Source organism: Canis lupus, chromosome 24, assembly GCF_048164855.1.
Source record: "Canis lupus baileyi chromosome 24, mCanLup2.hap1, whole genome shotgun sequence".
NCBI lineage: Eukaryota > Metazoa > Chordata > Mammalia > Carnivora > Canidae > Canis > Canis lupus.
Genome location: NC_132861.1, coordinates 7468053 through 7612231, shown reverse-complemented (window position 1 = coordinate 7612231; position 144179 = coordinate 7468053). Strand labels below are relative to the sequence as shown.

The following is a 144179-nucleotide window of genomic DNA, read 5'->3' as shown; positions in this document are numbered from 1 at the left end:
CCCAATTTAATCGTGTGTTTTTTTTAAAGATTTTATTTATTTATGAGACACACACAGAGAGAAGCAGAGACATAGGCAGAGGAAGAAGCAGGATCCTCAAGGAAAGCCCAATGCAGGTCTCGATCCCAGGACCCCAGGATCACTCCTGAGCTGAAGGCAGATGCTCAACCACTGAGCCACCCAAGAATCCCACCAATTTAACCATGTATTACAGAGAGAATTCTGTTCATTGCATATACATCTCACATGCTACAGGAAGACACCAGCTGAAAAGACAAAGTGAGAGTTTATCAAAACATCCAGCTTTATTCTAATACACTTATAAATAATAATACCATATTTGAAAATAATAAATTCATAATGAATACCAGACAGAATAAAGGACATCATATTCCAACCTGCAGTTACAGAAGGTCTAGTTCCTCTATGTTTAAGGTTTATATAATAATTTAATACTAAAGATGCCAAAAAGGCTTCAATATTTAACATATAATTAAACAATAAAGCTATTTATATCATCAACTTTTCTGGTTGGAAGAGGAGAGGAGTCCCAACTGCCCCCTGGGTACATTTTATTTCATTGCAGGAAAAGTTTGTAAAAAGAAGTAGCAGTTACTTCAAACTACAAACTCAAAAATGGCAAATCTCAGAGTGCCAAGAACTAATTTAAAAATAATCTTTTGAAATAAAGGAACCCTTATTTTAGGATAGCAGGTTGAGAACAGAAGTATTAACCATCTAGTAGTTTTAAGTTATCCAAAATTAGACATGTTTCAGATTGGCTATAGGTTTTGTTAAAAATGGGTTGGGAGATTTTCTGCATAACTCAGAGTTCACATGGGGAGATCTGCAGTATAAAGTTCCTTTCTGCCAATTCCTCTCCAAAATGTTACAATTGCAGTTATCTGGCAGTTTTTATGATCCAAAACATCACAATTCTTCACTTTTCTAATTCAATCAAGTTTTCTAATTCAATATTGTGGACATGCAGGATAGAACATGTGCCATTATTACCACAATAAATTTTTTTACTAACTGCAGGTAAAAGAGAACAAAAGTGAATTTACTACAATGAATAGCTGACCAATTTTTAAACCCAGACCATTTTGAGGTCATCAGATTTGTTTCTATATGTCTGTTGTTACACGAGTTTCAGGGAACAGAGCATATCCATAAATGCCTGAGGTGCTTTGAGACTCAAAGGTAGCCTTTTGCTGGACAAGTCTGGAGAGAAGATAATTAAGCCATGTAAAGCTGAGACCATAGTAGTTTCTCCTGGATCTTTAAATGTTTTATTTCTTTTTGAGCAATCCTTAATTTCTTGGTTTCATTATTAAAAGGGTCTTCTTTAGATTAAGGTGATCTAGCTCCCCAAAACTAAGTAGCATCATCTAAAGAAGATGAACTTGAGTCAAGAAATAATGGGTTTCTCCTGTTGAAGTTAAGGATTACTCAGAAGATCCTATTTTCTTACTCAGAAGCCATTCTTCACAAAATTATCACATGTTTTTGCTATGTATTTTAAATACCACAAATTTTGCAAAGTGCTACTATAGTAGCAGTGACCCACAGCTTCATTTTGTGAGCTCACAGTCAAAACCATGGAGAGAAGCCGTGGGGTTGAATGCATGACCTCATACTCCCAAGTTCTAAACTTGACCCCAACCAGATATATGCAAAATGATGTCAAAAATGAAGTTTGTACCTGAGGCCTAAATACACTCTTTTCTTTCCTTTTCTTTTCTTTTCTCTTCTCTTCTCTTCTCTTCTCTTCTCTTCTCTTCTCTTCTCTTCTCTTCTCTTCTTTCTCTTCTCTTCTCTTCTCTTCTCTTCTCTTCTCTTCTCTTCTCTTCTTTCTCTTCTTCTTCTTTCTCTTCTCTTCTTTCCCCACTCAGCCATTTAAATGCTTTTTCCGGAAAAGTCTGTGAAGTCTTCTACAGTGAGGGCTTGCTTATGCCCAGAGAGCAATATATCAAACTCTTGCTGACACCTTATGGAAGTGACATATTTGTAAGAAACTCTTTTACTCTTTATTCATGCTGAATCACATCTCAGAGACTATGGGTGGGATAGTTTCTTTCTCATTCAATGGAAAAGATGCTGACTTTGGGTTGGTTACTAGTCTCCTTTAATGGCCTAGAAGAGGAAAAACAGGTACTCACTGGCGGCTCCTTTCTTCTGTGTAATGAATCTCTCTATGGCTGAGGTGGGCCATCAGAAGGAGCTCACACAAAGTTTTAGGCCTTTTGCAGAGCAACCAAATCTGTGCAAAGAACCAGAGAAGCAATAGCCCTCAATATGTGACCAGGAAAATATGCTGAGAAATAGAGTTTTCTGACTAAGCCATACCAAGTTCTCTAATATGATTCACTTGAGTGGTAGAACAAAACTTTATCTTTTCTAAGTACCTAGACAAATGATAGGCAGTTGTATGTGGCTCTTAATATTTCTTTCCCTTTGTCCAGACATAAACATATTGGAGAAGTTTCCTTGGAAAAATGGAAGGGGCATTTAGGAGTATGTGTAGCCCCTACCCTGCTGAGCCAAAGAATGAAAAATTAGACTCCTCAGAAATAGGAAGCACACTGCCTACCTTACATTGGCTTTCTTTTGTTCTACCAACATGGAAGCTGCCTTCTAAAGCAAAATAATTGGCAAACAGAGTGCACAACTTCTCCCCAATATAATCTTTGATACCCAACTCATGGGTGGATACTTTATCCTATTTGATTTTTTGAAAACTGTATTGTCAAACATGATAGAACATCAAAAGCACCCTATAAATACCCCATAGGCCTAGATTAGAATCATGTGGAACTCCAAATACCATTAAACTTTAAAGAGCAACCTTCCCAGTTATTTGTTCTGGAAGCCTGACATTAGTGCTTCACCAGTTCAGCCTGAACAGAAAGTTGTGCCTTGCCAAAGCCATGGATATCAAGCTTGAATAAGATGGCCCTGGAGCATGGGGAAAGAAGACCATCCATAACTTTGAGAGAGACTGATGCGCTTAAAACAATGGAGTAGGAGGCAGAAAGGAATTGAAATTTTATATTACAGTCTTGAGTATCTAATTATTTATTATTATTATTACTATTATTATTATTAATTATTTGAAGCATCTAATTACTGAGTTGACTTGCTTGCAGAGGGATTGTCATTCTTCAAGGCACTGTGCTCTGGAGGCTTTTGAAGGAAAAGAAGGAAACCAGCTTCTAGTGAGTATAGCCATTTGACAAGCCTTCAACATCAACTTTTCCTGTAATCCCCATGATAATTTTATGAAGTTCATTAGAAGCACTCGTAACATATCTTCACTTACCAGACACTGAAATGACTGATGTTCTTCCTTCTCTCCATATGCCAACGAATGTCTGTAGCCAGCTGGGAGGCTGTTCTGTATGCTCACTGGCTTCTGCTCTCACCGTGTGAGTTGTTTGCTTGCCAAACACCAGTTGCATCAGTTTACAAACCAGTTACAACTATAATTAGGTAATCTAATGAAATAGTTAACATATCAATGAAAAAGAGTGAAAATGAAAGAAAGCTGCTGTTTCTATGAAAACTAAGTTGAGTAATCTAAAACGACTCAGTTTAAAGGCAAGCCAACTAAAACAAAACAAAACAAAAATTGTAATTAGATTTGTCACAGGCCAGACAACTGTAAAAAACTAAAAAATAAATAGAGTGGAGATAATGTGAGTGGGAATAAGGATCTGGAATGATTGTGCACTTAAACTAAACTGTAAGATTTCAGTCCATTTAAAAACAAAGATACAAGATAGTTGACAATTCATCATATATGTTGCTTTTGCAAGAAAGGAAGGACTCTAACTTTAATCAGAAAAATGCCTTAATCCTGCACCAAAATATTGGGTAATAAATGCACTTTTCTGTGTTTTAAAAAATATTGCAGGTAAATACCTATTCCTCCTTAAAACTCCACTCTTGAGCTGAGGTTTTTTGTTTGTTTTTTGTTTTTTTGTTTTTTTGTTTTGTTTGTTTTTAATTAACCAACCACGTACTGGCCCTAATTGTGTCAGACATGAGGGCTTCCACTAAATTCTGAGCCCCATTTTATAAATGAGGAAACTAAGGATCAGAAAAAATAAGTCAATTTCTCAAAAAGCCATAGCTGGTTAATGGCAGAGCCAGACTTGGCTTTTTGCTGTGTCTAAAATGGAATTAGTTAATTCTGTGGTTACAACTTTCAAATCCCATTTATTCTGTCCTTGTCATTGCAGTCCTTGTCTGAAGCAGCTCAGAGGCTTGCAGGCTTCTTACAGCCCAGGACTGAGGTCACAGGGACTTCACTCAAGTGCCTGAGGGAGTTCAGCACAGATCTCCCTCAGGGGTTCTCCTGATCCCAGAGTCCTGGAATCTGCCTTTCTCCCCAGCCTAACCAGGCTACCTTCTTTGGGCAGAATTGCTGAGCTCTTGTTGGATCTCTGCTTCCTCATGCCCTGTAGCTGGTAGATTAATCTCACCTCCCCTCGAAATGTGACCTGGAATCCTTGCCTGGATCTGGTGCTTCCAACTTCCACTTGTCTTAGAGGGCAGTTTAGGTACCCATCATTTCATCTCATCCGGATGGTTCCTTGTGACCAATTTGCTCTAGTTTCAAGGAGATCATGTTTTCCTATATCCTTTTTTTTTTTTTTCATGGTTTCCTATATCCTGATAAGAAACCAAAGTAGAAATTTTAAAGTTTCTTTTAATTTCAAAGTTATGCTTTTAATCTGAATCTTTCGAATATTAGTCCCATCTCTAAATATTTTTATAGCCTTCATCTTAATCTTGTCTGTTACTGGGCTCTTCAGAGAGCTTTCCATACCCTGTGAAGATGCAAAGTGATCAGCCACTAACTCTTTTTTACTCTCCTGTTGACTCTATTCTCACTGTTTTGGAATTAGGACAATTTTGTCAAAATCTAAAAGGAAGCCTTAAGCAGACCTAACTGACCTGTATTTCAGACTATTTGATTAATCTGAATTCATAGGAAAGATGAGTGAGTGTTCTCTAGAAGTCTACATGTACCACACTGAACTCTTTTCCACCAATTCACCATTCTTAGGGGAAAAATAATTGTAACTGAGCAGAACTGAGCAGCATTTTTACTTTCTTTAAAGAATAATTTTGAGTATGTTATCAAACAATGGAATGTCAAAGGTTTATTCATTTATTTTAGGGATGGCATCAATAAGCAGCTGAAACAGGAATTCATAATGGATGGCCCAGCTTAACCCTAATATTTCACTGCACCCACATTGTCATGACACAGCTGTACAGAACAGTGTGAAATCATCAGAACTAATGAGTTGTCTGTGAAAATGTTGCAGGCTAAAATCCTAATGAACTATTTAAGCTGAAAAACTTAAATATTTTCATTCCTATAGTGAGAGCTTATACAAATGAATTTATGGATATAAATATAATGAAAAAACTGGAAAATGGTAAAAGGAATCTTAAATAAAGCTTCCTCTTTCATGTTAGCTTTTGTATTTGAGTTCTTTCCAGTTTTTGAATGGATGCTTGTATTGCGATGTATTTCCCCCTTAGGACTGCTTTTGCTGCATCCCAAAGATTTTGAACGGTTGTATCTTCATTCTCAGTAGTTTCCATGAATCTTTTTAATTCTTCCGTAATTTCCTGGTTGACCCTTTCATCTTTTAGCAGGATGGTCCTTAACCTCCACGTGTTTGAGGTCCTTCCAAACTTCTTGTTGTGATTTAGTTCTAATTTCAAGGCATTATGGTCTGAGAATACGCAGGGGACGATCCCAATCTTTTGGTATCGGTTCAGACCCGATTTGTGACCCAGTATGTGGTCTATTCTGGAGAAAGTTCCATGTGCACTTGAGAAGAATGTGTATTCAGTTGAGTTTGGATGTAAAGTTCTGTAGATATCTGTGAAATCCATCTGGTCCAGTGTATCATTTAAAGCTCTCGTTTCTTTGGAGATGTTGTGCTTAGAAGACCTATCGAGGGTAGGAAGAGCTAGATTGAAGTCACCAACTATAAGTGTATTATTATCTAAGTATTTCTTCACTTTGGTTATTAATTGGTTTAAATATTTGGCAGCTCCCACATTCGGGGCATACATATTGAAGATTGTTAAGTCCTCTTGTTGAATAGATCCTTTAAGTATGATATAGTGTCCCTCTTCATCTCTCACTACAGTCTTTGGGGTAAATTTTAGTTTATCTGATATAAGGATGGCTACCCCTGCTTTCTTTTGAGGACCATTCGAATGGTAAATGGTTCTCCAACCTTTTATTTTCAGGCTGTAGGTGTCCTTCTGTCTAAAATGAGTCTCTTGTAGACAGCAAATAGATGGGTCCTGCTTTTTTATCCAGTCTGAAACCCTGCGCCTTTTGATGGGGTCATTAAGCCCGTTCACATTCAGAGTTACTATTGAGAGATAGGAGTTTAGTGTCATCATGATATCTATTCAGTCCTTGTTTTTGTGGATGTTCCACTGAACTTCTTCTTAAAGGGGAATTTTAAGAGTCCCCCTTAAAATTTCTTGCAGAGCTGGTTTGGAGGTCACATATTCTTTCAGTTCCTGCCTGTCTTGGAAGCTCTTTATCTCTCCTTCCATTTTGAATGAGAGCCTTGCTGGATAAAGTATTCTTGGTTGCATGTTCTTCTCCTTTAGGACCCTGAATATATCCTGCCAGCCCTTTCTGGCCTGCCAGGTCTCTGTGGAGAGGTCTGCTGTTACCCTAATACCCCTCCCCATAAAAGTCAGGGATTTCTTGTCTCTTGCTGCTTTAAGGATCTTCTCTTTATCTTTGGAATTTGCAAGCTTCACTATTAAATGTCGAGGTGTTGAACGGCTTTTATTGATTGTGGGGGGGGGGGTGTCTCTCTATTTCCTGGATCTGAATGCCTGTTTCCCTTCCCAGATTAGGAAAGTTTTCAGCTAGAATTTGTTCAAATACATATTCTGGCCCTCTGTCCCCTTCGGCGCCCTCGGGAACACCAATTAAACGTAGGTTTTTCTTCCTCAGGCTGTCGTTTATTTCCCTTAATCTATCTTCATGGTCTTTTAATTGTTTGTCTCTTTTTCCTCAGTTTCCCTCTTTGCCATCAACTTGTCTTCTATGTCACTCAGTCGTTCTTCAACCTTGTTAACCCTCGTCGTTAGGACTTCCAGTTTGGATTGCATCTCATTCAATTGATTTTTAATTTCTGCCTGATTAGCTCTAAATTCTGCAGTCATGAAGTCTCTTGAGTCCTTTATGCTTTTTTCTAGAGCCACCAGTAGCTGTATAATAGTGCTTCTGAATTGGCTTTCTGACATTGAATTGTAATCCAGATTTTGTAACTCTGTGGGAGAGAGGACTGTTTCTGATTCTTTCTTTTGAGGTGAGGTTTTCCTTCTAGTCATTTTGCTCAGTGCAGAGTGGCCAAAAGCAAGTTGTATTGGGAAAAGGAGAAAAAGAGAGGAGAGAAAGAAGGAAAGAAAAGAGAAAGAGAAAAAAAAAGTTAGAAAAAAAGAAAAAGAGAAAGAAAAAGAACGGGAAAAAAGGGGTGGGGGAAGCAAACAAATCGAAAAGCAAAGCAAAACAAAACAAAAAAACAAAAAACCCACAGGGGAGTATCCTCTGATTCTGTGTACTTTAAGTCCCTTGGCTTCCCCTGGAACTTGTCCGTCTAGCTGGTCTTCTGGGGGAGGGGCCTGCTGTGCTGATTCTCAGGTGTGAGCACTTGGGGGAGCTGCTGTGCCCCTGCCTGGTGCAGGGCTCAGTGGGGGTTGTTTACCCCGTGAGGCCCCAGGAGCAACAGCCCCAGTGGCGGGGCCAGCTCTGCAGCCCTGGAGTCAGCCCCCGCAGTAGCTCCAGAGCTCTCCGTCTGCAGGGCCTGGAGGCTCCGGGGCGGGGCCGCTGATCTGCTCAGCTCGGGGCAGGAGCGTCCTCGCTGTCCTGGGCCCTCCCGGCCTCTGCCTGTCCCGGGGGGAGGCCGGATCCTGGGCTGTGTCCCGGCGCCCTGTGCTCGGGGCCTGCGCTGGTGGATTCGCGCTCCCGCCCCGCAGCCCCCTCCGCGGAGCCGCCCCCGAGCCCCCCGAGCCGCTCCGGGTCCCGCCGTGCGCGCTGCAGCCCTTAGGGAGCTCGGCGCACTCTCCCGGGGCGCAGGTGCCTGTTAGTGTCCCCGGGAGCCCGAGGGCATCCCCGCCCTCCTGGGTCCTGCTCCAACTCCCCGCGAGCCCCTTTCCGCCCGGGAAGGTCGGTGCAGCTCCTGCTCCTCCGGGACGGGGCTCTCCTGTCCTGGGGACACTCGCCCCGGCCTCAGCCCGGCTCCTCCTGGGCCCCTCCCCCTTGGAGGCCTTTGTTTCTTTATTTCTTTTTCCCCGTCTTCCTACCTGATAGAAGCGCGAACTCTTCTCACTGTAGCATTCCAGGTGTTCTCTCTTTAATTCTCAGGCCGAATTCATAGATTTTCAGGATAATTTGAAGGTTTTCTAAGTAATTTGGTGGAGACAGGTGATTTGGGGACCCTCCTCTTCCGCCATCCTGCCCCTCCTCCTCCTCTTTCATGTATAGGCTGATTTGAGCTGTTATGCCTAAACTCAAACCTTTGTCTGATATCCCTCAACAAAGAAATAACTTAAGCCCATTGCCAAGAGCATTTGCTTCTACTAATTTCATATCCATGATAAATGATCTCTAGGTTCCCATGAAAATATTCTAGAACACAGAACATATTTTCATTTAGGATGAATCTGGGCTTGTAAGAGAGAAATAGAGCGAAAAAAAACTTCTCTTATATTGAGCTGTTGCACTTTGAGTCTGTTTTTCCGTTAGCCTACCCTACCTAACATGGGATGATAATAGTATAGGTTGGGACAGAAAGGCATGGGATGGTAAGCTGGATGAGGTGCGGCAGCCTAGGCAACGCTTCTGCCATTGAATGCTGTCTCCTGTTCCTCCTGGAAGTTTCATACTTCATTCCCTCCCAGCTCCAGCCAAGCTTGGGGAATCAAATTGGAAAGGCCAAAGGAGCAACAAGTTACTCTAGCTCTGGGTGACCTACCAGAAGGTTTGGATACTAAAACCATTTGGTGACCCTTTCCAAATGTTTGACTCTAGCCAAATAATAACCTGAATTAGTTTGGATCAAATTGGTATTTTCCAGCACCTTAAATGTATCATAAAAGTCAGCATTTTCATAACTCATCTACTTACCTATGGAGTTTCTAGGGACTCCTGTAGCAACAGCTACCAGGTGCTTAGAGAGGGATATGTAAATAAAGGGGCTTCACCAGAGGCTTCCAGTGTTAACCTGTGCAACAAGCACTTTGTTTTATAAGAAAATGTTTTTCTTTCCTTGCTGGTGACTGTAGAAAGAACATATGTGGGACACTTGAGTGTGGTGACAAACACCTATGGTACAGATGAGGATATTTGTATCCTAAATGCATCCTAAATACAAACCCAGAGTTAGAAAGGGGAAGGCAAAAGAAATGGACAACGATCTAAAGATTTTAGATACGTACTGTATGTCATATAGAGCACTAAAACTATAATGGTAAATCAAGATCATTAAGCACACTTAACATTTATCATAAACATATTTAGGAATCATGACCTGAAAACAACACTCTAATCAGCCTTTTCAAAAGCTTTTAAGTGCATCTATTAAGTCATGTCAGAGTTCAGATTTTCTGGTATAGCATAATAGTCTCTTAAATTACTGTCTGAGGGCAGCCTGGGTGGCTCAGTGGTTTAGCACTGCCTTCAGTCCAGAGCATGATCCTGGAGACCCAGGATCGAGTCCCATGTCAGGCTCCCTGTATGGAGCCTGCTTCTCCCTCTGCCTGTGTCTCTGTGCCTCTCTCTCTCTTTCATGAATAAATAAATCTTTTAAAAAATAAAAATAAATAAATTACAGTCTGAGACACCTTGGGAGATAATTAGAGAATTTAGTAATATTAAGTTTTTGCAAATCTTTGGGATTCTCAAATGTCATAATGAGTACAGAAGTGTAGACAATGTTTTCCTTTTTCTAAGTTAAGAACATAAAAGATGGATGCTTACTTAACCATAAACAGAAATGTCAGTCAAAATTTAATACCAACTTCCTAGGCTCATCAGATTATGCCTACAAAGGCTAGAGAGGATCAGAGATCTAAATCTAAGAACTAAGACTATAAAACTCTTTGGAAAAGAAAATAGAAGAAAGGCTTCATGACATTAGATTTGGTAATAATCTCTTCTACATGACACCAAAAGCACAGGCAACAAAAGAAAAATAAACTGGACTATCTCAAAATTTAAAATGGAGACTATCAACAGAGTGAAAAGACAACACACAGAATGGGAGAAAATGTTTTCAAGTCATACATCTAATAAAGGGTTAATATCCAGACTATATAAAGAACACTTACAACTCAACAACAACAACAACAACAAAACAGACAAATTAAAATGGACAAAGGGCTTGAATAGATATTTCTCCAAAGATATACAAATGGCAAAATATCACGAAAAGAAGCTCAACATCATTAATCATTAAAGAAATGTGTATCAAAACCACAATGAGATACCCCCTTTCATCTTCTAGGATGGTTATTATTAAAACAAAAACAAAAACCAGAAAATAAGCATTGGTAAGGATATAGAGAAATCAGAATCTTTGTGCTCATCTGGTGGGAGTATAAAATGGCACAGCTTCAATGGGAGACATGATGGCAATTCCTCAAGAAGTTAAAAATAGAATTACTATGATTCAGTAATTTCACTTCTGAGCATATACCCCAAGGAACTGAAAGCAGGGACTCAAACAGATATTTGTATACCAGTGTTCTTAGTAGTATTATTCACAATAGCCAAAAGGTGGACCAACCCAAGTGTCTGCCCATCAGTGAATGAATGGATGAAGAAAATGTGGAATACAGATACAGTGGAAGATTATTAAGCCATAAAAAGGAAGAAAATTCTGAGACATGCTACCAAATGGATGAATCTTTGGTAAGGGCATTATGCTAAATAAAAGAAGCCAGTCACAAGAAGACAAATATTCTGTGATTCCACTCATTTGAGTTTCCTAGAGCAATCAGAATCAGAGACAGAACATAGAATAGTGATTGCTGCAGGCGAAGGGGAAAGGGAAATGTGAGATTAATAAGTTTAATGGGTATCAAGTTTCAGTTTTGGAAGATGAAAAAAGTTCTTGAGATGGATGGTGGCAAGGGTCGTACAACATTGAGAGTGTACCTAACACCACTGAACTATATGGCTAAGAATGGTGAAAGTAGTAAATTGTATGTTATATATATTTTATCAAAATTCAATGAATAAAAACAAATTTTTAAAAAGGATAATGGCACATATTGTGAATCATTTAAAAAGCACATTAGCCTTAGTTACATAATAATTTAGGATTAAGGGCTTCAAGAATCTGAATTATTCAGAAAATCTGTATGTACAGAACTTTAGTCCTTTGGGAGATGAATAATCTGCTAGGAAAGTTTTTATTTCCATTAAGAAAGAATGGTTAAGAAAGTTGGTGGTAGTGATATTTTGGAGTATTTTACTCAGGTTCAAACCCTTTAACTGTCTTCCTTTTCCATAATGGTCCCTCCTCTGTCTTGCAATACCTACTACCTCCACCATGTGTACCACATATACCATGGGTCTACACTCTTTCTACAGCTAGCTGAGACAACTACAGGCATCGGACCCAAGTTAGGTCAGTGAAAGGCCTTTGCCAATGGATTTGGAATTAGGAGACAAAGACAGAGAGGATGTGATAGGCATCCTCTATAAAGGCCCTCTGCGTTCCCTGTATACTAGAATTTATGCCCTCTTTTCTTGAGTGTGGACTAAACCTAGTATCTCACTTCTACCAAATATAATAGGAAAAAGTGATGGAATGTCACCTCTGAAGTTAGGTTATAAAAAGACAGCAACTACTATCTTTGCTCTCCTCTTCTCGCTCCTTCTGATAGAAACCAGCTGACATACTGTGAGTCACTCTAAGGCAAGGCCCGTGTTGCAAGGAATTATAAGAAGTCAATAGCCAGTGTGGCCAACAATCTCTAAGGAACTGAATTTAGGAGCAAATCTCCTTCAGTGCAACCTTTCCATAAGACTGCTGCCCTAATCAACATTTCAATTGCAGCCTTGTGTGGGATTTTGAGGAGAAGGCACTCAGCTGAGCCACACCTTGTTTCCTCCCCCACAAAAACTATAGGATAATAAATGCAATAAATAAATAAATGAAGTAAGCAAGGTAATAAAAGTCACTAACTTTAAGGTAATTGGTTATACAGCAATAGATAACTGAGATAGAGGAACAGATGTCATCACTTTTGGGGAAGCAAAAATTAAAACATATAAACATGGCAGTTGAGAATGGCCACATTATGCCATGTAAATAAAGGAGCAGAAAAATAGGTTTTAAGAGAAAGACAACGATTAGGGATAGACATGAAGAGAAGCAGAGATCAGAATCTGAATGAGACCATGTGTAGGTTCCCAGTGGCCTGCCAGTTGCCCCATTCCTTCTGAGGTGTGGCTGCATGCTTGTCTTTCTTTCTGTTCTGTGAAGTCTCTGGTTATGTATAATAAGTTGCCCATATCTATTTTCTGTGGGCTGATTTTTATAAGTTGCAATCAGAATCCTAAAATCCTAGGATGTATCAAATTGTACGGTTGTATAGGATGTAGCAAGTCTCACACAAGACTGACTTTTTTTAAAGATCTTCAAGTACCTGACAATGAGTTTGGCTGTTTAAGGAGGCTCTTGGCCTGAGAGGCACCTGGATATTCTAAGCCACTTGACTTTGGGTCAGAAGAAATTGAGTCAACTTCAAGAGTAACTAGCTCTCAACCTACTGCTCTAATCAATGACCAACCATGGCAACATTTATGGTATTAGGTGGTTTGGATAATATTTGTGCAGAATTTAGAGATCCCAGCTGAAAGCTGTTTGAAATAGACAATGTTGCTGTTGATACAGAACAAATTGTTGCCCTTTCTTGCAAAGAACACAGTGATATTTTTGGAGCTCTCTTATTATGTTACATGATGCAAATACATATCCAGAGGAGGCATATTTTAATTCTTAGTAACAGAGTAACTACATAAAATGTACTATCCTTTTCTCCTAATCCAGTTAAATCTTTTTGTTTTCTGTTTTATTTATTTTTTTTTTAAACATTTTTTTTTTTTTTTTTTTTTTTTATTTATGATAGTCATACAGAGAGAGAGAGAGAGAGAGGCAGAGACACAACAGGCAGAGGGAGAAGCAGGCTCCATGCACCGGGAGCCTGATGTGGGATTCGATCCCGGGTCTCCAGGATCGCGCCCTGGGCCAAAGGCAGGCGCCAAACCGCTGCGCCACCCAGGGATTCCCTGTTTTCTGTTTTAAAGTCACGTCACTGTCTAATCACTATCCTAACAAAATTCAAAGCAGTTTATGTATTACAAACTTGACAATAAAATAGAGACTTAAAAGCAATAAACATCTTTGAAACAATTCATCAAGTCCCAAAAAGGTGCCAGAATGAGTTTTGGAATGATAAGTTTGAATTTAAAAATCAAAATTTGTTCTCAGCCTGGGACTTAAAATGTCAAAAATACACTTTTATAGCCCAGTTGTAAACCTTGAAAAATAGCCCAGACCTCCAAGAAAATACAGATGTAGTGCAGTGGTTCTTCTACACTGCTCATACCCCATTTTGGTTCTGTGCATGTGTGTGAATTATCTGGATTTCTGCCTTATGACTTATTTTCACATGTTGAGCATTCTTTCTTTCTTGGAAAGATGTAGGTTTGGCATGATTTGAAACGTCATGCTGGTATACCCTGCATCTGCAGCCTCACTACAGCTGACTGCAAAAACAGTACACACATGACCTGAAGGCATCTTGACTCAATTTTAAAAAAAACATTCAACAGTTTATCAACTGTTATTAACCTTAGGCCAAACAAAGCATCCTCAAAACAGGTCCTCAGGCTCAGAGCTGTCAACCACAGGTAGAACTTTTCTTTCTTCCTGATTCAACTTTGCACTCTGCTGGTCTGGTGACCTGTCCCTTCAGGACCCATCTGCCATGTACACTTAGCTGGGTGTCACATTTGTCCGTGAGCAAGTTCTTCCTACCTTCCCAGATGATTCTATATGCATCATTAGTGTTACTGAGTTCTGGATGCCAGGATCATGACTGCAATTGTCAATTGGTTTTCCCATTTTTGGGTAACTCTTTTGAATGATAGGATATTCTGACATTTACGATGTCAGTAAAATTGAGAATATCTGATGAGAATACTGAATAAACTATATGCAGTTTACCATGTTGTTTACTTGGAAAAATATGTATTCATCAGGTAGATGTATATTCCTCAACAACACCTGCTGGCCTCTCCTGGCTTTTGCATTCTGTCCTCTCTCTTCAGGGATGGCTCTTCCTCCAGATACCCAGCTCACTCCTTTCTCTTCTTCAGGTCTCTGCTCAGATGTTGCCTCTCACAGAGGTTTTCCTTGACTGTCCTGTACCAAATAGCACTCCTGCCACTCTGCCACACACACCCCCTCTCCCTTGTCCTGCTTTATCATTCTCCATGGCATTCACCACCCTCTGACATGCTACCATCTGTCTTCCTCCACTGGAGTCTGAATGTCAACACGGCAGAAACTGCAGTATAGAATAGAACCTGACCTGCAGTTGCTTCTCAGTAAATATCTGTTGCATGAATAAATTATATATAAATAACAAAAAATCAACACAATGTTTCAATTAATTGGGGCTATAAGGCCTGATGAAGCTTGATTCATCTTATCTTACTCTTTGGGATTTTTGTTTCTACATCACTGGTTCATCTTTCCTGCATACTTCTTCCTGTCACACTGCTTTGTATCAAGTTCTTCCCTCCTATCATGTCTGAAACACTGCTTTGCAGAAAAAGCTTACTCTCTCTGTGGCAGCTACTCAAAGTGGTCATTAGAGGTCAAGTTTTGATCAACTCTATACCTCTAATTATTTCCATTACTGTTGGTTTCTATACAACTCTCTGCAGTGTAAGAACCAGAAATGTCCTCCCTTCTCAAAACTGCACTTAGCAAAAGTGGCAGCAGAGATTATCTAAAGTGGCTTTCTTCTATGCTCTGTTTTATTATGTATGGTTTGGGCTTCACCCCAGACCCATACACTTCCTTGGTGTTTCTTGGAGTCATGGAGCTTGGTTGCTGCTGCTCTTTCTTCTATGGATCCAGGACCCTGAGACACATCCTTAGTGCTGTGTGGGTGACTCATCGTACACCCAGGCCACGTAAGCACCCGAGTACTCCTCTGTTGCTACAAAGTGCATATGGGTGTGGATCCAAAAACTAAAGGGTATTATAGTATTAATATACTACAGAGGCAAGTTTCAACCAACTGGACTTAGAAACCCCTGGAGAAATTGGTGAGACAGGGAGCAGTGTCATGTATTCTTTCCAGAGCTTGCTATGGCACTAAACAATCAATTCATCATGAGGCCAAGCATCTCAGAAACACGGTCCCTTCTTCTTGCTCACACTCCTTCCTTCCTCACTCCACTTCTTCCTAACTCTTGTTTTCCTAGGATTAACTCTTCAATAAAGTGTGATCACATAAGTTTTGGTTTAGGCTTTATTTTCCAGAAAATTCAGGCAACTGGTATACACACATATATATATACATATATGCATATATATGCAAACACATATAATATATATATACACATACACATATATATATGCCTGCCTCTAGCTTTTAAAGGACAGAAAGTAACTTTTAGGTTGAAAGCTACAAAAAAAAAAAAAAAAAAAGAGTAAAGCAAAAAAAAGCAAAGACAAAACAATAACCAAAACTGTTTTGTTGCCTGGAAGTTATTATCACTGTTATTTCCTATGTCATAAAATAAGAAATTTTCCCTACAAAGAGTGGCTTGATTTTGCTATTTAATTATTTGCTCTCCAAAGATGTGTGGGCTTTAAAAACACTTGAAAACATACAAGGTTCATGCATATACATCATTTGATTTCCTCCTGAGTTGGGAGGACAGGCACTGTTGGTTATGTTACATAGGGTAAATTTACCTCCTCCCATACCACCTAAGAATCCTTTGGCAATAAAGCACCCCTAAACTAATAATGAAAGGGTAACAATGATTTTTGTGGTGTGGGTAGAGAAGGTCAATGAGATCTGTGGGTCAGTGAAGCATGGTGGGCGCCTCAGATCAGACGACTTTTGACAATTAAGATTTTAGCTTAAGTGTATTTCTGCTTCTAGTGAAAGCCACATTGTTTGTTGGTTCTCTACTATTACGTCATTCAGATTTGTTTTGCAAAATATGGATACTTTATGATATTAGTACAGTAAAGAGCTTTTCTTAAAAATTAACTTAGAAATGTCAATATGGGAGTGCCTGAGTGGCTTAGTCAGTTAAGTACCAGCCTTCCACTCAGGTCATGATCTCAAGGTCCTGGGATCAAGTACTGCATTGGGCTCCCTGCTCAGCGGGGCGTCTGCTTCTCCCTCTGTGACTACTCTCTCTCTCAAATAAATAAATATTTTTTTCAAAAAATAAAGAAATGTCAATAAAAACAATTTATACAGAGCTTAGCACCACAAAATGAAAAGGGATCAAATATTTACTTAATGAAATCAAGAATCTAGAAGTGATCGCAACCATGACCTTTTGCAAACTGCATGTTTATATTTAGTTATGTGTTCTGCTGAAAATTAGTGCAGGGGCAAGTAACCTACTACTCTGAAGAGTGGCATCTCTGTTGGTCATTTGGAAGTTGGAACATATTTCCCATGGGAAGGACATCCTACATGGTGATTAAATTTCCAAACCTATTCCTAAATGCCTATTTAACCCATAATGAAGTTGAATACTACTTCTGAAAAGAACTTGCCTTTACACCAGAAGAGAAACAATGGGTCCCCAGTGAGTTTGGGTTAACCGTGAAATAAATAATTGGCAATTGATCTGTGGGCAGATCAATCCCCATAAAAATCATTAAATAGAAATTCTGGAGCCAGCTGACATTTGCCTTCAACCCTGCTCCTCGGGAGCATCACTGTTCAAGGTGCTATGTCAAAAGTGCTGCTCTGCTGTTTATGCTGCATTTCCTCTTTCAGTGGTTTTACTGCAGGTACATGGACTTAAGGACCCACCTAGAGACATGAGGGAAGCTGCCCTTCTGATCTGGTCATTTCCATGGCCTCACTGAGCAGTGCAGATTGATGTAGGCAAAGCTGTCAGGATCAATTGCAATGATTGGCCCTTCCATTGCCTGGCTTATTCACTCACTCTGTCTAGACTCCAATTCCTGGAGTCTTTAGTGACTCATTTTTCAACAAAATGCAAGTAATTTCACTTTGTTTTGCCTTAAGCACTATATAACCTAATATTTAATGTGCACTGAGTAATACTATGTGTACCCCAGCAAAAAGCAGTCTGCAGATACCCCAGAATAGCATATCACTTGGACTTTGATCATAATTACACATTAACCCTTTTATTGAAATCTTGGTCTTGTGAAAATATGCATCCTAGCACCCTACTCAAAGCTACAGCATTGACCTGAATACCTTCAATAATGCCTTTTTTATCTCATACTTGGTCTACAATGTCTTAAAATGCCATAACCTCTCTTTAGATGAGTTTGAAGTAGAGCTGTTTGTTCCTCTCAAAACACGTCTTAAAAGACTAGAAGAGTCAAACCAGAATGGGTGATTGTTCAGGGTGCCTTGAAATGGTCAGCATGCAGAGCCAGCTGCAAAATGCTGGGGGTTGTTCTAAAAGCAGCCAACTATGAGCCTACAGACACAGCATCATGGAACTTGACTATGTCATGCTTTCAAAACAAACATATGTAGGTATAGGGCCAAAACCCTTGTTTGAGATTCCATATCTCTAGGGCTCTTGGAAGAAAAGTCTAACCTTTTTCTGCCTCTAGATTATCAGAGAGCTGGAGTCAGAGGCAGAATGCAATCTGGTGGAGTCAGTTTGCTGAGCCTAGTGCAGTGGTGGGATTACATATCCCTACAACGTTAACCATTCTCCAGCAAGAATGGTCCCTTACCTTCATTGCAGAACATTGTTCCACAGTCTAAAAAGATGTAATGTCAAAATCATTTCCTGAGATAATGCTTTCCTCCAAGACAGTTATTTCTGCTAATCCTATATGATCATTTGAGACATGTGTGCCCTGCCCTGGAGTTGACCTTTTCACATACATGTTCCCTGTTACCTAACCAGAATTTTCTTAATGTTTTTCTCATAAACCAATCTTTTCAATATATTTTTTTCTTTCAAGTTCCTCATTTCTATTCATTTATGACTCTTCTTAAACTCATTATTTCAGTGCATGTTTGTTGAGAGTCCATTATAAGATAGATATATCCTTTTATTCATCATATATATGTGTGTATATATCTATATTTACATATATTTGTATATTACATCTTTTGGGCCAAAGCATGGCAATAAAGAGGGCAAAGTCCATGTTCTCATGCAGCTTACAGACAAAGGAAATGATATTAGCTACAATCGCCAACTGCTAAAACTTTTATACCCATCACCTCCTTGAGTTCTCATGTCAGTTTTATAAGGCAGGCAGTATCCTTATTTTACAGATGAGAAGAGTGAAGCTCTGAAAGACATGCCCAACGCCCCCCAGCAAACAGAACTGAATCCTGAACTGCTTCTGCATCCAGCACACTGCTTCCAGTTACCAACATCTAAGGGGACAGCCCTGCATTACCTTCCCTCTATTATCCACACTCCTACACGCATGTGGGCCTTCTCTTCTTCTGCTAACAATCAACACATCTCAACTGCTTTTCTTTATTGTCTCTGGGTCTTCTCAGCAGGTCCCATTCATACCAAACAGCTACTGTATCTATATTCATGTTACTCTCACCGCATGATTACCAAATGGGAAAACATCTGTAACATTATGGGTTTCCTTCCTCTTTTAATTATGGGTTTAGCAATCAGTGGAACTTTAATATTTAATAGCTAAGCCAAACACTTAATGGTTACAAAGTGCTGTTACACATTTGATGTAAAATCAGAGTGAAAGTGAACTCTAAACCAATCAACTCTGTGCACCTGACACATGGGCAGGCCAGGGGCGGGAAGAAAGAATGCATTTAAACCCATTACCGATGACCTGCATAACCAACCCATACCTCTGCTCTGGTCCCTGCTTTACTTTTTGTTCGTGAATTATACAGGCAATTTAAATCATGAAGAAAAGCAAGGCCTTCCATTGTCAATACCCTTCCACACACCCATGATGCAGATAAGTTGATAAAGAGGCTGCTAATTATATTAACATTTTGTAATGTATGATTCAGTGTTGTTCACCATGAAAATCCACCTCCTTTTCTTAGAATATTTACCTTCTTTTCTGATTGTGCTTTGCCTCAGGGAAGTTTTGGAGGACGGCCAATACTGCTGTCCTGTGATAGGTGACAGATTTCAGGAATTATCAGAGTATATCACTAAGTGATCTTTTTTTACATTAAAATGAAATACCAGGACTGCCTAATAGATGACAACTTGAAACTGAGGGGGAACAATTTCTATTCATAATAAATTATCAGAAAGATCCCTGCCTATGAATATTTACAGAGGGTCACTGAGAGTAGCTTGACGTTGCCAAAGCTCTTTTAAAATGAGCCACCAAAGGCTGATTGGGTTCAGATTTTGCTGGTGCCATAACCATGGATGAGGGAGATTTCAAGATTTCTGGTTAGGCCTTGGAAGGTTACTCAAGGGTAAAGAAGATGGTAGAACCAAAATAACCCACACTTTCTCAAAAGACAATGTCAAATACAAATGATGACAAACCCTAGGTTTCATGTGAGGGAAGAAAAGAGATCAGAAGCTACAAGGTTGGAGACCCAAGGCAGCTTCAGATGAAGAGTTGAAATCAAAGATAAAAATAGTGCTTTGGGGCACTTTTTAAAAAAGATTTTATTTATTTATTTGAGAGCGAGAGAACGAGTGTAGAGAGGGACACAGGGAGAGGAAGAAGCAGACTCCTCACTGAGCGGGGATCCTGATGCAGGGCTTGATCTCAAGACCCTGGGATCATGACCTGAAGCAAAGGCAGATGCTTAATAGACTGAACCACTCACTCAGGTGACCTGGGGGGCATATTTTTACACACTGCTGGGATAATTGTGCAAAGCCCTATAGCTCCACTTTGGCAAAACAATGGAATTTATTTACTTCTCACTAGGTGCCAGAGGACTTGGTTTAGAATATTGGTTCTCTAACTAACTAGATGGTCCTTGGCTAATAAACTAACCTTTCTACCACTTACATGTTAGAGCTATTCAAGGATAAGGTATGATGTGACTTAGCGTCTTGTCCACAGAGGTTCCCACATGTAGCTTTTATTATTCACTTATAATTTATTATTACTGATGTTATTATTATTGTCACCAATATTTTTTTTCTGATATGAGGTAATTTATATGGGTTTTCTTAATTATTCTCTTCCCTCCCTTCAGGTTTGTATTTCTTTATCCTTTTGACATTGGGCTTGGCCATGTGGCTTCTTTTAGTCCATGAGATGTAAGGGAAAGTGATTTGTGTCCCTTTAGGGTGGAAGGTTTTAAAGTCATCATGTAACATTTCCATGACACCTTTCTACTGCCACAAGTCCAGAATTTCCCAGATGGGTTGAGTCTTTCAAAGACCTCACTAGGAGGACACATAGAACAGAGTTATGGTTGACCTGCATCTGTCATATAGAGTGAGTTAAAACTAAACGTGTGTTGTGAGTCACTAAGAGTTATTTGTTACTATGGCACAACCAAGCAGACTGACCAACACATGGGATTTTCATGGGGTAATGGGAAAGTGGCCAAATTTCCAGCTATGATCTCATCTACCTCTAAAGATTCTATTTCAGGCTTCCCATGACACCAGTAGTGGTTCCAAATGTTGAGGATGCCCCTGTGGTAAAACAACAGAATTTCTTCACAAGCAGTTTTTATTTCTTGGTCACTTCCCATTACCCCATGCTGAAATCCCCATCTATCCTTCTTATGGAACACTAACTGGAACACCCTTGCGGGTAGTGGTGAATTCGTACTAAGAATTATTAAGACAAGTTGTTGAGAAAGCACGAAGAATCCTAAGAAATATCTGTGGTAAATGTATAGGAGCAGAAAATGTGGCATTTTTCTCCAGTGAACAACCTCTGCAAACCCTTGTCAGGCTCCCATTGTTCTAGGAGTTGTAGAAAATCCAAACCTAATTGAGACATATACTTTGTCCTCCATGAGGCTATAGGTGAAGGAAGATGAGATACTGCAGGAGCAACCACAATTGAAAATGGTTGTGCTAAATCCCACAGAGAGCTGCTAACGTCTACAGTATGCTGTGGAATCACAGAGGAGCAAGAGACAGTGACTGGCTAAGGTCAGAAAAAACTCATCAAAGTAGTTGGTCTTTGACTTGCACTTCTGTAGGCTAGATCATGTCTAGAGGGGCAGATATTGAGGTGAAGAAGCATTCCAAGGGGTGGGAGGACAATGCAGAACGAAAGTAGGAAATTAAAGTTATTTTCAGGAAATTGTAAGCAATTCAGTTTGATTGGAGCAAAGGGTAATGAGGAATTAATGGGAAGCAATAGTTCATCTGTTTGGTACTGAGTCAGGGAGGGCTAAAAAGCAAGGAAGGGGTGAAGACCTTCTTGGGAAGACACTCCATGTCTTTGAACAGATAGACTGATCAGAATGGTATTCATTCCAATCTCTACATATGAAAAAAAAAACAAAAACAAAAACAAAAAACAAAACAGTTGAGAGCTTTGACTGAAGAGTAAGGATTGGAATGGAAAGATCAAGACTTTCCAGATGGTGGCCCAAGCACATGTATTTCACTCCCTTCCCTCCCAAAGAAACACAAAAGCAATAGATCCATAATAACACTGAGAATGAGTGGATCTATCAGGCAATCAGAGATTTTGATAAATTTTCATAAGATGGAAATTTAACAAGATGAAATTTGTGGATAAAAAAAGAATTCAGAAAGTCCCCACTCAGCATAAGAAGTAATAAATACTCTTTGTAGTAAACTTAGTAGGAGCTTGAAGCTCCAGACTGAGGACAATGAGAATGGAAAGTAAAGCAAAATTCGGGTGGTGATTCAAGGTCTGTCTATGAATCAACCTTGCCAGTAGGTATCCTCACTGCCTCTTCTCAAGCACCTGTCCAGTGGTACTTTCTACCAACTAAAACTGAGAAACTTCTGTCTAAATAGGTTGGAACTCACCAAGGGAATGCTAAAGGTATTGTCCTATGGGCTGTTAAGGCCCTCCTCATTTGAGTGGAATGGAATATAAGTGAATGAAGATGCATTTTCTCTCCTAACGAGTGTCTGGAGATACTGTCTAAAGTTGATGAATGTCAAAAGGTGTGAGCACCTTATTTAGAGATGTAGAGGTAACCAAAACAAGATCCAAATTTTATAACATAACAAAAAAGGAGAAGTGGAAGAGGTGGAGAGATGCTTAAGTGTGCTGAATTCCTCATCTGTCACAAGGGGATGGTACTGGATGCATTAAATATATATTTTTTAAGCACCCAGAGAAGTTTTGCTGTAACCACATGATTTTGATGTACAGGGGTAGCCACTGGAAGAATCAAAACAGACAAAGTTAAAAATTGGGTCTTCAGAGGACTGAAACATGGGTCAGGTAGAAGATTATAACAAGGGATCCCTGGGTGGCGCAGCGGTTTGGCGCCTGCCTTTGGCCCAGAGCGCGATCCTGGAGACCCGGAATCGAATCCCACGTCGGGCTCCCGGTGCATGGAGCCTGCTTCTCCTTCTGCCTGTGTCTCTGTCTCTCTCTGTGTGACTATCATGAATAAATAAATAAAATCTTTAAAAAAAAAAAAAGAAGATTATAACGATTGGGAGAGACGTTTTTATTTTATTTTATAGCTTTTTATTCTTTTTGAATGGTTTAACCTTGCAAAAACTAGTTTCTTTTGCAAGTTTTTTTTTTTTAAGATTTTATTTATTTATTCATGAGACACAGAGAGGGAGGCAAAGACATAGGCAGAGGGAGAAGCAGGCCCCATGCAGGGAGCCTGCCATGGGACTCGATCCCAGGTCTCCAGGATCACACCCTGGGCCAAAGGCAGCACTAAACCGCTGAGCCACCCGGGCTGCCCTCTTTTGCAAGTTTATTTTATTTTTTTTTTTAATTTTTATTTATTTATGATAGTCACAGAGAGAGAGAGAGAGAGAGAGAGAGACAGAGACACAGGCAGAGGGAGAAGCAGGCTCCATGCACCAGGAGCCTGACATGGGATTCGATCCTGGGTCTCCAGGATCGCGCCCTGGGCCAAAGTCAGGCGCCAAACCGCTGCGCCACCCAGGGATCCCCTCTTTTGCAAGTTTAAAATAGAAAGGGAGATCATTTGAATTTTATTTGATGCCCAGATGACAAGCATTACCAGTAAGTCCTTTTTTGACCCTAAGAATTCTTGGGAAAATTACAAGTATCACAAGTGCACTATGAATTTCTCTTTTCTCTTGTTAATGAGCTGGCATTAGCAGATTTTTGCCATTTTGTTGTTCCCCTGCCTTACATGGTTTTCCTTCTCTGAAATTCTCTAAAATAAAAAAGAGGGGATCCCTGGGTGGCGCAGCGGTTTAGCGCCTGCCTTCCGCCCGGGGCATGATCCTGGAGACCCGGGACCGAGTCCCACATCGGGCTCCCTGCATGGAGCCTGCTTCTCCCTCTGCCTGTGTCTCTGCCTCTCTCTCTCTGTCTCTCGTGAATGAATAAGTAAAATTTTTAAAAGAAATAAAAAAGAATTCTCTTTTTGCTGTGTGATCCCTACACTTGGACTTACATATGTCAATTTATTAGCAGTGTCTAGTTTTACAGTTCCCAGGAACAGTAAGCCCCAACACAGCATCACATGAACTCTGGGTATTGTTGGGCCAATTTTAAGGAATCTAAAGAAAAAAATGACAGATATTCAGTGTTAAACATGGAATTGTATGGAAAAATTACTATAGAATATACCAAAAAATAAAAAAAAAGTTTAATTTGGGCATACTTAATTGCTTCAATTTTCCTTAGCCTGCCTGACTCTACACTGAAATTTGCATGAGAGGGGCTATGAGGAAAGATTTAAATGAAGTTATTTTCCTAATAAGATTTCAAACAGGCAGATGTTTGCCCCAAGGAGCTGTTCAGACAACAGAACTTACAGAAGAACATCATGAGAGACAGAAAAAAAGTGCATTTCAGCTCTCCAATTTTTGCATCAATTTTAAGACAGATCACGGTCCATTTGAATTTCCAATGTACAATTTTTGAACTGGCAAATTTAACCTTTGTCCAGTGATATGTTTTCCACCAAAAAGACCTGGAAAACTCTAAATGTTTACCCTGAAACTTCTCCCGAGAATATCATAGCTTTAAAAAATGTTAATTTATACAGATATGAACTACTCAATTAGGCTCATGCTCAGAACAGACTTCACTGACAAGAGCCGCCTACCATCTGTTAAGTCAACTATTCCCATTTCCAGTGATCCCAAGTTCATCATTTTAGCTGCTGGGATTGAAATTCTCAGTCAGTCATAAATATCATCTGTTCTATCCCTCCATCCTCCTCCTGTGTTCACTTAGGTCATTATTTTTTTCCTTCTTTTTTAATCAACAAATTTGAAGGCAACACCACAGAAAGGATGTATAAACAATTTCATTTTCTTGGCCCATGGCTTTGAAACAACCACTAGCTCAGTCTGATGGTCCAAAGGCTGCTTGTTTTCTATTCTCTAGAAAGAAACAGGTGGCAGGTGGAATAGAAAATCCATAGTCCAGGGAGGATTGCAGGAGGACCTCATTTTCTATATCCTTCTACAGATGAAGAGTCACTTCAGACCAGCATATAGTTATCTCCTCAATTCTAGAAGCTCTGACAAAGTTCAGAGATCCTATAACAATCTAGCAATTATTTACTGCAGCAGGTGCCATGCTTTAGTCTAGAATTTTTAAATCTGGGAAGCCTCCAATTAACCCCTGAAGAGTTCGTCACCCTAGCCAAATCTCTCATGTCCCTTTATTTTTTTCTAAATATTTATTTATTTACTTATGATAGACATAGAGGGAGGGAGAGAGAGGAGAGACACAGGAGGAGGGAGAAGCAGGCTCCATGCCAGGAGCCCGAAGTGGGACTCTCATGTCCCTTTAAAGTCCTTCTGTTTTCTTCTCTTTGGCAGGGAAGCCTAGTAGTTAAGGTGAAGCCCTCCTTTTCATAGCCTCCATTCACTGTGCTCCATGTCACAGAACTCTGTGTAAGGAAAGGTTATTTGGTCCAGTCCCCTGACTTCAAACAGATGAGAAAATGATTCACTTTGAAAAAGACCTTTCCTTTTGGAAATTGGCTCAGATGCCTTTCTTTTCTTTCTCTCACCGCCAAGGCTCTAGAACCTGCCTTTGTCATAGCACTTACACTATAACCACAGTATCTGTTTCCTTGTCTGATTCTCCAGCTGAACTTTACATACTTTGTAGTCGGAAGTTCCAGAGTCTTCTTCTCCATGTTTATGCCAAACACATGTGGCTCTAACAAATATGTCTATCCTATAATAACAGAATCCATAGGGCTGCCATCTTTACAGGTGTATATGGACCCACACTGCAGGTGCTCTGGGCATGACTCTTGTTAGACAGATAAAAAGGCTCCTTCTCTTCTCTTGCTGATCTTTGGCTTCTGTAAGTTTCCCTTTGCCCAATAAAACCAATTTCTTAATCTATGTTCTGTGCTGCTGTTGGAATTCATCAGACCCTTGGTGCAGGTCAAATGATGAATAAAATGTGACTCACCTTTTACACAAACTTACACATTCAATACCTCTAACACTGACGTTCTTACTAGAAATTCTAGTGCCTTTTTAGGCCAACTCAGCCTCTTGTTAACTGTTTAATACTTTCTTCCTGATAGATACAAGATCCTTTAAAAAATGTGCGTATCTGTTATACTCCTAGGAGGCCAGTTGTTATACTACTTAAGCCCAAGGGCTTGGATCAGATAGGCTTGGGCTTGAGTCTTTGCTCTACCACTTTCTAGTCATGTGATGGTGTCAGAACCAATCATCCCTTCTGTAAAATGGGTGTAATCAGACTGCCCACTTCAGAGGCTGTGTGAAAACTAAGTCAGCTAGGCTACACCAATCAACACAGCACCTGGTATATGATTCACCTTCATTAATATTGTTACTGTATCAGGGTGCCTGGGTGGCTGAGTTGATTGGGCATCCAACTCTTGATTTCAGCTCAGGTTATGATCTTGGGGTTGTAAGACCTAGTCTCAAGTCACACTCTGTGCTGGGCATGGAGCCTGCTTGGGATTTTCATTCTCCCTCTCTTTCTGCACCCTCTGCTCCTTCTCACAAGCTCTCTCTTTCTCTCTATAAAAAAATTAAAATACAAAAATATTGATACCATATCATAATTAATGTATCTGGTCAGTGTCTATCTTGACCCCTGGGTGACACTAACCCAGAAGCTCTCTTTCAAACTGTTTGTTTGCTATTGATGATTATGCCAATTCTCTGCTGTAATGTTATCTTGTACTTCATCATCCATTTTTTTTTTAGCATAGCTTGCATTGTATTGTTTCCTCAATGAACACTCCAAACACTTTGTTTCTTGATGTTTCTCTTGTCTCTGTTTGTTTGCTTTCTGAGAGAAGGGCTGAACTTTACCCAGAGCTATGCCAATGAGGAACAAATCAAACATATTTTATCAGTGTCACCATCCCTGCCATAAAATCACCAATACACAATAAAAGGACTGTCTTTTCTTTTTTCTTTTAAAATTTTTATTCTTTTTTTTTTAAATTATAAAAGCATGAATGCATTAGACAGGAGATGAGTGCTAACAAAGATGTGGAGAGAAAAGAATCCTTGTGTGCTATTGGTGGAAATGTAAATTGGTGCAACTACTATGGAAAACAGTTTGGAGGTTTCTCAAAAAGATTAAAAATAGAACTACCATATTATCCAGCAGTTTCAGTTTGGGGCAAATATCCAAAGGAAATGAAAACAGAATCTCAAAGAGCTATCTGTATCTCCATGTTCATTGCCTCACTATTCATAATGGTCAACAATGGAAACAACTCAAGTGTCTGTCAATGGATGAATGGATAAAGTTGTGATATGTATAGGTACACTCACACATACACACACTGGAATATTATTCAGCTACAAGGAAGAAGGAAATCCTGCCGTCTGCAACAACATCTCTGCACCTTGAGGGCATTATGCTAAATGAAAAAGAGAGAAAAAAAAATTAAAAAAAAATAAGTCAGACAGAGAAAGACAAATACCATATGGTCTCACTTAAATGTGGAATCTAAAAAATACTGTACTCAAAGAAACAGAGAACAAGATATTGGTCACCAGAGGCTGAAGGATGGAGGAAATGAGGAGACAGATATTTGTAAAAGGGTACAAACTTCCAGGTATAAGATCAACAAGCTCTGAGGATCTAATGTAAGCATGGTAAACATAGCTGATAACATGATATTAATACATGAAAGTTGCTATGAGAATTGATATTAAATGTTCTTAACACACACACAATGATGGTTATGTGATGGGATGAAGGTATTAGCTAATGCTATGGTGGTACTCATCTTGCACATTATAGAAGTGGCTTAACTTAAATGTTTTATACCTTAAACTTACACAATGTTATATGTCAATTATATCTCAGTAATGTTATGGAAGAAAGTACGAATGTATTCTTTGAAACTAGGTAAATTATTCAAGAATGTATAAAAAAATTACTATCCATTCCCTTATCCATTACCACCCCCACTCCTGACCTAAAGTACTCGGTGTTAACAAACATATCTCACTATACCTTTGTATTGCTCATACACACACACAGACTTCTATGTAAATATATACACAGATGGACAGTTGTGATGTTACTCTTGTTTTTTCTCTTCTCTCTTGATTTTATCAAAATTGAATTATACTACACATATCATTTTACAACTTGCTTCCCTTGTGTAAATATAGCATAGATATTGTTTTTAGTAACCTACCAGAAAGACATAGATGGAATGGATATATTTGTTTGAATTTCTCATTATTGATATTAAAATTGTCACCAATTTCTATTCCACTACAAATAATGCTGCAGTAAATAGCCTTATGCATACATCTTTTATACACTGGAGGTTTTAATACTTGTTCTTCTTATTCTTTATTTGTTCCCAGAAGTGGGGCTGTATTCAGAGGGTATGTACAATGGAGGAGGATTTTGTTTGCTAAGAAGCTAACATAGCTTTGGCTTCAAAGCCCTGGTTGCACAGGTCCCTTAAATGGTCCTAGACTTAGTCTTGTACCAGTAATTTGCTATTATTTTTCTTAAAGAATAATGCATGAAAAGTTATAATGAATGAAGATAATGAGATGTGAGCTTTGGGCCCCATGAATCCCAGACCTTCTCTAAATATGAACACATTTCATTTCAACAAATCCCGGCAGATTCTTTTCCTAAAATGCAGCAATTCACACATTCACCGGCAAGCTAGGAGAGAGCCCAATGGGTCACATATCTGACAGCTCTGGATGTCATTGCATTTCAACCTTCTTGCCAGTTTGATGGGTAAGCATATGGTATCCAATCCCTTTACTGTATATTTTCTTTATTTCTGCAAGTATAAGCACTTGCCATACATGTATTGACCATTTAGATTTCTTCTGAGGTTTACGGCCATTCTCCCATTGTATTTTCATCTTTTTCTCATCAGTGTGTAAAGGCTACTCTCTTCAGGGCACTTCTGTAGACTAGGGATAGAGCAGTGAACAAAATCCCTGACTTCACTGAAATGTACTGCCTAATGGAGAGAGAGAGCCTAAAGTCAAATCAACAAGAGTAGGAGGAATATGTCAAAGTACCAAAGAGAAACCAAAACAGTGACAAGGGAGAGCTCAGTTGAGGGGGCTGCTTTTTTCTTGCTAGTTGTTCAGGGAACTGATAACTGCACACTTAAGCAAAGATCTTCAGGTGGGGCCAAGAGAATACTTTTGGGAAGAGCCTCCCAAGGTGGAAGGCTCTGAAACGGTGGCAGATGTGGTGTATCTAGGGAACAGCAAGAAGCCATCGAGGCTGGGGCCAAGTGGACAAGAGCAGGGCTCCAGGGGCAGGTGATGAAGGCAGGAAGTAGCTGCCCATCCGATTGCGCTGGACCTCCTCGGCCGTAGTAATGATGCTGGCTGTTAGCAAACTGGGGAGTGGCGAGAGTTTTCATTAAAAGACTGCCATGATTTAATTTATAAAGATCTCTCTGCTGCTGGATAGCAAATATATTGGTTATTCTGTTACCTATCACATCTATATCCAAGGCAAATATTTCCCTTAGCCTGTTATTTGCCCTTTGAATTTATGCTGGTTTCTACTGAGTATTAAAAAATAAAAATGTAGTATAGTTAAATGTTTTTTAATTTCCTCTTGGATTTCTTATAAAAGACTCTCCAAAATGAAAGTTGTAGACAATTTTGATTTTTCTTTAATATTTTTAATATTTTCCATCATTTAAGTTACAAATGCAAGTGTTAGAGATTCAGAATCTAATCTAACACCACAAAATATTGTCAGAAGGTTTGGAATCACACTTCAGTACATATTTACCTCTTCAATTTGCTTAATTGTTTGGAACTCCCGGGATGCAAAACTATTTTATTTTTCAGGAAAAGGAGATGGAAAGTAAAAATCTCTGACTCAGCATGGTTTACCCTGTTTCTCACAAACATCAAGAGACAAGAGTTAATCACAATGAAATCTTGCTATATAGAATAAAGATTCTTTTCTCACTTTAGGACTGTGCATGAATATACAAAAGTAAATATATCAAAACTCACGTTCTTTAAGAGATTAAACTATCTATACTATAAATGAGTTCAAGATAACACTAATATTTAGAGAAAGGAGAAGGAAAAAGCTAATTTATCAACATGTACAACAATAGTAAAGAGTTTTTTAACATTGAAGTCTGTAGTTATTTACTCCTTTTGTTATGTATATAAGTTTGACTTTGTATTGAAGTATTAAAATTAATGCTTCATTATGAACCTGAAGTTTTCATACAAATATACTGAATATATAAAACCATAACCATAGCAAACACAATTATAGGATCTATCATTCTGATTTATTTATTCAAATAATTTATGAATAGCAGAAAATTAGACTGCTGCTATTATCTTGGATTTCACTGACCTACTTTCTGACCTTTAACATACACAAAATTTGCTCAAATTTTGGTTGTAGGACTTAGTAAATTTCAGTCTGACCCAATTCTTTTATATTTGTGTAGGCAGTCTAAATCATAATAGATACAGCATCAGATGTAACTACGGTCAATGTCCTTACTAATAGAGGGGAACAATGGCCTGGATAATGCAATAAACCATATAATGCCCTGCTCTCTCAGTTGTCTCAGGCTGAATGGAGATGACAGCTGTCAGAGTGAAATAGGTGAGTGGGTAGGATGTGTGCCAGCCCTGTGGTCTCTGCCCTGGGCTGAATATCCTGTTCTGAATAGCCCTGGACACATCCAGATTTAAAATTCTATATCATTGCTCTCTTCTGTCTCATTTTCTTTTCAACTCCATCTTCCACACATCCTGCAGAGGACAGAGCTGCCCCTGCTCTTTCCCCATAATCTTTGATTCCCTGCTTAAGGGACATCAGAATTGCATCACCACCCAAGGGTGTCCTATCAGGGCAATGATGGCATGAACCACGGCATTTGCTACCATAAAGAGTGTGAATGGAAAATTATGGGGAAGGGAGATCACATTTCCTTCCAATCACAGCTCATGGGGCAAGCTACAAAAGGCACCGAATTCCAGAAGTTTCATGAACACCCACGAAGGAGTTCTTGCCCCCTTACAAAGCTGAGGGCTGCTCTTGAGCCAACTGCCATTAGTGTTTACTTGGGAACCATTCAAGTATGTCCTTCCAAAGGTAAGCCCTGAGGACACCTGGATTTGCTTTCTTTCGCCTAGTCATGGCTATAGGACTCAGTCTGCTTTTCTCTTCACTCTGTAACCAACTGGACACCCCTACACACATGTACGTACACACACACACACACACACACAGCACGACAAGCAATACAATAGCCTAAAGTTCCCACAGCTTCCTCCCTCCTTATGGCCCTAAAGTCAAGCACACAGGCTTTTTCCATTTTCAGACTTTTAGTCTACTCTTTTTAGAAAAACAATCATTGACAAATTACTGACACCACAGAACCTTACAGAATGCTTATCTTATTGGTCTCCAGGCTGTTGATCTTGCTTCCATTCTACCATAAAATCAGGTAGGCCAGGCCAGGCCATCTTTCTGCTTCCACATTTGAGCTTTCTCAGTGCCCCTCTCTGTGCTTTCAGGTGAAGTTATTTCTCCTCCCAAGATCTTCTTCCAGGATCTTCCTTTATTTCCTTTAGGCTAAAATAAACACCTCTGACCCACAAATGAAACATACTTTTGGACATCTCCTCAGACTTTCTCTGAGCTCTAACTGGGCAAGGAGAAAAGACTACCAGCATAAATCATAGTGTAAATTTTTTTAAGTGTTTTTTGACATACTTCTCTTTGATACACATTTTAGATAGCTGCATATTTTGGAGAAATAAGAAAAATAAACTTGACAAATTCCACAGGGACCTGGCAGTAAACACAGTCCTGAGCACATTCTTTGTTCAGAATCAAACTCAAGAAACTACCCTGATAGAGTAGAGGAGAGTCAAATGGGAACTCCAGCTGCTTGGCAGGACCTGAGGTATTGAGCCATGAGAGTGAGGCTGGATGGAGAATTGGGCTGTCAGATGCACTAGCAATCCTCAAGTGAGAAGGGCAATTTATCTCCAGAGTCATCCTCTTAAGGAAGGTCCCCATCCTACTCAAGGGAGGCACCACCTCTGATGGAAGTTGGGTATTATCATGGCTGATAGGCTGTGGGGTGGTTTAAGCCACAATCATATCAGGAAAGACCTCCATACCACCACTCTTCTGCTCAGACCAAGCAGGCATGCTTCTTTTAACCAATTGTGAAGACAAACTACAGAGGAGCCTGGAATCCAGAGGGGTTGGTGTTTATCTCTGTCATTTCCTTGCCAATTTCTACCCAAACTTTCCCTTTGACATCCTTATTCTAATGGAAATGTGAGAATCTTACTTTAAAAGTTTCATAGGGCATTCAATAGTAAAAATGAATAATAATACCTAACATTTATGGAGTACTTATTATGGGTCAGGTGTCATTCTAAATATTATCGATGTTACATCATTCTTCAAAAATCCTAAGAAGTGAGTGCTATTATTATTCTTATTTATAGATGGAACATTTAGCTCAAACTATAAAGTTTCCTTTTCCTTCCAAATCAGCTGTATCCCTTTGTTAAGATAGCAAACATATATTCAGCATCTACAGGGTATAAGGCCATGTTCTAAGTAAGCAGTGGAGCAACAGAGATAAAAGACAATCCCCACCCTCAAGTTCCTAGCTGCCTAAAGAGGATCTCCTGATAAGAACAAATTTTAGAATTTTGAATTCAATATGTTAGATGAAAGTGCACACAGGGTGGTATGATAGAAAAGAGGAGGCAAGATAAGGGTAAGACCCAGTTTTGGGGGATGTGTGAGGTGGGTCAGGGAAGACTTCCCAGAGAAGGTGAAAAAGGCTAAGCTGAGTCTTCCAGGACAGAGAAGTGCCTAGCATTAGAGGTCTGGGCCACGTGAAATGACAAGCCAGAGAAATGAGCTGGAGACCAGATCCTGAAAGACAGATATATCATGCTAACAAACTGGGTTTTTATCCTAAAATTAATGGGAAGCCACAAAGTAATTTTTTTAAAAAATACACACAACATAACATTTACCATTTTAATCATTTTTAGGTTTCAGTGGCAGAGTTCAGTTCAGTGACATTAAATACATTTACATTGCTGTATAATCATAACCACCATTTGTCTCCAAAATCTTTTTTTTCTTGTTAAAGGTTTTATTTATTTATTCATGAGACAGAGAGAGAGAGATAGAGAGAGAGAGTCAGAGACACAGGCAGAGGGAGAAGCAGGCTTCATGCAGGGAGCCCAAAGTGGGACCTGATCCCGAACTCCAGGATCATGCCCTGAGCCAAAGGCAGAGGCACCCAGGCATCTCTCCAGAATCTTTTTCATCTTCCAGAACCAAAACTCTCTGGTCATTAAACAGTCATCTTGACTCCCCACTTCCATCCCCTGGCAACCATCACTTGACTTTCTGTTTTTATGAGTTTAATGATCTAGGTACCTCATAGAAGTAAAATTACACAATATTAGTCCTTTCTGGACTGGCACATTTCACTTAGCATAATGTCTTCAAGGTTCAACACATGGAAAGGCATGTGCCAGAATTTCCTTCCTTCTTAAGTTTGAATAGTATTCCATTGTATTTGTATATAATATTTTGTTTACCCATTCATCCATCAAAGGACACTTAGGTTGTTTCCACCTTTTGACTATTGTGAATAAATGTGATGAACATGGGACTCTAAACATCCTTGAATCCCTGCTTGCAATTCTCTGGGGAATACACCCAGAAGTGGAATTGCTGGATCAAGTGTCAATTATATGTTTAATTTTTTGCGGAACCTCCTTACTGTTTTTCCACAATGGCTGAAGCATTTTACATTCCCATCACCAATACACAAGGGTTCTAATTTCTCCACATCCTCACCAACACTTCATATTTTCTGGGTGTTTTTTTTTTTTTTTATAATAGTCATCTTAATGGGTGTGAAGTGCCATCTCGTTATGATTTTGATTTGCAGTTCCCTAATGATTGCAATGGTAAGTAAGCATCTTTTGATGTGATTACTGCACATTTCTTTGGAGAAATTTCTATTCAAGTCTTTTGCCCATTCAAAATGATTCAAATCAGGGGTGACATGATCTGACTTGCATTTCAGACAGGGCTCTGGTGTAGAAAGAACTATGGCTCAGAGGGCAAGAGGCTGGATTCATCCAAGAATGACATAATGAGGTGAGAACTGCACCAGTAGTTAGGACAGTGATAAGAGGATGCACCTGGGATGTACTAAGAGTGTAAGATTAATGGGATTTAGCAATGTGGTGAATGGGGAGAGAGAAGAGTCAAGATTCTGTCCTGCTGGAGCTAGGCTTAAGGCAGCAGGCCTAGGACCTCTCTCTGCATGGGCTTTACCCCATTCTATGTAACACCGAGCCAGAGCTTCTGCAGTCTTCCCCTTCTGAATTCTCGAAGGTTTTCATCCTCCTTCTTCCTAACAGATCCTCCATCCATTTCCCTCTCTCTTTCTTCTTACCTGGTCATGAATCCTGCTTCTAGGCTCATCTACTTGTATTACCAACATATATCCCTTCAAATCTATTATTGCTTCTTTTCTGGCTTTGCAGGGGAAACCAACCCCTGATATGCTTCCAGCTGGAGAAATGGAGGAGACAGAAGGAAACCAACAGCTCTGAGGCCATGACAGGAGAAAACAAGGAAATAAGCATTTTTGTCTTTCTTTTGACTTCATAAATCCCAATTCCCTCTTCCTTAATGGATCAAGATTTCATAATTATTGGCTTGCTTATCTATCTTCTCAGGAAATTTTAAACTGAAACATATTTATAAATAATATTCATATTATATGACTAAATTATAAAGAATGATATCAAATCAAATCTAAGCTGATCAGGGCCAAAATAAATGCTAAGGCCATGAGGAAGAAAAGTCTTTGTACTTCTTCCTGACAATTTTCCAAAATGGAACTTTTAGCAGACATTATAATAAATATAACCAAGATATCAAAGATAAATGGTGGAGAAAATGTAATGGGAAATGCCCAGGTTTTGTGGTAATTCACATTGAGGAGCAAAGTTATAATCCCATTAATGCATCTAAATATGAGGAACAGCACTAAATATTATGCTAAAATGACCGTGTCACTTTTTAAACACCTTTAGATTATTAATTATTAGGTGTGGGTCAAGAAAGTAATAAAAGAGATATATTTTATTAGAAAATTATACATCACCTATGATGTACTTACCATAATGAAATTAACAAGCCTTTGTCAGCAATTAGAATTTCATCAGAAGACAAAAAGTAGAGCTGAGACTTTTTTAGCTTTTCATAAAGGTTTTAACTGAGTAAGCTTTTTCATTCCTTTCATCCTACCCCCGCCCTCTCTCTGGCTTTTCCTTCTTCTTTAGATTGAGGTTTCTGTACCATACAGTAATAAAATCCACTGCCAAGTTTACTCAGTCAATAAAAGCAGGTTTTGAAAGTAGAGATTTTGTAGACTTGTATTTAGAAGTTTTTTTCTCTATCTCTCATCCCTGGGAAATGATCTAACATCAAAATATGAGGAAACAACCTTTTGAGTAAGAACTGACAAGGTGTTATGTTGCTATTCTGGAAAAAAAATCAACACTACCCTCAGAAAACAGAATGTGTTCTTTCTAGTAAATAAAGTTGCAAGTGGTTGGTGACAGTTTATGGGAAGAAAGAGTCGTTTCAAACTCTCCATCAGAATTTTACATGGAATAAATGCCTTATATAAAAATCACATCTGTGAGCTACAATGCCATAGAATGAACAGGACACAAGTCTTCGTGCAGGTAAATCAATAACAATGGGCAATGCTGAAGTTGCATATTTTAGTTTTTGGTGCCAAACTCACTGTCTGACCCCAGTTTTACAGAAAGAGTGATCTGAGGTTTTGGTTTCAAAAGCCAAATCAGTTTCTACTTTCAGATAAGAAAAATCTATTGCATTGTTAGTTTGGAATCAAGGGAGTTGACAGTCCCAGGATTTTATTTGTGATGCACCAGTAAGTACCAAAATAACTAATGGTGCAACACTACTTATTGCAATCACTGATTTTGAAAAACAAAAGGCTGAAATCAATAAGAAAAAAACCTAAAATGCCAATTAAAATCTTGGGAAGGGACAGGAATATCAATTTACTAGACAAATGTAAATGATTAACAGCATATGAAAAAATAATATTCAATGTCCCAGAAGTGAAATTTAAAAATTTCTGATATAGCGATACTAGAGCCTATTAAATCAGTGAATATGATAAGAAGTAATGAAGTAACGATGCCCTAGTTTGGCAGGGTTCTTGGGAATATAAATTAGTATAAACTTTCTGAAAACCAATTTGATGTGTATATCAGAAGTCCTTTAAAAATGCATCCACTTAAGATCCATAATGCTCTTGCTAGGAAACCAATCCAAAGGAATAGCAAAGTGGACAGATATTTATTTACCAATAACATAAACAACCAGATTTCAAAAAATGGAAATAGCCTAAATGTCCAAGAATAATGAAAGTTAAATTAAATAGTTTATATATACTATGGAATACTTTCCACTATTAAACATTGTATTAATGAAATGGGGAAATGTTCATGACACAATGTTGGGTGACAGCAAGGATATAAAAGTATTAATATAATTTAACCCTAATATTGAAATATTATATACACATATTTATCCATATCTATATACACATAGATATATACATATACATACATATATACATACATATGTTAAAAATATATATCCATATATGTAAAAATAATCTTGGATTAATAAAAAACAAAATTTGTATGTCTTCGCAGGAATAAAAAGAAAACAAATGGAAAAACACGTCAATTTAACCAAAGTTATCTATTCATGTAGCAACAAGAAAAAGAATAGAAAATAAATACATCAAAATTGAGTCATAGGTGATTATAATTTTTTTGCACCTTTCTGTGTTTTCCAATTTTCCTGTGGTGAGCAATATATGTATTAGGATTTATCTGCAACAGCTCAGCCCAACTAACTTAAGAAATAAAGAAAATTTATTGGTTTTCATAATACAGTGGTCCTGGGATAAGCACTGCCTCAAGGGTGGCTAAATACAGGAACTCAAAGTAGTTGTGGCTAAATACAGGAACTCAAAGTAGTTTATCGGGATTCTAGTTCTCTTCTCCTAAATTATACTTCCTGGGTTGACTCCTTCCCAGAAAGGCTATCCTTTGGGGTCCCAGTTCTAGGGGTTAAATATTTTCGGTTCAAGTCCACCTGCACAGCAAAACCCCTATGATCCATTCTGATGGTTCTGCCTTAAGTCATGTGCTCAAAATAAACCAATTGCATGTCAGGAGAATGCTAGGCATTGATGGACTCCAGTCTTATGCTCTCTCCTAGTCTTTGTGGGAGCCCTACCAGTACCAAGTGGAATGAAAATTGGGAAGATACAGATTCCCAAATAAAAATCCAAACTGCTATCAAGAAGGGGAGGTAAACCACAAATGCCGAATGCAAACATGTATTCCTTTTATAAGAGGAAAGAAATGTAACTCCAATTTTTTTTTCAAACCCCAGTGCTCCTCCTCTTTTCCATTAATTCTAAATCCGTTCTCCTTTCTCACCAGTAACAATTGTTAGTCTGTTAACATCTTCACAGGATAGAAATGTTCATTTTGCCAACGGCAAATGTATTGCTCATACACTTTTTAATTGCAAGTGCGATTTCTCATGAATATTTAGAAAGAATGACAAGGTAAAAATCATTTTTCCTGTTAGGATTAAAAGTAAAATTTTTAGTAATGAATTAAGAACTGTTACTGTCAATACCTTATTCTATGTCTTTTTCTCTGTTACATCAGGCCACTTTATGTAAAATTACTCTGTTATGTTGCAGTGTTGTTTCACTGCAACATTAGAAAGAGAGAAAGAGAGAAGAGGGAAAGAGAAAGACACCAGGGCATTAGCTTCCTCTCTTCTTATTTGATGACTTTGGTAGTGTTTGCCAATTGGGTAACACAACTTTCACTAGGTTGAATTTTGAAAAGTATTTCAAATACATTCTTCTAGCTTAATCATGGTCTGTTCATTTTTTGGTAGCAGGATTTCTTGAAATGTAATGCAGACTTTTCTTTTAAGCCTCTCTTCATTTGCCTAAGGGAATTTGGTGAGCACCATCTTCCTGTGCCTCATGCAGACAATTTATTCTGGAAAAATCACTTGTTAAGTGAATTCTCATAAGAAAAAAAAAACATATTACCATGAACTTTTATGAACAGCTATTTACACTAAGACGACACCAAAGCCCATAAAAATTAGTTCAATTACTTCAATAGTCACATTAGTTAAACAACCTAGCAAGACCTTTTGATTCATTAATTACACCAAATTATGGCTGTTCACCTATACTCATTAACTTCCTGCAGAGCAATCATGTAACATATACTTAAGATTATGCTTACAAATAAAACCTATTGGGTACTCAATGTTTATATAATTCAATCTTTATTACAAAATAATAATCATAATCATAACCAAAAAAATCATTGAAAACAGGGTAAGTTATTTCACATTCACCAAATAATTTGACATCCTTAAGGCATAAGATTACCATGGCTGTGAACTACAAAAACACTGAGTCTCTGAGAGAGCTAAATGTATCACATTCCATCAATAACTATGAATGTGGCTACCTGGTGCTTCTGGTCTGGCAAGGTTCAGTGCCGGGGTGAGATTCAAAATCCAAATCTGTCCTCATAAATGCAATGAAATGACTTGTTCACCAAAGTGGGGGTACCTCATGAAACTTTGAAAATAAAAATCAAATTAATGTCACTGTACTCTAGGTCACCTGCCCACTCTGTGCCTCTGACAATCTGAGTTTCAGACAGCACACATAATAATCACACCAAGCAATGAGTATTATCAATATCCTTTTTAAATAGATGAATTATTGAACAGTAGTACATCTGAAACTGATGATGTACCATATGTTGGCTAATTGAAATTAAATTTAAAAAATAAAATAAAATAGGGGTTTAAAGATTTTATTTATTGGAGAGAGAGATCATGAGAGGGAGGGGGAGAGTCAGAGAGAGGGAGAAACAGACTCCCCATTGAGCAGGGCCCCATCAGTCATCGTGGGCTCCTGAGCCAAAGCAGATGCTCAATGGACTGAGCCGCCCACGTGCCCCTAAATAGTGGGTGTTTTTTTTTTTTTTAATATTTCATTTACTTGAACTAGTTGAAGATCTTTGTTTTCAATTACTCAACTAAATATCTCAATTTCCCACCCCATATTTGATCAGTAAAAACACTTAACAACATATCGTCACAATCATTATTCTCTCTGGGGAATTTGCTGAACTTGATTGTCTATGAAGGTGATTGTTTAACAGCTTTCATAATCATTCTTCCCCATGCACATATCTCACTACAAAGGTGACCAAAACACCATGATCTGGAGAATTTTCACCTCATCTGTACCTGCAGTCCTTTTCTTCACAACGGCAAATTAGTTGTCAGTCCTTTGCCCAGCTTTGTTATTAATGATACTACCTTGAAAAAACGCAGCTCAAGGACAAAGAACAACTCAAAAAATGCACTATGACCAACAACACTTGAATCTTTTCTCTTTTAAAAGAAGCATGTAATATAGGAAATGAGCTTTAATTTAGCCTTTATGTTTGCCTGTCTTGGGAGAAGTTCAACAAAGAGCTGAAAATGAAGTATGCTCAGATTTTAAAGGTAATGATGAAATGAGAGGGAGGATGTCCTTCAACACTATAGAAGCAGCTTCAGCCATGATAAAATATTTCAAAGAAATGCACAGGGAATGCACTGTAATAGCGGTGAGCACTCCATGTTTTGTTCAGCCCATCTACAGTGCATCAACGGGCTTTTTCCAAAAGTGTGTGGACACAATACTTTGAGCTGAGATCTGTAGCCTTCTAAAGATGATATCTACAGGTTGTCATGGTAACTCACAGGGCACCATCTTTAAAAACATTAAATTCTGAGTAAAAATACACACAGAGAAATTTCAGCCTTAAAAGCCATTGCCTCAGACAAATTGTCCATTAGCCTACATATCTCTGTCCTTTTTAAAGCTTTGCTTTGATTTTTATTTTCATTCCACGTTCAATGAATACAGAACCCTGAAACAATTGAAAAAAAGCTTGAATTCTTTTATTATAGATTTTCCGTGATAAACTACATTAGCTTTAAACTGAATGAGCACTACCTCTACTACTCATATTTTTTTCCTTTCAATTGGCTTTTTTTTTAAATATGAGCTTTCCTGCTTTTATCAATAGACACAACTTTTGTTCTTTTTCTCTTCATATTGCCCTGTAGCCAGTATTAAAGTGAGGGACTTCTTCCTTACTTTGAAACTGCAAGGTCTGGATGTCAATCCTTTTGTCAATAGTTTGGGGACATAGTGACTTTCCCTCCTCACCCATTGCACTTATTGTTGTGTGTCAATCGCATAGGATTTAGCAAGTTTGCCCTTGAATCTTTCTCTATCTTCTCATTAGCACCTGCTAATCCTCCAGCTGGATTATGATATATTGGCAGACTAGGGAGGGTGCCTTATAGCTCATTATATCTTTAAGTTAGGAGCACTACACACAGGGGCACAGTAAATATTTTATGACTTAGAACCCAACTTTAAGGTAAAGGCACTGATAGGATCTTCTAGATTATCAAATAGACCCCCTAATTTTCATGAAGTAGGAGGGTGAAACAAGGAGAGTAAAGTATTGTAGCCCAAAGTTATGTCTAGCTAAAAATATTATTTTTGAGGTTAGCAAAGGGAATTCCAATCTCCATTCTGCCAGTACAGGAAAAGCAAAAGGAGGCAAAACTAAGATTCTTTATTCACAAAACAAAATTGCTAATAGCCATTCTTGGATCACATACCTAATTAGATTGTTGTTTTGAGGTTCCCATTCAATGACACTCTTTCCCAGAGGGAATGTATTAAGCATTGTCCAAATATGAGGCATGATTACAAGAAGGGGTACAAATAAATAGGGCATATGAGGAAAGACAAATGTAAAAAATAAAAGAAATTAAATGATTGTTGGTAGTATTGAGCATCATCTTATTCTTAATTCACAGGCAATGTCATACCAGAAAAGTGACCATATTTGGAAGATTAATAGTAGGGAAAATTCTAAGATTTTAGATTTAAGGCCTCCAGAAATTGGGGTAAAAAATAAACAACATAAGGCAATGGGCTAACCAGAAATCTAGACTAGAGAGAAAGAGTATTATAGAGCAGGTTCACCTTTTTCTCCAAATTTCTTTATAGTTAAGCTTTGTTGGGAAGCTCTTCTGGGGAGAATCCCATATGTGTATGTGGCAGGAACATCCTCGTGTTCTATTGGCTCATTTGTATCTGGACTAGAAGCAATGAAAGGAAATAATTAAAGGGAGGGAAACACAGATAATAAAGGAAGGACCTAATTAAAAAAAAAAAACATAGAGATTACTGTGATATGAGTTGTGTGTGTGATTTAAATTCCTAATGCATTAATTAAAAGGAAAGTTGACTGATAATAACTTAGTTACATAAGGCCCTTGCAGTTTACAAACTTCACATTTAGCAAAGTAGAGCTTCTATAAATCTCAGAGGGTTGGAAGAACAGATGTTCTCATTCTTGTTTATTGATGAGGCTTAGAGTGGTTAAGTGATTTATATACGGTCATATGCTGAGGAGTTCTGGCACCAAATCCAAGACCTAAATATTTAGAGAAAGACTATTTTGCCCCTCCATTTCTTTTATGGGTCCTGTCCAAGACTGTCACTACCCAAAGACTGCTTCATGAAGAGTGAGCAGAAAGGAAATAAAATAGCTGTTGCATAATCAGTTAATAGGTCTGGAAGAGAAGTTTGGGGGCTTAAAATGAAGTTTTAAATCAACGAAACACTACCCTATGTATCTTTTGCTACAAAAGATCACACGTGATTAGTTAGAGCTTCTACCAAGAAGACTACATTAAAAAAGAAATGACTGGAACATCTATACCAAAGTGTTTCAGGAGCCATTTGACTCCTAATTTTTCAAGTACAATGGTAGCAGTGATCGTTGATCATAACTCAGAGCAAAGTTAAGAATAACAATTACCTTTATAAGCACATTACTAATTATCAGTAATGATTAGGGAATCATAATTTAACAGTTGTACTTAAGCTAATAGTCAATCGTGGAAGTTTGGGGAAAGAATTAATGAATGTTTTTTCAGAGACCACCTAGAAACATGATTTAGCATTTGGATTCTTGACATTGAAATCTGACTAGAAAAGAATGAATGCCAAACTTGGGACCTACTTGAATAAGGCTCAAGAGATTCCCAGAGCTCAGTCACATCCCAGCACTGGCCAACTATTTGTTAACAGTTTGAAGCAAGACTAAATAGTTCTGACACTGTTCAAAGTCGGATGGGAAAATTATAATCTGTAGAATGATAAATAAGTGAAATAGAGAGGCCTCTGGGTGGCTCAGTGATTGAGCATCTGCCTTTGGCTCAGGATGTGATCCTGGAGTCCTGGGATCGAGTCCCACATTGGGCTTCCTTCATGGAGCCTGCTTCTCCCTCTGCCTATGTCTCTGCTTCTCTCTGTGTCTCTCATAAATAAATAAATAAAATCTTTTTAAAAAAGTGAAATAGAAAGAGCTAAGAAAGCTTCTTGGATTTCATAAAAGAGATATCAAAAGGATCTAGGGCTTAGAGATCTTACAGTCAAGTTCCTACTGTATTCTCTGCAGTAGGGTGCACAGGATGCATACATGTGCAGGTGTAAGTTTAGATGCATGTGAGCCTGTGGATAAAACTATGAGATTAATAAATCTGCTGCAAACTGATATTTAGGCTTTCATGGGATTTCTTCTTTCTTCTCTTCCATAAAACTTTACAGTTTGAGAGAATATTGACCTTTCGTTTTACATTATCCTCCAAATTCTACAATGATGGCAATTCTCAGATTGAATGAAAATGGTGAGAAATCAGAGTGCATGTTAAGAATAAAGTCATAGTTTTCATTTACTGAACACATACCATGTTCCAGTACTGTACTAACGCACTTTACCCTGAAGATGTTTAGAACATGTCAACCTCAAATTTGCCATGTTGTCATGCAGATTTTTTTGAGAGAAACCAAGACCCAGTAGACTAAGGAAAAGCTCTTATCTCCCCTTAACTCCTAAAAGAAAGTACAAATGTCCCCAATTGTGGGGGAGATCTATATTTACAAAGAAAACTTCTTTTAGAAACACTACCTGTCCCAGGAAGAGCAACTATCAGAGATAACATCTTTTTTTCGCCTGAGTGACTTTATCTGCATAACAAGACAATCTTTGTTTACCATACATTTCCTCCTCTTATCCTATCCACACATTGCTTCCTCCCTCATCTAAAAGCCCCAAACTCCCAACTCTTTCCTTAGCTCAGGATGATATATAAGTCTCTATCATCTGACTGCCTTTTGAAGTCTCATATCTTTGTGAAACTCCCATGTGTATGTACTTAATTTATGTTTTTTCTTCTGTTTCTCTGTGTCAATTTAATTCTTGGACTAGCCACAGAACCTAGAAGGTTAGAAAGGTTAGAAATATTTCCTCCCCTACAGTCCATATTGTCTCCTATAATCCTCATAACAAACTTAACAGGTGGTAGGATCACTTTCGTATAATTAATGAAGAAATCGAGGCTTCACATAGACAAATTAATTGTAGACTTGGCATTTAAACCAGGTCTTGTCTACTTATAAAGCATGTGTTTTGTTTTAATGTCCAGCCTATATTGCCCCCTAATAGAAAGGAGAGAGACAAACCCAGGTCTTGATGGGTCAAAAGGCTGGAAAATGTTCAAAGAGCACATTGTTAGACTTTCCTCATTCTTTAATCTGGAAATGGCCTGCAGATGAAGGCCAGAAAGAGGGTTTGCCCCAGGGTTTGTCTCTGCCTGTTTTAGTAGAGAGAGGGCTTTTAAATAAGGTCTCTATAAACAACAGGATATTTCAAGTAATGGGCAGAAAGTCTAGGATTCAGCTGGGTTTCCTGGGTGAGGGTGACAGGTTCAAAGTTTGAATCTGAAAAAAGGAGCTCTAAGCAGGTCAAATCAGTTTAATCAGAGGACTGATGTTCTTCAGGTATCCATGATTTCTCCTGGGCTGACCTTGAAGTTTGTAGTCTGTAGAACACTGGGGGCCTGTTTTTGTTTGGTTGGTTTTTGTGGGGTTTGTTTACTTCTTTTACAGTTTCATTCTCCTCTACTCAGGTGAAGAGGTGTTAGGTGCTTCAGGCTTCCATGTTCTTTCTTCTAACTCTATGTTCCCCCTCCTAGAAATCTAACCCAACCCTACCAGCAGTTACTTATATAAATTAATATCTCCCAAAGGGGTATTGCTAGCTTGTATCCCTCCTCAGTAGATCAGACTCATATAACCAACTGCCTACTTCAATTCTCCTCCAACATGTCTCAGAGGAATTTCAATCACATTATGTCCAACACCAATTCTGTGATCTTCATCGTAAGTCCTGATCCTCTACCAGTTGTCCCCTATTTCAATGAAAGGTACCGCCACAAGCACTAGACAGAGGCCAGAAGTCACCCTTGATGCTTCATTTATCCTCATTGCTCTATCTGATCCATCACCAAGACCATTCCTCCTCCCCTCTCTGCACCACCACCCTCTTTTTGAACCTATCACGAACTTCTTAGCTCTTCTCTCAACTTCTCCTATATCTTCTCTCAAAGCCAAGTCAAGTTATATGATAGATACCCCCAGCTTAAAGTCCTTCTTTCACTGGCCATTGTTATCTGGAAAATGTATGACTCTTAATGTGGCCTGAAGGACCTGTGTGATATTCAGCCCCCTCTGCACACACCACCAACACACACACTCACCCTTGTAGCCTCATCTGCCCCGTGGTCTACCCTGCTCTTTCCATTCCCTTCTTCTCAAACATCTTCCCTCTTGGGGATTTTACACATGCTATTTTCTATACCTGGATAGTATTTTTTTTCTTTTTCACCTAGTCAACATCTAATTATTCTTCAGATCTCAGTGAGGTTACCTTCCCTAGCTAGATCAAATCCATTTATTACAGGCTCTCTTAAACTGTGTAGCTATTTTTCAGTTGCAATTAAACATTTGTTTTGGTGTTCTTTGCATCAATATTTGTCTCCCCAACAAGATAACAAGTTTTGTGATAACAGTGTATGTCTTTCTAGCTCACCATTGTATCTCTGATATCTATTTAGTAATGCTTAATTTGTTTAATATCAAACTGAACAATAAACTGAACGAATAAATGAATGAGCTATGCAATGGATTTGCTAAGTTTCTGTAACCGGCTATAATCCTAAAATATTAAAATCTCCTTTTAGAGCAAGTTTTGTTTCAGGTCTTTTTTTGAATCTCACCTTTTCAATGAGACTTACCCATCCATATTATTTAGCACTGCAATCTATTCATATGCCACCCACCAGCACTCCCTAAGCTCCAAGACCAGCTCTATTTTTTTTCTTTTTTCTGTAGCATTTATCATCTTACAACACACTGGATAATTCCGCTTATTTATCATTGTTCTGTGTTTTCTTAGATTCTGTATTTGTCATCCATTCATCACAGGGCCAATCATAGTACATATATTTTCTTTATTTTTTGTATTCTTTTTTTTTTAAGATTTATTTATTTATTTGAAAGGCAGCATGAGCAGTGGGGTGGGAGGTTGTAATGGAGGGGTAGGATCAGAGGCAGAGGGTGAGAGAGACTCTCAAGCAGACTCAGTGCTAAGGGCAGAGCCTGCTGCAGGGCTTGATCTCAGAACCTGGAGATCATGACTTGAGCCAAACCAAGTCACTTAACTGACTGAGCCACCCAGGTCCCCCTTATTTTCTATATTTTTTTATGATCTAGTATTTGTGGCTTCAAGATTGACTGGGAAGTAACTGCTTCTTTCATGTTTAGACAATTCCTAAACATAGCAAATTCCTTGCTTAGGGGCATATCTTTCATATGCAAACTAATTAGTCCAGTGCTCTTACCCTCAGCCATCAGTTTGAACTCACAATATTCTTCAGCCCTAGGTCGACTGAGGGCAAAGTCCCTGGCAACCAAGGAAAGCCCTTGTGCCCCAAAACTGGCTAGAATTATTCAAACTAATTAAACCTTGCCCTGCTTTGACTTTTCCTATGGAAAATACAATAAAGGCCCTGTGCACAGCTGACATTATTGAGCACTACATGTCTAGTCTTTTTTAAACGAGGAAAAGAGGTCCAGACCAGGTAAATCATTTGCCCTGTCACACAGCGAGTAAGCAGTAAGAGGAGGACTCAAGCCAAGGTAGTTGTCTCCATAGACTATGCACTTAGTCACCTACCCACGTTGCCTATATGGGTTGACTGAACTCAGTGGCTGAATTCTTACAGACTTGAATCTACTCTCTTTTCTAATTACATATCATACAAACACATTATGTTTATGACACATGCTTAACTTTTCCTAAGTCACATGTTGTTGGTAGGTGAGTATAATCATCCTTATTATAGATCAGGAAACAGATATAGATAGAGCTATAGTGAAATAGACAGTGGCCAGAGTAGGGTTAAAACTTATGGCCTTGGCATCCTGGTATTTTTATCAGTCCTTTGAGATGTTATACATTCCACTTGATTTCTTAATTTCGTGGAGGTGTTTAGGAGCTGAAGGCAGAATCAGATTTCACTTCGGGATAAAAGCAGTAGCTTCAATGACAAATTACTTTATAGACATTTTAGTACAGGTAACAGCAAGCATGTCTGAGGATACTCATCTCTTTCCATTAGCATGCAGAAATACAATCAGCTGCCTAAATTATTTTCTAATAAACCAGGTCTTCATTATGTCCCAATGGCCCAAAGTATGTTCACCTTGTCAGACTGAGATTTTTAAAATCAGTTCAGTCTTGAGCCACTTTAGCTAACATGGATTCCTCCCTCCTTATTCATTTGCAGTCCTACTTTCTGGTGCTCTCTTTTTTTCAATATATTTGAAAAAGATTTTATTCCTTTTAATCCCTTCAGCCTTTTCTTTGCACAGTCAGCAATTTTGCAGACCTTATCTTTCTCCTCTTGGCTCCAACAGTCTGTTGTTTGCACTTCCACAGTTTGTTGGCAGCATGTTTTTTGACAAAGCCATCTTGAAATCTAATTGAACGTTTCTTGTTTTAAAATTTCTTTCTCTCAGGAACCCTGGATGGCTGGATCACTAGCACTGTCCTTTTCATTAACCTCCTATCTGTATTCCTACTGTAGCAAAAAATAGTTAAACATTCAAAATGTGCAAATCAATACGGGTTGAATTACAATATTTTGAGAATACAGTTGACCCTTGAACAACACATGGTTGAACTACATGGACCCACATACACAAGTTTTTTTTTTTTAATAATACTATAAATGGTAAGTGTATTTTCTCTTATACATTTCTTAGTAGCATTTTCTCTGGCTTACTTTATTATAAGATATAAGATCATAGTATGTAATACATATAACATATAAAATATGTGTTAATCAATGTTGTTTTTGTTGTTGTTATTGGGAACATTTGGTCAACAGTAGGCTATTAGCAGTTAAGTTTTTGGAGAATCAAGTGTTATATGTGGATTTTTGACTCTATGGGGAGTCTGCATCCCTAACCCCCTTGTTAGTTGAGGGTCAACTATATAGTAACACGTGGAGAAAAATGTGCCACTAAAAGGCAATTCCCTTAGACTAGAGTCCACAGAAAGCATTATCACAACTTTCTAACAACCTTCCTGGGGTGCACATATTTTACTTTTGGTTCCAACAAATTTTCCAAGTATACAGGAATAAAAATATATCAAAAAGTTAAAATGAGAAAATATTTGGTATGTTGATATATCACCCTGATTCAAACAAAGCAGGAAAGAAGTAATTTTCTATTCAAATTCCAAATTGAGTGTAACTTTAAACAATTAATATTTCCAAAATCAATGGTAATTGATAGTTAAGATTATATTATTTCTCACATATGCATCAGAGTTCTACCTATTATTCTTTAACTAATTATGATGTACCTCAGATTGTAGGTGTCTTTTCAAAATAACCAAATGCAAGTCCCTGTAATTCAATGCCATACTTTTATTCAGCTCAAATACATCTTATTATCTCCCAGAAAAATCTGACTGCATTGTAAATAAAAAATGAAGGACTAAAATTTGGATAAATCAGACTCCATTATTTTCATTTTGGTGTTTACTATTTACTTCATGTCAATAGTAATTATTTGGTACCATTTTGAATATCAGTGTACTTGTTGCTGTAAATCTAGAATAAGAGTGCATAAAAATGATCCTGGAAAATCAGAATTTCTCTTTTATTTAATGTATTTATTTAATAAACCTACTACATGGAAAATACTACACTTCATCCAGTGGAGGTTATAAACATTGCTCAGCCATTGCCAGAGGAATCTTTTAGAGTTAAATCAGGTCTGGTCTCTTTATAGAGGGAAATCAAAGATGAAAAAACTGAGCCTTGTAGAAATTGACCTTCGACTTAGCATTAAAGCTAGAAATGCAATGCTGAAATGACTCTCTCACACCCAGATGTTCTTCTCGTGCTGCATGTCTTCGCTCCCTTCTCGCCTTGCACTTCTATGCTCCGAGCCCTCATTCTGTTACAGCCACACCAGGCTTCCCCAGTCTTCCTCAAAAATGTTGGCCAGGCTCCTGCCTCAGGACCTTGATAATCTTTGTCTTTGTTTAGAATGCTCTGTCCCCACATGTTCCACATGGCTCAACTATGCTCAATCTCCCTCTCTGCCGAATATCGGGAAGACCTTCCCTGAATATCCAATATAAAAGAGCATCCCTCACTCCAGCACTCACCCCTGTCTGCCTTTCCCTACCTTATCTTCCCAGCTAGCACTTACCAGCACTCCAGAGTATGTATTTGCATATAACTTAAAGGCAAGCTCAGCATGAACTTGGCTGCCAGATTTGCCATGGGATCCTCAGAACCTTGGATGGCCAGGTATATAATAGGCACTCAGGAAATGGTTCCTGAATTGGTGAATGACGTTATCCTCTCTGACCTCCCAAGTCAGATAGATTATGAAGGCAAATATGTATAAGTAAAGCAAGCATTGGACCACGTGCTGTGGAGTGACAGAGACGGGTGCTGAGCTTGGGCTCAGTATGAAACCAGACAACCTTCATGTTAGAAGCTGAAATGCTGAAAGGTATTCCAATTGTCAGTGGTGCAGTTCATATTGTATTCCTGCCCCAAAATGGGGTCAGGAGAGGAGGCCAGATGTGCAAGGCATTTAAACATTCCTCCCTCATGGACAGATGGGTGGTAAGGATGCTTTCAGTAATACTCACTGCTGTCTAAAACAGCCATCATTTCAGCATGCTACACATTTGTGCTGTGAAGTCCAGAACGGCCTGAATGGATTTATGCCAATCAGAAGACATCTGTTTTTAAGATATTATAACGGAAGCAGACTTTTCTAGGCATGCTGCTGTGACAAACCTTCAAAACAGGATTTATAGACCCCTAAAAAGTATATGTGTGGGAAGGACTAGGATTCAGATATGTCTCTGATGCTTGGGCTCCTAAGGTTAAAAGGACAGACAGCAATGCCCCTGGCCCACTCGATCTATGTGTGAGATTCGAAAAAGGCATCCCTTCCTCCTGGGGACTGCAGCCTTGTGCCCAGGAAATGGATCCCTTGTTCAATCACCTTCACACAGGGGCAATGTTTCGAGGTGACCCTAGACAGAGCATGATGTCTCAGAACAAAATAATTTTACTTCTGGTACTCAAGATTTCCCTCCCCAGAGCCACCAGGGGCTTCTGGGGCTCCAGCTCTCTGTGTTCCCTCGCCATAAATAAAGGATTCTAAAAGTACAAGGTCCTTTTATCCTCAGGTCCTCTCACATTACTGGGAAGGCTTAGAGGTGGATGTCTAGTCAAAGTACCCAGTGCATAGGATCTTCACTGCCACTTCATGCTGTTCTCATCTGTCTCCAAGGCTCTTTCTTTGCCTAGCTATCAAGAAGTTTCTGTGCAAATCAAGGCCACAGAGCATCCAGGCTAAAAGCATACAGACTCAGGCTTAGATTTGACTCCCATGTCCCTAAGAGAAAGCTCTTAATTTCTATAAATCTCAGATTCTTTATCATTAACATGGGAGTTTATTAAGAGTAACAATCTCAGATGATTGTTTAACCTTGAAACTATAAAATGCACTTGTAAAGTGGCTGGCAGATAATACTAGTTATCATTGCTAGCTATTGTTATTAATATTAGTATATTTGACCAAAATTCACACCCAGTTGAAATCATGAAACAAATCTAAGATCTTTGCTCTGAAAATTGGCAATTCCTCACCAGTGTAATAAAAACTTTTATTCCAAATGTCACCACATAAGGCTTATAATTGACCTTGTACGTAATGTAACTTTTGGCATACATTTAAGTTTGCTGTATGTTTTTTCTAATATTAATGTAGATATATCAACTTGCTTTAGATTTACTATTTGCTTAGTATTATCTTTTTCTACTTTTCTTCCATTGTTTACGAGCCCTTTTGTTATATCTCTTTAAATAACATATTCTAGATTTTTGAAATCCAATCTAAAAATCTATTTTCTAATTATACATTTAAGCCATCTGCACCTATTTTATTTAAAAGCTGTAATTGGGAAGATGGCAGAAGAGTAGGGTCCCCAAGTCACCTGTCCCCACCAACTTACCTACATAACTTTCAAATCATCCTGAAAACCTATGAATTCAGCCTGGGATTTAAAGCGAGAACAGCTGGAATGCTACAGAAAGAAGAGTTTGTGTTCCTAACAAGGTAGAATGACAGAAAAATGAAAGAAAGGAAAGAAAGAAAGAAAGAAAAAAGAAAAGAAAGAAAGAAAGAAAGAAAGAAAGAAAGAAAGAAAGAAGAAGAAGAAGAAGAAGAAAGAAAGAAAGAAAGAAAGAAAGAAAGAAAGAAAGAAAGAAAGAAAGAAAGAAAGAAAGAAAGAAAGAAAGAAGAAAGAAAGAATCCAGTGGGGGAGCGCCCCCGCGAGGAGCCAGGCTAAGGCGGGGGTGAAAGCCCCTGGGACAGGAGAGCCCAGCCCGGGAGAAGCAGGAGCTTTAAAAATCTGCACCAGATTCTTCCCGGAGGGAAAGGTGCTCAGCAGTGAACTCGGGCAGAACCGAAGGACGGGCAGTGGGGCCCCCAGGTTCTGGGGTCACTAACAGAGGAAGTGCGCCCCGGGGGGGGAGCACCGCACACCGCAGGCTGATCTCAGGAAAGGGCTGGAGCATGGCCCAGCAGGGCCTCGGCAGCAGCTCAGGTGGTGGCTCCCGCGGAGGGGGCTGCGCGGCCCAGGAGCGTGATTCCAGCGGCAGGCCCCGGAACCCAGGGCGCCAAGGGACACAGCCCAGGATCCTGCGCTCCCTCGGGACAGGCGGAGATGGAAGGGCACAGGACAGCAAGGATGCTCCTGCCACCCGGAGCCCCGAGCTATGCAGGTCAGCGTCCCCCGCCCCCAGGAGCCTCAGGCCCCTGCGGACTGGGAGCTGCAGTAATTACTGCGGGAGCTGACTCCAGGGCTGGAGAGCTGGTGGCTGCCAGTGGCGTTCCTCCTGGTGTCACCCTGTGTCTGGGACCGAGCAGGGCTGCCAGGGAACAGAGGTCTCACAGGATAAACAGCTCCCACTGAGCCGTGCACCTGGCAGGGGGAAGGGCAGCTCCCCCAGGTGCACACCTGAGTCTCAGAACAGCAGGCCCCTCCCCCAGAAGACCAGTTGGAAGGATATGGGAAGAGCAAGTTCTTGACCGAGCAGCCCTGGAAAGCTCCAGGGGAAGTCGGGAAGTCCAAGGATTTACAGTATATAGAACTAGAGGATACACCTCCTCCTGTTTTGTTTTGTTTTGTTTTTTCTTTTGGTTTCTTTGTTTTTTCTTTTTTTTTTTCTTCCTTTTTCCAGTACAACTCGTTTTTAGCCACTCTGCACTGAGCAAAATGATTAGAAAGAAGAACTCACTACAAAAGAAAGAATCAGAAACAGTACCCTCTCCCACAGAATTACAGAATTTGGATTACAATTCAATGTCAGAAAGCCAATTCAGAAGCACAATTATTAAGCTACTGGTGGCTCTGGAAAAAAACATAAAGGATTCAAGAGACTTCATGACTGCAAAATTTAGATCTAATCAGGCTGAAAATAAAAATCAATTAAATGAGATGCGATCCAAACTGGAGGTCCTAACAATGAAGGTTAATGAGGTAGAAGAACAAGTGAGTGACACAGAAGACAAGTTGATGGCAAGGAAGGAAACTGAGGAAAAAAGAGAAAAACAATTAAAAGACAATGAGGAAAGGTTAAGGGAAATAAATGACGGACTCAGAAGGAAAAATCTATGTTTAATTGGGGTTTCAGAGGGCGCCAAGAGGGACAAAGGACCAGAAAGTGTATATGAACAAATCATAGCTGAGAACTTCCCTAACTTGAGGAGGGAAAAAGGCATACAGATCCAGGAGATAGAGAGGTCCCCCCCCCCTAAAATCAATAAAAACCGTTCAACACCTCCACATTTAATAATGAAATTTGCAAATTCCAAAGATAAAGAGAAAATCCTTAAAGCACCAAGAGACAAGAGATCCCTAACTTATATGGGGAGAAATATTAGATTAACAGCAGACCTTTCCACAGAGACCTGGCAGGCCAGAAAGGTATATTCGGGGTCCTAAATGAGAAGAACATGCAGCCAAGAATACTTTATCCAGCAAAGCGGGCATTCAGGATAGAAGGAGAGATAAAGAGCTTCCAAGATAGGCAGAAACTGAAAGAATATGTGACCACCAAACCAACTCTGCAAGAAATGTTAAGGGGGACTCTGTAAAAGAAAAAGTCCAAAGAAACAATCCACAAAAACAGGGACTGAATAGGTATTATGATGACACTAAATTCATATCTTTCAATAGTAACTCTGAACATGAATGGGCTTAATGATCCCATCAAAAGGCACAGGGTTTCAGACTGCATAAAAAAGCAAGACCCATCTATTTGCTCTCTATAAGAGACTCATTTTAGACCTAAGGACACCTACAGCCTGAAAATAAAAGGTTGGAGAACCATTTACCATTCAAATGGTCCTCAAGAGAAAGCAGGGGTAGCCATCCTCATATCAGATAAATTAAAGTTTATCCCAAAGACTGTAGTAAGAGATGAAGAGGGACACCATATCATACTTAAAGGATCTATCCAACAAGAGGACTTAACAATCATGAATATTTATGCCCCTAATGTGGGACCTGCCAAGTATATCAATCAATTAATATCCAAAGTTAAGACATACTTAGATAATAATAATACACTTATACTGGGAGACTTCAACACGGTGCTTTCTGCAAATGACAGATATCCTAAGCACAATATCTCCAAAGAAACAAGAGCTTTAAATAACACACTGGATGAGATGGATTTCACAGATACTTACAGAACTTTACATCCAAACGCAACTGAATACACATTCTTCAAGTGCACATGGAACTTTCTCCAGAATAGACCACATACTGGGTCACAAATCAGATCTCAACCAATACCAAAAGATTGGGATTGTCCCCTGCATATTCAGACCATAATGCTTTGAAACTTGAACTCAATCACAAGAAGAAATTTGGAAAAAATTCAAACACATGGAGATTAAAGAGCCTCCTACTAAAAGATGAAAGGGTCAACCTGGAAATTAGAGAAGACTTAAAAAGATTCATGGAAACTAATGGGAATGAAGATACAACCATTCAAAATCTTTGGGATACAGCAAAAGCAGTCCTGAGAGAGAAATACATCGCAAGACAAGCATCCATCAAAAAACTGGAAAAAAAACAAATACACAACTAATCTTGCACCTAAAGGAAATGGAGAAAGAACAGCAAATAAAACCTACACCCAGCAGAAGAAGAGAGTTAATAAAGATTTGAGCAGAACTCAGTGAAATAGAGACCAGAAGAATTTAGAACAGATCAACAAAACCAGGAGTTGGTTCTTTGAAAGAATTAATAGGATAGATAAACCATTAGCCAGCCTTATTAAAAACAAGAGAAAAGACTCTAATGGAATCATGAATAAAAAAGGAGAGATCACAAACAATACAAGGAAATACAAATGATTTTAAAAACATATTATGAGCAGCTCTATGCCAATAAATAAGGCAATCTGGAAGAAATGGACGCATTTCTGGAAAACCACAAAATGCCAAAACTGGAACAGGAAGAAATAGAAAACCTGAACAGGCCAATAACCAGGGAAGAAATTGAAGCAGTCATCAACAACCTCCCAAGACACAAAAGTCCAGGGCCAGATGGCTTCCCAGGGGAATTCTATCAAACGTTTAAAGAAGAAACAATACATATTCTACTAAAGCTGTTCTGAAATATAGAAAGGGATGGAATACTTCCAAACTCATTGTATCATGCCAGCATCACCTTAATTCCAAAACCAGACAAAGACCCCACCAAAAAGGAGAATTAGAGACCAATATCCCTGATGAACATGGATGCAAAAATTCTCAACAAGATACTAGCCAATAGGATCCAACAATACATTAAGAAGATTATTCACCATGACCAAGTGGGATTTATCCCTGGGATACAAGGTTGGTTCAACACTCCTAAAGTAATCAATGTGCTAAAACATATTAACAAGAGAAAAACACAAGAACCATATAATCCTCTCAATAGATGCAAAGAAAGCATTTGACAAAATACAGCATCCATTCCTGATCAAAACTCTTCAATGTAGGGATAGAGGGAACATTCCTCAGCATCTTAAAAGCCATCTACAAAAAGCCCACAGCAAATATCATTCTCAATGGGGAAACACTGAGAGCCTTTCCCCTAAGATCAGAAACACGACAGGGATGTCCACTCTCACCAGCGCTATTCAACATAGTACTAGAAGTCCTAGCCTCAGCAATCAGTCAACAAAAAGAAATAAAAGGCATTCAAATTGGCAAAGAAGTCAAACTCTCGGGATCCCTGGGTGGCGCAGCGGTTTGGCGCCTGCCTTTGGCCCAGGGCGCGATCCTGGAGACCAGGGATCGAATCCCACGTCGGGCTCCCGGTGCATGGAGCCTGCTTTTCCCTCTGCCTATGTCTCTCCCTCTCTCTCTCTCTCTCTGTGTGTGACTATCATAAATAAATAAATATTAAAAAAAAAAGAAGTCAAACTCTCCTTCTTTGCAGATTAGATGATACTGTACATAGAAAACCCAAAAGACTCCACCCCAAGATTGCTAGAACTCATACAGCAATTTGGTAGTGTGGCAGGATACAAAATCAATGCCCAGAAATCAGTGGCATTTCTATACACTAACAATGACACCAAAGAAAGAGAAATTAAGGAGTCAATCCCACTTACAATTTCACCCAAAAGCATAAGATACCTAGGAATAAACCTAACCAAAGAGGTAAAGGATCCATATGCTAAAAACTACAGAACAGTTCTGAAAGAAACTGAGGAAGACATAAAGATGGAAAAATCTTCCATGCTCATGGATTGGAAGAATTAATATTGTAAAAATGTCAATGCTACCCAGGACAATTTATACGTTCAATGCAATCCCTATCAAAATACCATGGACTTTTTTCAGAGAGTGGGAACAAATCATCTTAAGATTTGTGTGGAATCAGAAAAGACCCCGAATAGCCAGGGGAATTTTAAAAAAGAAAACCATATCTGGGGGCATCACAATGCCAGATTTCAGGTTGTACTACAAAGCTGTGATCATCAAGACAGTGTGGTACTGGCACAAAAACAGACACATAGATTAATGGAACAGAAGAGAGAACCCAGAAATGGGCCCTCTACTCTATGGTCAACTGATATTCAACAAAGCAGGAAAGACTATCCACTGGAAAAAGGACAGTCTCCAATAAATGGTGCTGGAAGATTGGACATCCACATGCAGAAGAATGAAACTAGACCACTCTCTTACACCAGACACAAAGATAAACTCAAAATGGCAGAAAGATCTAAATGTGAGACAAGAATCCATCAAAATCCTACAGGAGAACACAGGCAACACCCTTTTGAACTTGGCCACAGCAACTTTTTGCAAGTTACATCTATGAAGGCAAGGGAGACAAAAGCAAAAATGAATTATTGGGACTTAATCAAGATAAAAAGCTTCTGCACAGCAAAATAAACAGTCAACAAAACTACAAGACAACCTACAGAGTGGGAGAAGATATTTACAAATGACATATCAGATAAAGGGCTGGTATCCAAGATCTATAAAGAACTTAATAAACTCAACAGCAAAGAAACAAACAATCCAATCATGAAATGGGCAGAAGACATGAACAGACATTTCACCAAAGAAGACATACACATGGCCCAGAAACACATGAGAAAATGCTCCGCATCACTTGCCGTCAGGGAAATACAAATCAAAACCACAAGGAGATACCACCTCACACCAGTGAGAATGGTGACAATTAACAAGACAGGAAACAACCAATGTTGGAGAGGATGTGGGGAAAGGGGGACACTCTTGCACTTTTGGTGGGAATGTGAACTGGTGCAGCCACTCTGGAAAACTGTGTGGAGGTTCCTCAAAGAGTTAAAAATAGAACTGCTCTATGACCCAGCAATTGCACTGCTGGGGATTTACCCCAAGGATACAGATGCAGTGAAACACGGGGACACCTGCACCCCGATGTTTCTAGCAGCAATGTCCACAATAGCCAAACTGTGGAAGGAACCTCAGTGTCCATCGAAAGATGAATGGATAAAGCAGCTGTGGTCTCTGTATACAATGGAATATTACTGAGCCATTAGAAACGACAAATACCCACCATTTGCTTCAGCGTGGATGGAACTGGAGGGTATTATGCTGAGTGAAGTAAGTCAATCAGAGAAGGACAAACATTACATGGTCTCATTCATTTGGGGAATATAACGAATAGTGAAAGGGATTATAGGGAAAGGAAAGAAAATGAGTGGGAAATATCAGTGAGGGTAACAGAACATTAGAGACTCCTAACTCTGGGAAATGAGCAAGAGGTAGTGGAAGGGAGGTGGGCGGGGGGATGGGGTGACTGGGTAATGGGCACTGAGATGGGCCCTTGATGGGATGACCACTGGGTGTTATTCTATATGTTGGCAAATTGAACTCCAATTAAAAAAATTTTAAAAATAAATAAAAGCTGTAATTGGGATTAGTTTCCACCACCTTATTTAGTGCTTTCAATTTACCATATTTTTTGTTTTCTTACCTTTTCTGCCTTCTATCAATTATGTTTTCTTTAATCCTTTTTTACTTTCTCATGGCTTAGAAATTATATAATCTATTTATGAAAGATTACCTTTAAACTTTTAGTTTGCATACTTGGCCTAACAAAATATAAATTGGATCATTCTCTTCCTCCAGAACATACCTTTTCCTCTGTCTTACACACTATTTTATTGGTATCTTAACACCTTGCTTCTTTTTTCTCTCAGATTAATAACTATAGATAATAATTTGTACTGCCAATGCTTACACCAATTTATTTACTCATTGTTGGTTCTTATCTAGAAGTCCTTTCTCTGGATTCAATTGTTTTCTTCATGAAGTCCATTCTTTAGTAGTTCATTTCTGATCCTCTTGACATTACAGCCTAATTCTTTGTTGCCAATACCAGCATCATCACCCAAAGTAGCTACTCCTTCAACTCATGAACTTATGGTCTGGTTTCCCAATCCATCTCTGATCTTGGCAACTGGAGAATTTCATTTCTGTCTTGCAATCTCAGCCATGCTTTTAAAATAATGTTTTTATACTACTTTCTGCATTTCGAGGTATTAATAATTGAGGTCTAGTTTGATGTGATCAGAAGTCATTGCTCATATATTGTGTAATAGCTGGTAGGCCACAGCTGTCAGAGATGTAAAGATGGAAATAAAATAGTTTGGCCCCCAAGGAGCTTATTATCTATCAGAGATAGTGATAAATCAGATATGTGCACTAAAGTTTTCTAGATCCTACACATGCTGTAATTAAGAGATCCCATACTAGATTGAGCTTCTTAATAAATATGTTGTCTTAATTATCTTCCAATCCCAGTATCCAGGAAAGTATTAGCAGATAGAAGGTGCCCAATCAGCATTTGTTGCCTTAATATATGAATGAATTATACAAATCCACCAATCTTTACACCGTTGCTTATTCCCACTTTATGAAATAAAATACAATTTATGAAAAGATGTTTATCACTTTCTAATGACAAATGAAATTTTTATAAAGGTTTTATTTGAAAGCTGTTTAATTTTTTTTTGTACTACTAATAATTGAGTCCTCACTCTGTATCAGGCATTAGACTCTGAACTTTCCAAGTATTAGCTTATTTGAACCTGAAAATAACCCTATAAGGTAGAGTTTTGTGGCAAAGCCTGGTTTGCACATTTGAAGCTATATTGTAAACTAATTTAAATTAGTCTGACTATAGCTTTTTCTCTTCAGTACTATGTATGTACACACTTATCAGACTACAATTTAAGCAGTAATTTCCAACTAGTAATTATCCTTGTTTTTACTACTATGGTCTATGTTTGTAGAATTTAGCCCATTTACAATTTGATTACTGTCTTACTGATTGATTAATTGCCACTGGACTAGAAGACTTACCTCATTTCCAATGACTATACACAAGACTGATTTTACTGCCACTATGTTGCTCTTAAAGTGCACAGCTAAATCTCACTTAGATCTGTGACCTATCTCTCATCCATAGCTTCTTTTTCCAATTACCTTGTAGCTAGGAATGGCACAGGCACCTACTGCAATTAGCAATCCCAAGCACTAACAAAAAAAAAAAAAAAAATCAAACCCTTAATAATAATCTAGAATTCTAGAATTTAGCCAGGAACCAAATTTTAGTATGTTGCTTGGTAGAATCTGTTTTCAAGAATTGGGCCTGTATTAGCCAATACATTTTCATGTCACCTTCATTATTCTCCATGGGTTCTGAAAATAATTATTAATAGTTGTTGTGGAATTCTGTCTGAAGTTAATTTCAGTACCCAAATAAATCATTTTTCAATCATCAAAAATGTTGAAATTGTTCCAAGAGGCTAGACGTCACTTTATTCTCATGACCTTAAATGTCCTTTACTGATAATTGTTCTGTGTTTCTCAGCTTGAATTTTGTCTCTTTGGCAGAGAAAATGGAAACAAAATAAGAGTTGAAGTTGCACAAAGGCATGATCTATGGTTGCCATCCTCATAGTAATAGTATTTTATGTTCACTCAGCAAATATTTATCCAGCACCCAATATGTTCCAAGCAATATTCCAGGAGCCACAGATAGAATTGTAGACAAAATGGACACAAATTCCAGATTTCATGGTACTTACACTGTGATGGTATGTAACATGAATGATCTTTTGCTACTCTGAACTCTCTGGGACCCCAGCAAACCTTTCCAGTCCATTCCCACCTGCTCCTGCCACCTCTATCACTACCACCAGCAGACACACAGACACAGACACACATGATCCTAAGACTCATCAGACTGCAGACTGTCAATGGTTTTGGATCCAATCATGCATTTTCCTGCCTCTATGCCTTTACTGTGGGCATCACTTCTACTAGAAGGGCCTTCAACTTCAGTACTACCACTAATGCAAACCTGTTCATTATCTTTACCTCCAGGCCATCTTTATTCATCCTAATGATGAAGGATACTTGGAAGAAAGACTGGCAAGGACAAGGGGCTGCCCAACCCTAAGAGAAAACCACCCTTAAAAGGATTTTATACCACCCTGGAAGGAACCATCCACCCTTCCCCAAGTGATAGGTAGATGCTAAAAATCTGATTGGATGACAGGTGCATGGAGAGTTAATCAGACTAAAACAGCCCATAAAACCCCCTAGACTTAGAAACTCTAGTGGCAACCCTCTCAGATCCCTTCCCTCTTTGGGAGCTTTGTACTTCTTCATTCTTCAAAGTGGTGTGACCAAGAACTCCAGGCAATAAAGGAAAAGAAATCCTGTAACACTAATATAGGTCTTCCTTCATGCTATCTCATTATACTTTGGATGATAGTGATAGCATCTTTCATAATCAGCCTGGCATTGTGGTGACTTGTGTATGGAGATATACCCCTACTCGACTGTGAGAAACAGTCAAAACCTGTGGTTAACAAACTCTTTTCCCTTTTCCATCTTCAAATACCACATGAACCCTAAACAGCACTACACACAGAATATGTTGTCAATAATACTTGGTAATTTGTACAATTATGTCATCTTCTCTGTTGTATAACTTAATTTTTATTTATTTTTCAGTTATTTATTTATTTATTCAAAAGATGTAGTTAGTACCTACTAGATGCCAATCATTCTCTCAAGAAACTGGGGATACATGAGTGAGAAAACCAGACAATAGTATTTTTAATCTCATTTTGGAATTATTTAAGTTAGAGTCCATGAAAAATCACCTGTCAGTAAGGACTAACAAGGGACTGGGGCATATCATTAAAGTGGCAGGGTTTCTTATGGAGATTGTTAAGTGTAGTGGACTTTCTGTCTTGAGGTATCTGAATGAACTCTTCCCTGGAGGCAGGGGGATGGAGGGTTTCATTTCATAATGTTCCCCCCTTCAGGTCTTTGGTTTTGTGAATTAATATGCATAAAGGCAAACAACCCAGTGAGTCTATTCTCCCCTCAGCCTTAGTTATTCATTCGAACAATGATGCCAGTGAAAGGTTTCTATAACAATCATTACTTGTGGGAATTATAGTAGGTTTAAGACTTCCATTGGCCCTTTAGATCTCATCTAAAGTAATCTATTTTTCTCGGAGCTGAAAGAGTTTAACAACCTGGAAAGGTCAATTCTCTAAAAAGGATCTCAACAATATCTGGATTGCCAGCATTTTGTGAGAAGGGAAGATACAAGACGATTTTATAAGGAAAAAAAAAATCCTTGAATAGCAGAAAATTCAGATTATCCTTTTAGACCCCCCAGAATAGTTCCCTGAGAATGTCAGAAGGCTTGGCCAAACTGTAAATGTACAAAACAGACCATAGGAAAGCCTGAGATCATAAAATGGTCACTCCTAAAAAAACCCTGCTGGGAAAGTGGTGGTTGGGTTTTCGGTAGCCCCTGCTAAGTAGAATCTTTAATGCTTTTAAAACCTTTGGTGCTAAGATATCATAAAGATGAAGAGAGGCTGAATCACCAAATAAAGGACTCGACATTTAAGTTCTTCTTTATGCATCAACAACCAAGTTCATATGCCCTCTGCTGTCTTGTCCTCCCTCTTTCCCTCCCTCTCCACTTATTTGCCTCCTCCAACCCCAGGCAGGGGTGCCTAGGACTGGGTCTCCAGAGAGCCCTTTCTTAGGCTGACTTGACCATCTGTAATAATTACAGTCCTAGAGTTTCACCATTCATACTTCTGTACCCTCTCTAGAGCCCTAGTGTTATTTTTCCAACTGCATGACTTCAAATGGCCTTTATTTCACCGTTGCCAAAGTCAGAGGAATTAGCTGCTTTTGACCAATGCTTTTTGCCAGGCAGACACCTAACTGAAAGGTTGAACAGAATGATCTTTCTGTTTATACCACAGAATTTCCACAACAAAGCTGTTTAATTTTTTTTTTTTGTACTACTAATAATTGAGTCTCCTGAATCCTGAAAGTCAGTCCTGACTGGGAAAAGAAATACAAATATGAGTTAATAAAACTGTGTTTATCTGAGCTGCTGAAGAGTAAGTGCACAATTGAAGAAACTCTAGCATTCCCCAGATTCCAGAAAGACCAGTTCTTCCCCAGCTGCTTAAGGATCTACCCTGCTCCATCTCAGACATGCATTTGGGATGTGGAAACACCTTTTCGCCTCTACATCAAGCACAGACTGTCATTCTCCCAGAAGATTGAGCAGCTAGAAGGTCAAAGCCATCCCAGAACAAAATATTCCACTCAAGTTTCTATCTTTATCTGGGCCATTGGGCAGTCAGCCCAGCCGTGAAAGAAATGTAGCTGCCCTGGGATGAGGCAAGGAATTCCATCAAAAAGGATTATAGGAGAAATGAACTATGGGGGAGATATTGTGTTTAGGGCCCCTGGCTGAAGGAAGAACAAGATCTGCAATGAGAAGAGGGGCCACTCCCAGAAGCCCTCAGGCTTTCATTTATTTTAATAGGATTTCAGTGGAGCCGGGCCTTAGTCTTGGGTTGGTTTGTCACTTATGATAACCCATTCTTCACCATATATTCAAATATTTCCCTTAGATTCATTGACATTTGGGGAACATGATTTTATACTCCTTTCACTTAACACTTATTCAAGGCTTATAGTGCAACAGGCACTATCTACTCTGGACTTTAAGTTTTTCCTTGAAACCAGACAGGCAGGGACCTATCTCTCAAGGAGCTTTGCATTTTTGTTGGGGAACATTGAAAAGAAGCAAAGAAACAAAGATATTAATAAGGTGATCTCATATTTTTCATGGATAAAGAAAATAACATAGAGCTAGGTGATAGAGTGGAATAAATGTGACAATTTTTTTGTTTGTACTTGTTTTTATTGTTTTGTTTTTTTCTTTAGAGATGAGAGATAAGGACAGGTTCTGCTAAGATGACTTTGAACTTGGATGTCAACAATAGGAGCAGCCATCAAAGACATCCTGGGTAAAAGACTGTAATGGAGGATGCAAGAAGTAGAATATCTAAAAATGGAGCTAGAACTTGGAATTTAAATACAAAGAAAAAATAGACTTATGAAAATGGACAGAAAACCTTAACATTTCATAAAAATGGCCACTCTAAAAAGGTAGAATATGTAAGAAATTAAATATTTCAAATCTAAAATTTTACAGATATAAAGTCCATGATTTTCATATATATTATGAAATAATAATAATAATATAATATTATTATTATTACATCTCATATGCACATATATCTCAAAACCCATTTTGCCAAAATTTATGTGTTTTTAAAAATAAAATTAATTATATTTCATAGCTCACTTCTGTTTTCATATTAAAAATATCATAACAACAAAGAGACACTAGTCACCAAATTTAAAAACCTGAGATGATCTTGCCTATACCAGGATACTGGCTTTAAGAGTAAACCTCCAGATGTCAGTGGATCTTTACAGAGGCAAATGCAACCTTAATCCTGAAGGAGTTCAAATTTTGTCAGGATGTTTGCATTCTCATAAAAAGATATCAGGGCAGCCCAGGTGGCTCAGCAGTTTAGTGCCACCTTCAGCCCAGGGCTTGATCCTGGAGACCCGAGATCAAGTCCCACATCAGGCTCCCTGCATAGAGCCTGCTTCTCCTTCTGCCTGTGTCTCTGCCTCTCTCTCTGTGTGTGTCTCTCATGAATAAATAAATAAAATCTTAAAAAACAAATAAAAATAAAAAGATATCATTAAAGGGGAGCCTCGGTAGCTCAGTCAGTTAAGGGTACAATTCCTAATCTCAGCTCAGGTTGTGAGTTCAAGCTCCTCATTGGGCTCCATCCTGGGCGTGGAACCATCATTAAAAAAAAAAAAAAAAAAGCAAGACATGATGGCTATAAGTGATGTAAGTGAGACATAAATGAAGTTTACTGAAAGCATCAGGATATGGTGATTCATTCCAAAAGAATTTGACAAAGGCATAAAAAAGGTATTTAATGGGGTACTATTCAAAGCCCATGGAGAATGATCTCATTGAAAACTGCAAATCTATTGCTCTGGTAAAACACGAGGAGAAATGACCACAATTGTTTCTAAAGGAACTTTGGATGCTCTGATTCTTTTTTTTTTTTTTTTTTAAGATTTTATTTATTCATGAGAGACATAGAGAGAGAGGCAGAGACACAGGCAGAGGGAAAAGCAGACTTCTCACAAGTACCCTGATGTGGGTCTCAATCCCAGGACAGGGATCATGTCCTGAGCCAAAGGCAGACGCTCAACCACTGAGCCACTCAGGTGTCCCTGGATGCTCTGATTCTAAAAATATATCTATTAAATTTTTTTCTATTTGACATTTAAAGATGGATTTTAAAATCTTATTTGTAAAATAAGCACAAATAACAAAGTTGATTTTTATTGTACATATTCTTTCATTTATTCAATGTATATTTATTGAGAGTCTTCTTGGTATTTGGTAATATAAAAGAAGGAAAGAAGGATATACCTTTTCTTTAATTTGCTTCTGGTGTATCTGGGAAGACAGAGCAAATGTTGTAAATGCAGAACTTGTAAAACAAAACACTGTGAGTCAGTGACAAAATGAATGATATACATCAATGTTCACTCCAAGTTTTCACATGAGACTAAGTGTGAAGTTTAATCAATGGCAGCTTATCCAGTTAATTTGACACCAATTTGGGATGCCTGGATGGCTCAGTGGTTGAGCGTCTGCCTTTGGCTCAGGTCGTGATCCTGAGGTCCTGGGATTGAGTCCACATCGGGATCCCTGCATGGAGCCTGCTTCTCCCTATGCCTCTGTCTCTGCCTCTCTCTCTCTATGTCTCTCATGAATAAATAAATAAAATCTAAAATAATAATAACAATTTGACACCAATTTAATGAGATGCATAATATTTTTCTACATGACAAAGCATAAATACTAAGTAACCACGTAAATGACTGCTCTCTAAATTTTTTAAATATAAGCAAATAAAACTTTTTAAATCACTTTTCTGTTCTAACTTTTTAAAGTCTTCAACATCTGTAGTCAGTGTTGACAACTCCCTGATAGTTCGCTTGGCCACACAGACACACTGAAAAACTCATGTGCTCTAGATTATAAGTCAAATTGTACTACCAACATTGAAGGAACTCTTCTCTATGAGTTCTTTTTTCACCTGACCTTAGGACGCAGTTTGCTCTTGAATTCCCTGCACCTGTACCCCAACACCAGAGCTAGCACCATTCTCTCAGACCCTTGCCCTGCTGTTGAAGTGGTACAGATGGTAGCCACTTACCTGTGCAGGAAAGCTGGATCAGAGCAGACTTGAGCCTCAGTGATGTGGGCTCCAACCTACTGCTGAGCTTGGATGAAGCCAGGACTACCTAAGCACAAACAATGCAGTCTTCAGCAGCTGAAGATGCTGACGAGGCTATGGAACCAAATTTACCAGCCCTGGGGAGAGGCTAAAAGAGGCATGACCTCTGTGTTAATGTGCTAGGGCTGCCATCACCAAATGCCAGAGACTGGGGGGGCTTAGACAACAGAAATTTATGTTTCATAGTTCTGGAGTCTGGGAGTCTAACATGCAGCTCCAGCAGGGTTTGGATTCTGGTGAGAGTTCTGTCCCTGGCTTACAGATAGCTGCCTTTCATTGCAGTCCCCACATGGTCTTTCCTCTGAGCACAGCTAAGAGAAAGAGGAAAAGAGAGAGAGAGAATAGCCATCAACTCTATTGGATTAGATCCACTTCCCTTTATGGTCTTGTTTAATTACCTCCTAAAGTCCCATCTCCAAATACAGTCATATTGAGGATTAGGGCTTCAACATAAAAATTTTGGGAAGACAGAATTCAGTCCTTGGCTGGCTTATATTTCAAGGAAAATACATTCCCCCTTTTGCTTTACTCTCCTGCACTACTGCCCATCCTTCTCTCCACACCATCCATGCTCTGTGTGCCTGAGACTCTGCTTAAAAACTGTACCTGGTCAATGTTATAAATCGGTATGAATGAGCTGAAATCTAATTCCTCCAGGTTTTACTAGGGAAGAAAAGAATACATCAGAAATTGGGGTATCTGAACTGAAATAGATACCTCTAAGTCATGAAAAATATAAAAAGATTAGGTTTTGAAGACAATTTTCTGTATTTCACGCCAAATTGCAGTACCCACCTGTTTTACACCTGCCATGGATAAACATTGAGACAGTGGAGCAACAATATCAAAATGATCTGGATTGGGGTGCCTGGGTGGTTCAGTTGGTTGAGTTGGTTGACTCTTAATTTAGGCTCAAATCATGATATCATGGGTCATAGGATCAAGTCTTGCATGGGGCTCTGGGATCAATGGGGAGTCTGCTTCTCTCCTTACCTTCTCCCTCTGCCTCTCTGCTCTCTCTAACATAAATAAATCTTTTTTTTTTTTTTTTTTTTTTTTTAAGGAGGGTCTGAATTGCTGGGTACTCCCATGGAGGGCAAGCAGCCTGGAGAGGAAATATCCTACCAGCAGCAACATTTTCATGAGCTTTACAGGTTAAACCACAGAAATTAGAAGTAAATTTTGTTACGAACCAAAAAAATTTCTAATTGTTTGCTATTACAAGTTAGCTTAGCCTATCCTGATTAATACAGGGACTAGAAGACTCAGTAGGATGATACATTTCTTTTTTTTTTTTTAATTTTTATTTATTTATGATAGTCACAGAGAGAGAGAGAGAGGCAGAGACACAGGCAGAGGGAGAAGCAGGCTCCATGCACCGGGAGCCCGACGTGGGATTCGATCCCGGGTCTCCAGGATCACGCCCTGGGCCAAAGGCAGGTGCCAAACCACTGCGCCACCCAGGGATCCGGATGATACATTTCTGATAAGAATGTAATAAGGGAAAAAATCTAATTTGGGAGAGACTATTTTATGTTTCAGTACAAAAATATCAGATTCCATGAAAAAGGAAGAGAAAAACCGTAAAGGAAAATGACATAATATATAAAGATAACAGGATGAGAAAAACCAGGGACATGTTGAGATAAGAAAGGATTCTAATAAAATTTAAATTAGATACTGAAATTAAAATTCAACATGCTCTCCCACAAAGTAGGGGGATAATGAACCAAGAGGCAAATAAATGAACAAAAAGAAAGAGAACATGGTAAATGTGAAAATCAAAGAATAGAGAATCAATGAACAGAATGAATAAACAGAGACATAACTGAAGAAAATGTGTCTCAGTCAAAACTTTTTAAAAAGTAAGTTCCCAAATCAAAAGAATTTGCCAATTGATGATGCATTTAGATAAATCTCAAAATATTCTAAGTAAAAGGATTTTTAAAGTACCATAGCATTGACCTGTTTCCAAACTGTGCTTTGGCTAGAAATGAGGAACCAAAATATTTACTGCTAAAAGGCCTGTAAATCTATCAGAAAGAGTCCTTTCATATGTATTTCTCCATCTTTCCTAGTAACTAATCAACACAACTGAACAGTTTTCACTCTAGAGTTCTTTCCTTTGGTCTGACTTGGCAGAGAATTGATGACAAGGTGGAACACCTGACCTATGCACTGACAGAAATGCAGTTCCTTCTCTGCCTCCTCACTTCTCCACCTCCCACTCTATTCCTAGCACTTCCTCCTTTCTACCTAGATGTCCTTCTTTTTTTAGTATAGGGTATCTGGCCTCAATTTTGTAATTACTTTATGGTGTATCATTATTTCTCATTGCATATCATTATTTTTTCATTGTAATCAATGGAATCATCCAGAAGACTTATCTCCCAGGAAATAGGAGAACTTTCCTGGGTGTTCAGCTTTCTTCTTGGGACAGTTTATCATTGTGTGATGTAATGTTGGGTCTCCTTATACATGGTTATTATGTGTGACCATCATTCTCCATCAGTTCTTCCTTTACCTAGGAAGGTATGGTTTCTATACTTTTCTGGACCTCTGGTTTATTCCCAGTGCTTTTCACCCATCTTTCATTATTTATAAGCTAGGAAAAATATCTGTACTGTATAGGGAAGTTTATGCATAAGAGATAAAACAGACGTATGATACATGTGGACAAAATTATGCAAATGGTAAAAAATTAAATGGGCCTCAGAGCTCTCATTGGCCATATGAAATGCTAGCTGGTAATAGAGCAATATATGTGAAACCACTGAGAGGAAAATGTCATGAGCCAAGACTCTTATGTTCAGCCAAATTACTCATGTGCAAAAAAGCAAATAGTCCCTGTCATATAACTTTTTAAGAAAAACTTTTTAATATAATTCATTTGACCAAAAAAATGTTCAAAAAATTAAGAACCTCCAAATAGAAATGTCATATAGGCTATAAGCTAGTTAAACAAAGTTTAGTCTCCATAACTTTTGTAAAAATGGTTAGTTATAAAGCAAAATGTAAATATAAAAATTTTTCCTGAGTAAAATATGTGGTACAAAATTTAATCTTAGGTTCAATACCCAGATTAGGTTAGCAAAGACCAGGCAATTGCTGGGGTAGAGACAGAATAACTGACCACACATTTTTTTCATTTTACACATGGGAACCCAAAAGATACCATTTTCTTGATTTTACATAATCAGAAAAATATAAGGGTGCACTGTTGTACTGTTTACTTATTTATTTTTGCTCATTAGTGATAAGATTTAAAAGACTGACTTATTGCATATTGAAACTTAGAACAGAAATGATAGGTAAAGGAATTTTTATTTGAAACTACATTCTTTGGGATCCCTGGGTGGCGCAGCGGTTTAGCGCCGGCTTTTGGCCCGGGGCGCGATCCTGGAGACCCCAGATCGAATCCCACGTCGGGCTCCCGGTGCATGGAGCCTGCTTCTCCCTCTGCCTGTGTCTCTGCCTCTCTCTCTCTCTCTCTCTGTGACTATCATAAATAAATAAAAATTAAAAAGAAAACTTTTAAAAGAAACTACATTCTTCTGACCTCTGGGTATTTCCCATCTCTCCCTCATCTTTTTGATGACCCCATCCCTATCTCAGAACTACTTCTTCCTCCTGAATCTTTCAGCTTCCATTATATACCCACAGAATCAGCTTCACTCTGTGCTTTTTTCTTCATCATTCACCTGGGAAAATAACTTTTCTGCCGACACAGCCCTTCCTCTCCCCTAAGCTTCTTGGTTGACAATCTTCCTCATATTGCATGTATTAACAGGTTGTCTACCTGTCCTTCTAGAATAAAAGGCACACAGCACCCAGCGAAATTGCCCATTTCTCCCAGGCACTTAATACAGAGCAGTAATAAGCAATACTCCACTCACCTGTTTCTGCACCTGTTTCCTATTTCTCCCAAGCTGCTCTGATCTTTCTCTAGCTCCTGATATAACATATCCTTAGAAGGGATCCTTCCAACAATTAACGCTCCCCATCCTACCTCCTCACACTAATAAAAGCAAAAAACAGAATAATGCTAACAGTGAACAACAACAGCCAAAGGAAACCCAAAGTAGCATGCTGGTCATATTTTCTATCTGGATTATAGTGTCTATTTGCCTAGACCATTATTTCTCCCAGGCCTAATGCCTAGAGGTATGTGCTAATTTGCCAAGCTGCTTTAATATTTAGTGAGGAGCCACAGCCGACCAATAATTTTTAATAGCCTGTCCTCTATTGATTTCAACCCACACATTAAAGAGCCTAATAAAAATTTTAAAAGGATAGGTGAAGGGACATAAGGACAACAGAAAGTTAATAGCCTTGTCCACCTTCATTTGAAGAGAACAAGAGGATTATTTCAACTTCTATGCAGTTTGTATATTAAGACAATTGCTGCTTGCAAACATCTTTCAGCAATGTTTTTTTTTTTTTTTTAAGATGAGCTTACATAATACATAAGTTCTTTAACTGACATGGTTGTATTCCTCAGCAAACTCTAAAATAAGTAATTTCTGATGAGGAATAGATGGGCTTGTTTTATAAATCTGAAACCCTTGTGGGCATAGCAATGAAATTTAAAATGAAAAATAATTCCCAACAAATGAATGACACTTTTGGTGTTGACTTCACCACCGTCACCACAGCCACCACTACCATCACCCCAACTATCTGATTCAACATGGGGCTGCAACAGGTAAAGCAAAAGCCTTAAAACTCAAGGAATGTATTTGCAGTTCTTGAAGCTCCAGGCCTGAGACTTCAAGACAAGGTCTATGCTCATCTCTGGTATTGACTTGGGAAAAAGTAACTGAGGTAGCCAATACTCATCATTTTGGAAAGAAAGGATTCACTCTGAAGCAGCCTTCTAATTTAGTACAGGAAACAAGTACCATATTTCTTTTGGATTATAGATAGGGAGTCTTCCTCTGAGATGGACATAGATTTAAGTCCTCCCTCAAGCAAGAAGCTCTCCATGAAATCCCCACAATCAAGGACAGGCCCTGTCCTTCAAAAACCATAAGCTTAAGCCTCAGGGATCAAGCAAAAGCCCTGAAGACAGTTGGCTCAAAGTTTAAATCAAAGTTCTTCTACAACTGCCACTGGGCAAGTTATTTAAAACCACTCTTTGTATTTTTTTCTTAACTAAAAAATAGATTTAATAGATTATATGAAAAAGTAAAGATAGTATATTAAGTCACTTTGGACATAGTAGAAACATTTTATTACATCATGTGCTATGTGCTAAATTAGTGCTTTACACAGAAAAGTCTCAATGATTTTAGAGGGAAGTAGTCACTACAGCTTGGGAAGGAAAAGGAAAGACTCATAAGTACAGTGACCATATCATTTCTCTGCCAAAATGGGACACGTTTGAATGACAAAGAGGGAGACAAGAGACATGAACTGTGCATGTTCCAGACCATCCGAGAGGTATGGTCAGCAGACATTTGATTTAAGTTTGAAGAGAGAATGGAAATGAAATGCCAGGAATACCGTGAGATGCAAAGGCTTCATGCCATGTAGGGTTTTTATGAACTGTAGCTAAAGAAGCCTGATCAGGGTGGCTCAGTTTGTTAAGTGTCCAGCTCTTGGTTTCCACTCACATCATGATCTCATGGTCATGAGATTGAGTCCCACATCAGGCTCCACAGTGGGTGTGGAGACTGCCTAAGAGTCTCACTCCCCTGCCCCTCCCCCACTCGCTCTCTCTTTCTTAAAAAAGAAAAAAAAAGAAGCCTGGTCAGTCCTTATTAAAGAATTCTTTTGAAAGCATAGTGTATGATAAGGATAGAGGTAGACAGAAGAAGGATTTAAGTGGCAAAATATTTTAAATGCTAAAATAACAACTTTGCTATTATCTCTTTGAACATAAAGAGCCATCGGAAGTATTGGTGGAGAATAGCAAAATGCAAAAATAGTATATTCAGGTCAATTTAGAAGAATGCCTAAAGCAAGAAATATTCGGAAGAAAATTTGAGAGAGTCATAACTAATTATGAAGAAATAAGAGGAAACTGAACAGGATTTCATGAGTTGAAAGCTATTTGATAGAAAGAAAAAGCCAACACTGGTGATAAAAACTGATGACACATTATGTGTCACATAATTTTTAGAAGTATCTCAACATGAAGAATAAAATACAGAAGAGATTTCATCCTTGCTAATTTGTATTCACTGAGAAGTTCTCAGCAGGTGATAGTATCATCTTAGATGAAGATGCTTTACAAGATGCATCCCTGGGACCTTGACTTTGTAATTTACATTGAACAACCATTGGAGAAGTAAGCTAATCCTGGACTTAGGCCTAAGAGTCCAGTTGGTCAAGTGATCTAAGACCATATATCAAGGCCATGAAAAGCTACATAAGAAAGAGAAAAGTCAAGCTTAATTATGGATATAAGTAGGGTAGGAAGGGCAAGATTCTATCTGGGAAATCAGATAATGGAAATGAGGGACCTAGACAAGGACTTTGGGAAAAAGATCTCTGGGCCAAGAGTGAAAAGATATGGGGATTTGCCAACCCAAAATATGCCATTTTGGCACAAGGATTATTTTGAACTGAAGGCAATTGAGAATTAATAGGAAAAGAATTCTCTGCTCTCCCCTTGTCTGCCTAAGTTCAGGGCATAAATTTCACTTTGAACAAAGTGCCTCCCTCTCCAACCCCCTGCTTCCTTTCCCCAACTCCCATTCCAGGTAGAGGGGAGCCATGCTTATCAATGAAGAGGGGGAGTTGACACCAAGAAAGTTTGCATATATGGACCTCATTAAAATAATTTTTATCTTCCATTAGTTTCTCCAATATATCTCCTAGTTATTCTCCACAACTTATTGTCTCATACGGCCCAAATCCTCCTTTTGTTAAAAGGGTGTGTAAGCATTTGAATCTAACCACTTCTTTGTGTTTCATTTCTTTTCTGTAACTCCTGTGCATGAAAAAATTATAAGAAGTATGTTCCTTTCCTCCTACTGATCCATCCTTTCTTACTTAATTTGCAGTCCCTAGGTACAGAACTAAGAGGGTAGAAAAAATTTTTCTTCCTCAACACTCATTTTAACCATGAGAAAATCAAGGAAATTCCTACTTACCTAACTGCAAATCTCTTGCCCTTTCCAATAAGATACACTGGAGTTCCATCCATATTATGCCTCCTGACACAGGTAGGAAATGGTTTCAAAGAATGGATGCCCTTGAAGTCACAGGAGACAAAAGGCTCACCTGGCTGGGTGGGAGGAAAGTAAGTGGAGAACAAGGCAGTTTCTGACTCTGGCAGGATTATTCTAAAGCAATTTCTGCATAATTTCTCTATATGTAAAATCCCTGAAGGCCAACAAATGAGTGGAGACTGAAGTAACTTGATCTACTAATTCTTTTTTTTTTTTTAATTATCTTTATTGTGCCCTTTCTCTGAGCTAGTATATTGGATATAGCTAGTGCTATATATAGGAAAAAAGCCAGAAATATCACAACTTCAACTCTTGGATCAGCTGGATACAAAGTAATATTGAATGAAAGAGTCACAATGAAATATGTTAAAATGGTGTCCTGTCCTACTCTTCTCCCCTTGCAAAAAATAAATTAATTAATTAATTAATTAAACTGAAGGAATTGATGACTAGTGACAGTCTCTACAGAACACTGTGGAAATCAATTAAACAGAATCTTAAAAATGCCTCAGGGTGTAATTGATAACATGATGAGACAAGAAAAAAATCACAAGTATGAAGTTAAATCCAAAAATTCTTACTTAGAGAAAATGCAGAGGCTTCTTGTATCCCACAGGACCAATCTGGAAAACTATCAGTGTTTGGAGAGGTGAGAATCAGAGAATAATTGTTGTTGTTTGTTTATTCTTGACAGTTTTAAAGGACAATTTCTGTTGGGGGGAAAATTTCTGTTTCCTACTTAGAAGTTCCTTCTAGGGCAACCCAGGTGGCTCAGCAGTTTAGCACCCGCCTTTGGCCCAGGGCGTGATCCTGAGTCCTGGGATCGAGTCCCACGTCGGGATCCCTGTATGGAGCCTGCTTCTCCTTCTGCCTGTGTCTCTGCCTCTCTCTCTCTCTCTCTCTCTCTCTCTCTCTCTCTGTTACTCATGAATAAATGAATAAAATCATTAAAAAAAAAAAAAGTTCCTTCTAAACCCAAGACTGTTCCAGGAAAACTTTTTAAGGCTCTTTCTTGAACTTTGGAAATGGATTTTGCATAAACATATAATCTATTTACTTAATTGCTTCAGTAGATTATCATTCCTCAAATTCAGAGGTTTAAAAACATCACTGATATGAAACACGATCAGAAAAGGAAAAAAAAAAAAATCAATGTTACAAAGGTTAGGTGCCAGACCAGTGAATGAAAGGCCAGGATTTTGTCCATGGTGGTCTCTCAATTAGATAACTGCCATTTTCAGTATTGAAACCTATTCATTGTTGATGTGATTTTCATAAAACATTAAAATGGTTCAAATATTTTCTTGAATTACAGCCCAGTCAATTTAGGCACTTAGATCTGGCTAAGCACTGGTTGCTAGATTTTCTTAGTGTGTTATCCACTAAGCCACACACAACGCTAAGAAAATCTTAATTCCTATTAAAATGTATAAAGTTGGTCAAAATAATTTGTTTTTTGCAGAACACAATTGTCTGTTGTTTCATTTCAATATTAAAGGTTCAATGATCTCTAATGATCTCTATCATGAGAATTAAAATATTAATGCATTTGGTACTAACACCATACAGTACTTCAGCTCTTAAATAATTTTTTGAATCATGAGGCTATTTCAGGGAAAATAACTCAGGAAGATCAGATACCTGGAATGTATTGCTCTAAAATTAAGGTAAAATTATTGTACCCTATTAAAATTTGTAATCTTTTGTTAATGAAGTTTAGAAAGACAGCACATTTATCGCAGGGAAGCCAGGGGAAAGGAAGTAGTAATTATCAGAATATATGCACCAAATCATTATTCTACCTCATTCCTTATGCATTTAAACTGTCTCTCTCCACTACACAAGTCTTTTGTAATAAAAGCAGAAGATTTTGATAGCCTACTTAGTGTAGATTTAGATGCAATCCACAGCTAGTTTTAAAAGAAGAAAAATCTTAAATTTTATTACCAGAGTTCCCAGATTAATTAATGGCAGAATGGTTAAATTTCCAGATACATGTTGGTCTTGTTAACACATAATTGATTCCAACTCCTCAAAGACAGTTCCTCCTTTTTATGCCAGACATCTAGGTTGTAAAATAAGGTAAGGTCCGTGAGGAATACAGCATAGCAAGACAGGTCAATGCAGGCTTTGTTCATTGACAGCTTTCTAAAGTTATTATTAATCATAATAATACCAACAAATGTTTGAGTGCCTACTATGTGCCAAGCATTTTATAAGATTCTCTTCTGTAAACTTGACAGCAACTCTATGTGTTCTGAATTAATATTTTCCTTATTACATGAATAAAAATTTTGTGACCCAAAGAAATTAAGTAACTCGTTCAAAGTAATTCACCTGGTAAATGGCATACCTTGGATTTGAATCAAAAGAGATGATACTCGAGTCTGTGGTTTATCACTGAGCAAAGCTGTAGTCATCAAATCATCTGATAAATTTCTTTGCAAAGTCAGACAACTTTTTAAATTGGGCAAGCTATTTCACTAACATTTTTATTTCATTACTACCTAAAAATGACGAACCTACCAGCAAAACTAGGCAAAAGCTTATCAGCTTCTCCACTTTTAGAAGTATGAGACTCTCAAAATATGTCTATATATTTAAAGTCTGTATCACTTCTTTATCATGCCTGTAGCAGTTTTATGATCAGATGAGAAAAAATGTCCCATCTCTCCCCTCTGGCTGGCTGGCCAATCCATAGTGCCCTCCTGCAGTAATATCCCTATCTGGAAAAGCACAAAGCCCCAAAGACATTTCAAAGACCACTTCTGTGAAGCTTTCCTTAGCTGTCGCAAACAAAATGAGGCAGTTCTGCCTCTATGCTCTCTTAACACTCGGTTTTTACCTCCATCAGAGCACAAACCACAGAGCATTCTAAATGATCTGCAGTGAATCATCTTCGATGCTAGACCACACTCCAGGACTGTCTCTCAGGTTTCAGTGAAACTGTTGGTGAACATAGTAAATCTATTTCTCAGTCTTCCATTTTCCTAAAGCATGTCGGAATCATGGATTATTATTGCAATATTCTCCTCAAGAGTCTGCCCAAATTATTATTCTAAAAAATAAACAAACAAAATCAGTGTTTTTAGCTTTGTAAATGGGAAAACCAAAGAATAGCCCAAACAATTGATCATGAAGTCATAAATTGTCTGAAGCCTCTGCTTTAGGAAAGACTCTTGAATAATAGAGAATTCGCAAGACTGTATGTGTTCCATTTTGTACTACTCTTTACCACAAACGTTCCAAAGAACTTAAATGATTGAGAAAATGTAAAATTAATATTTAGTCTTTTGGAAACTAATTTTGTGAATAATTTCATTTTAATAACCTAAAACAAAAAAATAACCTAACACTATGGTTATGAATGAGTATCCACTTTAGAAATTAATGGTTTAGTTGCTGAAACAAAAAAGTGATTAACTTTATATCATCAATTAAACTGTTACAATCAATGTAACTCTATATCATCACTTTCATGCAAAATAAACAATGAATATCTTGAAAACTGTAAATTACATACATCCTGTAGACCCTAAAATAAAAGGGAAATTAAAGACTACTTAGCAAAAGCAAACTCGGTTTTCCCTTAAAGAAAAAACATAAAGAACTTTTAAAAAGATGAAATATTCACATTCGTGCTCCTTCCTAATAATTCCTATGAATCATTCAGTCTTATTGAAATATACCATTACTACTTAATTAATAGAACATTCTCACATATATATGTGTGTGCATTGATTTTTAATTTTTGTTGCATCAATGTAACCAGAGCTTCAAACTTTGTTATATTAAAAGCAAATTATTGAGATTTTAGCCAGCTCCTACTCTGCCTGGAGCCATGAAATAAAAAGTGGAGGCAGACAAGATGTAGATATTCCAAACATGGAAGAATCACTGTAGCACAAAATAGTCAGAAAATTCCAGAAATTTGAACCTAATTTAATGATGTTCTCAGAGAGATCCTGAGGATGCAAGATGGCTATTTCCTACCTAAACAATAATCCCAAGCTGGATGAACATTCAGCTACCACAGTTGCTGAAAGCACTTCAGAAGAGAGTTCACTTTTGCCCCTATAATGATGTCTTTGTTGGGTTTGTATGTTCTTGTGTAGACACATGCATAGTACAAGTGTAAGTGCTTAAGTATGTTCCATAGGTAAGGAAAGAAGGAAAAATATGCAAGCAAGTTTATGAACATAATGGCAATGTATGGTTGGTAGCTGAAGCAGATAGACAATAGGTGATTAGCAGAAGACAGGGAAGCAGGCTGAAATGACTGAGTGCCTTACTAAGGACCTCCATTTTGTCTCCTGTAATACCCAGGGTCATATTTCTTATCAACTCAAATAAGTCCTTTTTTCAACACCAGAAGCAATGGTATTTGCCATAGGCAGAAAAAAAGTGAACCCCTAAAGTGTCCTAATTCCCAGAACCTGTAAGTGTCACTGTACATGGCAAAACAGACTTTGCAGATGTACTTAAGTAAGATCTTAAGGTAGAGAAATTACCTTGGATTAACTGGGTGAGCCCAGTGTAATCACAAGGGAAACTGGAGGGGTAGAAATAGAGAAGGAGATGTGATGATGGAAGCACAGGTAGAATAGATGTGGCCATGAGCCAAGGAATATGGGCTACCTCTTAAAGCTAAGAAAGGCAAGGAATGGACCCTGCCACAAAGCCTCTAGAAGGAACAAGGTTCTGCCAAAACCTTGATGCTAGTCCTGTAAGTCCTATTTCAGAATTCTGGCACCCAGAAAAGTCCAATAAGAAATCTCTGTTGTTTTAAGTCACTAAGTTTGTGACAATTTGTGACAGCAGCCATTGAAAACAAATCTAGGTTCTTTGTTGATTTTTGTTGTGGTTTACATTGTTCTCTTCAAGATAAATATGCATTTTCTTCCTATATTGAGTGCTCCTTGTTATGCCCTATTTTTGTACCATAATGTAGAAAGTACTTATAAATCAGTGTCAGTATATGCTCTTACACATCAGGGTGTTTCCTTCAACTTAAAAGGCAAGAAATATTAAAAAGTCCTGAAAGGTCATTCAAAAGTGCTATATGCTAACTCCTATGTGTTTGCAATATATCCTTTATCTCAGCTCAACCCTTGTCCTCCTCCACATTGCAAAAGATTAGGCACAGAATCCAGATTGTGACAGACACAATGTGGGCCAGTGTAAATAGGGTGGCATAATAACTCTGGAAAGGACTGGGGTTGTGCAAGATTATGTGGCAGAGTACCAAAACAAAACAAAACAAAACAAAACCCAAGAGATACCAAAAGATTTCCATCAGCCAATCAGGAAGAGCCAGTCAGGAAGCTATCACAAAGTCCTGCTCCCTAAGCAGCAGAAAATGCAATGATAATGAAATAGAAAACTAAATTAAGTTCAACATGTCCTTTAGGAGACTAACAGAACAACCAGTGCACCAACGTGATCTGCAGCCTAGTGAGTTTTGTTCCAATGGGAAATCAAGTTAGCTGATCTATCTTGGAACACTACCACAACTTCGTAGACCAGTGGACTACTCTATGCAGGTGAGTCCTCTCAAGCTTTCAAAGATTGCTTTCTAGATCTTCAGTGACCCCGATAAGAGCAGGTGAATTTGGGAGTCCTTGAGGGTACCAATAGTTTGGGTAAGGACTTGTCCCTCAGAACAAGTGCTTTTCTTCATTTTGTGTTTCTCTTCATCTTGGACCCAGCCCCATCAGCCTATCCACCCATTAGCAGATCAGTAGCTCTGATAGTAAAATCTACACCAGAGAATTAATGTTAATATTCCTTATCCATGTGCTCTTCCAGCAATGTGCCAGGGATTATTCTTAGCATGATTGTCATTGGTGATAGTCCCCATGGGGAATTGGGACAGTAGAAAAGGTAAATCAATGATTTAAAAGGTCAACTAGAATTCTGGTACCTACCAGATGAATAAAGTTTTTCCTGTCCCTTCTCCCAAAAGAGGTCTTCCCATTGAGACTTAGTTCTAACTCTAGGGAAAAAGAAGTGATCCTGTTACAGGTTGGAAAGATACCTCCTGACAGTCAGTTATAGTGCCTGTGTCTCAGAAGGTAGAACAACAGGGCCAGAGGATATACTGGAATGGCTGTGTGGCATATAGCTTCAGGTGGAGAACATATCTTGTGTAGTTTATAGTCAATTATATTCCTTGAGGTGGCTGAGTCTATTACAGGGATCTCTCAATTACTTGAACAGCTGAAAGTTATCTGTTATAGGTCCTTTTATGTGTCAGGTATTCTGTTCATATTGGAGATACAGATATGATTAGGACACAGCCCTCCACAGACAAGGATAAGGAGAGTTACAATGTTCTAAGTCTGAACCTTAGCTCCATCTCTGAGGAGGTGTGAGACTTTGAGCAACTTCTAGTGTTTCATTCTCATTTATAAAGTGAAATATTAAAATCCTTATCATCTGATTAGGGTAGTTGGATATTGCTTCTATTGAATAGCTTAGAATTTAGTGGAGAGATAAATGGACACACAGATGCCTAAATGCTACGAGAGAGGTATTTGCATGTATGTGGAAGCACAGGGGACTTAGCTGGAGGGGAACGTGATAAAGAATTTGTAGGAACTGGTGGAAGGGCTTGCAATCAAAACAACACCCTGATGTATGAGATTTAGGGACAAAGGCTCCTCTATGCTCATTTAGCCAGACCAGTCCTAATAGAGCATCCTATACAACCTAAAGGTACAGGCTGACTTTCCATTGTGCTCTTTCTTGTTGGAGAGTAAATTGGAACTAGTAAAATAGAATACTTATTTATTTATTCATTGATTCATTTAGCTATTATTTGTACAGAGAAGTAACAAACTTCAGTCAGTCTGAGGATTTCATTGAAATGCCAACGCTAAGGCAGGAGTTCAGCTGCCCCTTATTCTGGGCATTGATTGAGCTCAATTGAATTGATTAGCATAGATTCCTTTCTCTTTTCTCCACATAAACCTGCTAGTGTAGATTCAATGTTAATCAAAATATACTTCAAACAATGAAATTGGACCAACTTAAATTAAGTAGAGAAATTAAGAAATAATTTCTATAATTATAATAAAATTGCAATCTATTTAAGAAATTTAAATTGCATTGGGATTCCCTAACTGGATGCCCCTTGTTGGCCATTTTATTAGATGGCATAATTCAATCTATATTAGTAGATCTCCATATATCAGATGAGAAGCTTAATAGCAGATCAGTTTATATGTATTCATGGAGCAGCATTCTCTACTAAAGTGTCTTAGTCTCTTGTACAATTTGAGTCATATTTAGGGTGTATGATTTATTGGAACAAGTAATTTTTTATGGTCTTTTATAATCCTAAATCCTTATATCCATGCAACAATTGCACCGAGGGTCAGTTTCTCCCCTCTACCCAATCCTATTTTTCTCACTTCTTTACAGTGTATCTCCCAAGAGCACTACACACTATACACTCTGCAAGCAACTTTACGTCTCAGTCTGTTTCCGGTAACCCAATCTAGCATGTGATTGTCAGTCAAAATGGCCCCTTTGAGAAGCTTTACACAAATTTTAATCATTTTCTCCTTGCTCAGAAGCTATTGAGGATTCCAATTGAGCATCTGTTTTTAGGACCAGAAGCACAGATATCTACCCCAAAGTGCCAAATATTTACCATCTGGGGATACGTATGTATATTTTTTGGAAATGGCCATAAGTTATTCTAAGCTGAATCCAAAAAATGAGTTTTATAATTAAGTTATAGTCTACTATTTAGGATACAAAATTAAGTGCAGCTAAATGTGCCTAAATGGTGATCAAATTGGTTTGAAAACAGTATCTAAAAAGATGCTAAAAAAGTTTTTAGCAAGAGCAACATCAGTGAAATAGATATGTAGGCTCCCAGGAGAATTACTCAGAATGATAACTTTCATATCCATGTGTAGCTTCTGTTATTATTATTAAAAATACCAGTTCCATCATTTTATGGTTATGATGAAGTTGCAGCCATAAAACACAAGTTAGAGTCTATTTTTCCCCTCTATAATCCATACTTTAAGGCCTAAAGAGTCCCAAGGAAAAATGGGACTTTAGGACCTAAGTGGGAGGTTCTAAAGAAATGAGGAAGTTTAAGGAGCATTTGGTACATTTTCCAATGCAAGGATTTGAGCATTTTTATAGGTTAATGGCAGGTATTGTGTCTTATCCATTTTCCATCCCAAGCTCCTGTCCCAGTGCCTGATACATAGCAAACTTGTGCGAGTAACTAAATTATTCAATTACAAGGGAAATGCTAGAAACAAGTAGGCTTTCTGGGCCCCAGCTGGTAAAAACTATCAGAAATGATAAATAAAATATTATAATAATGGTATTATTTCTTATATTTGTGTAGCTTATTTTGTATATCTATGTAGCATCTCCTATATTCCCCCCTCAACTTCGTATTCCCTTTAGTTATTAGCTGAACCCTAAAAGTTTAAAGGAACTATATGCTTATTTGCATGATATGAGGGGCTGACTCTTCAGTAAGTCTTAGTAGTAGAAGAATCCAAAAAATAAAGTAGGTAGAGGTTATTGCAAAGATGAAAGAAAGGATGAGTTCTCCCTAAGGTCTAGGAGTGAAAGAAGGGAAACATAAGGAGACACCTCAGCCTGAAAACAGGCTCCAGGCTTCTCAAAGCAGAAAATTCTCATGGCTCACCAAACAGGAATCACTGATGTAGCTATAACCAATGGCATATGGTTAAGTGTCAAAAAGGATAGAGCTGACCATTTGTGCTGTGCAAAGCAGGAAGACCAGAGGTCAATATACACTGGAAAAATCTTCAGGAGAAAAAAAGAGAAAGAGCTGTGATTGGAACGAAAAACCATCAGATCAAAAAGGACTGTTCAGGAAGTGCTGGAGGGAGAAGGCAATCCCACAGTAAATGAAGGTTTAGAGGCAGAAATGGTCCTGACATCCATGGCTACCCTGTGGCTGACCCATTGCAATCACATCCTATTCATAAATCATTGATAGAAAGTATGTGGGCCAGACCTGGACCAGGCACCGGGAAAGCTACAGATGTGTATAGATGAACATTCCCTCCAGAGTTTCCACAGCAGAGCCACAGAAAGAAAACCAACACTCATGAAACCATTAACCCTAAATATTGTAATTATCTGGGAACAGAAATTCAGAAAAGTAAGACACAAATCTGAGAAAGTTTCATGAAGAAAGACTTCGAGCTAAACTTTGAGAGGTGGCCAGAATTTTGATAGGTAGCTCTGAGCAGAAGGAAGAGCATCAGGGGCATCAAAAATAAGCATGATTTTTGTTCTGTAGGACAAAAAAGGCACACTGGATCCTATGAGAAAGTAAGACTGAATATATAAATATTGAGGCCAAACTGAGACAGTCAGGGATCTTGGGAACAAGCCCCTGCATACCCAGGACATTTCCTGGTGGCTGTTAGCACTTTTCTTGCAGAACGACCTGTTGGCTGCTACTGCTTTTTCTTACAGAGCAAAGCACCAGCCAAGATGCAAGGCTAGACTCTTTGAACTAGTCTAAGACAAGATGTCCACCAAATTTGACTTTTACTGACTTTCCCTCATTATTTAAATACATGCCCAGAAGTGGAGACTTAACATGCAAATGAAACATATAGGACATATGAAGCAGCATGTTGTGTAAACTGTAGCTGTGCACCTAACTTCTGGTATGTCCCTGCTCCTACATGCTTAAACGTGGCTCCTTTCCCACCTGGGCTCCTTTAAAACTTTCACTGGCTGTTGTTCGGGGAGTCAGTCTGATACCTTTGTGATGACTGTGTGTCCATCCAGCTGTAGGTGTTGCCTCAGTAAGTCTTGCCTGTGCTTTTAAATATTGGGTCTAGCTTCATTTCTACTGTTGCTGGGTCCACGGACCTGAGTCTGATAACAAATGACAGGACTTCAAGAGAACAAGAGAACTTGGATTTGAGGTAGATGATGAGGAAGCACATCATGGAGGGGAGGCAGCTGGGAGACATTAAAGACAAAGCCACCCACCTGCAGGCAGCTGTGACTGCCCAAATCAAAATTGATGAAGACCTCAACTAGGCAGCATAAATGGGAATAGGAAAAGGGAGATTCTAACAAAACATTTCAGAAAGCCCAACAAGATGACAAGAGGGTGGAAACAGAGATGAATCCAAAGTGATGTTGCTCACAGAAACTAGATTATTGGGAAGGGAACTCAGTCTAGGAAATATACAAGAAGTTTGGTTTAAAATATATTAAATCTTGGGATCCCTGGGTGGCGCAGCGGTTTGGCGCCTGCCTTTGGCCCAGGGCGCGGTCCTGGAGACCCGGGATCGAATCCCACGTCGGGCTCCTGGTGCATGGAGCCTGCTTCTCCCTCTGCCTGTGTCTCTGTCTCTCTCTCTCTCTCACTGTGTGTCTATCATAAATAAATAAAAGTTTAAAAAAAAAAAAAAAATAAAAAAAAAATAAAATATATTAAATCTGGCAAGGGCACAGGCTATGGAGTCTGAAGGTCTTGCCTGCTTATTCCGAGGCTCAGTCACTTGACGGCCTCATGGAGATCTGCCTTCAGCACATTTTTCACCATAACTCAACTAGTCTGGTCTGCCATTCAGCTGCTCTTCCAGAATTACTGGAGCCGGGAACCAAGCTGGCAAGATAGACTTTCCCTCACTGTGGATAATGGAGAATTTTACCAAGGTTTAAGCATGATTATTTTGTTGTTGTTGTTGTTCAGATCATACGTAGTAAACAATCAGGAAATCCTACTGATTGTTAGGTTCATTACAGCACATCTACTATGTTCTACGTTTTGACCTAGACTTTTTCAATCATATCTCACTTAAATGTTAATCCAATGTAAAAGATACTGTTAACCCAATCTGTTAAAAAAATAAATAAATAAAACAGGGATGCTGGGTGGCTCAGCAGTTGAGCATCTGCCTTTGGCTCAGGGCGTGATCCCGGGTTTGGGGATCGAGTCCCACATCAGGCTCCTTGTGGGGAGCCTGCTTCTCCCTATGCCTGTGTCTCTGCCTCTATGTGTCTCTCATGAATAAATAAATAAAATCTTTGAAAAAAATAAAAATAAAAAAATAAACAAGTTCAGAGAAGTTGAATTCCAAATTCACAAAACTATTGCAAGTAGAGCAAGAATTCCAACCCAGCTCTTTTTTAATCCAAAATCTATGGTCTTTCACTCAGATACAGAGAGAGTGCTGATCAAAACAATTGCATAAGAAAAATTGCATATGGCATGATTCAAAATATATTCTGGGAACAAGATGAGATAGAAGCAATTAATTGGTCAAAAGTTCTATAATTTCACTCCTGAGAACTATCAAGACCTAAATGGCTGCTCTCTAGTTTTAAGGATTTATTGACACCTAAATTTTTAGATTTAGAACATCTGTATTTACCATTTATCATTAACCATTTTAGGAGCAATAATGTGTTTCAAAAGATAATTTAGGAATCAAATTTCATTACATTTTCATCAGTAAAATCAATATAGTCAATACAGATGGGGAAAGAACATTTTATAAAGGAAAAATACAAATGGTCAAAAACTTAATGAATACATTTCTAACATCATTAATAACAAAAAAATGAAATTAAAGAAGTTACCATTTTTTTATCTCCCAAATAGCCCAGAATTATTTTTTTTTAAATCCAGTTGATGAGAATGAGTGAAAATTATCATTCTCCTATACTGTTGATTAAAGTTCAAATTGGTATCATCTTTCTAAAAGACAAGTTGCAAATAAAAATCATCAGAATGTACAAACCCTTTGACCCAGAAATTTCTTAAGTACAAGTACATTCATCATGATGTTATTTAAAGTAGCAAAAAATTTTAATCAGCCTAATATCCAACAATAATTAATGATCAAAGTTGGAGGTATCGTACAATAGAATGCACTGCAGTTATTAAAAATCACATTATGTAAGAATATAAATGACCTTAAAGGGGATCCCTGCGTGGCGCAGTGGTTTAGTGCCTGCCTTTGGCCCAGGGCACGATCCTGGAGACCCGGGATGGAATCCCACGTCGGGCTCCCGGCGCATGGAGCCTGCTTCTCCCTCTGCCTATGTCTCTGCCTCTCTCTCTCTCTGTGACTATCATAAATAAATAAAAATTCTAAAAAAAAAAATGATTATAGCTCATCATTAAATAAAGAAAAACATCTTTCAAAATAATGTTATACTATAATTCAATTTTGTTGACCTGAGCTGGAGGTTCCTCCTCGATCTGAAGAAAGTTTGGCTTTTGTTTTGTTTTTTTTTTAGTCATGAGATAATATTTTCTTCCTTGTGCTTTTCTGTGACTTCCAAATTTTCTATAACAAATACATGTGGTATTTAATTCTCAGATACAAGTCATTTAAAAATCTGATTTAAAAAAAATCTGATTTTGCCAAATTGTCTATTATAGATTAGCAGGGAAGCCAGGTACCAATTCCACTCCTCCAGGAGAACATTTGTTGTCTTTTTCCTCAAGCTTTCTTTACTATCTCCCCTTACATTCCACTCCTCCCCTTCTGAGAAAAGCACAGCTGGTTTTAGCCATTGTCCTGATCACAAACCTTTCCACCAGAATGCCATGTCTTGGGACAGATTCTTTTCCTCTCCAATCTAAACACATTCATTCATTTGTGAATTCATCAAAGAGTTATTGAACATCTCTGTGGCAGACAATATGTAAGATGCCCATGACACAAAGTGAAATAGGATGTGTCTGGCTATTAGAGAGTCAGATATGAATACATCGTTCATACTATGACAGGAGTTTAGTGGGCACACAGAGGAGGAAGTTCAAATCAGATCCAGGAGATACAGAAAAGCAAGGAGGAATGCTTAGAGGCAGAGATACTCATCCTGAAAAGGAAAAATAATAAGGGCTTATTAAATCAATGAGTCAGGGAAAGATACTCTAGGCAAAAGGAATGCTGGTGTAAGGTACATAGGTAAGAAAGAGTGTACTTTCTGGGAACCTCAAGAATCTCCATTTGTCTGGACTACAGTGTACAAGGGGAAGTGTCAGGAAATAGGTAAAAAAAATGATGTTCCAAATTGGGTTGTGTGGACTATCAGAACTCTGAAAATTATCCTTGGCAAAAAAAAGATTCCTTGACCAAACAACTTGGGGAAACACTCACTGTATAGTTATAAACCATATCCACCTCTGGTAGACTGAGAGTGCACATTAAGATTTTAAAGGCCTGTGGTAGGAACATAGAACCCCTCTCTCCCTCTCCTGCACTATTACTAGAAACATACTTTGGCAACATTGTATGGAGAAGAGAGGAGTCTCGAACACAAAAGCCTTGTGTATTAAACCAAAGGATTGGCTTTTTATGCTGAAAGCTCTGTGGAAGACGCAGAACCTTTACAGCTTTTCAAAGACGGAATCACATGAGCAGCATGGCAATTCAGAGCACACTGCTGTGGTCGCAGTAAAGAGCATTGCAGTAGAGGAAGTAAACGAAGGGCAGAAACCAGTTCACAAGGAACTGTTAGAGTGGTCAAGAGGAGAAGGAATATGGTCCTGAAGCGAAGACTAAGCAAATAATGATGGTCAAAAAAGAGATGGTGGTTTAGAGAGAATCTGACCTAAGGCAGAATATAGAAATCAGTAACGGATGGGAAACATGGTGGAATCAGGGTCAAGGAAGAAAATGTCCAGGATGTTTTTTTAAGCTGTGCCTCATTTTCTATCTAGGGTCACTGGAAGAATTCAAATTAGATTTGGAGTGGGGCACTTGGGGTGGCACAGTAGGTTAAGCGTCAGACTTGGTTTAGGCTTAGGTCGTGATCTCAGAGTCTTGAGCTCCACCAGGGGCTCAGCATGGAGTTTGCTTGAGATTCTCTCTCTCCCTCTGCCCTTCCCACTCATGTGCTCTCTTGCTCTCTCTCTCTCTCTTTCTAAAATAAATAAATCTTCTTTAAAAATTATATTTTAAAGCAAATATATATTTGGAGCAAAATATAAAAATTAAGTCTCGGATATGTCTCACACATTACAGAAAATATGAGTCTGGAGGTCTGCAGAAAGATGTGTGAACAATAGGGGATCATCCAATATCAGTCATAGATGAAACCATGGGCTTTGGTGGGAAACACTTAACAAGGAGAAGAGGGCAGTTTCAAGGACAGAAGCCTGGAGAACATGATAGCGTGGCCAGTAACAATAAATCTATAAAAGTGGTAAGGAGAGGCCAGAGAGGAAGCATGAAAACCTTAAAAGAGAAATGCCAGAGGAGCCAGTGAAGGAGAATTTTTAACTAGAAGTTGTGACCACTAGGATAAAATATCAGAGAGAGCTAGCAAGATATGAACTGGGGCAGGTCTGCCGACTTTCATGAATGTGGATAATAAGAGTCCTGTGTCAGAGCCTTCTAATGGGTTGGATTGCAAGTCAGACCACAGGAGCAGAGTGAAATGGGAAAGAGTGAGACTGGGCTTGTCCTTCAAAGAGCTGATATAGAGGGTATTTAGGGTTTAATAAAATGTTGGTGTTTTGGCTCTCATATGAGAGATAATAGAGTATATAGAAAACTATGTTAAGGGGGGCAGGCACGAGAAGAGGGGTGTCAATACAGAAGGGAGTTTAAAGAAAAAGAAGGGAAGTTTCTGTGTGAGTGGAGGGCATGAATTCACAGTGTAGCTACTGGGAAATAGGAGAGCCTCTGTTCCTTTGAATTTGGGAGGAGGGGGAGCTTATAGGTAGCAGGGAGTAATTAAAGAGTGTGCTCACCCAATGACTTCTACTTACCCAAAGCAAAATTTTGCAAAAAGTACTTAGAAGGCATGAAAGAAGAATCAGTTCATCACCCAGAATCACAACAAAAGGAAGACTCCAGCATTGCCAAATGTGCCTTTCAAGCTTCTGAAATTACAACCAACTCAATATTTTTAAAAGTTGATATTAGTTTTAAAATATAGGAGCACAGTTATCAAGGTAAAATTCCTCAAATAGAAGTATGTGCCTATTTATGCCATGTATATGCATTTTTGCACACATTTTTAAATAGGAATACATTCTTAGACATACAGCCTGGGAGAAATGTAAATGTCAGAGCGTAGTAACTTTCACTTTCCTTTTTCCTTCCTCAAATCTAGGCTCATCTAAGGTTTAAAAAAACCACAAATAATACAGAGATTATACTTTTCATTTACCACTCTTGTTAATAATACTTTCAAATTTCCATGTAATAGAGTGAAGTGTTATCAATTATTAGAGTAATGTTTCTTCATTTTCACCATTGATTTCCTTTTAAAGTCTCTCTCTAAGATAATTTAAAAATTAAGATATCGACTAGTGGATACAGGGAAGGAATACATACCACCTGACACTGCAGCAGAAATCTAAACAACCAGGTGGATTCTTATACCATGGCCCAAAGACAGAAAAGAACATGAACTCCACACCTGGAGTAAAAATGCTAAGCCCATTTAAGAACTATTTTTGGCTCCTTGATTGCAGTGAAATAACATCAAGTACATTTTTTAAAAAGATTTTATTTATTTATTCATGAAAGACAGACAGAGAGAGAGAGAGAGAGAGAGAGAGGCAGGGACATAGGCAGAAGGAGAAGCAGGCTCCATGCAGGGAGCCTGATGTAGGACTTGATCCCCGGACTCCAGGATCACACCCTGGGCCAAAGGCAGGCACTAAACCACTGAGCCACCCCGGGGTCCCTAGTACATGTTTTTCAAAGAGAAACAAAATGCAAACAGTATGAAGGCAAACCAAGAAAGGTGGTGCTTCTTAAACTGACTATAAACTCCACTACCATCAGTTCTTTTACCCCACCCTTAGATAGCACAATGCTTCATTTTAAGGACTGAATGGTGTTGTCAACTGAATTGGAGAGGTTCAGACCCAGGAATCCAGCATGAGAAGGAAGACCTAGAAAGCAGTTGCTTTGAGAAGATCAAGGGCTTCAAAAAGCTTTAAGGCTCCACAATTCAGATCTGTTCATCCTCCCTAAAAACTCAAATTTTGACATACCTCTCAAAACACCATTGTGACCCTATGTAATTTTTTAACTAAATATGTCCTTGTGTGGCCTGTTATGATAGCTGTATTTATTTAATTTATTGTCTACATATCCCTTATGTTATTCAGAATCTACAAGGGAGTTTAACAACTTACAGAAAACCTTTAGGAGGAAAGAAATACTATTTAATGTATCAGGTTTGTAAATCTACATTTTCACGTATATTATTAAGGTTGTTTTAAAAGAGGTTTATCTGTAATTATAAGTGCATAGGAGCCAGGTATCATATTTTCCCATTTGATGAATGTCATTTGATTTGCACCAACACTTTTTGGAAGACCATCTTCTTCCAGTATTAATGAGAAGGCTTTATTTACTTTTATTTTTTAAAAGATTTTTATCAATTTATTTATAAAAGGCACAGAGAGAGAGGCAAAGACATAGGCAGAGGGAAAAGCAGGCTCCCTGTGAGGAGCCTTATGTGGTATGTAATCCCAGGACCCCAGGATCATGACCCGAGCCAAAGACAGAGGATCAACCACTGAGCCACCCAGGTCCCCCAATGAGAAGGCTTTAAAACCAAATATGAAGAAGTCAAGAACCATGAAAGTCCAGTCTGCCAGAAACACAGCCTCAATTATGCCTTATAAGGAGTGTGGCCAGGACGCTGCTATCATTGCTGCTGTTCACTGTGCATCATCATTACAGGCATGGATACCATGAGCAACACTGAGTATAGGATGCTGCTACCACAGAACCCTGCAACTTAACCCGGAGCCCCATAGCTACCACCACAGCAAGATTTCGAGTCATTCTCACATATTTACATTATAGGCTCTGAATTCAGTACCCTGGTGGGGACATTGGGTGAACCAGGAATGTTCATTTGTTCACCTTCTAACAGCCAAGGAGTTGGAAAAACTAATTTCTGCCTCCCTTCAGCTTCTATGGGATTCTCTCCAAGTAGAAAAGCTAGATGGTTTCTGAGCAGCTAATCCCAAAAAATATGCACTACCAGGTACTACTTTGTACCTGATAAGTGTATCTAAAAATTGTTCTTGGGGATGACATAGAAATGTGGGTTTTTTTTAACATTTAAAAAATGGGTTGGTATGGGGTTCCTAGGTGGTTCAGTCAGTTAAGCATCTGACGCCTGATCTCAGCTCAAGTTTTAATCTCAGGGTTGTGAGTTCAAGCCCTGTGTTAGGCTTCATGCTGGGCATGGAGCCTACTTAAAAATTAAAAATTAAAATTAAAAATAAAAAGGGGTAGGGATTTTTTTTTGCAGAAAATGAGCAAGAAATAATGCTAGTTCTTTTCACTTTTCAATGCCTCAAATGTATTTCTAAAATAACATTGCAAAGACATGTTGATTGTATGGAAACCTGCTGGAAAAGAAAAAAAGGCCAATTTTCATATTCTGAGCAATCTTTATAATTTGCACATTAAGGAGAAAATAAAAGCATTGGAATAAAGACTTTAATGAGTTAATATATAATAAATTAGCCCCTGTGGAGCTTGGAGAGAGAGGACGGAGCAGTTGTGACACTCCCTATTCTATCCCTACTCTTAGGAAGCTTTAGGGAGTAAGGCCAAGTTCTGTGGAAAGGATCCTCCGTAGAAATACTCAATCTGACCTACCCCAGTAAAGGATAGACAAGGAGGAACTGTGTTCTCAATTCAATGGAAAAGAAATTATGTATCCTCTATGGTCCCTGGATTTGTCAGTTCATTCACTCATTCATTTATTCAATGACACATACTGAATGTGTTCTCCATATTGTGCATCATGCCATGCATGAGTCAGCAAGGTAGACAGAATCCTTCTTTTCCCTCAGACTGGCTTCTTTCTGGAGATGCCTGGCTCCCTCCTACAGATATTGATGTGTATTTCTTTGGAAGTGCATACAGTGCATTCTTATGGAGTGAATACAGATGAAGCAGAAGGTCTGCTCATAGATTTGGGTCAGGAAAATGCTCAGTTCAATCTTGAAGAACAGTGTTACCTGACATAGTCTTTAACAGATCTTCTTTTACCTAACCAGGTGATAAGCTTATACATCAGATCAGGAAGACAGAAACCACTTTTGAAATTCAAGTTGTTTACATGAACCATCTTTTTACCCCTGGCAGTTTGTTTGGGTTAAGAGAATAAGCAGTCCAATCAAGTCAGGACACTCAGTCCCATCTCTCATAATAAATGTCCCTTCTACAGTCCTTGTATGCCAATGGCCCTGGATTACAGTAACAATTAGAGCATTTGATGAAGGTGGTATGAGGCATCAATCGTCTCTTTCTTCTTTAGAATCTTTCTTATTAAAGAATTATCATATTTGAGTGATTCTTCATAAATGTCCTTAGGGGCTTTGTCCTGTGCTAAGACACTAATCACAACACATTAGTCACCGAACTGCAGAACTCATATTCAAAAGTAGTCTGCACCAATACAGACTTGCTACAAAAAAGAGGATGGCAACATAGACAAACTAGAAAGAACTGATATACAAATACAATTGATCAATAATGTGATCAATAATGTGATATACAAATACAATTGATCAATAATGTGAGGAAGAACTTCTATATAAAGCAAAACTAAGGTAACTAACCAGTAATAATGATGATAATGACAGCTGCTAATGTTTCCTCAGTGCTTCCTATATCCTGACATTATTTTAAGTTCTGTGTCATATACTCCCGTCCTCATTCCCCATGACATATAAACTGAAAGCATTCATGCCCTGTCTTGCATTTGTTAGGGCTGGAAGGCTGGGCCACATTGACTCTCCATTTAGCCAACAGAACTAGTGGAGAAAGTGGTATTTTAGCCAAGGTTGTTGGGCTTAGGGGCTGCTATGTCAGTCCCTGAGATGTGGAAGGTGGGCAAGCCAGAAAATGTGACCCATGAAATGCTATGACTGAAAAGAAAGAGAAGCACTGAGACATAAGAAAAAGTAGGCAAGATAGTTTTCCCAACTCCCAAGATATGGAGCTCAACCATGCCATGAGATAAAGGTAGAAGAGAAGGGGCCATGGAGAAAATGATAGGGATTCATTATCTGCACTGAAACAGAAAAGAGACCAGCAAGACCAGCGAAAAGAAAAATATGGCTGATGTGGTTGCCAGGGAGGCTTGAGTGCTGAACATGAGGAATTTAGGGTTTCATGGGCCAGGTGGGGGAATCAGAGCCTAGGCCTGGATATAACTGATCAGATAGAAAAATAATAGACACAGGGATATAGAGAGACAGAACGAGTAGGCTAGTGTGACAGATTGGATACCGCCATGGAAAAACAGCAACAAAAGAAGGTGGCTTCAGGACAAAACTGGAAACAGAGACTTTGGTATCTGCAGAAATATGTGCACAGAGCTGCCCTTTCTCTGTCTACTACTCTTGTTAATCTGGCCCTGTGCCAATAGAAACCACCTGAATTTTCAACATGTCCTAGCACCTTCTTCCATCTGTTCTGATCCTTTCATTGCTGGCTTGTCTCAGCTATCAGAGCTACATCAGCAGCTACCATTCCCTACCCAATATTATATCAAACCCTGTCATTTCAAGGGTCATTCAACCAGATTCTTTCCTTCATAGAAGAGACACATGCCTCAAAGCCAAGAGTGGCTCACATGGCTGCAGAGTTCACTGTAAGAGAAATCTGTAGTCCAAAGGCCAAATGTATCTTGGTGGTGTCTAGAGAATCAAATGGCCCCTCTGGGAAGGACCAGAAAACTGAGAGGCCCAGAGGCTTGTGGTGGGCTGATCAACTGTCCCCAAAGGCATCCATGTCCAGATACCTGGAATTTGTGATTATTATCTTATATGGCAAAAAGGACTTTGCAAGTATGATTAAATTAAGAATCTGGAGATGGTGAGCTTGTCCTGATCTTCTCTAAATGTAATGACAAGTGTCTTTGTAAGAAAGAGATATTTGAGTACAGAAGAGAATGCAATGTGACAGAGCAGAGTTTGGAGTGATGTGGCCACAAACCAGGGAATGTTGGCAGCTATGAGAAGCTGGAAGAAGCCAGGACCCAATTCTTCCCTGGAGTGTCTGGAAGGAACCAGCCCCCCTGGCTCCTGTGTTAGACCCCTAAAATCGTTTTGGACTTCTGTCCTCCATCACCATAAGAAAATAGTATTTTAGACCTTATATCCATAGAGAAGTTGAAATCTGGAAAGGTCACAGTGACGGGACAGACTATTTTACTGGGGTCAGAAAAGTAGAACTCATCAAAAACTAGAGGATCAATGCAGGTGAAGACAGAAGACAAAAAGCTGAGCCAGAGCCAAGACTTACTAATGAGCACAGACTGCTGCCTTCTTTTCCAGCCTCCTGCCTGCAAATAAGGCTGGACTAGTCCAGGTCCCAGATCTTTCTGATGTAGAATTTGGACAGTGGGTTGAGAGGAACTGAACAGGAGATTGAGAAGAAACCGGTAAGAGTATTTGGGAGTATACATAATGAAGGGCTCCAGCAGGGGAAGCAGAGGGAAGAAAGCCCTCTCTAGCTGAGCAATAAGGGAAGTGTGGAGTTTGTGATGAGAAAAGCTGCAGGGCCTAGGGAAAACAGAAAAGGAACAGCTGATGTAGAATAGGTTCCCCTTGAAAGTTCTTTAACAGAGGCAGGTAAAATGGATTTCCTTTTTATTTATATACTGACACTAATTGAGCTTTGCCAGCTTGACCTTCTTAAGAAAACAGAAACTCCTGGGTTGGTTAGGGTTACACAAGAAAACAGAAGAGGCATTAATTATGACCGCAAAGCAGTCAAGAAGCTAGCGGGACTCTAATACTCTCCCTCCACAACTGTGTGCCAGCAACCAGCCAGTATGGACCCTGGGGAGCGCATCTCTTTCATGGTCAATACCCTGACATTTTCCTCTTAAACAGCATGAAACTTAGGTTCCTGGTTTAATTCTGCAACTCCAAATTCTTGAGTCCTAACTACAGCCTTTAAATTGCATTCAGGTGTGACTCTAATGCTTTTCAAAAATTGACCTCTGGCTTTCTTGCCCCTTTGGCTCTCATTCTTGAACTTTCAACTGCTTGGGACTGATCTAGATGCAGTCCCAGGATTCTTCCTCAGATTGATGAAGTTTAGATAATGTGGATGTTTTAATGAAGGAAGGCCTCACGAAGGGGAAGAATTTCCTAAGCAGTTTGAGTGAGGGCTTGGAAATGCTGGAGAGATTAGGACGCGACTTGAAAATAGGTGCATTGATCTCAGTTTGAATTTACATGGATGCTAGAGGTTAAAATGGGTTGATAAATGGGGCTTTCTGCAACATTGCTTCCATGTGGAAGTGAAAGCTACTGAAAAGGAAACACTAGGAAAGATTCACATTCTGGTCTCTGTGGAAGTGGTTATTTTTCTCCCATGATACAGGTTCCACTCCTCTTTGGGAACTTTGCTCCTTGACTGAAAGAGCAGTATAAGTGATCCTCATTTTCCTCCACCATCAAAACCAGCAAATTATTAGTTAAACTAAAAGCTGGATTGTCTTTGGGTCTGGTTGAAAGAGATAGAAGGCTGGAGGAAATGCAGCAGCTGTCTCCAGTTTTCCACAGAACTCTTATGGGAACAATTTTTCCCCTTTCTTTTTATTTAAAATCTTTGCCAAAAGGCTGCTGCTCTGTCTGCCCATCTTTTAGCCAGGCATTTTGCGTGGGAGTGATTGAAGTGGGCAATTAGATTCTACTCTTAGCTCCTCTTCATTTTCCTTTCATAGATATTTATTTCTTCCTGGTACAAAAAAAAAGTTTTTTAAAAAAGGATTTTTGAACAAGGAGGTAAAAACCTCATCTCATTTTATCCTATTTGGATTCAGGACATATCACAAAGATGTATTTCCTGATACAGTGATGATTTTTGGAAAAAAAATAGGGGAACGTTGTGATTAGTGAACATGACAGAAAAATACGAATATTTTCTTCATCTTCTGTCCACTTTATGGGGCTTCTGGCACCTTTAACTATTTTGCCTCATGTAGTTTACTAGTGAAACAGAAAAATGTTCAAAACTACTTGTTTCCAAATATCCTAATTATAGGCTTTCTACATTGAATTCTCAGCTGAGTGTAAATACCACATCAACGAATTCATCCATTCATCCCTAACTTTGTCAATAATTATGCCAAAATGTAAATTACATCTCTGCCCCTACTACAGGTGCAGAAGTGCCTACTCAATGTTCTTCCCTCACACTACAAATCTGATCACTCCTCTTACTCTGTCCACCAAGAACTCACTACTTCAAATTGCTAGAACATTTAATGAGAATGGTGCACTCTTGAGTGGATACTGCCAAATGCAGCCTAAGTTTACTCATTGGAACCAGATCACACCAACCCCCAAAGCACTCTGACATCCAAAAACACACCTCACAGACTTCAGAAGCTTTCCTGTTGAGACCAAAACATATTTCATGAGCTTTTTTGCCCTTCATTTCCCAAATCATCTTTGGGCACCAGCAAACAAGACGAGACCTAAATTAAAATCCAATAAACAGATATTCCCATCTTAAATCTCCAGGGCCAGTTTAAGGAAATCATAAAAGAGATGCATTGTTGTTTATCAGCTGGTGTTCCCTTCACAGAGTTGGCTGGTCATGCCATCCTCCATTTTCCAATCACATAAAGAAGTGGGTGATCTGGTTAAGTCTTCAAATCATCCTTCCAGTACCTGATGCTCCCTGTAGGCTCACTCTGTATAAATATCTGTATCCTGTGCCCAGTCCCCTGTCCATGGCCATTGGAAGTACCTGACTGAAGGTCATGACTGCAGCCTACATAGAGAGGGTAGTGCTCAGTCATATGGAAATGTCCTCGGGTTCTCTTACCCTGAAAGTATTGCTCATGAAGTGCTAAAAATGTATATTAATAAGGAAATTTCTTTCTTTCTGGGAAGTCATCATTTTACAAATGAAATTACATACAGACTATTGATGGAGTGAATTTATAATCTAAGCCTGACCCTTCTGTTACCACTCCACCCTGGGCTGCCCCATCTTCTCACATCAGTCACTCTGAGTCTAAAGGATGTAAACCAATTTAAATAGAAGTCCAAATTAATCAATTGCTAGGGTAAATCTGTCGCCACAATTACTCTGAAACAAATAGCTCCCAACATAAGGCTTTGCCTGAAAGATTTTTGATAAACGTGGATTGGATCAGCAAAATAAATGAATATTAATGATTTTTGCATCCATCCATGGTTTGGGTTATCTGTCATATTAGATTATTTTCACGATTTCTCCCTTCTATTGGTTAGGTAATTGAAAATGTTCTATAATCAGAGTTGCCCTAAGAGCACACAAAATGGGAATCAGAACGTCAGGAAGGAAAATGGATTATCTGCTTCACAAAATCTGTGTTTTATTTTATAGGGCTCTCTGTTTTATGTTCACACACAAGGTTCGATAGACAACCTTAGAGGGCAATCAACCATAGTCAGAATGTCTTGTAACTTTTAGTGGTTCTAATTTTAAAAAGGTAGGAAGGAAATAACATTTATTAAATACCTACACTGTACCTTTGTTCACGTAATACTCAACCCAATTCTGGGAAGAATGTAATATCTTTTCCATTTTAAAAATAAATGAACCGAGACTCAGAAAAGCTATTGAGTATCTATTAGCTCATTCAAGGCTCAGAGTAGCTCTGTGTGCTAAGTGCTATAACCACTCCCATTTTACAGATTCAGAAAACTGATTTTACAGAGTGTTAGTGGCTTACTCAAAACCACATGGCATGTCAATGGGACAGTGTGAATAGGAATTAAGGGTTGGAAAGAGTGATCTAAGAAAGTAAATGAAAAGTAAAGATCCTTTGACCATGAAAGTAATATTAAAGGACTGGCACCATGTCTGCTTTTGCTCACTATTTCATTCCAGGGCCTGGCTCTTATAGTAGATGCTCAATAAAAAACTTGTTGGATGAAAGAGTGAATAAACACATAGTTATAGTTTCAGTCTATAATACAGAAGACTGTAGCCAATTGTCCTTCATCTTTACTAAGAACAGCCTGGCAGATTAGATAAGATGAAAAAACTTCTTGACACTGAAATGTGTTTCTGGAGGATATTAAAATTTATATTCGGAAAGTATGTAAAAATAAGATTTCTCCTGATCAAAATGCAATGAATTTGATATGCTCCCACCTACAGAATAAGGGGTTGATTAAGTTCATCCCTCATCCCTTTGAGATAATCATTCATTCTTAAATGTGAAAGACCTTACCCTAGCATATAAAGGAATGGCAAGCATTCCTAAACAAAAGCAGCTTCTGAAAAGGAGTTCTTGCCAAACATATTTCATTCAGAGTGAGTCACAAAGAGGGCACATGTGTTCCCTAATTGCAGGTCTGTTGATTAAGAAGGTTACAGCAGATCATTTTGAGGTTATTTAAAACTATAAATTTCACAATTCCTTTAGTTCCATTTTTAGAGCTGTTTGAGCTAAAATCATCCATGGTCTCCATCTAGTTTTAATGAGAGATTTCCACATGCTCTGTGATCCTCAAACAATAACATGGTCATTTACTAATACAGTTGACCCTTGAACAACATGGGTTTGAACTGCGCAGGTCTACTTACACACAGATTTTTTTCAATTAATATAGTACAGCACTGTAAATGTATTTTCTCTTCCTTATGATGTTCTTAATAACATTTTCTTTTCTCTCCCTCATTTTATTGTAAAAATACAGTATATATAACACATAAAATATACAAAATATGTGTTAATTGACATTTCATGTAATTGGTAAGACAATCAACAGTAGGTTATTAGTAGCTAAGTTTTGGGGAAGTCCAAAGTTATATGTGGATTTTCAACTGTGTAGAAGGTCAACACCTTTTCCCCTGCATTGTTCAAGGGTCAACTGTGCTGATTTGGAAAAGGTAGTGGATGCTTTACCTTTAAAGGAAATATGAAAATCTTTTTTAAAAGATTTTATTTATTTGAGAGAGAGAAGGAGAGAGGGAGAGAACTTGCACAAGCTGGGAGAGGAGCAGAGGGAGAGGAAAAAGCAGATTCTGTGCTGAGGAGGAAGCCCTCCAGGGGGCTCAGTCCCTGGACCCCAATATCATGACCTGAGCCGAAGGCCGATGCTTAACCGACTGAGTCACTCAGGTGCTCCAGGAAATGTGAATATTAAGACACTCTGATCAAAGCTAGCATCTTCTAAGTGACTGTGGTTCAAGCATCTTTCAACCCACTGGTCCATGGTACTCTCTAGAGCAAGGGTCACATCTGTCCTGATAGTGATACATACTCAAGGCTGGCATGCACCTCCAGGGGGTAGAGCTTCAACAAAATTTGCTGAATGAGTGATTAAATGAATATGGCTAAATACATTACATTTTTTCTGATTTTTTTTTCAGTAAGAAATTTGAGTCTAGGGTAAATTAAAATTTTTTCCCACAGCCACCAAGCAAGACAACAACAGAATACCCAGTATAAAAAAGAAGGAAATCTCTAGAAACAGCCCCATACCACTAGTTTTTAAATCTGCCCTTCTGTCAGGAGCTTCTCAATCAGCCACGGCTGAGCCAGGAAACAGTACTGAGGTATTTCAATGACTTTACTACTGAATATGGATTTCACAGGTAATAGAAAAGCAGAGAAGCCTACCTAGGGGCAGCCTAGAGACTAGAAAGAGCAAGGGGTATACAGGAAGAAGATGATGCTGGCAGAGCCAAGGAGCTGGGCTACCTGGAGGAAGCTGGAACAACAGTGAGCCTACCCAGCAGGACTGGAGCCATGCCGGACACGCAGCAGCTACTGGTGCAAATGCTCCTCAGAGCAAGAGAATGGGAAGAGAGTTGGTGGTTTATTCCTTCATCTTGCCCTTCAATTTTCCACTGTGCCTCCACTGGCCTCTTCGGGAGCCAGGAGACAAAGATGGCCTTAGAAATATTGCTCCCTGAGTCACAGTGCAGGGCAGAGAAGCAGAAAATGCAGCTGAGAGAAAGCAGGCAAACAACGCATATGTCCCTTCTCTTACACCTTCTGACAGAGTTGGCCTCTCCCTTCTATGCATCCTTACAGCACATTAGATAGAGAACTATTATAACACTCTTCCTATTACATAGTTATGCTTTTTTACATATGCGCCTCAATTTCCCTCTTTTAATTCCTCCAGCAACCAGCTCTGGGATACTGCAATTTTTGAATGAAAGATTTTTGAATGAGTGGATAAATAAATGATTGATTTCATTTAGTTTCAGCAAATGTTTATAGAGCATTTCCACGAGGCCACAAAGTTCCAGTAGATTCCACGTAGGTCATCTCATTTACAGAATGTTCTGAAGGCATATTGACCTCTCATCCTCTCCCTGTTCCAAAGTGTCAAGTCTCACCACTCAAACTATTGGTTGGCAATGTGTATGATGATGCTTCAGCACAGATATCTTATTTACATGGTTATGAATATTAAAATCCAACATATATTAAGCCTGACGTTACACAATACACTTGGTACTATGTGGTTACAAGGATAAAAAATCATGCACCTGTCCTCAGGGAGCTTTTACTCTGCCAGAGGCATGAGGCACAGAGGGACGATCAAGAGATCATTTTGATGCCTTTGCTAAGTTAGAATTAGTGAGGATGCTGTGGAGTCAGAATTGGCATTTTATCTAGGCTGGAAATTCAGGAAAGCTTCTGGAATCTTGAAAGGTAAGATTGAATCAGGTGGAAATAGGGAATAGTAAGAGCACACGCAGAGTTGTAAAATTGACTTCTGTATGTTGCTCTGTATGACTAGAGATGAAATGTGGGTGTTGAGGCTGGGACTTGTCACGAAAAGTATTATGAACAGTCTGCAGGCAATGGGAGACACCGACTGCTCATGTCACATGGCTCACTCTGGCTGCAGCATGGGAGAGAAATTTAATGTGAAACTTGATACACTAAAGGGTCATATGTATCCAACAGAAACAGACAGACAAGTACCCTGAGCCTATACATAAGAACAGATTCACACCAGCATTGCTTCTGATAATGCAAACCCAAAAATGAACTAAATGTTCATTTTTTATTTTTTAAAAAACTTAAAATTTGTTTCAAACTTTCAGGATACTATGTCAAGAAATGATTTTGCATTTGCATGCATGGGTTTTCTATACTATTGTAACATTTCACAATTCAAACTAGGATGGATTCAAGTTCTACAATGCCCTGGGTGCTGGATATGAAAGTCAAATCTCAGGGTTGCCAGGGAGCCAGACAACTCTGGCTCAACTCAACCACTGAGCCACCCAGGCATCCGAGGAGTAACTTCTTTGCTTATTTCCAGGTAATAGTAGTTGAATCCACACTCACAACTGCACTATTCTTTCTATATACTGAGAGAGACATTCTTTCAGCCAAAATAAAATTCAGCATTTATTAGATATTTTGGAGAGAGTGACTAGCTTATCAATTTTGTATCTCTGGTGACTTACATGGCATCTGGCCTGTAGAACATGGTCAGTAAATGGTTAGTGACTTTGATAAATAAAGTTGTAGTTTAAAAATTCAGTTTCTTAACTGAATAAGCAGACGTCCCCATTTCCAACCATTTTATTTCTCACATTTATGCTACTTTTGTATCTTAAAGCAATTTTTAAAGTCTATTATTACTATCCTCCACCAAGCTAGCCATGTTGTCCTATATGCCACAGTGATTCCAATTTTCTTATGAGCTATTATGAGTTGAATTGTGTCTCCCAGAAAGAATGCTGACGTCCCAACCCCAAGTACCTGTGAATGTGGCCTTATTTGGAAACAAGGTCTTTGTAAATCACCAAGTGAGGAGGAGGTCATTAGAGTGGGTCTTAAACCAGCAGACTGATAAACATTACAAAAAGGAGGAATTCGGATACAGATATGTTCACAGGAAGACTGCCATGTGGGAAATGAAGGTATACATCAGTGATGCTTCTATAAGCCAAAGGACACCAAGGATTGACAGCACACTTCCAGAAGCTGGAAGAGAGGCAGGGAATAGGTTCTCCCTCACAGACTCCGGAAAGAACCAATGCTGGTTCTACCAATTCTACCAATGCTGGTACCACGTCTTTATCTTGAACTCCATCCTCCAGAGCTATGAGACAATAAATGTCTGTTGCTTAAGCCCCCCACTCTTGAGACTTTGCTAGAGCAACTCCAGGAGTTGACAATGTGGCCTTTTGGGCATATCAGTTATAGTTCTTATCTGTATTTCCTATCTTAATTAAATACTTATGTATTCATATTCACTTGTGATTGTGAAGTCTTTGGTATCAAATATTATGTCTTGGTCGTCTTCATATCTTGATATCTCCTGCACATGTTCATTACTCATTAGAATTAATCCTTGGTTCTTGATTTACCCTACTTATACCCCCGTCCATATCAAATGTATTTCCTTGGAAGGCTGTGTGCTCTTCTATTATCTTGGTTCACTGAAACATCCTGATAGCTCTGAAATAATTTCTACTTCCGTGTATTAACATTTCAAGCTCTTTTTGCTTGAATCCCTAATTGTTCTGCACTTCCATGTGTACAAGTTCAGCAAGTTACTGCTCATGACCAGTTTTCCTGGCTGTTTTCTCATAAGCATAACTGAACGCCTCTTGCACTTCAGTTTGTTGTCTTTGTTATGTTTTTGGTTTTGCTCTTACCTATTTTCATTTATAGAATTATGATTCATGGTTTCATTTGCTTAGCACTTTCTTTCTACTTCTTAAATCAAAGCCTCTTAACTTTAAGTCCCTACTATAGGCAAAGCACTGTACTAGATGCTGGAGATGCATAGATGAATAAAATATGGTCCTTGCTCTCAAGAGATTCAGTCACTTTCTTCAACAACTTTTTCTTCCCAGTTCTCATAGAATAGAATCTGCTATCTACCATTTTCTTATCATAAGCCACATACCAGAGGACCAAATTCTTTTATTTTCTTACTTACATCCTATCATTCCAAGTATGTCCTCTCTCTCTCTCTCTCTCTTTCTCAGAGTCATGACTTTGGAAAAAGAAATAACATACTATGTGTATATGTCCATTTAACTTCTTATTCAGATCTTCCAAATCACTAAAAATATATCTTAAGTTCATTTTTTGCAGAAACATGCATTCCCAGGGAGGTATGCTGAAAGCAAATGCACTGGGTAGCTGAAAATAGGAGGGACATTGGGTTTCAGGCAGCTTTTAAACATTCTCATCTTATGACCTACATATTTCTTGGTATGGAGTCATCAACCGTCATCCATCACTGTGTGTGTGTGTGTGTGTGTGGGTGTGTGTGTGTGTGCGCGCGTGTGTGTTTGGGTGTAGAGGGAAGGAATGTAGGTCACTTCCTCCTGAGGTTCTAGCAGGATTTTGCTCACTGGCTAATACTTAGAAATTCTTCTAAATATTCCCAGAAAAAGAGCACATCGTTTCCTCTTCAAGCAGAGTTTTAAGTCATGCTATAATGGTGATTATTTTTTTCCTTGGCTTTTTCTCCCAATGTCACATTCATTCACTCCTGTACCTCTCAACACCAATATTGATTTTCCTGGTCCTCTCTTATACTTCTTTAGAATATATTTTTATTTTTAGCATGCTGCCTGAATTATTTTCTTTTCATCTTCTCTAGGGATTTTTCATTCTCCTTATTAAGTTGAAGCACAGAGATACATTCCTGACACCCTTTAACCTTCTTCTAAAATAAAGATTAGTATGCGCTTAGAGCACACATAATTGATGACTATCACAGCGGAGAAGACAAACATAGCACATATTCTACAGGTCACTGGAACAGGACTCTTAGTTCCCACACTTCCTGGATTCATTGGCTAAAGCATAATCAGAGGAGGCCAACTTTCAAGGCTCCCACATAAAGAGATCTCAAAATGCCTATGTTGAAATAGAAATATAGCCACTCAGCACAATACACATGGAAGGAATATCCAAGTAGATACTGTCATACTCTATGATGCAGAAAGACCCTTCCTGAGAAAGCAATTTTAAAATAATGACATTGCAAAGTCAGGGTGTGATTAGAAAGATGGATTTATAACCCCAAAAGTTTACCTGCAGAGCTCTAACATTTTTACCATTACAATGTTCTTTTCTTGGAGAAAGGAGATATTTATTAACTATTTCTAATGCCTTTCACATGAAAGACCATATCCAGATCCTTTCCTTATGCTTCAAACACTTCTCCCTCAGCGCCCTAGATGACTTAACTTCTTTTGGTCACAAATACATTCTAGCCCTCCTTCAACACTCAGCCGGCCATCCAATTCCCACCTCCTCACTTTTCCAAACTCAGTCATTGTCTGCCTATATCTCCCCACATCATCTTCTTGGACAGAAAATTCCTAAGATTCTAGTAGTCCATGATGCTTTTACTCATTGCTCCACATGCACAAAGTAATGGCACTTTCTATGCTAATTAGTCAGGATTAGACTCAAAGTATCTGAGTTTCTTCCACTATTCACTTTTCATTTCCTTTAATGTTATGAAGCCCATTATAGTAGACCTGCTCCCAGTGCTCTTTTTTTGTTTATTTGTGTCCTTTTATGTTTAGTATGGGAAAGTACACATTATATTCTAAGTTCTTAGAAAATGAGGACAATAACACCCTGAAAATCTTCTGTACTAAGACCTGGCATGACCCACACAAAATAAATTGTTGGAAGTAATGATTCCTCCTGTGTGTGTAGGGATGAAATGATCCTTCTCAAATGAACAACTATATTTTAAAGACCTTTGTAAAACACTGCACTATAGTCTATCAACTGTACAGTTTTCAATCATTCTCCACAATTGTGCATAGGAGGCTTTCATAATCTAAATCTGATCCTCTACAAATTGTCTATTATTTATTTGGGGTTCCCAGGTTCCCAGAACCATATTTGAAAAATGAGACAAATGAATAAATACATATATCATATGGTCATGTAGGAGCTTACATTAAGAGACTTTATCTTGAGCTACAAACCCACTGGGAATCTCCCCCTCATGGCCCCCAAATATCTCAAATTGAACATCGTCATAAAGTATGCATGTCTTGTCATTATAGTTTCCCTGGGCTGCCATGTATTCTCCTCTCTCTTTGTCCATGTCCATGTCTGCTGGGGAGCTCTGATTTACTCCTCAAGCTACCACTGAGACACTGTCTCCTTTGTAAATTTTTTTTCTGACATTCCCTACCCACTCCTACCCACTCTAAACACATTGGAATTGTTCCATCATTTTTGCTCTGTAGGCTTTTTTTTTTTTTTTTTTTTATGAATGCCTCTGTTGGTTTGCTTCTTTGTCCCCATTTGTCTATGTTCTTTTTTGAACACGGGCATTTGTTCAGCCCATCCATTCATTTATTCAGTTAACAACTTTTTTTGTACATAACCATGTTCAGACACAGTATCCCATAGGAGGGATTCAGTAGGGAAAAAGAAAGTCATTGGTCCTCTGAAAAGAGCTTGTAATCTAGTAGGGCAGACAAATGATAAACAAGAAATAATATCAAAGTGTATGATATCCTCAAAATCTGGCAATATAGGCTCTTGAAAAAAGTTTAAAATAAGTTATTTTTTTTCTAAAATCAATAAGCACTCATAAACATAGGACAGAAGGTACTACATAAAGTTGATAACCACATAAAGAAAATATTTTATTATGGGGCCTGATGGATATGAAGTTGTAAGAAAGTAGTGATGGCTTCTTGACACATCTCCTCCTTGTTCTCAGGCAGAGAAAGATAGATAATCAATTGTCGAATGCTTCATACACATTTTTGTTTTTGTTATCCAACCAATGGTATTTTCCACCAAAATTTAGCAATGTGAACATGCTGCATTGGCTGCAACCAAAGACAGAACTCCAGCCAGAGAAAAAGAAAGACTCTGAGCCAAACACAAAAACACTTTAATTAGTCGTTTCATTTCAAGATGTTGAAACAGCTCCAACCAAGGAAACTAAGGCCTTCAGAGTCAGGACAGCCTCAAGAAGAGGAAAAAGATGTTTCATTTATTTAGGTTTGATCTGAATCCAAATTGGAAAGAAAAACCTAAATCCTTTTAGAATAATAAACCTGGAGATAATACAGTGTTGTTTTCATTTATGTGAGAAGACTTAGGCTTTGCATGAAATCTATTTTAAGATCTTTAAAATTTTATAATCAGGGTAGGTGATTAAATGGTTATATTAAATGGTTTAGCTAATACTTAGCATTGCTTCCTGTGAAATATTCCGTTTAAAATAAGCTGTTTGCATGCTCTTTATTAAAAGCTTGATTTTAAAAATCTTGGGGCTTTGAATAATTTTCTACTAGCAGATAGTTCTGAAATAGAGAATATATCTGAGAGAATTTGGAATCAGTTTTCATTTTTTTAAAAAGCAACAAAATATGATTGAGGGAAACTTTTAATTCTTAGATTGCAAGAATGAATTGACATTAATCTAATTTAGGAGGATGTTTAAACATGATCTCCTTCCACCTGTGAAACCTCAGAGTCTTACCTTGAAAACTAAAAGATGGTAAATATTGATCTTTATTATGCTGGAACCTAGAGAAGAAAAGAAGAAAAGAGGAAGAAAGGAGAATAGATCTGCTCATAGAGGATGTTTTGGGTTACTCAAAAACCTGAAAGCAATTCATAAGAAATTTAGACCACTGTAATTACTTCATCTGCATCCCAATAGGTGTATGATTTCAAAATTGATTATAAAAATCCAAATGGATTATTTTCTTATCTACACTATCCATTATCTAATTAATTTAAATTAAAAAAATTAAGTCTCTCTTCACTCATTCATGACCATCTTCCAAATATTTGCAATTCTCCAAATACACCATGTTTTTAATGCCTACCTACTTTGACATACATTGTCCCATCTGTCTGGCCAATTCTAACTCTTCCTTCAAGCCTTCAATGGCCCTTCCTCTGGAAAACCTTCTTGATATTTCTTCTTCTCCTGTGCTCTCACAGCAGCTTATAATAACCTTTCCCAATAATTTATCAGGTTCGGTTCACTTACATGACCATTTCTTCTAGCAGACTCCAAAGAGCATAGACTGTGCTCCTTTCATGTTTGTATTTCCAGAGCCTTGTGGAGTCCTGTAACTGAATGAATAAGCTGACAAGAGAAAAAAGGTGGAACTGGCAATGTCAGTTCTTGAGTAATATTTTCACCTTAGTAAACTTATCTATCCAACTTGTCGGCCACAAACTCTTTCTCTATGGAAGACCTCTCTCTAGATGTTTGCAACACAAAAGGGAGAGGCATATTTGGGCAGAAGCAAATTCATTTCTTGCATATCCATTCAATGTACAGAATAGGGGGAAAAATAGTATCAAAAAATGCTATTAATACTTTCCTGAGGTAGAGCTTATCTCAAGTAAACATTGACCCATTAATCAGATTTTAAGGAATAAATTCTTTTCATCTTTTCATCAATTAGGAAAACATTTTTTAGAACATAAAATGCCCTTAAATTTTTTTTTTGACATAACAAAAAATCTCCAAGAAACAAAGCAATGTAATTTGTACCTTACAAACACATCAGAGAGTACTATTAAATGATGCCATGACAAGTAAGGTATAAAATCAGTATTATCCTTTCCAATCACATAATAATTTATAATGGCCAGTAAATCTTCTACAAAACTGCATTTTGCTATCTGTATTTGTTTGTTTTGTAAAATATGAGCAGGGGAAGTGGATGGGTTGTATTAATATAGCCCTGTATGCATTTTAAAAATGTGTTCTCAAAAGCAAAAAAATTGGGCAGCCCCGGTGGCGCAGCAGTTTAGAGCCGCCTGCAGCCTGGGGTGTGATCCTGGGGACCCTGGATCGAGTCCCACGTCAGGCTCCCTGCATGGAGCCTGCTTCTCTCTCTGCCTGTGCCTCTGCCCCTCTCTGTATCTATGAACAAATAAATAAAATCTTTGGAAAAAAAACAAAAGCAAAAAAAAAAATCTTTTTTACTCAAATAAAGCAATTCTGGAGGGAAATTACATGTAAATGTGGAAGCTGAACTTTGAAGCTTCACATCTCATTTTTATGATTGAGTCTCACAAACATCTCTACATTCAGAGCAAGGGAGCATCACATCTTATCATGTTTTTATGCCAGCACTCACACAGCTAGCATCTGTTGGCCACCATTAGCCTCCTGTCTCTGATGTCATTCTATATCAATCAGTCTGCTTTTGGTACCAACAATGTTGTCTTCTCCATGGTTCATACAACCCTTAGTCCTCTGCCTTTCCCCCCACCTGTCCACCTCACATTGTCATTACGTGATGCACAAACTTCTATAAGAGCTAACCTCCTCGGCTTCTCATCTCCCCCAATCTATTCTCTCCTCTGCAACAAGAGTAATCACTTAAAAATACAAACCTGACCATATCCATGCTTTTTAATGACTTATCTAGGATGTTTAGATGAAAACCAATCTTCAATGATCTTGCAAGCTTCCATATGACTCTTCCCTGCCTATCCCTGGCACCATATCCCACTCCAAGCCCTCCTTACTCTCCATCTCCAGCCACTGGGGCTCTCAGTTCCCTAGAGGAGCCACACCTGCTCTTATGACAGAGTCCATGTATGTGCCATTTCCTCTGCCCAGAAGTCTCACTCACACCTCTACACCATGTCTACCTAACTATTTCTCCTCCCTCAGGTCTCAGCTTGAACTACACGCCCTAACACCACTACATGATGACAGGTCCTACAAATATACAGCTCTGTTCTCCTAATGCCCTGTGCTTTTTCTTATCAGCACTATCACTTTTTTTGTAATTTTACATTGACCTATATGTTTGTAACCTTTCTTTCCCTCTAGCCTGTGAGACAGAGAGTGTGGCTATCTTTACTCCTCATTTTATCACCAATACCCAAAACAGTTTTCCATACAGGTAATGCCTAATAAGAATGTGTTGAATGAATAACTGGATTTATCTAAGTAAATATATCAATCAGTAGGCAAAAGGGTATGGGATGCCCAAGCAAATATATCACTCGAAACCAGATACAGTTGATTCTTGTTATTTGCAGTAGTCATTTTCTAGAAAGTTATCCTAAACACTGAATCAGTGAATACTGAGCCTTCATTCCTAAGAGAAATACAAATTAGTTTCCCAGGAGTCTCTGGTCATTTTCACCAACCAATGAATAAATAACCGTGTTTTACATGTATTTAAGCCACCTTATTAAATAGATACAGTTGATTCATTAATGTTGAACTCACAGACAACAACCATATAACTCATGCCTGAACAAAGCTTACTTAACACACGTCTTTTCTCTGTAAGGCCCATCTTAGCCTTCCCATGTTTAGGAACCCAGACAATACTTCAGATTTAGGGACCTATTAAACATGGAAATCATCAACAGTGAAAAACAGTGCATTGACTACATGTGAAAATGATACTTGTCTTTAATATGGGAGCTGAAACAATAAGGCAGAGTGTCACCTTGTTTGACTTCAACAGGGAATGTGCCCTCTCACTGACTCAAATGTTTGCAAATGACCACAAAGACACTGCAAATAGAGATTTGGGGGCTGCAAATAAATTTTAGTGAGCAGGTGAATTTGCAAGCAAACACAGGATCCACAAGTAATGAGGACCAATAGTATTTGTTATTGGATCATGGTTGTATGGATGGGCATACATAGATTCTGGAGCATGGAGAACTGACAACAATGTGTCAGCTTATCCTAGGCAGTTTATAGCCCTCTATAGAAGTACAACAAATATTAAATTACTATATCGAATTGGAGAGGATTAAACCAAGATTCTTATTCAACTGATTAGACCACTTAATAAGGTTCTAGTGTATCCAGTTAGAGGAAAACACTGTAACATTTGATTTTTACAAAGAATATGTAAGATGTGAAAGTATACCAACAGATCATCAATTATATACATCTTCTTTGTAAGAACCTCAATGTTTTCTGATCACAAAATGTCCTAGAAATAAATAAAAATGTGATTCCTGAACAGTTTCAAAATAACAAAACCAACTCTGAATTCATTTGGTAAGTAAACAATCATGCCAATGGATCATATGTAAATAACTCTTAAGCCTAAAGGACATTTTTAACACCCTGGTTACTCTTTAAGTAAATCCACGTGAGAATTTTAGTATCTAAAGTGAAAATGGCGAGTTCTGGGCTTTTCGCCAATTTCATTTTGGGTGTGAAATTTCTGACTTGCAATCTGAAATTCGTGGAATTTTATAAGCAAATTTTTTTGGCAGTGGAGAATGGTCTTCCTATCTACAAAATTGCCTATTTCCTTTACTTAACATTTATGGAATAGCAGAACTTACACACAGGAGAAGGACCTTCTGAGAGTCAGGACCTCGGTCCACACCAGTCCCCTGGCCCTCGTATCGCTGGCTGCCCCTTTGATGCATAAGGCTCTCCATGGCCTATGGAATATCTTAGCACATAATAAGTCAGGAAGCCAGGGCCAAAACTTCACCCCAGGATATCTGAGGTAAAGAGAGAAATGGCTACCAGAGAAAGGGACAAAACTCAATCCTTTGCTCTTCCTCTAGCTTGTCTCAAGTATCCTTCTTTGAGGGTAATCATAAGGGTTATTCTTCCAAAGTTTCATGACCTCCCTCAAACTTGTTAATTAAGCAACCTCCTAATGTCACTTTTATTTCTCACTCCGGAGTATTTTTACTCATGTATCTGAGGAACAGAAAAGAAACATGTAATGGAAGGAGGGTTATTTCCCATCATTCCTTTACCAAGGAATTATTCTCCTCAGAGGAGATGGGGAAGGAGCACACAGCTTCTCCTTCACCTTGAAGAGCATGCCCTGCATCCCCTGAAATTTCAAAGTGTAGGAACTGGCACTCCATTCTCCTTTGAAGAAGCTTCAGAGGACTGCAGGTGGGGCCTGACTCCTGCCTCAGAAAGCAGAAACTGAGCAAGCAGGGAAGGGGCCAAAGCACTGCTCTTGTGACTGATGAAGAGTGAGCAGAAGGCAAGCTGAGGGCAAAGCACAAGCTGACACCCTGCAACCCTGCCCCCACCCTCAATTCCTGGGTGGGATATATTGACATTTCTCAGGTACTCCTGGCTGCCCTAAAACTAAGGTAAGGGAAAAACAAATGGTTAACTCATAGATCACAGTCCTGCAGGACAGGAGTCTCCATCTGTTTATAAATGTCTTAGTGATTTACAAGAAAAAAGCAATTTTATTAATGACCTAACTTCCAGAAACCCATAGACTCAATTTTCTGGAGCCCTAATATCACCCTCCCTTCCATAGGGATGTGGGAAACAAAGGCAGAAGGGAGTGTAAATAAAATTAAATTTCCTGCATCCCACTGACAAATACTTGAGATAGGTGGAGTTATAACATTCCTCCAGGAAACTCCCAATTATCTTAATGCTTTGCTAGAGGGGAAACAAGCTTATCTTGACAATAGCCAGGCCTCCAGTATCCTGAGAGTCTTCTTTAGCATATGAAAGTCCTTTTAGACACCTCCCTCTGTCCTTACCTACCTCTACTCCAACATAAATAATCAGTCACTCCTCACAACCCCAGTGTAGCTCTTTCTGCCCAGGGGTCCTGTCCCCATGTTTAATAAAACCACCTAATTGTACCAAAGGCATCTCAAGAATTCTTTCTTGGCCATTAGTTCCAGACCCCAGCACTACTCCAAACCATATCAGCTGAGGCACCATGGCCTGAAACTCTTTGCCATGCCAGGGAGGAGCCATGCAGGACGAATGGAGTTGGTGTCAGTGTGAGTACTCAGGTCCTGTCCCAGCCAATAGAAGATGTCTGGAGAAAGAGGCTTGTTGGCGATGGGGGTCCAACCAATGTTCCCAAGCTGAGGAAGGTGTCATGAGTGGCCACCCAGAATAGCGACTTTTTCTTTCTTAAGGCAATTCAGGTGAGAAGACTTGTGCCCAAGATTGCGAATCCAAGAAACCACCGAGGAGCCGACACTGATGCAAACACACGAGGATTTATTTACAAGCTCGAGCTTGGGTCCAAGTGTACCCGACACAGCGGAGCAGGGACTTGGACCCCGACGTAGGTTACAGCTGGGTTTTTTATAGGCTGGTCTAGGGGATTTTCAGGAGGGGTGGAGGAATTTCTCAAGTTCTGTTTACATTCTGATATGGGGCCTTCAAGGGCATTGAGCTCTGTTCTCATTCTAATAGGGGCTTCCTGCCCTTGGCTTGGACTCTGTTCTTATTCTAATACGGGGCTTTCTAGGACTTCAAGCTGTAAGCTGTTTTCTTCCTGTAACTGAAGTAAGGTAAAGTTCAGCTCTTATTCACAGGGGCCTGGGATGGCTGTACTTGTGATAACGCTGAACTTAAAGTAGAATGGCCTTAATTTTCTCGGCCTCCACGAAGACCAAACCTGAAAGAGGCCAAAACATGCCCCACAGACAGAACCAGACATAGCCATCTGGGAGGCCCAGGGTCTGAAGCCACCCAACAAAGTAAGAACCATCCTATCTCCTTATATCTCCCCCTTCTCTCCTCCCATCATAGGAAACAGATGTTAGGGAGAGGGAAAGTCCTGCCCCTTCATTCTCCTTCTGCTTCCAGGTGGACCTGGGTCTGTCCAGGAAAAGGTCAATGCTTTGACATTAAACCAAGTCAGACTTCTGGAATAAGGCCTTGGACTGGACATATGAAATTCAGACTAGGCCTGCATCCCAAAATCATTATGAGAATGTACATTTTCTAAGAATAAACAGATGCTGAAATCTGCCAGTGTCTTAATCCAGCATCTGAGGAAGAAAATCTCCACTGATTAAAGTTTAAAGGAATAGTGAGAAGCAAAATAAAGTTATGCTGGTTTTAAATGCAATTCTGTTTTGTTCAACTCACCTGTTCTACTCACACAAAAACAGAAACAACAAGAAGGATAAGGTAAAGTAGGAAACCAACTCCTAGATTATCAGAGCTTTAGGAAACATTTTTAGAAAAGAACATTCAGAAGTTCTGAAATCTGTGTCTCTACGGAGACTTTTCTCAACTTAAGCCTTGTATCTTTCATCCTAAATGGCCCACAGGCATCTCTGCAGGAGCATGTTCAAAGGGGAACATCCCCCACCTCAAACTAATCTCCCTCCAGGGCTCATACTTAGCTTTTTGCACTAGCTTTTGTATTCATACTTTTAGTATAAATGGGAAATGCATGAAGAGCACTTAGTATTTTGCTGGGCACAAAATGTAATTATAATTATTATGAGCTAGTTGAAGGAAGGAAGGAATAGAAGGAAAAAAGGGAAGGAGGAAGGGAGGGAAGAAATGAGGAAGGGGAGATGGAAAGAGATGAGGTGCACACCCCATCATACACACGGGTATGTGTCAGCCCATACCCATGCTCATAGGCAAAGATCTTCAAGTTGACCACATGTGAAGGCATGTGATTCAGTACAGCGGCTCACTTAGGAGCAGGTACTTCAGCACTGCAGATGGAAACAGGTCTTCGACTTAGTAAGTGAACAACTGTGACAAGCAGGTGGCAAATGGGTTATGGGTTGAGGAAACAGCAGAATATGTTTGAGACTTAGATGCATCACTTGCAACCTTGGGAATTTGAATTAACTGTTTAATCTCTTTAAGCTTTGGTTTTCTTATCTGTACAGTGGAAGTAATAGTCACAACTCTGGTTACCTTACTGGAAGGTATAGGTACAGATGTAGTGGATACTGGTCCAGATGCCCCTGAAAGGACCAATATCTCATCCCCCCAGAAGCATTGACTACTAATGTCCCTTTGGGGAATTGCCCTGAGTCTTTCCCAAGCTCTGCCTCCCCAGGGCCTGCCTACTCCAATAGCTTATTGATCTATCTTCAGCATATCTCCAGATCCAACTCCATCTTTCCACCTTCACCACTTCTAGCATAAGCCATTCCTCCATCATCTTTCATCTAGATTCTTGCAATAACTTTGTACTGTATCACCCTCATTTGATATCCTACAGCCTGAAGGATAAAACACACCTTGTCATGTCCTGCATTACTTCCCCCTATCTTACATAAAAACCAAAATCCTTATGAATGGCTACCAAGCCCATGTGGTGTTTCAGCACTGGCTCACCTTTCTTAGGGAACCTTCTAATCTCATCTCAAGACCTACCACTCTACCTCTTGTTCACATCACTGTAGCCATGCCAGCCTTCTTTCCTTTGCTCAAATCATGCCAGGCTTAAGGCCTTTCTGCTTGTGATTTCCCTCTGCCTAGAATACTCTTACCCGACATGGTTCTTTTCCTTGCTCCAAGTCTTTATGCAAATGACTTCTTATCACAGAGGTCTCTTCTGGCTATCCTATTTAAAATTGCAACACCTCATCCCCTTTTTCTGCTTTAGTTTCCTCTTTAACACACATTATCATCACCATACTATACATTTACTTATATATTTGTCACCTGTCTCCTCCCACCAGAATACAAGCTACGTGATGGTAGGAATTTTTGTCTTATTTTATTCACAGCTATATCCTGAGCACCTAGTACAGTGCTGGACACATGGTGAATGTTCAAGAAATATTTGTGGGTGGAATGAATAAATGAATAAAAGATAGGAATTTCCCTAACAGTAACTAACAATTTCTGTGAGTAAATACTGTTCACCAAAATCTTGACCTGTATGTATGTGAATACATATCAACAAATTCGAACACAGAAGAATTCGAATATGGTACAGTGATATTATACTCCCAAAGACACATGAAAAAACCTATAGCATTAGTTAATCAAACAGCAACAATGCATTCTGAGAACTGATATCAACAACATCTAACTCCTAGTTCACCTCATTTCTATGGGATAGAGCCAAGGAATGACGTATTTAAATTATGGTGACATCTTTTCTTCTTTGTCAAAGGAACTGATGAGGAAAGATTGAAATTCTATGGGCAGATGCTACCATATTTTCTTTCTCTACCATTTCTGAATGCACTAGGATTTCTGAGCATCCAATCATATCATTGTTTTTCATGATCAACCCTAAGCCTGGGTTTCCTTTCCAAAAGACAATTAATGATAGAACAAATCCTCTGTTTTCTGCAATTTTCCTGGCCTCACCCTCCCTGTGCCAGGTCTGGCTTCTCAGGGTTTAGATGAGACTTTTCACCTAGTTGACAAAAGGCTTTGCTGGATTCATTAACAGAGGCATCTCCAGCTTCTGCTATTAGCCAACAATTTGTTGTGCTGTATTTGCCAATGATTACTTTGCCCTACCAAATTGTTGGAGTTCACATAGTTGGCAGTGGTTTGAAGGGGATGAATCTCCCAGCAACACCTGACAGGAAAACAAATTCAAACCAAAAACTCTATTCACAGTGGCACTCAGTCTCTCCTGCTTTGCCAAATCTGTTTGCTAGTCAGTCACTCTTGAAAAGGGAGAGAGTATGAGACAAGAAAGAGTCATACTCACAAACTTCCAGGCATTCTAAGAAATGTGAGTGGACCATCACAAGCCCTCTTGGGGCTTTTGCATTGACTCCTGGGATCAATCTACCCGATGGCATGTAAGACAGGTCTGATTCAGACACTGTGAATGGAAAGCATTCACTGATTATCCTCACAAGTCATCCCTCAGACCCCATGAGGCCTTCATTGTTGTAAGTCACTAAAAAAGAGATTCAGTGATTTGAATAATAAAAAACTTCAGGCCTGAGCATTTAAGGGTATAGAGTTCTAGGAGAAAAGCAAAAAAAAATCTAATGCTACTACAGAAGAAGGCAAGGCAATGGAAAGATATATTCAGTTGCCCCTAAGGCAGGTGTAGCACTGTGGTGTAGTAATTTTTTTAGTTTTAGGAAGCCCTTCAGAAACTTCTCATTGGAATAATAAAGGATGAGTATACAAGACTGACAGCAGAAGCAAGTTTTCATGAGGGGTCCCTCTCTACAATCTCAGAGGGCTCACAAAGAATCTGGTCTTTCTAAACTTGGCAGAACTTCAGTGGGGAGACAGTCCTGTCTCTCCTCCAGCCTCTGGACATGCAGGTTGCTTGGGTGCTATTTATATTTTGATTGACAAGTATACACTCTGTTGGGTAAGTAGGAAAGCATCTCTTGCAATGATGCTTCAAAGGAGCAGCTGTCTGGAAAGATGAATCAATGCCAGGATAGTTCAAGAGCCAATCCAAATACCAGTAACGAAAGTAAACAGTAACAGATGAAGCAAACACTTGAAAGAAGAGACTTACTCTCGGAGTTCATGGTGCACTAAAGATAGACAATGTGATACATACTTCTTCTTATTTATTTTTTACTAAAAAATCACCCAACCAAGAATTATCACCTTTAAGGAATTACCTTTGTTTCTGTTATTTAATCTATCATATTGTTTTCAAAACTAGGAAGAAAAACACTTACTTCCCCATTCTCTTAAATTCTTTAGCATGGCATTCAATGCCTCTAGTGATTTTATACCACATGCTTCCACATTCCATCCACCACCACTTCCCATCATCCATAATGCTAACTAGTAAAATCTGAGCGCCTATCATTCCCTAAACTTGCACGAACCTTTGCTTATTCCTTCCCTTCTGTATGAAATTTGCTTTCCTGCAACCACACTTGACAAAACTCTAATCATTGTTCAAACCCCACTTAATTGACATATTCTTTGGGGAACCCTCCCAAATGTCTTCCTAAGCAGAATTTATTATTTGAAGTATGATCCTCTAGCATATCATAATTGCCTTACAGTATTTGCCATACTATATAAGTGTCTGTTGTTCATCAGCTTCTCTCTTCTACTTTACTATGATATTTTTTGGTGGGCTCATCTATCTCACTTATATACCTCTTGCTCCCTTATTAAATGTTTGATGAAATAATATATGAAAGAAAAAAGTCAGAAGTTTTTCTTTGCTCTCTCACTTTCTTACTCTATTGTTTTACAGAAGAGAAAAATATAGTCCAGAGGGATCCAGAGTCCTGCCCTAGGTAACAATATCAAAGCTGAAAATGCAAAGGTAAAAATCAAAAGATCCTTGGTGGATCCATGAACAGGCTAATTTTAGGGCAACTACAGTGTGTTTTTTACCATTGAGAGGAATCAAGTGTATAGTGGGGAAGGACCACAGGTGGTATAAAGAATAGAGAAAGGAATATTGTTTACTAAAATGAAACTTCAAGTTAGGTCTCTAGTGAAGCCCCTACACAAAATATATCAGTCTTTAGCAAAAAGGAGTATTCCTTCTGGATCTGACGTCTTCTTTCCCCAAACTGCCAACACATACTCAACCAAAGACATTACCAAACGCAGGTGTTGGCCATGCTTGAGTAGTAATGATATCATCAGAGAGAAGTCAACAAGTCAGTTTTCAGGAGTGGGAGTATCACCTCAATCATGGTTTCTGGGAGTGGGAGATAGAGAAAGAGATTTTTTTTTTTAAATTTTTATTTATTTATGACAGTCACACAGAGAGAGAGAGAGAGAGAGGCAGAGACACAGGCAGAGGGAGAAGCAGGCTCCATGCACCGGGAGCCCGACGTGGGATTCGATCCCGGGTCTCCAGGATTGCGCCCTGGGCCAAAGGCAGGCGCCAAACCGCTGCGCCACCCAGGGATCCCGAGAAAGAGATTTTGACTCTGTTTTTTCTCTATTTCCACATTATAATCCTCCAAATTCGTGAGAGTGATCAACACACAATCCTTAGTAAGGGAAACTTCATCCAAGGAAAAAGGAATTCTCTGATGTTAATAATTTATGTAAATTCATGTGGTGTAAGAATCTTAGAGGATTCTAATAATACTTTGCTTATGCCTCTCACTGAATTAGCAGAAACAAAGACCATGGCAAAGATTATTACCCGTTGGCCTCTAATCCCTCAAGCTTCCAAGGCCCCAGACATTGCAAGGACTAGTAAACAAGGAGTTTTACTTTAGACTAGGAAGCATCCCCCTGTGAGTGACTCTCTGGAAGCTACAGAAAGTGAGAAAGTGTAATTTCATCATTATCATTATCACATCCACAAGCCCATTGATGTGTTTATAATGTACAGGAGCATTCCTAAAGCATTTGGCCATAATTGCTGGGTCAATTCACAGGGCAATCAAGATTCTCCAAGACAGCAATGGAACAGGATGCTAATGGCATGTAGCAGTGATAGAATGTCAAAATGATGATAGTGTAAGATATGGGAGATATCAGCAAGGTTGATGACAAAAAAGAATGTGGAACTTTGTCTCTGTAGGAGAGGAGAAAGGCTTAGTTTAGCTAAAATGGCATTTTATTCCATAATCATCATCATAATAACTCTATCCCTAAGTAGTCATTATCAGGATTCACAGGGTCAGGGTTCCTTCTCACACAACAGGCACATACACACACACTTAAATGGATTTAAGTAGTCTCAGACTCTGCTCTGCTCAGCTCCTATTTAATTTTGAGTAGGTGGATTTAGAAGAACAATCAAGCCTTGAACAACATGAGTTTGGACTGTGTGGGTCCACTTACATGTAGTTTTTTTCTGATAAATACAGTCCACTACTGTAAATGTATTTTCTCTTCCTTAAGATTTTCTTAATAACATTTCCTTTCCTCTAACTTACTTTATTATAAGAATACAATATGCAACACATGTAACATACGAAATTTGTGTTGATTGACTATTTATGTTACTGATTACTAAGGCTTCCAGTCAACAGTAGGCTATTATTAGTTAAGTTTCACAGGAGACAAAAATTATATGAGGATTTGCAACTGCTCAAGAGGTTGATGCCCCTCACCCCCACATTGTTCAAAGGTCAACGGTAGCTAGCAATACATATATTTAGTCTTGGCCATGGACGTAGGGACTATAAGAGTGATAAGGATACACAAGGGTAAAATAATTTGTGTACACCAGAGTAAAGGGGATCTCTTTATCATGTGTAAAGTCTTAAGAGCATCAGCTCATTTTCCCCTGAGCTTTGCATGTTCTGGCTTTTATTGACTTCTCATTTATATCCTTTACCCTAGTGTGTCAGCCATTTCTGACTTCTACATATTGATGATATCCTAATATAAATTAGGTCGAGACTCAATTCTAATTGCCTATTGAGATTAGATATTGTGTTCTGCCGACACCATATATTCCACATATTCAAAATCAGATGACTACAGTGAATCAGATTGGTAGTTTTGTTCTTAGTGGGTAGATTATATGGTTATGTCCACATAAATTCAGTACAACAAATTCAGGACAATGTTTCTCCAAACTTCTAGTATCCAAGGACTAACTAGTTTATTGGCATATACAGACCAATAATTTTTACATTTTTAAGGTTTCGCCACAATTTTAGACAATTAAAATGAAACATTTTAAATAGATATTAGTATTTTTTTAAGATTTACTTATGTATTTGAAAGAGAGAGAGGGGAGGGAGGAGAGGGAGAGAGAGAAACTGAAGCAGATTCTGTGCTGAACGTAGAGCCTGACACAGGGCTTGATCTCCCAACTCTGAGATCACAACCTAAGCTGAAACCAAGAGTCAGATGCTTAAATGGCTGTGCCACCCAGGCACCCCAACAATATTTTTTATATCAGGAAGAAGGATAACATTATCTCAAATTTGTAATAGGTTATTAAAAAATAAATTTGGGGGCATCCCGGGTGGCTCAGTGGTTTAGCGCCTGCCTTCGGCCCAGGGCGTGATCATTGGAGACCCAGGATCAAGTCCCACGCCGGGCTCCCTGCATGGGGCCTGCTCCTCCCTCTGCCTGTGTCTCTGCCTCTCCCTCTCTCTGTGTGTCTCTCATGAATAAATAAAAAAATCTTTAAAAAAATTTTTTTTGTCTGTTTCATGTGAGGCCACAAGACAGTAGCTAGTACTCTTTTATTCTGAAATGAGGTGCCAAACTATTTACAAATGTGTTCATTAAGGCTAAGAAAAAGATCTGAGATTGAAATGAAAGTTTCATTGGAAAATATTATTGAAGTGTTGTGACATTTTCCTTCTTTACCCACAAAAGGAAATGGAGAGATGTTCCACCTACCTCACTTCAAAGATAAAGAAGAAAGAGACAACTCATGGAACTTGATATGTGACTTAGAGATTGTGGAATAAAGTAAATTGTGTTTGACTCACAACAGAAAAATATTATGGAAAGAAGGCTAAGTGAAGTAGAGTGAGGATTGTATTTACACACTTAAATTTCCATTTATAGTGGATCAAGTGTATATGTTTCTAGTAGACAATAATTTTATTAAAAAAAAAAAAAAAAAAACCCCAGGCATGCTAGAAAAACAAATAGTCAAGAACCAAGTTGGAGGTGGTGGTAGAGTAAAAACAGAAGAGGGTCCAAATATGCAAGGAGATCAAATGACCAAAAAGCAAGAGAAGTTTAAAAACAAACAAACAAACACTGAAACACTGAGGTGAACAGAAATCAGAGTTACCAGACATGAGTTTTAGAATATCAATGATTATTAATTAAGGAAATAGGGGGCAAGATGGTGTCACCAGATAACACAATCTATAAGAAGAACCAAATGGGAATTATAGGAATGAAAAATATAAATAACCTAAAATAAAATTTTGATGAATGGTTCAAACAATATATTAAATAGTGTGCAAGGAAGAATTAGTGAATTGGAAGTGGATCAATAGAAAATACCTGCACTGAAATCACAAAGAGAAATAAGGAATGGCAAGTAAGAGAAAAAGCTGCAAGAAACATATGACACACACACACACACACACACACATACATACACACACCAAAACAAACAAACAGACAAAACAAACAAACAAAAAACAAAAAACCCTGACAAGTATTAGTGTCAGAAGGAGAGAGGAGAAATAATGGGCCAGAAGCAATATGTGAAGACAGACAGGTTGTGAATTTTGCAAAACTGACAAATGACATAAAACAAGAGAGACATAAAGATTTTAGAGGCTCTGCCAATCAATGTCAAGGAGTATAAATACAAAGAGAACCACTGGAGGTACATCATAGGAAAACTGCTGAGACTCAAGTCTGCAAGACAAGACTCATTACCTTCAAAGAGCAATAATAAGAATAATGGCTGACTTTTTAATTACAACTATGTATTGTCCAGAAGACAATGAAATGACATCTCTAAAGTGCTAAAAAAAAAAAAAAAAAAAACTATAGACCTAGAATCCTATAGCTACAAAAAAAAAATAGACTCTAAAATGGAATTTAAGATAGAAAATATAAAAATCAATTCTAAGTGGATTGCAAACCTAATTGAAATTTAAAAAAAAAAAAAAAGAAAAGAAGGAAGGAAAGAAAAGCAGGCAGGAAGGAAATTAACTTCTAAAAACGAATTTAAGAGAATATCTTCATGCTATTCCAATAGAGGGTTGAAGCAGAGGCCAGGCCCAGGTGCACCAAATATTGGTGAAATCACAATGAATTATACCTCCTTCAAATTCTCATTCCACTTTTTCCAGTTATGGAAGCTTGCACAAGGAAATTCCTAATCAGTGGTTTTCATCTGTCCCAAGGGGACAAAAAAAAACCCTCTTGCTTTGAGAGGTTTCTGTGGAAATTCAATGAGATGACTCACAGAAAATATTTAACCTGGTAGGGCCTGGTACAGAGTAAGCACTGAATCTCTATTGGGCTTATTGTCTTCATTGGTTTTATTGTTGTTGCTATCACAATAAGGATTAACATTATTTTATGATCTCAGACACCTAAAGGTAATTTCCATACTAAAGCACAGCAGTATTGTTTGATATCATTTAGGAAAGAAGTAGGTTTCCTGTATTCTACAGCTTTTTGGATTCATTTATTAACTCACTGTGAATTTGTTCTGTTTCACTTATTACAATATTCATTGGATCAGAAATACATTTTGAATGAATAACAATAACGATAATGAATATGTACTAAGTGAGCCAGGCATACATGCATTACTTCACAACTTCCTCACAGAAAGGTATTTCTCTTATCCCCACATAATAAACTCACCAAAAGAATTATACTTTATTTCTTCTATCAAAGGTTTTTTGTTTGGTCTCCAGGATCAAAAATCCCTCTTATATTGCTCTGCTGGTGGTGTACACAGATACATGGACAACCTGAGGGATGGGGCACCCAGCAATGACTACCACAGGAGTCCCACAGGACATGAACCAAGCCTTAAAGTAGAAGTAAGGAGTTACCAAGCAGAGCAAAATCAGAAAATGCTGGAGAAGCATAGTTCCTATAAAGACTGGAATTATTTATTATTATTATTATTATTATTATTATTATTATTATAAGATTTTATGTATTTATATTCACAAGAGACACAGAGAGAAGCAGAGACATAGGCAGAAGGAGAAACAGGTTCCATGCAAGGAGCCGGATGCAGGACTTGATCCTGGGACTCAAGGATCACGCCCTGAGCCGAAGGCAGAGGCCTAACCGCTGAGCCACCCAGGCGTCCCAAGACTGGAATTATTGCAGGGGCTGGAGCTGAGGGAGTGACAAAGAGGGGAAAGGCAAGCTCAGAAATGAAGGGGCAGCTAGGGCCAACCGTGAAGGACCGACGTCACTATCACTTCCCTCAGTTTATAACCTTATTCATCAAGTTTCTTAATCATCATTTGCATCTCTGTACCTACTATCAAATAGCAACCTTGTGGACATTGTGGTCATATTTAAATGAGATAATTTATATTAAATGAGATAGTACTTAAATAAATATTCCATTGTCACAAAGTGAGGGAAGTCAGAGCTATGCAGTGATACTTGAGCCCATCAACTATTTACCTGGAAAGCGTGTGGCAGCGTGGGCTCATGGGCTAGCAAGAATAAAATCTTACCATGATAATCTTGGTAAAAATTCTCTTACACTTTGGGGAAAATCTCTTCTATCCTAACTGTGTTTTATTTACATGCCCTCAATTTGCTTATTTCACAGTGTTGGGCTGCTGAGAGACAGGGGCACCCAACATGGCCAACATCTCAAATTGGGTCAAAATGGCTGATCTTCCCGCCAAAGCAGCCATGACCACCACATCGTCTCCAGTAAACGGAAGCCTACACGGGAAGCCGAGACTTTCCATCCAGGACTCTCCAGCCAGGGACCACCCCCATCGCCTGTACTATCCCCACCCCAGCCAGTCTCCTAGGGACACGGTGATCCTTTGCCCAATTTGGCAAGGGACCCACCCGGATCCGACCCGGAGCCAACAAGGCTTAAAACCCCCCGCGCTCCCCAACCTGGGCGCGACTTCCCTGACTCGGGCCACCTCTCCGGGTCACCGAACCTCGCCCGGGAGCGCTCCCCATCAAAAGCACTCTCGCCTCGAACCTACTGCCTGGCTCTGCCGGGTTGTTTTTTTTTCATTTCTCCACCGTTCATTTTGGAAAAAACCTAACACACAGTATTTTTAAACACATACACTTTAAAAATGTTTGCAAATCATATATTTTCACACAGAAAAGGTCTTGTCATTTCAATATAAAAAGATAAAATTAAGTAGGTTCCTGGAAGATGTTGGTCCAGAAAACAAAACAAAAAGTGCTAAGAAGTCAAATAATATGTAAAACAGTCATAAAGCAGTATCAACTGGTATCGATACACACGCACATACACACATGATGTACGCTGATGTTAATAAAGTAGGAAATGCTACTACTTGACATGATGCACGAAAAAGAGGATTTGCTCTATGACACTCACCACTTTTTCAGATTCATTTTGCATTGCTTTCTTCTTCTTTTTTTTGAGGTCTTAGTTATATACAGACCAGTATTATTCAAATGTAGTGATTTCAGATAACATACATTCTTTTTCAAATAACACACATTATTTTTCCTTTCTTATCTCCTTTGTGACTCTCATATCTTTGTAAATCTCTTCTGTTGTAATGAGATGAATACCTAATTGTTCTCCCTTAAGAGAAATGACATGTTAATGAGAGCATGCTAAATATAAAAGTATGCATGTACAAGTGTTCTTTCTATGGAATTTGGGGAGCCATAAGGGCAGTCCTTATTAGGTACAGGGCAGAAATTCTGATTCTGGTTTCAGGAGGGAGAAACTTGCATTTTCATTCGCTTGAAATCCGTAAGAAGCGATTTTGCATGGCCACACCAAGGCCGCTTGCTAAGGCTGCAGTTGAAAATGCACTCCTTTGGCAGAATTTCTGATACACTATGACAATGGAGCAGCCTGCACACTTCATAGCATGAAATTTAGGGGGGAATTGGCAGCCACGTGTGTATCTAAGAAAGCGCATCCTAATTTGAGGACAGGTTTTGTTAATAAACCAGGACATAAAGGTTTATCTTCTCCATCCAAAATAAAAAATCACTGCAATGTCAATAAAATGCCTTCGGTTAAGCTCTGCTTGCATGAAAGTATTGCCCACAGCACCATATCTTTTATGCTGGTGGATAGCTATGCTTCAACTCCTCAAGATCTTAAGCAACATACATTTAACAGCATGACACGTTAAAGGGAGAACAAATTTCTTTTCTTCACACCAGATGGGAATAAGGAACGTGAGTGTTGTGCACAATGAAACACTATCTATAAATCTAGCGTTTTATCATCCCGTTTCAGACTATAAAATTAGAAGATTCATCAGTTACACCTCCACTCATGAAATATACCTGCTGAGGTATGGGATCCTCGTGGGAAGACTGATATGGAGAACACATTCAGAGAGGTGAAGTCATACATCAGTGAGCGTGATGGGTTAGTCGGAGCTATGACCCGGGTAGCCAGCTGCATTTGCATTATGCTGCAGGATGTCAGGAGCATGCCAGGAAACAGAATTATTAGGAATCCGCTTAATACCAACTCTACCTCATCGGCCTATGGGAGGTCTGATTTTATATTTTTGCTACATACAAAGACATCCCCAAATAATATTAAGGTAGCATTCAAAATTGACTAAAAATATTTTTCTCTTATTAGAATGCCTTTTCAATAAGGGGGAAAATAAGCAGTTTTTCACCTATTTCTCTCTCTTACTCTCTTCCTTTTCTTTCCCAGTTTCTAATTCTAATCCACATCCACACTCTTTGTCCTCATGATTGTAACAGTGGCACGTGGTATCTGTAAGGTGTGGGAAATGTTCAGAGTGCTTCCACCTTCATTACCTCATGTGATCCTCAAGCCACCTAGAGAGGTTGGAGCAGAAATAACTTAATGATGACCAAGAGCAGGGATGAAAATGCAGATATTCCCACTACTTTTCCAATGTCAGTTTTATTTATTTTTTTTCTCTCTCTTGAGGTATACTCAATGTGTTGGTGATACTAGCAAACCAGGTAAAATATGTGTCAGAGATCCTTTGTTTTCTGAATTCTTTTGTTTTGTTTTTGACAGAATATCTATAGAACCCAAAGAAAACAATTTAGAGTTCTCTGGCCATGTTCTCTTTGAGTCATATTAGATGGGCTTTTGGCTACTTCAGGCCTGGAAAGCTCACTATGATTTAACTGGGTTGAGAAATTAACCATACATAGTAAACTACTCCAAAATGTAGTAGCTTAGGGACTCCTGGGTGGCTCCGGGGGTTAAGCACATCTGCCTTCAGCTCAAGGCCTGATCCCAGAGTCCCAGGATCAAGTCCCGCAACAGACTCCCTGTATGGAGCCTGCTTCTCCTTCTGCCTATGTCTCTGCCTCTCTCTCTGTGTCTCATGAATAAATAAATAAAATCTTTAAAAAACCAAAACCAAAGTGTAGCAGCTTAAAAAAGCAATAAACATGTGTTACCTTTGGTAGCTCTCTGGGTCAGGAATTTGGGAGCAGCTTAGCTGGGCAATTTGACTTAGAGGAGCCATTCATGAAAGAGCAGTCAGATACCCACCAGGTCTGCAATTATCTGAAGACAAGAGGATCAGCTTCCAAGGTGGCCTGCTCACATGACTGGCAATTGGTTCTGGCTGTTGGTAGGAGGCCTCTGGTTCTGTCCACATGAACTTCTCCCAGGGCTATTTGAGTGTCCCCAGAAGCAGAGAAAGTAGCCCACAAGAGCGAGTGGAAGTCACAATGCCATTTATGACCCAGCTTCCAAAGCCACACACCATCATCTCCACTGTGTTCTATTTATCACTCAGGCCAGCCTAGATTCAACGTGTGGTAACACCTCGTGTGGGAGGAATCACTGGGTCCGTCTTGGAGGCTGGTATAATTATTGTGGATTTCTCTGCATGAGCCACCAAACATTCCATTGCTCCCAAGAACCCAGAATGTCCTGGAGAGTGCACATGCCGACAAGAGGATTCATGTCATGCTGTTGTCCAAGTGGTACTTTATTTCAATATCTTACTTACTCCTGGGAACTGTCCTTCCAACCATGGCTACCATGGAAACCATCCTGGATTTACATGTCCCTGACTCCCTGGTCATGGTTTGTTGGTTTAGGAGTATGCAACTGATCCAAGAGGTAGAGGGCCATTGAAAATAGCATCCCTAAGGTTACAGCTGATTGGTCCAAGTGGGACATCTGATCAAACTAGATCCATATAAGCATTTCCCTAGGAATTTGAACTCAAGATCAAAACAAACTTGAGGGAGGTCTCCCATCTTCTAATAGTCAAAGTATAAAATGTTAAACTTCTTCACATGAAGAAGCTGGTCAGTAGTGAGAAAGGTAAGTGGCAAAGCAGAGATTAGTGAAGAAGGCAGAAAGCTGAGCTCCTGCCTCCAGGTGAAACTGTACCCTTCTCACAGTTTAGCTTATCTCCCTATCACCCTTTGGGTTCTGCAAACCAAGAAATTCCCCTCTTATGCATACTACCAGACTTGCACAATTATTCACACTAGAACTCAAATGCAGAGAAAGTCTAAATTTTGTCTGGTCTTAGTAGGGAGAAAAAGTACTTGACTTCCTCTAATCTGGTCAATGTCTCCTATATCTACAAGCCTCTCTTCTATTGGTATGGGTTTGAATAAAAGAAAGAGCTTGGGGATCCCTGGGTGGCACAGCAGTTTGGCGCCTGCCTTTGGCCCAGGGCGCGATCCTGGAGACCCGGGATCGAATCCCACATCGGGCTTCCGGTGCATGGAGCCTGCTTCTCCCTCTGCCTATGTCTCTGCCTCTCTCTCTTTCTCTCTCTGTGACTATCATAAATAAATAAAAATTAAAAAAAAAAAAAAAAAAAGAAAGAAAGAGCTTGGATGCCCTTGTGGCTCTGGAACACAGAGGTTCTTAGAGCTTTATGACTCCTCTGGCTGCTAGTCAGATGCCCGTTGTCCATTCGATCACTGCTTACCCTGGCAACATTCATAGCTGTGGCCTCTGGAGTATGAACCTCATGGATAAACCTCTCTGCTGGCATTCCAGTGATGCCCGCACTTTGCTGGCCAATGACAAGTTCTGCCTCCAGTTTTTGTTGGCTGTAGAAAATACTGAGACTCTGCTGCATTCTCCCTGGGACTTCAGTATCAAGGGATCTTTCCATAGCCCTGCAGCCTTTTGGGATATCAAACAGAAAACCATGGTCCTCCTCACTTCTTTCCACTCATCTAACAGGCATACGCCCAGCCTGTCTTTCCTCTCCTTTCCAGTATGAACCTGAAGCAGAAAGGAGTGGTTTCTCCAACTCTCTTCCATTTGAGGCTTCCCTTACATAAAATTCTAAGATCTATTCCTTAAGCCTGTTATGGACAAGCTTCCTTAAGCATTGTTATGCCACCACAATGGTGGCAAATCATCTTCCTCTAATCCTGGAACCATGAAAGCAGGCTTTAAAGGGAACAAGGACTTGAGAGGAACATTTAAAATATGCTTGCAGTTTTAGGAGCACCTGGGTGTATTAGTCAGTTAGGCATCTGACTCTTGGTTTCATCTAGGGTCAGGATCTCATAGGTTGTGAGATGGAGCCCTGCCTCAGGCTCTGCACTCAGCAAGGAGTCTGCTTGAAGATTCTCTCCCTCTGCTCCTCCCCCCAGTCATGCTCACTCACTGTTTCTTTCTAAGATAAATAAATAAATCTTTAAAAATAAATAAAATAAGCTTACTATTTAAAAAAAATAGCCTCTTTAAGCAATTTGAATTTTATAACATAAACTCAGAGTCTCAACTGATGCCATCAGGTTGGAGTAAAATAGTCTAGTGACATTCATTCACTCACTCAGTCAATTAGTCAACAATCTAGAAACTCTCAGTATGACCTATCTCCCACCATTAAGTTACTCATGATCTAGAAAAAAGAAACAGATACTTGCAAAAAAAAGGGGGGGGAGGGAATACAATGAATTCATTATGATCCCTAAGAGAAGGGTGCTCAAAAGCCACCCACAGACATGCAAGTGATTAATTCTGCCAGGAAGAAGTGACATCCCCTTCATAGTATTGTGATTATCTTTAGATGAAAAGTTCTCAGTCCACTCTTATTATTTTACTTTTGTTTATCTTAATTTCCTCAATGTTCTAATAAAATGACATATATTTCTGTTGTCATAAGAATAAAACAACAATACCAAAAAAGGGAACAATCTCATGTGCCCCTGAAAGCTGGCTAACACAATTCAAACTCATCAATATATCACCATTTTCAGCCCAGGCCACCCCGAGTCTCCCTGGGAAAGTTATATCCATGTGCTTATCCAAGCTTCTTATGATTTATACTGTCTACTCTCTTACTATCCTGCTCTCCAGCAGATGTACTCGGTGGCAGTATATTAGGCAAGGTACAAACTAGTCGTCAGTGAAGCATTTGTTTATCGATGCCAATACCAATCTGGGCTCAGTCAATACTAATATCTTTTGTGCGCACAACTACCAAAACTCAAAGGGGCCTCCCTGATAGTAGGAATTTTAAAAATATATAAATACCAGAACTGGTCCATTGGACTTCTTAGCTATTCCCTCTGGTGTGCCACTGCTCAGCAGGTGTGTTGATCTAGGCCAGGGACCACTCTTCCTAAGCCATTTCAAGATGGGTTGCCACCCTTAGACCCTAGGAACTCCCAGAAGATCTGTATCCAGGCGTTTGGTACAGACTAAGAGAACAGAGGGTCTTCCAAAGCCATAAACATCAGTTACCAGACTGTTCCCCCTGACTGAGTGAGGAGAGATATGGGATGAAGGAAGGGAAGATGATAACAGCATTTCCTCAGCAGAAAGAGTATTCACCTCAGCAACAGCCACTGATAAGTGAAGCTCCACGTCTAGCCCGTTGGAGTCCAGTCTGAATGTCTCCTGCACCTCTGCCATGGCCCCAGCTACTCTCTTCCCAGCCTGACGTATCTGCATATTTTGCCTCACCCTGACCTCACTCAGTTCTAACTGGAAACTCATTTTTTGGACCTATGCCTTCTCTGAAAACACTTTTAACTCATCTTTTTCTAAAGGATTCATTTTTAGAAAATGAAATTAGGGATAAAACTCCTAATGAAATGATTGCTTCTGTAAGTGATAGAAATGAAATGCCCTGACAAACCCTGCAAGATAATTGTTCCTTCAGTAATGTTTACCATCATTACCTAGCTTGAATTTCAGATGCTTCAGCTTTCACCCCCAAAACAGAGCAACACAATTAATCTGATTAAAAAGGAATCATTTATAGTTACAAATTGCCTTTCATCTTAGGTTGATCAAAGCATTCCACTGATGATAACTTGTTCTGATTCACTATAATTTTTATATTGCTCATTACTATCAAACCAAGAGCTTTAATCCTCATAGTTTTGGTTTTTTTTAACTGAATTACAAATCAAGGCATCACACAAAAGTTACTTAAGAATTTATTCTTTTTCTGCTCAGCTTCCAAGTTGATAATACTTTTTGCCAGGGTTCTAATTACAATTCTCTTGCTGGGGCCAGAGGTCAGGAAAACTTGTACAAAGAAAATAGACTGTGGTTTAGGAAGTGGGGGAGAAGGAAGGAAGAAGAGGTTACAAAATTAAAATTTATGTGGAAGCCTTAGATACGGATTCTGAGTCTTTTTAATAGAAATGACTGAGTCCCCTACACAGATCCTAAGAAGAGGTCTGTGCAGACTGAAAAACAAAAGTGCAAAATTTTTCTTTCAGCTTTACCCTACGTGCTTTTTTTCCTTGCAAACACTTGATGCATGTTTGCTGGGCTACTGTCAACCTGTCCCACACAAATTATATCAACTGCAAAAAAAAAAAAAAAAAAAAGGCTCATGACTTTCTGTGTATTCAATTTACCCCTTAATGCTCTCAGGGCAGTGACCAATTCTCCAGGAGCTTGACTAAATAAACATTGAGTTGAAAAGTATAGGCTAGAAAAATTACTTCTGTCTAATGCAAATAAAAATAAGCATCTAGAATTCAGTGCATTTAATCTGCCCCTTATGAAACCTAAGGTGATTCCTTTTTTTTTTTTTTTTCTAAATAAGAGCCACACTTTCATCCCGTAACTCAAATTCTTTCTTAGAAATTGAATACCAATTCAGCTATATTTGGGAATTCTGAGTAGTAAGAAGGAAACTGGATTCTCCTTCTGGGCTAGAAGATAGCCATATGTATGAGCATGGAAAAACAAAGCTTCCTTTTTTTTTTTTTTTCCTTCCTTCTGGGTTTCCTGACACAGCCTAGAACATGACCAGACATAGAAAACACCTTGCGTTTTGTTATTTAATGAGCCCAGGGTAAGAAATGACCCTTTGACACACTATTGGAGTCTTAGAGAAATCTCCATAGCTTTTTGGGTACTTTTGGGACCTACCCAATTTCCCAAGTCTCAAATTCCTTCAGGTTCAAAATGTTGCCAGACAGTAGCTATTAACATTATTTCAGTAATAATTTTATATTTGTGTAGTGGTTTAAAATTTAAAAATCATTCTAAAGGCATTGTATTAGTTTGTAAGGGCTGCTATAACAAAGTTTCACAGTCTGGGTGGCTTAAATGAAGGAAATTAATTTTCTCACCATACTGAACGCAAGCTAAGAACATGCTAACATAATTGGTTTCTCCCAAGTTTTCTCTCATTGGCTTATAGATGGTTATCTTCTTCAGATGTCTTCACAAGGTCTTCCCTTTATGTGGGTTTCTGTCTTCATCCCCTCACCTTATAAAGACAAGAGTTATATTGGATTACAGCCACCCATATGACTTCATATCATCTTGATTACCTTTTTTTTAAAGATGTATTTATTTTTTTATTTCAGAGAAAGAGAGAGCAAGAGTAGGGGGTGGGCAGGCAGCAGGAGAGGGAAAGGGAGAGAAAATCCCAGTCAGACTCCTCGCTGGGTATGGAGTCCCACTTGGGGCTTCATCTTACAACCCTGAGATCACAACCTGAGCCCAAACCAAGAGTCAGATCTTCACCGACTGAGCCACCCAGGCACCCCTCACCTTGATTACCTTCTTAAAGACCCTGTCTTCATATACAATCACAATTTGAAGTACCAGGGATTAGGACTTCAACATACAAATTAGGGGAGGAGGAGATACAATTCAACCCATAACAGGCATGGTTTTATTGTATAGGCTAAGAACCTAGAATTTTAAAAAGAAAATTTGTTACCAAGCTCACCCAAACATTAGGTGGTATGGCTAAAATGGGCTCCTTGGGATCTGATTCCAAAGTGCCCTGCTCTGTTACAATCTGCTGCCACTCCAATAAGTAACTGGTGTTTAACTGTCTGAAATTTAAATATAATACAGTATTTCACTGAATCTTCTGAGGACATTGAATTACATATTGCCTGAGGAACCATTTGGCCCTCCTTTAGACATCTCTACTTTGAAAACCTTGAGGGATAGGAGAGAAGATTCTTCTAGAATTCTTCAGCTGCTTACTCTTTACCCACAACCTTTCCCCATTAGAGACCTTGACCTTGGGGATGCAGTAAGAAATCATTTGACTGAAGTTTGACTCTCAAAAGTGTCCCAAATTTTGGCTGCAGCTCAGAAGCAAGTTTGTCCAAGAGAGCAGGAGGAGAATTCATCACCAGTGTTGATCCCCATTGATCTATGTCAAGCCTCAGGTACCAGCTAAATTTAAGAGCAGACAGAAGAATCTAAGGATAAGGGACCACAAGGTGAGCAGGTATTCCTGAGTCTCTTGCAGAGTCAGGCCAAGATGAAAGTATCTGCCCCCATCATTCAACAAGACCCAAGTGGTTCTTGTATTTTAAATACCAAGAGTTTCTTTGGAAGGTTAAAAATGTAAACAAAGGAATTTCAATATTTATTGACAGTTACTTCTAAAAACAAAACAAAACAAAAGCAAAATTCAATGTGTTGCTAATGACTGTGCTTGGTGCACATAAAACTTTTTGTGTGTGTGCCTACACAGAAATCTGAAGACCTTCATTCAAGTCCCTGGTACTAGGATTTGTGAGACAATCAGTAGATCTCACTGGACTTTAATTTCCTCACTTGTAAAATGCAGGCTGGAATATATCTTTAATGTTCTTATAGGCCCAACTTTTCATGCATGAATTCAACTTTGGTCTGTTTTTTAGCTTTGGCTTCACCAACTCCTCAAAGATGCAGCTAGTACAAAATGTAAAAGCTAAAATGTCTTTCTCCAGTCATAAGTCAATACTGTCTTCCCATTCTCCTGAATCTCCCACGGCATTCACTGAGGCAACAGGGACTGACCCAGCAATGTGGGAAAAGGGATGAAATCCTTTGGTAACAGGGGCTAAGGCAGCAAGTGCTTACACAAAACACCCAGAGAAAAGGCAGCTGAAGCAGAACCCATAGAGGGAGCTGATACCGAATTTGAGATGGACACAAATCCAGGAAGAGCCAGGACCCACAGCTTCCAGATTTGGATCCATAAATTCATAACTATGAAAACACAAACAATTCAGAGCAGGCTGGGATTAAAAGACATAGGGGCAGAAGAGGTCAAGAATGGAGGATGTGCCTGGCTGAGTGGACAGGTGAGGCACACAAAAAGCACATTGCTTTTTTTTCTTTTACCTGGCCACCTGTGCCAGACTTTACTCCCCAAGGGTAGATCTAAGAGTTTATGTCCTATTCCAGTGTTTTTCTAGAAATTTGGCATCCCATCAAGAAATGGATTCCATTTCTTCTTCCTTTAAATCTGGGCAGGTTTGTGACTTATTGATAACTAGTGGAATGTGGTGGAAATGACAGTGATTTCTGAGACTAACTCATAAACATTGACATTTCTTGCTTGCTCACTAGAGCACTGGCCTTACAAGCTGCCTAACCGCTCTGAAACTGCTACGTGTACGGAAGCCCAAACCAGCCCAAGGGACAAGATCCTATGCAGAAGCACTGCAACTGCACCTTGAGAAATGTCCAGCCAAATGTCAAGCTGCTCCAGTCCTGTTTCCATCACTGTTTCAGCTCCAACCACTCTCTGGTTGCAATTGCATGAGACATCCCCAGCCAGTAGCACCCAGCTGAGTCCTTCTTGAATTTCTAACTCACAAAAGTTATGAGAGATGATAAAATGATTGTTGCTTAAGTCACTAAGTTGTGGGGTGATTCATCACAAAACAAAGAATAACTTGTAACATCATCCTTTATTATTTCCTACCTCCACTCCCCGGTTCCGCTTCCAATCTGAATTCTTCAAGTGCAGTCTACAAATTCAGTCCTTTTCAGTCGGTATGAACATTATACTATAAACTGAAGCATCTGCAAAAGCTAATCACAAGGTCTTAGTATCATTTTCTGCTCTCTTCATCAAGAAATAAATAACCCTAGTATGGCCATTTCTCTTCCTGTTTATATACAAATATTTTAAGCACTGAGTTGTCCCAGTTGTTTATATTTGCATCCATATTATCCCAAAGCAATTCGAAATTCAAAACATGTAATAAATCAGTGATTTATTTGTCTCAAAGTTCTCTCCTCCCAGAATCCATTGAACCAACCATATTTTATTGAGTTTCTCATTTGGAGGAGGGCATGGTTTGTCTTGTTTTTATCTTTTCCTTTGTCCATATCTTGGCCACTAAATAGGATTATTTGCCAATTTGATATCTAAAGACATTTCATTCATTAAGAAAATAAAATAATAATGGTTCATTAGTCTAGGAAAAAATGCAAAGGAGAAAAGATGAAATTGTATATCGTGATTGATGTAGGTAGTTGAGCTTAGATGTGTTTATCAAATCTCTGAATATAGATAATGCTCTTAAAAGCTAACTTTAAGATGGAAAAATTGTTACTTATCCTAAATGCTGTTAGGAAAGAGACTGCATGTGTTTAGTAAGAAAAAGTGGGAGTGGGTTTGCAGTGTTACTCCTTCCTATGACATCCTGATCCCATTTCTAGTAAAATCAACTGAAATCATAGGAAGAAAAACATCATGCCATTTAAATCTGTCCACTTTAGCTCTTTATGAGAGCTCAGAGAAGCATGATCATTTAATGCAGTATTTTTAGCATCAAAAAAATTCCCACCCTCAAAAAATGTTCATTTATCCTTGAGATTGTTTTTGCTGTCACCACATGATGAATTCTGAAGAAAGGCTTAAATATATTGTTGAATCAGTGTTGATTTAAACATAGATCGACCTCCCACATAGCCACCATCTCTGAGGTGTTGCTAGAATTGAAAGAAGCTGGAAAGAAATGATCAAAATACCCCCAAAAGGACTAATCCTCTCTCTGTCCAAAATGCCCTGATATGGAAAAACTCAATCCCTCCTCCACAGAATGTGAGGGACTTTGGTCTAAAATGACACATAAAAGGTACTGCTAAGGGAACATGTTCTAATTTTTAGACTTCTTTTTTACTGCTATCAAAAGCATCTTTCTACAATAAGAAAAAGACCAAAGTTATGCCTTACACTACTCAGGATCTTTCTCCCTTGGCCTCAGCATTTGGGGCTGGAGATACTATTTGTGGAATGAGGCTGAGGAAATGAGCCAAAATGAATTTCAGGCTTGCCAGAGCTTACAATCTTAATGCAAATCAACAATTAGCAATGCCTCAGCTGCGAAAGCTGGAAAAAATTCCACACATCAGATGGTGAGAGAGGCTGGTTAGGAAAATCACTTCCATTTTACTGTTGTCATTCTGTCATCTCATAACTCAACTCATAACCTTGAAAGCAGACCTAGGCGCTGTGGGTTACAAACTCCAGGAAGGTAACCTTCTTATTAATCCAAACTGGAACTATATAACTTTATAAAAATCCTGAGTGGGGAATGAGTTTTAAAATACAATACAAATTTTAAATTATGAAACAGGACTGTATCATCGGTTTCAAAAACAGCCTAGGTTAATGGATATCATTGAATGTCAAGAGGATTCAACTAAATTAAGATACTTATAAGAATAAACAGCTCTAATGTATCCTTGTCAACTTGTACTATATAGCAGGTGTTATTCTGTAATAAGGCATTTTTTTGTTTGTTTCTTGAGAAGTTTGAAGCAAGCAGACAACACACACACACACACACACACACACACACACACGGCACACGGCATACTCTGGAGTTAGTGAGCCCTTAGTACATTAGGATCTTTTGTCTTTCATTTCCCCACCTTGGTCTTTTTCTAAAGAGAAGGAAAAGAACGTAGCTGTGGATGTACATGTGAATATGTTCACCACTCCTGTATGGAAGAATGATAAACTGATACGACAAGCTGAGGGGGAAGACCAGAAATCCTATGGACTTCACATGCTAAACACATTTATTCCTTGTGGGGTTCTCCCCTCCCCCCCGCCATAAATCTTTTCTTCCTATTTTCCTTGTCAATCATTTCAGGTGATGCAAACTTCGTGACTGTCCCCAAAGCTGAGAGCTACATTCCACCACAACCTCCCACTCAATGACAGACACATCACAACCAGTCTGGGAGTAAATCTTGCTAATTCCTTCTTTTTTTTTTTTTTTTTTTTTTAAGATTTTGTTTATTTATTCATGAGAGACAGAGAGAGAGAGAGAGAGAGGGGCAGAGACACAGGCAGAGGGAGAAGCAGGCTCCATGCAGGAAGCCTGATGTGGGACTCGATCCCAGGCCTCCAGGATGACGCCCTGGACTGAAGGTAGACCCTCAACCGCTGAGCCACCCAGATGTTGCAATCATGCTACTTCCCTTCAACATTTCTCTTTGTAACCTTCCCTCACTCCCTTCCATCAAATAGCCTCAATTCCCATTAGACTCTGTGCTTCTAAATGCAAATTTTAAAAATCCATTTTTTCATTCAAGTGTAATTAACATTGTGTTATGTAAGTTTCAGGTGTACAAAATGTTCAATAATTCTACAAAGTTTTTAAAACCCAATATTTTAAAATAACGTCCCCCTATTTTTCTTTGCCAAACATCTATTCAGCATATATCTTAGTTTGGAATCTCTCCAATGCAGAGCTTAAGGAAAAATCCGGGTACAAGTAGTTTATTTGGGAAGTGATCCAAAGAAGCAGATCATAGCTCTGGGGAAGCGAGGCAAGGAAAACAAAAGTCAAATGAAGAGCCTTTAAGTAAGTGAGTTACCACCGTGGGCAACTGTGCCTCACTCCAGCTGGGGTCCTTGTGAAATACTGCATTTCACATCCCAGAATTGTCCCATCAGGGACCAGTTATCCACCAACTCCTATCTCTCATTGTTTGAGACTTATAGCTGAGATTTTCTGAACTCCCCCAGACCTTCAAATCCTTTTCTCTGAGAATTAAAGCTTTCATTTACGGAGTCCAGATGGGCTGTACTTTAAGTATTAAAGTTCAAATGCTTTAATGCCACCCCACAACTTCTGGCCTGGCAGGTACACAAATAGGGTAGCCAGAGAACATCCTGCAGCAGAAGCCCCAGATGCTTGAGGGTGAAAGTCCTCAGTGTGGTTGGAAACTGCCCACCAAAGCTGCAGGTGACCTTCTGAGAAGGTAAGGGGATGTAGACGGTGCTCCTGCAGTGGTGCCTCCTACAACATGCTCCTGAATCACCCCAAATGCTGAGCTGTGCACACAGTTGGTAGTTGTGTTTACCAAATTGATATCCAAATATTCTTTCCTCTTTATGCTCTATTGAATTATGATGCCTCCCTGTATCTTTTCTGGAATACAACCTTTAGCCCAATCATTCACTTACACACTTTTTAATCTGTACAAAAAGCTTCCTGTCTCCATTCAGCAAACACTTGTTTTGAACCCAATTATCTCAGTGCTCTTCTCTCTCTTATGCACTGTCAAGGCAATTTACTTCAAATGAGCAAATAGCTCCAGCTCATGGCCTTGCTTTTGAATCTTAGAAAAAGAAACGAGGGTATCTTTCCCAACCACAGGGCTACATCAAGGGTTTTTCCTTTTTCAGAATTAAAAAAAAAAAAAAAGTTTTCATTATTTCAGATTCACATTATTATTTTCTACATCTTCTATCTACATGAGAAAAAAATGAAACATGTTCTTTATACATTAACCTCTTACTCAATTGGCAAATATGGGGGCAAGAAATTTCATTACAGCAAATTGTTGGTTTTATATTTAAATCACAATTGCCACTTTGTGAAAGAACTTATAGTAGAATTCAGACAGAACTAGAAAAAAAAACCAAGCATTTATCCCAAATCTGAGCTATCGTCTAGAAACTCATTTTGTCTTTCATATTAGATACCTTATTTTTTTTCCTGCCATATCATCCTCCTCTTATAACCCAGGATGGTTTATTAACCCCAGGTTTCGGAAGCTGTACCACTCCATCAATCTCCAAAAAGTTTTTCCACCGACGGTGACTTTTTCAAGGTAACTATTATATCTAAGATTTTGGGGTGCAAACTTGTGTTAGGGATTCAGAGACACCAGTTCTCACCTTCTGGTATGGCCAAAGTACTTCCTCTTCTCAAAGGTTGGAGAAGTCACCTGAAGGCTATTGATGGGAATACGCTATGGTGTCTTCTGTCTGACTCATATTTGTAATGAACCTGCTTTTGGTTTGCTGGCAATAAACAGGACATAATCCTTAAGGAGGTGTCAGAGAGGCTCCAGTAATTTATGCGGCAGGACCCAATCTCATGTGAGGGTTTATTGAGAAATGCACGTGGAAGAAAGTGTGCCTGGCATCTGTTACAGAAGATAGCTCAGGAAAAAGTAGAGAAATGCCTTATGTGAAGAACATATATCCAGACTTTTTTAACTGACAAGGATGACCCTAGTAGAGAATGAGGGAGATCAAGGAATAACAACCACAAAAGCCTAGTGTGGCAAATAATGATGCATCATATACTTTCTGGTTATTGTCATAGCCTCCAAACAGTCCCCCACAGGAAAGCATGACATGGATAATTTATGTGCCTATTGAAAGGAATCTTCCAAGCATGAATGGCTGAAGGATTATAATTTCTTCCCCACCCCCATCATCATAGGTCTCCCAGAGGTCGTACAAATAACCAGCATCCTTTCATCCTAAACACTACTAAGCCAAGGTTGAGATATGAGCCTATTAAATCCGGTTCAAAAAGAATTTTATTTTGCCGATCTCATTTATTAATTGCTGACTGCCTTTTAAAACCTTCGGTGGGAGACAAAGATACCTTCAAATCCTTTTCTCTGAGAAGTAAAGCTTTCATTTACGGAGTCCAGATGGGCTGTACTTTAAGTATTAAAGTTCAAATGCTCTAACCACCAACAGACGAGGAGGTATTTTTCCCGGTGCTGTTCCACAGGCGCCGCGCAGCCGTTCCTCAAGCCGGGCCAAAGGAAGCATCAATTGAAACGAGATTTGCTCACGGGACCCTCGACGATCACAATCAGCGCAAGATACTAGGGAGTTTAGGAAACGGGTCTATTAAGTGACAATTAAAGCTGCCAGCCTTGCAGAGCTTATTTGCAGCTACCCCGACCCCCGGCGGACAGGCGTGTGTGGCCGCGGGGACAACGGGGTCCGCCAAGGACGGTCAAGGACGGTCAAGGACGGTCAAGGACGCGCGAGCCCCGGGAGGCCGGCCTCGCCCTCCCCCGGGCCTCGGCCGCTCCTCCGGGCAGGGGCCTTCGGAATCGCCTCCCGCAAGACTGTGTACGTCCCCCTGAAAGTCCTAACATTCCCCACGGAGGAATTCGCGGGTCCGCTTCGCTTCGGAAACGTCAGCCAGACTGGCCTTTCGCGGAGGGCCGGGCGCTCCCAGTCCGCCACCCAGTAAGCAGGGCTCGGCTCTTCTTCCAGACCCGGCTTGCGAGAGGCCACCAAGTCTTGGACTATCCATGTCCTTTGATGTGGTATTTTTACTTCCAGGGATTTATCCCAAAGAAATAGATACCTGCGCAGAGATTTACCAACTAGCACGTTTGCCGCAACCTGAGGCAGGAGCAAAACCTAAAGCAAGTTTGTTGTTTCCAAGCCCCGCACCTCATTCTCCTTAACACCCCCCCCCCCCCCCCCCGGGCCAGGCCGGCTTTCCTTTCCTTGAAAAAAGCCTTGAGTGCCACGTCCTCTCAGACATTCACCTCAGGATCTGTGCCCTCCGCAGGACCAGAATTGCCAAGATCCAAGCCCTTCTTCACCAAACCCCACCTACGTTTCCCCATCCCTGCAACTTCATGCTCCCTGCAGTCCTGTGGGCTAGAAAAATCAGATACATTTTTCATTCTGAGGTATTAATGGATTAATGTTACCCTCTACTGGGTAGTATTCTATACATTAAAATGAGACCCTCCCGAAGACAATGCTTTCAACCAAAAATGGGATTACAGCAGGAATTTCAGGCTCTACATAAGCTTGGCAGTTAGTGCGGGCTTAAAATTCTCTTTAGAATATATTTTCAGCATGTGTGCATGTGTGTGTATGTGTGTATGTGTGTGTCTTATTCATTACGTTTCATTATGGAAAGATATTCAAGCTTATTATAGAAAGTGTTGAAAATAAGAAAAAGTGAAAGGAAGACAAATTCATCCATATTCCCTACGATGCAGAAATGACATTTTTTAACATTCTATTGTGTTTCTTCCCAGTATAGTAATATGCACAAATGTGTTTGTTTTCTGGAGTCATAATTACCCATGTGTGCAATTTCTGCATTCTTTTTTTCACTTTACACTTTTATTTAAGAATGTCAGAATAGTTCTACCCCAAAAAGGCTTTACAATAGTATATACCCTTTCCTTCCACTCACCATTTTTCCTGCTGAGAATACTTTAAGAGCTTGCCTAGTCTTTCTGGACTTCTTATCCTCTACAATCTCTAGATTCAATCTGAAGCCTTCACCATATCTGACTAGTAAATACATTCCCCAAAATAAAAGCCCTCTAATCTACTTCTAGAACAGGTATGTATTAAAAGTGTGGATACAGTGGACGCAGGACACCGGCAGGAAGCCAAGGTCATAGTCTGCAGGAGTGGGAAGAGCCACCCTACCACAGCGCCCCTCCTGTGACTGCTTAAGGAAGTAGGCGACAGTCCTCACAAGAGCCAGCCTCTGCACCCAGCTGTTATAAGCATCTTTGGAAGCATCTTTGGAAGCACCTTGTGATAGCACCCAAGGGGTACAGAAACTCTCACGTGCCCCACGGGAGGCTCATTCCTACTACCAAAAGAAGTACGTATCTTCTCTCTACTTCTTTGCCCCTTGCTTCACTCAAGGGCATCAACTCTACTTAGCCACACCTACTTCCTTGGCTCACAATGTAGAGTTGGGGGCCCTGTGGTGGTTGTTGATCTGGTGAGCACACTGACATTTCTACCTGTGCTATTTCTTTCTAGTGTTGCCACTGACCATGTACCAAAGGCTAGCATTTACCTTGTAAAATCCTACTTGGTAACTGGTAATCATTTTTATTGCAGCTTCAGACTAAATTTTAAAAGTACAGCCAAATGTTTCTTAAGGAAACAAGATGGAAAGATCTAACATTGTTAGACCAATTAGTCATATTTTTTGAATAGTGTTCAAAAAAGACATTACAAGGAGAATGGATGAGAAGGGATGGGGAGAATTATTAGACCTGAGTTGATACAAGTATTTTATTTGTAAGTAGCATGTCATTTTACTAATGGAATTGAATTACATCTAACTTTCCTATAAATGTTGATTTATATTAAATTGAAACATGTTATAAAGAGCTTTTTACTGTTTTTGAGCAAGCAAGACTGCCCTGCTATTAATAAACACTTGTAAGGAGTATCAGATTTCCCATAACTAACAATACGATTATCTACCCAGAGACTTGGAAGGAACTAAATTTGCAATGTCTGAGGATTGGCATGCTAGCTTGTCTTTCACACAGGATACTAAGCAGGTAGCATGGTAAAACACTAGGGGAAAAGAGCTGCTTTTGGGATTCACAGGAAGTCAGAGCTTTTTTCTTGGCAGTGACATCTGTGTGAGTCATTGAACTGGCCATCATTATTCTTATTGATCTCCAATCCAGGTCTATTCAGCCTTCTAATAAAAGCAGCTGAAGGGAATGGTCAAATCAGAACACAGAGGCAGAGGGAACTGAAATGGCTGAGAATATGCACTGTTGTCCCCATAAGTGACCTAACAGATATGTAGCTCAGTAGAGTAAAATGAATGGTATATTTCCTTTTTCCATTCTCTTATTAGTCAGAAGAAATCTAGGAAATGGTATAAATCTCCATTTTCAAAACAAATAGTTATTATTCCATTCCATTTTTTATAGGTATCCTTACTTATTTTTGTCCTGTTTCTATAAGCTTTTTCTCCATGAAGAGTTCCCTGTTAAAAATGTTATTGCACATCTCTCTAATGAAAGTATTATTTCAGTTTTTTCATTATTCATCATTTTATAGGATGAATTGACCTCTTCAGTTGTTGGAAAAGTGATGCACTTATATATTTTACCACTCTAAATTTTTTTTTTTTAATGATGCATGAAGAGATGCCTGAAATTCTTTTTAGAAATTCTGGGAAATGAGGGATTTGGAGGAATTATTTAAATCACAAATGGTAAAAAGACCCATCATTTACTGGTTAAATGTTGGCATGCTTTAATAATGTTGCAAGGTTTATAGGTTCTGAGACCCTTACACTGTCTTTTTTTAAAGGCATAAAGTATGTTCAGGGCTTGCCCTTCCCCAAATGATTCAGGATTAAGTAGAGAAGAGCAAGCCTCTAATCATGGGCAGACTTCAAAGAGGGTCATCTTCTGACATCTTCCCTTGGAACTGGTTCCCAGCAAGCAGCCATGCTATGAATCTTTCAATGTCTCAAAAGACACCCACTCAATCACATTCACGTTCAGTGCATTTGATTTTTTTCTTTGTAGAAACCAATAACTATTAGCACTTAATCTGAACCACACAGCAGCAAAAACCAGAAAGACAAGATAGATAATCTGAACCTCCTTCATTAAGCATTGGTTCTGTCAAATTTCAATCTTCATACTGATTTCTCTTTAATCCTTTGTAACACTTATAATATTGCTCCTTGATTTTCATTTTGTGGTTTCAGGATAGATGAGTCTTAGGCCAAACCCAGCCAACCAACACTCCCTGCACCTGATCGAAATATATGCCATCCTGTTATCCCTAACATAGCACTCTCTTGAGATCAGGACTATGTTTAATTCACATATATACAGTAAGGTGCAATAATTGTTATGAAAGAAGGGAGAAAAGAGACTGGATCTAGACATATAGAATAAGTAAATGTGCCTCATTCAATGAATTTTTGAAACTGTGTCCTTGTTCACATATCATATGTTGGATTCTTTTTTCACCCAAGAAAAGATTGTAAGAAACTGCCAAAGACCATAGACTACAGTACTGATGTTGGTAGAACAAAGACCAATAGTAAAAATGACAAAAATAGGATTTATACCTCAAAGCTCTCACCCTTATATTACAAATTTTTTTACATATCTTTATTAAGACTACTACATGTTTCCACTAACACTTTCTTTTTTCATCAATAATTGATTTTTTTTGGGGGGGGGAGTTGTAAGTTCAGAGCAAAATTGAGAGGAAGGTACAGAGATTGCCTATAGACTCCCTGCCCCACACAGGCACATCCTCCTCATTATCACCCTCCTCCTGGGGAGTGGTACACACATTATAATCTCCCAAGGTCCACAGTGTACAGTATGGTTCATTCTTGGTGCTGTATATTCTGTGGATTTAGACAAATGCAAATTGACATGTATTCATCATTATGGTATCATACAAAATATATTCACTCCCTAAAAGTCTGTTCTCAGACTGTTCATCTTTCTTTCTTAACATGAAGAAACCTCTGATTATTTTTCTCTCTCCATAGTTTTGCCTTTTCCCAAATGGCATATAGTTGGAGTGTGCAACCTTTTCAAATTATTTTCTTTCATTTAGTAATATACACCTAAGTTTCCTCCCTGTCTTTTTCATGGCTTGATAACTCATTTCTTTTTAGCATTGTCTGGATATACCACAGTTTACATATCCATTCACTGACTGAAAGACATCTTGGTTACTTCCAAGTTTTAGTAATTATGAATAAAGCTGCTATAAACACCTGTGTGCAGGTGTTTGTTTAGGTGGACATAACTTTTCAACTCCTTGGGTAAATACCAAGAAGCATGATCACTGGATCACTTGGTAAGAGTATGTTCATTTTTCTAAGAAATTGTCAGACTTTCTTTCAAAGCGACTGTACCATTTTGCATTCCTACCAGCAATGTATGACAGTTCATTCTGGCCAGGATTTGGTGTTTTCGGTTTTAGGGATTTTGGCCATTCTAATAGGTAGATAGTGGTATCTCATTGTTGTTTAATTTGAATTTCTCTAATGACATATGATGCAGAGCATCTTTTTATATCCTTCTTTGTCATCTGTAGATTGTCAGATGTGTTGGCTGTCTTTGGCCCATTGTTTTAATTGTGTTATTTGTTTTCTTATTATTGAAATCTAAGCATTCTTCATATATTTGGACATAATCAGATGTGTCTTTTGAAAATATTTTCTGTCAGTTGGTGGCTTGTCTTGTTATTCTCTTGGTATTATCCTTGCAAAGCAATTTATAATTTTAATCAAGTTCGGTTTATCAATGATTTCTTTGATGGATTGTGCCTTTGGTGTTGTATCTGAAAAGTCACTCTATACTCAAGGTCATCTAAGTTTTTTCTATGTAATCTTCTAAGATAGTTTTATAGTTTTCCATTTTATATTTAGTTCTGTGATCCATTTTGAGTTTTTTTTTTTTTTTTTTTTTGAAGCATGCAATGTCAATGTCTAGATTCAGTTTTTTGCATGTGGGTGTCCATTTGCTCCAGCAGCATTTGTTAAAAAGTATATCTTTGTTCCATTGTATTGCCTTTGCTTCTTTGTCAATGGTTAGTTATCCACATTTATGTGGTTCTATATCTAAGCTCTCCATTTTGCTCCACTGATTTGTCAATTCTTTCTCCAGTACCACAGTCTTCATTACTGCAGCTTTGTAGTAGGTCTTAAAGTTGAGTAGCATCAGTCCCCCAATTTTGTTCTACTCCTTCAACATTGTATTGGCTATTCTGGGTCTTTTGTCATTCTATATAAGACTTTAAATCAGATTGTCAATATTCACAAAGTTAGTTCTGGGATTTTGACCGGGATTACATTGATTCTCTAGAACATATTGGAAAGAACTGATGTCTTGACAGTATTTAATCTTCCTATCCATGAACCTGAAATATCTCTCCATTTATTTAGTTCTTTGATTTCTTTCATCTACTAATATTTTAGTTGCAAAAATCCAAAGATATTGTTGTATTTTTCTTTTTAAAATAAAAGCATCCTCAACAATTAGCATTTTAATTTTTTTAATTGAAGTATAATTGACATCTAACACTGTATTGGTTTCAGGTGTACAAAATAATTTGATATTTGTGTATATTGCAAAATGATCACCACCATAGGCCTAGTGGACATCTGCCATCATATATGGTTATAATTTTTTTCTTGTGATGAGAAATTTTAAGACTATTCTTTTAGAAACTTTCAAATATACAATACAGTACTATTGACTATAGTCACCATACCATACATTACATGCCTATAACTTATTTATTTTATACAGGGAAGTTTGTACCATGTGATCCCCTTCAAGTCTTGAAGAAATGTCTATTTCTTGACATTTCATTTTGTAATGTATTAACTCTTAATTCATAAAGATACAATGGGGATCCTATTTTATCACAATAGGATTTTTTAATATATTAATATAAAATGAAATTGCCACTAAGCAACTATGAAAAAAATTCAAAGACATTAAGTAAACATGATGAGAAGCAGTATGTTTATATAATCTTGAAGTATCTCCCCACAACATACTTTTCGATTTCAGAGGGGATGGCAGTCTATTTACAGTGGTAGATACCACTTTAAACAAGTGATCAAAACTAACATCAAGAGTGAGACATATCAACATTGTGTTTTCCCCAGTGTGATGCACTGGAAAGGATGCAGTATCACCATTGTGATAGTCTTGCCAAAGATGCATAATCTGAATTTGATATGAAGAACATACAGATAATTTCGTATCAAGGGAGATTTTACAAAATAACTGACTGGTATTCTTCAAAAGTGTAAAGGTCATGAAAGATAAAGAAAAACTGAGAAATTGTCCCAGATTGGAGGAGACTAAGAAGTCAGGACAACTAAATACAATATATGGCTTTGGGTTGTATTCTAGATCAGAAAAAAGATGTTAGTGAGACAATTGGAAAAATTGATCTATAGGCAGGTTATAGTATCTTATGTTCATTTCCTGACTTTGATCATTATACTAAGATTATGTAAGATGTTTACATTTGGGGCAACTGGGTGAAGGGTATATTGGATTTTTTGGTACTATTTAGCTACTTGTTTTGTAAGTCTGGAAGTATTTCAAATAAACCATTAAAATTTTTAAATAAAAATTTCTAAAGATCTAGGTACTGGATTTCAATGCATATTTGTAAGCATTTAATGCATCTCTGAGAAAAAGGAAATAAAGATCACTGGGTAACTTGAACATTTTGTCATTTTAATTAAAGAGAGAACAAGATACAGAGTGGCAGAAAGACACCCTACATTGGTATGTCTGCATTGATGAAGCATTTCAAACAGAGCCACAGCTTCATTGGGAGCCACACCAAAGAAGCCATTGCTGTCCTTGTCACAGCCACATCTATGCTACCAGAATCAAAGGAAGGCTTTTCTCCGATTGGTTGGGTCAGGCTGCTAATTAGGTGGAGGTCATGGATTGGATCCACTGTCACAGCCTGCTGAGTATTACTCTGTCTCTTGGCATTTTGCTGATCACAGGGAGCCAGGTAAGAAAGCTTGACTGCTCCAGTGCGAGGCCAGCTCTACTGTAAAGAAATAATTAAAACACACGCC

The 144179-nt window shown here is 38.8% G+C and overlaps 4 long non-coding RNA genes across 6 annotated transcripts; 3 read left to right on the top strand and 1 right to left on the bottom strand.

Annotated features, from left to right (window-relative positions):
- Positions 1-1811: 1811 nt before the first annotated feature.
- LOC140616403 (uncharacterized) lies at positions 1812-19299 on the top strand. The gene is made up of 3 exons (XR_012016898.1): positions 1812-2010; positions 3150-3218; positions 18619-19299. It is a non-coding gene; the product is annotated as an uncharacterized lncRNA (long non-coding RNA).
- Positions 19300-38425: 19126 nt separating this feature from the next.
- Positions 38426-124026, bottom strand: LOC140616401 (uncharacterized). Of its 3 annotated transcripts, XR_012016894.1 has the most exons (5): positions 123762-124026; positions 122649-122779; positions 121714-121926; positions 74066-74183; positions 72041-72174 (listed from the first exon to the last, which is right to left on the bottom strand). It is a non-coding gene; the product is annotated as an uncharacterized lncRNA (long non-coding RNA). The 3 variants fall into 3 exon arrangements; XR_012016895.1 differs by lacking the exons at positions 72041-72174; positions 74066-74183; positions 121714-121926 and adding exons at positions 38426-38670; positions 41158-41273; XR_012016896.1 differs by lacking the exon at positions 121714-121926.
- LOC140616402 (uncharacterized) lies at positions 77470-123673 on the top strand. The gene is made up of 3 exons (XR_012016897.1): positions 77470-77661; positions 114985-115056; positions 120949-123673. It is a non-coding gene; the product is annotated as an uncharacterized lncRNA (long non-coding RNA).
- Positions 124027-124084: 58 nt separating the features above from the next.
- On the top strand, positions 124085-131417 carry LOC140616400 (uncharacterized). The gene is made up of 3 exons (XR_012016893.1): positions 124085-124295; positions 129793-130007; positions 131128-131417. It is a non-coding gene; the product is annotated as an uncharacterized lncRNA (long non-coding RNA).
- Positions 131418-144179: the final 12762 nt, after the last annotated feature.